The sequence below is a fragment of the Zosterops lateralis genome, assembly GCF_965231275.1.
Source record: "Zosterops lateralis genome assembly, chromosome: 4".
Taxonomy (NCBI): Eukaryota; Metazoa; Chordata; class Aves; order Passeriformes; family Zosteropidae; genus Zosterops; species Zosterops lateralis.
Window position 1 is genome coordinate 19582528 of NC_139765.1, and position 144179 is coordinate 19726706.

Genomic DNA, 144179 nt, shown 5'->3' on the forward strand with positions numbered 1-144179 from the left:
ACCGCCTCCAGCTCCCTCAGCCTTTCCTCTTAAAGAGAAGCTTCAGTGCCTTAATCATCGTTGTTGCCTCCGCTGGACGTGCTGCGGGAGCTCCACGTCCCTCTTGTCCTGAGAACACTCCAGGTGTACCTCACTAGGGCTGAGCAAAGAAGCAGGACCACCAGCCTCGACCTGCGGGTAGTGCCCTTCCTAATGCAGCCCAGGACAGCACTGACCTCGGTACATTTGCCCCTGTTGGATTTCAGAAGGTTCAGCCCGTTCCATGACGATCTCCGCGGCGCGCTGTTCCCTCTGTCGCGCACGGGCGCGGGCGGCGGTGCCGGTGGCCCTCCCGCCCGGCAGGGGGCGCGCCGCCGCCGAGCGCGCGAGCCGCTCTACTTCCGTGCGGGCGGGCGCATGGCGGGGTCCGGCGGTGCGGCGGGACCGGCAGCGGCTCGGGAGCTGCTGGATGTGGGGCGTCGGCCAGGTAAGTCCGGCATCGGTGTCCAGCCAGTGGGGGCTCGGCTCGGTCAGGCAGCTCGGTCAGGGAGCCCCAGCTCGTCGGGCTGCTGGTGACCCACTCGTGGTTGCATCCCGCGTGTATTGCAGAGCTGCTTTCCCGGGCAGGGCTATGGTAATGCGAAGTAATTAAGCGGGGAAGTCCACTTTAAACTACGGGCAGTAGTAACGACGGTTTTGTGAGACCAAATAAAAAAGTTTAAAAGACAGAACTCTTCTTTTTAATTAATGATACCGGGCGGATGGCTCTATTTGCGGTCATAAAGATTAATGAGGATAATTAATGCCGAATTCGCCGACGGTTTGGGTTTTACGGCGCTGCTGCTGCCCACAGTTGGCGGAGAACATGGGGACCGGGGTTTAAATCAGCGCGACTGGCACGCCTCAGCTCCCACCTCACCGTGCCTTGCTGGGAGGAATTAGAGGTTGTTTTTCTGTGCATTATAATTCTCAATCAAACTTTAGGCCAAAAACAGCTTAAGGATCTTTAGCTTAATCTTAAGGAGTGTGTGAGAGGTGACCTGCAGGATGAGACCCCTGGTCCATGTAGCCCAGTATTTCTTCCAAGAGCAGCAAAAGCAGATAACAATTACGGGGAATTTGTCAGCTTAAACAGTTCAATACTCGTTTGTTTGCAGGGCTGGAAGACATTTTGCTTATTAATTCAAAATTTAGCAGCAAGAAGGCCACAACTTTACAGACTGTTAAGGTACCAAGGAGCAGTGGTAAGTAAGGAGCAGCTTGTCCCTGGAACTGTGTCAAATAATAGGTAACATTTGTAACAAAACTTTTGCTTCGGGGCTTTCCTTGGAAAGGTAAAGGGAAGCCTTTTCAAGGAAAGCACTTGAAAAGTGCTTTTTGTGTTCAGTGTCTGCAGGTGGTAAGTCCTCCTCCCTTTATTGTTCTATATCCCACTGGTGAGTCAGAATTAGATTTTGCAATGCAAGGCATTACAGCTCTAAGTTTTAGAGACAGATTGTTCTTTCCCAGTATGGAGTTATTGCGTTGGCTTCTTGTCTCTTTTTGGAAGTAATTTCTTTGTATGATATATTTATTGTATAAAAACATTTAATTTAAAAAGGACTCCTGTAAAATTACTTTATTTTTTGTTTTGTGATTGAGCTGAAATTTAAAAAGATTGTTACATCAAATTCTTTGTTGGATAAAAGTGTCTACAAAGATGACAGTGTTTCAAATGTAGATTATAAGTGTTGGATTTTGCAGAGCTCACCTGGAATAGTACCTCTTCTTAAAGAGAGAAAATTAGTGTTAGGCTCATCTGCATGTGTGGAGCAGATGAAGAAATTTTCTTCTTTTAGTTGAAGAAATTCTGGAGGTGAAAATATTGTCTTCCTCCATGCAAGGGATATGAGTGTGATTCTCCTAATTCCATTGATTACATTAAAATCCTTGTGAAGTCCCTTGTGAAGCTGTAGAGGATAAGTGCTTTATACTTCAACCTGGAGCTTCCATCTCTCTCCCACCATCTTAATTTCAGTGTTTCTTTTGTTAATTATGTTGACCTTTCATTATTCTATCATGACACCTGCTACAGCAAATTTTTCCATCTTCTTTGAGACCTTCAGTCTATACTGAATTTTTGTAGACAGCTGGAAATTATAGTTGAAATAGAATCTGTTTAAGGGCTCATATCTGAGGTATAAATGTCAACACTAATGAGTATCTCTTTGACTTTATATATATAATGTGATAATTGTTTCTTTTCAGTCTTGGACAGAGTACAGAGCTTTTTACCACGGATGGCCCAGGCAAATGATGAGCTCAAAAAAAAAATGGTAACAGCACCTGCTCATCAGTTTGATATTGAACATCTAGACAGTGAAACAGAAAAAGTTATAGAAATGGTAAATACATTTTTTTTAACTTAAGTATCAATTGAGATGGGACTAAAATAACTCTCTGATCTTAGAATGAGCAATATGATAGATAAAGTGAAGTCTTTACCATTTTCTGTGAAGTCTTTACCATAGTCTGTGATCTGCTGATTTGAAACATAGCTATAATAAAGATGGTTATTTAGTTGAAATTTACATCCTGGTTTTCGTACTTGCAGAATTTAATCACTGGGGATAAAGTAGTTTAAAAACAGAATAAGACATGCTTTTGAATCAACAACTCTGAATCAAAAGTCACAAACTGTATTTTAAATGTCTCCTAGGTGATTTGGTTTAGAAACTGGACAATATAAGGCCTAATAAGGCATAACAGAAGGCTTAGTGTAAGAGGCTTTCAGCTCTGCTCTGTTGGTATTTTTAGGAATAACTAGATCTTGGGTTTAGAAATGTTTTTTGTGTTGTTGTGATTCTCTGTTGCTGGTATTTGTCTATTCATTTACAGTCACATAAATATTTTCTTTCTGGTTTTAACTGGAGGGCTGCAGCCACATGGTTACATAAGAAAACTTTATTATGAAGGTGATACAGGTGCATGATCCAGCTAAATGCCTTCTGGCTAAGAAGACCTCAAAAAATATGGCTCTGTATATGGATATATGAGATCCCTTCAAAAACTATCCTGGTGGTTTAAACTGCTTGCTGTTTTAGAGTAGTTGCAGTGCTCTGAATACTATAACATATAAAATATGAACTATATTAATAGATATATATCTATATGTGTTTATATATTTGTCATGGCACCTTATGCACTAAATTACTTCATTTGAATTTTTTACTGAAAAGTAGTTTTGATACCTGCTGCTCATCAATTTAAATATCTGATTTAGACAATCTGAGTTCAGCTATTCACTCTGTTCTTTCTTTGATAATGATACAAATATGGCCTTAGATTTGCTATATGCCCATAAAAATTGCGATTTAAATATTTAGGAATCTTCATGATCATCATAATCCTAGGAAAACCCAAAAGTCTTTTTTATTGTGATAGTGGTTTTCTTATGGTAGTAGGCTGTTTAATGTGTTTACCTTAGTTTTACTCCAGTGATAAAAGTGCTGTAGTGTGTGTGCGTGTACAAATATATGTAGTATATATAATGTGTTAACCATGATATTTTTTTTTTCAGAATGTGGCTGTAGTTGAACTGAGTGATTCTGATACAGATGAAGAGCTGCTGACATCAGATGATGATTTGGAATCTTATGATGATGGCTCTGTAACTGATGAAGTGACAGTAGACAACATTAAGTTTCCCAAACAAAAGGGAGAAAAGGGCAAAATAGAAATTTTGGACAGCAAAGCAAATGAGTAAATCCATTTTATTTTACTTTAAAAAAAACCAAACCAACCAAGTCATGTTTTCTCACTTTGAGGCGTTGGCCCTTAAAAACACTTTGCTTCTAAGTGTAGCATCTCTCAGGATCCTGTGAAATGCTATAGTTTACATGGTGGAGAACTCAGGATCCACTCATGACTGTGGAAGGCTGGATTTCTGAAGGATTAAGTGTGATTTGATTCATCAAATAACGGGGAAATCTACTTTAGTAGATTACACAAAGAAAACAGCTAGAGTAAAGGGCACTTGAAAGTTAAAAATTCTTGTTTTGTTGCTTTGTTGAAGAAAGACTTTTTTTTTTTAATAGGAAGATAGAAGTTTTTGCTTCAAAGGCAAGAAAGAGTTAACAAGGAAAAAAAAAAAAAAAGCTTTGTTTTTTATAGTCCATGTCCTGTGAAGTGTTATGTACACTCTCTTCAATATTAAACATGATCTTTAGTACCTCAGAGGTATGTCTACATTGCATTCATGACGGTGGCTGCTGAATATCGGAGCCGTGGCCAAGCCCATTCCAAGCTGAGCCAGCCTGGGTAAGGACAGCCATGGCCAGGGACTTCAGCAAAGGGTTACTTACCCTGTGTGTCTGCACTGACCTTCACACCAGCATGGGGAAGTTACAGGCTCATGTGGGAAACCTGTGTGGCTGTGGTGCCAACACCCTCCATACTCAAAGGATCAAGGCTGCCTCTGGGGTGTTATGATAGCTTTAAGTTACACTTCTTATCCCTCAATTTCCCTGCCATGTTTCCAACCTCCATTTTGTTAACAGCTGTCACTGACCGAAGGATGAAAAGGTAAATTTTCAGCTGGCCTGTACTTAAGTTGGCTTGACACAACTGTGAAACCAGAATCAGTGAAAGTGTGTCCCATTCATGCTTACCTCAAATTGATCAAATAAAATGGTTTGGGCTATCACAGTTACTTCATAGATCAGTTTGCATTTCAGAAATATCTGTCATGCTCCTGGGATGTCATTGTTTCTTAAAGGAACTTTGTATTTTCTACACCATTAAAGTAAAATTTTCTATACTGTATTTGCTCAATTATTAAACTTTCATGACTTGAAACCTGCAGTTATTTATAGAATTTATTTTGAATCCTCTACTTAAAGTTCTAGTTTTAATACCTGTTTCTGTAGTATTTGTGGTAAGGAATAACAAGGATTCTGGTCTTTCTTTTACAGTGTGGCCTAAATATAAGATGGCAACATAATTTACTGATTAAACCATGGAATATTTTAGTGAAGGGGAAGGATGAAGATCAAAGAATCAGACTGCTACCTTTTATAGCAGCCCACAGATAGACAAAGCATTCTAAGAGCAAGGAGTCTTAACAGGCTTAGTTAAATAAGGTCTCAATCTATAGAAAATTTCTTCCAAACTGAAAAAAGTTTGAAAGCCAACATCTGACCTTGGTCATTTTACAAGGGATTTTCCCACAGATTAAAAAGAACCCAAAAGTGTGAAGTACAAAGTAATAATCATGCAGTATGAAACAGTGATTACAGTCTATGTGCACAGACACAAAAAGTGATTTTAATCTGTTAAGGTAACCACCTTTCAAATTTGCAGGCAGATCACACATTCTGTATCAACAAAAAGGTAGAAAATATTCTCAGTACCTTTAGCTTGATATGCATAGTTTAACACCAATATTGAACTCTGTATGTACTATACAAAGATCATAGTAAGTGCACTTCCTTGCATTGATTTACTTCTTATGGCACAAAGGTTTCCTGTACTGCTGAAAAGTCACCAGATCAGAGTGTTTATTTGCTACTGTAGAACCTGAACTGGTTTATAGCAAAAATGGCATAATTAGTATATTTTAGTTCAACTTTAGAAGCCTAATGACTAAGGATTTAAAATGATCATGTAAACATTATGTCACAGAAATATGAAGTAGGTATGTGAGAACTTATTCTTCAGTTCTATTTTTAAAAAAAGAAACTGAACCGTAATCTTGGGGAAATTGTGCTACCAGCTGTTGCTGCTACATCATTTAAATAACTTCAGGGTGATTTCCAAAAGCCATTGTCTGTCAGATGAAAATTCAGACCTAATTTATAGAAATTTAACCATGGAATGAGTATTTTGGGGTTTTTTCGGTTGTACCACTGCAGACAGCATATGCCTAGGTGTGGTATCGAGTGCTTTGTGTAATCAAGATTCAAACTCTGCTGAAAATCTACTTCCCAAGTGAAGCTTTTACTTCAATACTCCACAGTGATGGCTTTGGTTCTGAGATATTCATGAAGAGCTTCTTCACCTGTACAAGCACAATATTTACCTGTTAGAACAACAGCTAAATAATTTTGTCAGACTGTAACTATTATTAAGAAAAAAAATTGAAACACTGTAGCCAATATTTGAGTCCTTAAGGAACAATGAAAACTAATTACCTTCCCACTGTGATTTACAGAACTGGTTTGACAAGAGACTAGACCAAACAGATGTGGAAGAAAAAGGAACTGAAATTTATCAAGCAGCTTCCCAAGCAGCAGCAGTCTTTAGATGGCCACAGGGGGCCCATAGTTGAATTTATGAACTTTGCTTCTCCTCTATTAAAGGTCATATGTAGACAAGCTGTGTGAAAATAAGTAATCTTTTTTTCCCTGACACCGTCACTCATTTTGATTTCAGGAAATGTCTTAGGAGATTCCAAAACATCTGTTGTGTGAATTAAATTTGGTTTTCCTTTTTTTTTTCTGCCATGAAACTTGATCTGTCCAGACTCCTGAAGCTTCTTTGACAGAGTGGACTTCACTTTTCTAAAAAGTTGTTTTGAAAAGAAAACATTTTAATGCATCTTTTTCTGTGGCTGTTGGCAAATGTTGGTGACATTTTAAGGTATAAAAAAGTTTCCCATGCTCTTACTTACAGGAGAGATCTAAATTAGAATTTTCTCTAAGGGAAAGAATATTTGGGCCAATAATACTGTTACTTGACAGCCTTTTGTAGCCTACACAGAGCTCTGGACAAGCTGTAGTTTATTTGTTTGCGCTCAGAGCAGTTGGAGAGGAATATTTTGTGTTATTTAGCAAATGTACAGGAAAGGCTAAATGGGAGGTATTGAAGTGGGAATATTTAGGGAAGGAGAGGAAATGGATTACTGTAATTGAAGGAATGTAGGAGATGCAGGAAATGCACCCATAGCTCATGTTTTACTAGATACACTGTACTCAGGCATTGCTTTTTCATTGATTAGGTCTCTGAGACAAGAAATGAGGGAAGGGAACAACTTACCTAAATCTTTCCCAAAGCCAGACAGCTTAAATCCACCAAATGGTGCTGCCACATCAGTTTTGTTGTATGTGTTAATAAAAACTGTCCCAGCTTCTAACTTTTCACTGATGTAGAGAGCTTTGTTTATGTCTTTTGTGAAAACTCCTGAAGCTAACCCATATTCCGTGGCATTTGCCCGTCGCAATACTCCATCAACATCCCTATGGGAGAAAAAATTATTTAACTACAACTAGGTAAAAAACCAAGTGTTAGCAACCTTCCACCTTCAGTGTGATTGACATGGCCTTTCTTCTCCAGTGAGCTTTTTAAAAGATGACTTATTAAGGAAAAATCTGTGTGTCAATCTGACAGATCCGTGGAAATTCACACCCTTGCTTCAAGTTTGTGAAGCTCATAAACTCACATTTCAAAGGTTGATATCTACACTGAGAAATACCACAGGAAATGTTCCTACTGTACAACTTGGGAATTAGAGCAATATAAAAATGCCTGTAAAGCAGAGCATGGCAGAAGATGATGAATCAGTTTGCTTAACTTTTGTCCAGCTTTACAAGTTAATGCAGAATAAAAGCCAGAATTTAAACTGTTATCAAGACACAACTTTTCAGACCATTTCCAGAGTGCTCTTTTCCATCTGTGTCTCATCTCCATACAGCTTCAAGAATCAATACGAGTTTAAAACTTTAAAAAGTCCCTTAAGACTGCAGAATTTATGGATGTGAATCCATATGTAGATGGTTATCTACATGGCTGGTTCTTAACTTTATTATCAAATTGTAGAAGATGAAACCTGATAGAAATATTTATGTTAAGTTTCCATGTAGGGTTTTAATCTCATCTATATGTTAAATAATTTTAATGATCTGGAATGAAAGATATTAGAAATGACAGTTTACAAAATATAGAGAGTAATGCGTCAGTGTTACACAATACACAACACTGCAGTCTTCTGTAACAGGAAAAATAAGTAATTCCACTGGGAAAAATACACATTTTGTAATTTGATCAAACTGTTGCAATTACCACACAAACTTCACTAAAACATTTCACTGAATACTACTAGGTATTCAGATTGGTCTAACAAGATTTAACAAAATACTGTATATGCTGTCACTTCTTCACTTAGGGTGAAAATGGGAAAATAAAGTTTCTAACAGTAACAAGAGGAGAACATACCCATTTTTAAATTTAGAGATGACCATCACAGGACCAAAGGATTCTTCCTGGGCAATATACATATGGTCTTCAACATCTGTGAATACAGTGGGTTCCATGTAGAAACCTAAGGAGAGGATAGAGCAGCATTTGAGCATGGTAAAAGTGCTTAAGGGTTTGCTGTCATTCAGGCCATTTCTGTCGCATACTTTGAGGTCATAATAACTTGCAACTTGAAATAGAAAATAGATATGAATGAAGTATGAATGGAAATGCATGCAGTTCAAGAGAAATGGCAGACAAAAGGGTAAAAGAATGGCCTATGTTGATCAGTGACAACATGTGCTGTTTGTTCCCTGCCAAGCTGGAAAGTCTGTGTGCCACAGCCAGGTGACTCCCTGGGGGAAGACCCTGTACCCTGACAGCAGGAACACAAGGTTACAGCAAATCACAGAGGCCAGTGTTTTTCTTGATACCCAAAAAGAAGATGGATTGTAATATCAAAATAAATTGTAGTATCTCATACTTCATTTGCACAGCTTCTCATAATATGAGACTTGAAAGCGCTATGGTGTTGTGAGCTTACCTGGTACTGTTCCCGTGATACTGCAACTCCACAAAATACAGCTGAGACAATTGTGACAGTTCTTGCATAAAGTGTAAAAGTTCTAAATACTTCTGGAAAATATTTTACCTGGTCTACGTACTTGTCTTCCTCCATACACTAGAGTGGCTCCTTCTTTTACTCCAGTTTCACAGTATTGCAGCAGCTTTTCCAAATGTGCCTTGTGATTTTGTGGACCATGATCTGTAGATCTGTCAAGTGGGTCACCAATTTTCATCTTTTTTATTTCTTCAACCTATGGGTTACCCAATTTAAATGAAGTTACATAACACAGCAGTATTGTTAAAGTGACCAGAAATTTGGAATGCTGCATTTTTTAGTGCTCTGAAGACTGAACCTAAGAAATTACTGCATTCTTATATATAATGCTTCTCCCTTTTAAAAATGACACTTTTTCTTTTGTTTCATAATCTCTAATTACTTCTGAAAGTTTTTGATGCTTTGTTCATGTGAAATATTAACTATTATCAGTGGTAAATGACTTAAGACAGTGATTTCCTGTTCTTAAGCAAAATAAATGAATTCTCCAGTGGCACAGCATGGAGACTATTGGATTTTTAATAGTGACCTTTGTATTATACTAGCTATGTTTCCAATATTCCTTTTTATTTTAACTTTACAGACGCATTCTTTAATCACATTGACCTGAGCTCAGTAATTATTTGTAATCTTATTTTACTAGTCAAATATGAACTATCCTGGAAGGTACAATATCTATTTAACTGTCACTTATTTGTGCATTACTGGTGCAAATACCTCCCTTCAGTGCTTCCTTTTAACCCTGTAAGAGGTTCCTGAAAAGCAGCACTGTCTATCATAAGGAATAATGAGAAATTAAGCAATTGAAAATAAGAAACACAAGCGTCTATAAAACTAGTGGATCCTTCTGTCAGAGTAAAACATATGCCTAAACTTTAGTCCTTGAATGTCTTACCACTTTTGTAACAAACTCATCATGAATTGATTCTTCCACGAACAGCCTGCCAGCGGCAATGCAGTTTTCTCCTTTGTTGAAATATACTGCTCCCATACCCTGATCAGAAAAAAAACCCCATTAATATTTATATGCATTTTGTTCAATCTCCCTTCCATTCTGTTCCCTTAGGTTGCATGCTGTGTTTGTTTAATGTTTAACCCCAGAAGTTTAATGCTTTATGTAAAAGGATATCACCAATGCAATGTGTTATTTATGAACTTTGAACGTAATATGGCTGGTAGGGAAGGTGAATTATTTTGATTGATAATTTACAAATGACTGCTTGATTGATTGATTATGAACTAAAAACTATATGGCAGTAGGGAGCTCAATTCTTTGTTTTGTTGTAATTTCTAATGTATATTTCTTGTAGTACTGCCTTTTTGGGGCAGCATGAACACTTAAATTTTGCTGGCATGAAGAATTATCTGAGTCTGTTTTCTAAAAGATCTCAAGGTTTTTCATTCAAAGGATCCCTGATATTTTTTTTGGCAAGTCAAGAAGAATATTGCAATACTGTGAGGATGTACCACAAATGCTTCGAATAAATTTTACTTCAAATTAACATCACCATTTTTACAGCTCTGTCAAGTTCACAGTCACTGAATATGATCAGTGGTGATTTGCCACCAAGTTCGAGAGAAACTTTCTTCAGGTTAGCAGCTGCACTGTAAAAAATAAAAATACTCATATAAACCCAAATTAATCATATAAATCCAATTTTAATATCTTTTTCCATTATTTGCTTTGAATTATAACTAATGAAAATGTATAAATCTCTATTGTCCAGTAGTGACTTAGTAGAATTCTATATAGTGGTAAACAAGCAGGTGTAGTTTTGCTTTTTCATTACTGCTACATGCACAATATATCTAGTAAGATACTTCAGAACCAGACTAAGCAGAGTTTATTTATGAATCTTTTGCTGAGAGTACCTCTTCATGATCTGTTTACCAGTTGGTGTTGAACCAGTGAATCCAACTTTGCGAACATCTGGATGTTCAGAGAGGTGCTGTCCCACTAAGCCACCTATCAGGGTGAGGAAAGCAGTGTAACTGGATGGTACACGGACAATTTTTACTACTCCAGTAGCAGCACTGCAACATAGAAGGAGCTTACACCACAAATCAAATACAATATCACATTCTTATTTATATTTGCAGATTTATTCCTATAACTACAAAAAACTCGGAGCCCATTAGTGCCTCCAAATTCTCCCATCTGTCTGGACTAAAGATCTTCTGAATGTTCCACTGTAGGTGGAATAATCTAATTTGTAACCAAGCCTGACTCATACAATTACTTTGTCACTTTTCTTCCTTTAGGGGAAGGAGGAAAATGGTGACATCAGGCAATACAGTGTGGACTATGAATATGCATTTTATCAGTTTGCTCTAAGTCTCAGAGCTCTAGTTCATGACCTGATGATATAATTAGGAAAAAAATTGAAGCATTACAATCAAGAGAAACATGTTTCTCTTCAATAGGTTCTTTTCTAGAGTATTCATGTCAATTGTGTGAGCTTGTAAATGGTGTAGGCTGACAGCTCCTACCATTAACTAAAGCCAGATTTTTCCAATTCTCTTCTGGAAAGTGAAATTGCTGCATGAAAAGATGCAAGCCTAGTACCTATGAACATACCTATGTAATAGATCTTCAACAAAATGAAGAAGTTCACCAGTTCTAGCATGACCTCTCCTAGAAAAAAGATGAGTTGAAGCTTTACCTGAACCAGGCAGAATATTTATAACACCCTTAGGAAATCCGGCTTTAGCTGAGAGTTCTGCAAACTTCAAAGAAGTCAGAGGTGTGACCTAAGTAGAAACATTTAGATTAGGTCTCCTATTTTAATCAAATGCATGATGATACCTTTTACATTCCATACATCTTAGTTTTGATACAATATTCACATTCTTACAGTATTGACAAATTAGAAGTGATGGCTTCTCATGGAAAATAATTTATTTTTGAAAATGAGATTAGCACCAGAGCAGAATTGGAGTCAATCAATACTTTGTATCACCATGGCTGTTTGCGTTATTACAAACACACTTTCAAATATATGACACAGTCAACCTATGGGTGAAATCTGCTATATTGCCTAAATCATTTTGCCTGAACAGGGGCATCTGGCCTATCTGTAAATTTCTTTTTGCTCTTACCTGAGCTGGTTTGAGTACAAGGGTATTGCCTGCAGCCAAGCACGCTGCACTCTTCCATGCAAGCATCATCAGTGGGTAATTCCAGGGGATAATAATTGCACAGACACTTCAGGTAGGGAAAAACAGGGAAAGATTACATATTTGATGGCAGCTTTTCTATGGCTTTTCTGCATGTCAAGGCTGTCACTAAGAAGAAAAAATGATACTTACCCGATTGGCTCTTTCTTGGTGAATGTTAGATTATGGTTTGGCCGGGCCTGGTTAATTGGAATTGTAGCACCCTAAAAGACAGAGGAGGGACAAATCTTCATACTTTTATCATTTTGATTGTAATTTAAATTTATAATTTTTATTACAAATACATTTTCCATGTAAGTATGTTTCAGAAAGCTATAGAATAGGTTTCAAAACCACAAGCACTTTTGCATCAGGAAAGAAGCACAGATGCTTCTAATGTATGATTTCTTGCTATGGATATTTGAATCAAGTCCTGATTGTCAGCTGGATGAAATAACAGCATAGATAAAAAAAAGTATGGGAGAACATAAAGCGAGGGTCTGATGAACAAAAAAAAAGCCGGATTATACTCTTGATTAGTCTTAAAGACACTGGAGGAAATGCTCCTGTACATATGCCACAGGCTGTGCCATCAAGCAAACTCACTACCCTTGGTCAGACTGTAGCAAAACACAAGTCTCTGCACTTACCTGCATGATGAGAACAGCGATATTCTGTCCCATGAGTAATCAAGAGCTGATCAAGCAAGTATACCCACTGTGATACCTCAGCTGATTTCTTAGATATTTAGACATACATTCTAAATCCATATTCTCCAGCTGGAGGTGGACTATCCTTTTGTATTGACAGGGAGACCCATTCTAGGTAAAATTCTAATTTTGCTTTAGTTTTTGATTTTTCAGTTACTTTTTCCTTTTACTGCTTTCTGGCACTTTTTCAGAAGAATAACAACAAAAAAGAAGTGTAGAGAAGAAGCACTACCATTGATAATTTCCTTTACATATCCACTTACCTGAATTTTGTCACACCATCCAGCAAAGTATCTGAATGTTTGCACAGACATTCCAATATGAGTCTTCAGAGCTAAAGTGTAGACAGCTCCTGAGTCAATAGACTCTATTGTCGCTAACTCTTCTTGATATTCTTCCATCAGGTCTGCAAGTCTTTAATAGAAATGTTAAAAATCCACATCAAAAGGAAATGATATCTAGCCACTGACAGCCTAAAATTATATTAGGTGTGGCAAAGAAGCATAATCAAAATAGCATTCCGGCTAAAATTGGAAGTGAAGCCACGGCTCCTTAACATCAGTAAGGGATTGAACAATTGCCCATTAGTCTGCAATGTCTTCACACTGGCTGTAGTAGCGAATGAATGAAGACATGAACTGTGCAAACTCACTTGAGGTGTAGGACTGCAGCATTACTAAATTGATAATAACTATCAAACTGTCTCAAAAATACATCTGCACAGATTGGTACCTGTACTTGAGGCACTACTATTAGTTTAGTGGTCCCCTGACCAGGTCTGTTTGCATCAATGAATTTTCACATTCAGTACTTCGCATTGTCTAACATGCATTAATGTTTCTCTTCAGCTTTGTTCTGTGATTTGATACTCAGACATATAATCAATGCTCCCATGTGATTTTAACAGCTTAAAAAAGTGCATTTGAGATCTTGTATAGAGTATTCAAAACTGGGTGTGAAACATGAAATTTTTTCCATTATGTAAATTCTGGGAAATGTGGGGGGGAAAGGGCTTTAATACCTGTTTTAAGCATATCTTGGAGACCCAGTGTGCTGGTTTTGTATTAATTGACTTTTGGTGAGCAGGGAAGAAGCCAATCATGGAAGTGATTTTCTAAGAGAAGCTAAGAGCAGTTTCCTCCTTGCCTGACAAAACCAATCAGTGGCTAGTTTTGAATACTGATACTTTGTTAAACCACTAGAAAGCTGAACATGCCTCTGTGAACGCACATGTTAAAAATGAACAAACGTGGGGGAAGCTCTCTTGCTTATGGGCCTTGAACAGGTAAGAGGGCGCCGGCAGGGGCTCTGCCCTGTGGCCTGCAGGCCTGGTGGGGCCGGGCCAGGCCCCCCGCCCCGAGCACAGCCAGACTGGCCCGCAGGTTCTCTGGAATTCTGCCACTGCCGAGTTTTACCAGAAACTTTCAGGTAGGAGGAGGGGAAGCCATCAGCCCTCAGCTGAAATTGAATGAAACGGAGGCCAGTGACCAGGCATGCGGTCCCCTGAGATCCTGGTACAGCCCCCAGCACGGCCTGAAATCTGTCATCATGACTGCTTTGGCCACTGCCCAGCAGAAACCACCATGACCATCCCCAGGCCCCACGCAAGATATTAATTCTTTCATTGCACAGATAAAACTTGCAAAACATCGATCCTCTCTCAAGTGAGAGAAAAGGACAGAATAAAGACACGTAGAGAAACAACATGAAGGTGCCAAGGTCACTATAGAGAGTCAAATCCCAGATGGAAAGAGAATGAGAAGATGCCTTAGTCTTGGGCTGAAATTCTTTTAGTAAGGCCATGGAAATGGACTGTAATACCCTGAAATCTCCCTGTGATTCATGAAAAAAGTAGGGGGGAATGGAGTGTTCAAATTGTAGACATGAGCAAAGGCATTCATGCTTGTGAAAAACTAGTTCCACTCTTTTTTACAAATTTATAAGTTTAATAAATTTTTTTTTAAAATAGACAAATTAGGAGACAGAATAAGCCAAGCTTCTCAGCTGAGGGGGCTTGGCACAAGGTCTGCCCTGTGGGGGTGCTGGAATTGTTTTATAGGTTTTAGTTATGAGTTTAGTATAGTTTTTAATTGTAACTTTAGTGTAGTTTTTTAGCCACCTTAAGTGGGCCCCCTATCCTGGAATGTTCTTATCAGAAGTGGATAAGAGTTTCCAAGACAACCCAGGTCTCTGCCCAGAGACTGTCTCCCATTGGTCCCTCCCTGGGATGAATCCCTACCCATCCTCTCCAATGTATCTTCCCCACCCCACCCCCCCGCCCCGTCCATCAATTATCTCCAAGGTCCGAAGGTTCGACCAGTGGTTGGTGGATCCCTCAGGGACCCCTCCCCAATTTATCTTGATTTGTTAGTGTTTATGTAATTCAGTTGGCATTTGCCACCTTGCTTTGTTTTATTGGTTTATAACTTGTATCCACACCCCAAATTGTTTTGGACAAAAACTCCCTGCAGCCCAGGTTCGAGGTCTCTCTCCTGAGGCACCGGGCCTGGGGCCAGGGGCTTCCCCTGTGATCCCCGAATAAAACCTCTGTTCCCGGAGCCTCGAGAGTTTCCCCTCTTTCAAACCACAGCCGTGACAGCGAAGGTAAAGGTGCTGCAGAGCCAAGAACTCACACAACGGTTCTGTTGAGGCGTATGAGAGCTAGCAGGTGGTCCAGCCGAACACGGGGCGGACCAGAGAAAGATACGCACACCAGCACTGCCCGTAGCCCCCTTCACCCTTTTAGGACTTCTATCTTTAAGGAGTGCTGTGTTGAATATTCAGGAGATGTTAATCAAATATTCTTTTTTGATCTAAGTATCCCAAATCATCTTATCTAATAGATTTATTTTGTGGGTGGCTCCACTTAGTCTGGTAACATGGGTATAAATTTTCTTCTGAGGTTTTCTGGTTCATTTGGATAAGAGAACAGAAAGTTAACTTTTTTTATGAAGGGTCACAAGGTGACACCCTCTCCCCACCCCACCGTCCCCATAACTTCTGGCTTGGTGGTTTAGACGTTACAAAGAAGAGATAAAAAAACCCAGTCTTTTACTCTTAACCCTCTGATGTAATCAGAAAATACATTCATTTACCTTTCTAAACTCTATTAATAAAACATAATACAGTACATATAGTAGTCATGTTAATATTTGTGAAAAGCCAACTATATAATATGCATTTATGACAATGCTGAAGCAAGTAAATGTTGAGGTAGCTGTGATCTCATGAGAAGTTTGAACAGAAAGAGATGAGATGATGAAGACCTGCCCCTGGGGAAAGAAGAAGACCTCTGTTCCCAGAAATGAAGATGATCTCAGAGATAGATGAAGAGAACCTTTTCTTTTGAACAACTATTCCTCAAAATGGTACCTCATGAGTTTGACAAGGTCCATGAACACAGCTGTGGGAAGACTGCATGAGATGGGAGGGACTTCACAAATGTAGATTTCTGAGTGGCTGCTTTTCATGAGAATTAAAGCCATGAGAGAACTGTTTCTTGTGCAGAAGTCCCCATGGCATGGCAAGAGAAACTCCTCTCCCTAAGAGAACTGATGAAACTATTTTAGAGGTGGTAAATAGTGGGAAAGAAAAGAAGGTTGTGGGGGGAGAAAAAGCATTCTGGAGGTTTTATTCTGATTTTTTTTTTTTTTTTTTCTGTTACTGAGGTTTCTTTATACCCTTTAAAGTTTTGAGCCTGCTTTGCTCTTCTCCTAATCCTATCTCACAGCAGCAAAGGAGTAAATAATTCTAGTGGGTGCTCTGGGATTTAGCCAGCACTCAACCCACCACACTATTTGATGTGTTGGCTGGGAAATCTCAAATTGGAGAACCAAAACCGTTATATCCAGCTACAAGTCAGGGCATTGGCAGTGTTGTATAAGAGAATGGATTTGAGCATGTCAGGGACAAAGGAGAAGGTTCCATATAAAGTGTGCTTCAGATCTTCTATTATTGATTCCTTAAGACAAAGCAGCAGAGTTAGGAGCTTTAATGGCGTACATATTTGATCTTTGGTTCAGAACTCAAAATCTCCAGTTTGAACAGAGACTAGAGAAGAAGGGGCCTTGTTTCAATTAAGGTGGTCCAGAGAGAGCTTTTATCCACTGAGAATGGTTTGCAACAGAAACACTTTGGTGTTCTATGCTAGAGAATGAGTTCCCTAAGCAAAGTGTTTAATCCAGGGATAATATACACAGTGTAGGAGAATTGTATTTTCCATACACCTAATACAGCCTTCTTGCAAATCTTCCAAGTGTAAAACAGAGCAGTAGTTTTCACATCATAAAATTTTCTCTTTAGGGCAGAGTTAACTTGGTCTCTCAAGCACTCTACATTCCTGATACAAATTAAACACAAGTTTATGCATGCTTCGAATATGTGAACACTTGTGAAAATCTTAAGTGACCAGGTGTATTTAATGTTCAATTCTGACTTGCCTATTTTCTCTTGTGATTACTGCTAACACTGTAAGAGTCCTGCAGGCCTTTTTCCGTGGTCTGGTCACACACTTTCTAAGACAAGCAGATTTTTTGGCTTTGTTTTCATTATTTTTTGCTAAGATTCCTGCAATGTCTTGTAAAATGTGGCAATTTTTCAGGAGTAGCAACCTAGTCATGTCTACTCATTCATTTGCACATTTAGACCTGAAAAAGCAATGAAAGTTTTTCATATAGCCCACAAAAGAGGTTTTCTTTCTAGAGAAGCTCTGGTGCTTCTAGTCACATGAAGTTTGCAAGGCAGTGTTCTCCCTGTGCTTGTGAGAAGCACCATACTGCATATGGAGAATCTATAATATTTGAGGGTTTATTAGCTGCCTCCAGTATCATGCTCATGCTATCTACTCAGTAGTACTATCTTTCTAAGATCACCTCTTCTCCTTCAAGAATCAAACCTCATCATTAAAATGCCATTAATTCAACAAAATCTCTGCTTATCTTCTGAACCAATAGCAACACAGCCAAAAATAAGAACCAGGCATTAACTAGACACAGTAAGACAGGTACAAAAAAGAGATAAAAGTGTCTCAGGTAAATGTTGGAAACAGCTTAGAGAATTTCTGCACAGGACAGTTGTTCCACTACACACGACAACACTTCTACAGTGGGTCTTTAGCCAGATGCTGGCATTTGATCCTGGAAAAATCTAGCATCAGTTACAGTCTACTTCAAAATTAGTGGCAATGTAGCTGCATGTTTACTGCATAGAGTGCACATTCAGGCAGACTTATCAAGGTCAAATCTCTGCTTGCCTACTCAGGTAACTGTTTTTAAAGCTTAGCCTCATTTATATGGAAGGACAGGGGTTTACAAGGGAATTCTCAATCCTTGCAACGAAACTCATACAGATTAAATTAAGACATCAAGTATTTAAATATATTTTCCTCAAATTCTTTGCTTCTGTTCATAAATAATAATGAAAGAATGGTGGCAGTGAGAGACCACAAGATTCTTCTCTGCCACAAGAAAGGTTGGCCAGCTAAGACCTGAGGCTGGTACATTGAAGTCAATCAGGGGGTGAAAAGATGGCTAGTCTGGATCCTCTGACAGTGGGATTATGAACATCCATCACATTAAAAAAAACATATACAACAATTCTTCAGAGAAACAAAACAAGACTTGAGAAAATGAAACAAATGCAAACTGTCTTGTACATACCTGTACATGAGTCGCCCTCTTTCTCTTGCATTCATCCTTCTCCATTCACCATTTTCAAATGCCTCCTTTGCTGCTGCCACTGCCTTGTCAACATCAGCCAGTGAGGCAGAAGATACACTGGCTATTACCTGTGCAAAGGTAGCATTGTGTTAGCTCAAAAAGAAACATTGGGAGGCAGAGTGTTTCTCCTTCCTCCCAAACTTCTTGACTGGATATAAGCAAATACTTAATATCCTCAACTGTGGCAGTTGTCGTGGGTAAGACAGGCTGCAAAAAGTTCCGACACAACTGAGGTGCCAGAATTGGAAGAACACTGCAGGGACTCAAATTCCTAAAGCTTTTTTTTTCTTCAAAGCAAGGTGCATTGTCTGACCAAATCTCAATCTCTCTTTCCATGTGTAAAACCACTGTGATATTACAAAAGCTGAAATTCTTCATACGTGGTATCACAATCAAATACCTAAACATGCTAAAACAACTATCACATGTTTCAGGAATGGAGCTTCTGTTATCTTAAACCAAAATAAACACACAGTTTTTTAAGATGATTATGTTCTATAAATACACACATTGTAAGTCCTTGTTGCAATATAGCAAGCAGGACTCAGTTTCTTCATGCAGAAAAGTCAATTCTTTATTAACATAACTCATTTTTATACAGTTTTCAAAGACCTCATGTCCATCTCCAACTGGCTAGTAGTTTTCTTGCCACTCACTTCATTGGTTAGTAAATGACATTTTACATGTCCATCAAATCTCATTTTTCCTGGATAGTTTACATTTCTTCGCTGATTCTCATGGGATCAGTTTGTTGTTTTTGCCAGTGCAAACTTATTTTCCTCACAAGAATAAATTGTTGTGCTAACTTACTTTAATTCTTATGATTTTTTCTCATGGCAACAAACAGATTAGCTGTTAGATGCACCCAGCCAAATCAGCAGGCCTAAGCCATGATATTATATAAGGCTTTTCTTTTATAAGATTTCTACCTGTATATGACAAATCCTCATAAAACATTGTTATTACTTTTATTCCATTCTATAATGAGTTTCAGGAAAAGTTTCAGACTCTGACTTTTGATGATTATGAAATTTGTGTCATTGATTTCAGCAGACTTTATTTACTCCAGAATTAAATAGCAACTACATGGACATCAAAATCACTTCTCTTATTTATAATTCACAGTTATGAGTTGCTCAACCAATATTGGGTAGTTCAGGGCTGAAGTGCAATAGTATGTGTTTTTATATTGCAAAATTATTTTTCTTACTGTGAATTTAAAGGGATGTTTTAATGTCAAACTTACCCTAAGATTAAAAAAAAGTTAAAAAATAAGAAGTTGGTTACTGACAGGAAATATACCAAATATCCTAAAAGAAACACATCCTTAGTAAATAAACTTCAGCAATTTCTGTTTGCAAAGCTAAACAAAAATTACATCAAGGTAAAATATTCAGCTGGGTATGAAAAGTGATGTAATAATTGAAGTAAAAGTAGGTTATTTTTGCTTTGCAGCTTGACTCAAATGGAAAAAAATTGTAGAATACACAAAATGTGAAGTAAATTGAAACTTAAAATTATTTCTAGAGGTTGTTCAATTTAGTATATTGTTTTAAAATTAACAGTGTAATGTTTTAGATTTTTTAAATAGGCAGAAACAATGAAATAAACTGGTATCAATCATATTTAAAAATTACTTACTGATCCATCTGCTGGATTTATGGTGTCATATGTTTTTCCATCATCAGCATCTATAAATTTCCCATTTATGAAACATTGGTATGGCATGTTCACAGTCATCTTGTTCATATTTTTTGAAACCTGGGTGAAATAAACAACAAATGATTTAAAATTTATAAAAACTTATAATTTTAATGTAGCTTAACAAGCATTTGATATCTGCAGCCAATATCCAGACACATTTTAGCCTGTATATGTGGCTGTTAGAAATAAAATATAATGGGAACCAAACACAAATATAGAAGTTTATATAACCAAGTAGTTCTTTGCTTTCCTACTGCATCAAGCAATCTAATAAAATGCATTATCTGCCCTCCCCTAAAACCCAAGAAAGACTAAGCAATAAGTGCAAAATAAAAGGTCTTACATAATCAATTACTAACTCTTCTTCTTTGTCTTCTCCTCTGAGTTTTCTGACAGCCATCTGAATAAAGTCTGCAAACTTAGTGGCCATATAGACATCTTCATTCTGTAGCTGAAGTCCACTATGCTTCTGTTTGATCTCTTCTAGCATTCTAAAGATTTTGAAAAAGGAGTAAATTTAATTAAACATGAAAGAATTCTCCAGATAATTGAATCATTAGAAGGTCAAAAAGTATCAAAACTGGGCCTCAGTTTGTATGCCTGTGAATATGTGTGTGCGTTTCTCTGATAAGGGTACAGCAGTTATGCATTTTCCTGAAATCTGTTGGTTTAGTTGTGGGTGCTATAAAAAAGAAAATGCCACTTCTGGAATGCTCTTAGGTAGAATTCTGAACATCAATTACAAGAAGATATTGATATGCCATTGGAAAATAGTATTTGGGACTACTCCAATCAATATATGGAGGATATTGAGACTGGTAAGTAATCAGCACCATAATCAGTTTGTTTAAAAATGCTATTTTTGTATTATGCTCTGTATTGCAAAAAGAAGACAATCAAGGTGAGGTGACCCAAGCCATGACAAACTCAGTGCATCTTTAAGCATGGGCTCAATTCTTTCTGTGAAATGCTTCTTTTTCCCTCTGGAGAATTTTTTGCTCGGGTTCCCAGTCAGTCCCCTGGTCTGGAGGTACCTGTGGCTGCACACAGACGGGTTTGAGCACCACCATGCTATCCTGGGCATGATGTTCCTGAAGTTAAGGGGAATTTTCCTTCAGTAGAAAGAGCAGGATTACATCAATATCTCATAATTTTGGGAGAAGAACTGTACATGTTTTAACTGTACAGGTAAGAAAGGGAATAGTAAGAGTATTGGAAAAACATAGAGGGATTACTATTTTAACACCACTGATTTAAAGGCACCATGACAACTTTTCTTCATTAACTTTGAGTTTACAATTTTGTTATTTTGAATATTCTTACCTGACAACATGCATAGAGGATGCTCCAGATTTGAAGAAGTCTGTGGAATCCTCAATCACAGCAACATTGCTTAAAATTCCCTTCCAAATAGCCTAGTAATACGTAACAGAGGCAATAAAGAATAATCCCGTAATAGCAAAAAGTATTTGTCAAACTGTATTTTCTATGGTATCTGTGCCTACAACATATATTATTTCAAAGGTTTCTAAAACACAAAGTTATTTTAAGAGACTCTAAAACATGTCTAGAGACATGATGTCAGACAAGAAATTTTTCAGTATAATTAGATGATCAAAATATAGTATTTTGTCTATGGTAATTTTACCTAATCAGGTAAGAAACCTGAATGGTGCAATGCTAAAAATTTTCAGGCCCATTTTTAAAAGATTTTTTTATCCTCCAAACAATAAGTTCCCATTCCATTATAGAATGTGTCATCAGTATAGGCAAGGACAGCCTGGGGCACTCTATGAATAGATTGATGGCATTTCAGGCACCTGGCCAAAGCTGAGAAGTAGTTTAAGCTGCATGCATGAAATGGAGAAATAAACAGTTAAATAACTGGTAATGTAATATTTCAATTAATTATAACTGAGTTTCAGAGTTAGTAGTCAGTGCCACCAACTGATGAGTTTATACTTCTTTTCATCATTTTTGCAGTCATTCAAAAGCTCCGGGTAGCATTTAGGTTGCTGGCAAGCAGTTCAAGGTAATCTCAAAGCAGCAGCTTAAAATATTAGTACATGAAGCTGCCTTCAGTGCCAAAAGTTAATAACTCTGCAGCAGTTAGCACAAGGGAAGACATCTGTGATTCATTTGCTCTGGCACAAAACTTTAATGACAAATGTGGCTTGACACTACAGAGGGATGAATTTCAGGAGAGGACAGAAAAGTTCGTCTCTGGTTATGAGAGTTTTCTGCTCCAGCTGTTCCATCCCTCTGGCAGGCAGCCCTTGTGTGTGGTTGTGGCAGAAGAGACAGTGCACACAGGTACAGTGAGAAAACTGCTGCCTTTTGCTTTCAGAAGGGTGTTCTGAGACTCCCTGGAACTTGTCCAACAGGCCCATTCTGTGCACATCCTAGTGATTAACACCACAATGAAGAAAAGATTCAAAAAACTGTCCCTGTCTGCCAGTGTTGAAAACCTCACTTCTGTGAAGCTCTGCTTGTTTTTCCTCACTCCCACCTCCATCATTCATAGATATTTACCATTACTGATCCTGCACTCACTGTTTTTGTATCACTTGTATTTGAAAGGAAACTTTGTAAAGTGAGACAAATACACCAGTGAATTCCCAATTCCACCTGAATTAATATCAATAACTAAGCCGTCACCCCCATATACTATGAGTACATTTTGTGAAAAAATTATTCACATGACTAAATAAAAATGTGCCTTGCCAAAAAAAGTATGTAATGCTTTTGTCGGAAAAATATCACAACAAAGCAGTTTAGTGAATTACTCTGATATCTTCTGCAATCTTTTTCTCCTCTTCTGTAAGTTCCAGGGCAGTTGTTTCATCAGCAGAGAAGTATTTAGATGCCGGGATCATTTTTCCGTCCTCAAACTGCAGATTTCTCACTAGTACCTGAAAAATGAGAGAATATGATTTTAAATTACTTGGGAGGTAGAACATCCTTGAGTGAAGAGTTTTCAGGCATTAATAGGGTGATTGAAATAGTGAAATAAATGGCTTGCAGGAAAGCTGATATGATGCAGGCAATTTAGCACAGGACACTTGTACCTATTTTTCAGATTCTCTTCTAGTATGAATAGATTTTACTCTATATAGGAAATGATTACAGATTGAGTGAAAAGTAAAACATGAATGTTATCTCTATAGGATGGTAGAGGATAGATAAACTCAAAGTGAATTAGCTGTCAGTCATTAGCATCTGGATTTATCTAGCTTGACAATTCCACACTACTTGCCCTTCTTGCTAAAACTATTCCATGCATGCCTATGTTTCCTAGACTGAGAACTTACCATCTTCCCATCATTTCCAAAAATAACTAGACCATTCTTTGTCACAAGTCCTGGTCTTGAAGCACCTTTTATTGTCAGCTCTTGTCCAGCAGGCACTGAAGCATCAAGTAATGATGACCCATAAAAAGTAACCACCTAAAAAGAAATGTAATTAAAAGCGCACAGGTTCCAAATGTGCTGTAAAATTTTAACAATTTTATGATACTGTTTCAAAGCTTTAATATAATGTAAACAAAATATAACTACCTACACATGGAAAACATGTTACAGCATTTCTAGATCTTTGCAACTCAGAACATGTAAAACTCTGTGCATTGCCTAAACCTGCAAAGCAGCTGAGCTGTAACAATGTGCATGCTGCAACCAGTGCAGGAAAGGGAGCAGTCAATGCATGCCTAGAGTGAAGGACCACTCACTCTATAAAATCTCATAGATTACTTTCTGCAAACTATCTAGGCCTAAATCTCCTTAAAATGAAATCCTCTGTTATTTCAGCAGCCCAGAGTGTTTCACTTTGCTGTCAGTACTGTAATGTTGGCCACTGTACAAGGGCTGTATTATACTATAACGCATGCCTGCTTCCCAAAATGATTGGTACAGTTTGGTTCTACTCTTGGTACCTTTGTACCATGTCTCCTTTTTTTTTTAGATATTGTACGTATCTTTCTTCAAATTAAAGGAATCTGTGATTAAAAAACTCTTAACTACTGCGTACAGTAGTTACTACAAGTTACTACTTGTGTTCTGTGTATTTCTTTAGGTGTCCATTCTAGATACACACAAAACATACAGTCATCATTAGAGCTACTCCAATGTAACAGCCATTTGTATTCACCTGTATGCACACATTTTTGATGATGAAAAAAAAAAAGAATCAGAAAGAGGAAGAATATTCTTCTGGTTTTCAGAGCATACCTGTCCATTTATTGTTGTCCAGGCTCCAGGCACTTTATCATGCCCTCGAATCCAGTTGTGCAAAGCTGCTGCAGGTTGGTCCCAGGAGATCTAGGAAATCAAGACATGCCAGGATGCACCACCACACTTTCCCAACCAGAAACAAGATCATCTAATGCAGTAGGGGTGCTTAGATAAAATAATTCTTATATGAGAATTCAATTAGTTTTTTTAATCTGTTGTTTATATGGCCTGTTGTTTGGTTGGGGTTTTTTTTTTTGGAACTAGAAGGAAAGGTGCCAAAACTTCCTTTTCCTAAAATCAGATGTATTTCTGGTAGAGAATTTCATAGGGCCTGCTGGCAAACAGAGTGATCTTGATTCAATGTTGTATTTACAAGTATGGTGGCTTATTAAGAATCCACTGAAATTGCAGCTGCCTCTTAGCTGCTTGTACATGATTCCAAATAGGATACCAAGTTTCTAAATACATGTAACTGCTGAAAGGAAAATGGAACTTAACCTAGGGCTCTGTTACATGCATCCTAAGAGGTATCTCAGGAAAAAGAGGTGAGGAAACAACTCGGTTAAAATTCATGTTAACTTCATATTGCTGTTACTGTAATCTGAGTTAATAACTTTTCTAGTGCTATGCACAAAAAAACCCAGTTTTACTTCACATTACCTCTGCATTTTCCTTTTTCTGGATCCCTTCATATGTTGCCCCTTCTTTAGGCTGAGGTATACGAGGGGCCTTACCATCAGCAATTAGATGTACAGCTTCCACCTACATGAAAAAGTAAAAGATTTAATGTTAGCTTGGGTCACCTTTTTTCCTCAGTCATACTTAGGAATCATAGCAAAGAACTTTCTGCCACAAGGTGAATTGGTTTGGGTTTTTCTAAATCTAGTATTTCCAAATTCTAAGGGACCAGTGCTGCCCTGATTAAACATGTGTGTTTCCTTGAGCTTCGTTGACAAAGGAAATAGCCTCCAAAATTTCATGGGAATACCTAGTCACCAAACTTAGAGCAGCTGTCTAAATTCTCCAGAACAAAAACGTGGTTCAATATGATTGCATTCAACTTTTTCCTTTTTCTCTCTGCAAAAAGTTAATTTTCTGCATTTAAATGGAGAGAGGGAAAAAAAAAACCCTCTAAGGAGCAATGCTGAATATTTTTTGTGCATTTTCTTTTGCTCACTTAAAAAAAAGACAAGCATAGAAAACCCAAAGCCAATCCACCAGAACTTTGAGCTTCAAACACCATAGAGCCCTTTTTTCTTAAAAATCTCACACCTAATTTTTTGTTGTTGTTGTTTCGGAGTCTTTAAAAGATTTTGTCTTGTAAAAGCATTTAACAAACCTAGTGAAAGAGCCACATTCTGAACAATTTCAATTTCTTGCCATCTGTGGAAACCGAATATGCTCTGCCTGCTGTCAGCAACAAATATTCTGAGGTCACATCCTCAGCTGTTGTGCAGCCACACAGCTAAAGTGAAGTCTAGGATTTGGATGAGTATCACAACCTCTGTCTTTCCAAATGCATACATCTTGTCTATATTTCCTTTGCTTTCAACCTATTTTCCTCTTAAAAAAGCTAGTATTTAGAACAGCTAAACATACCATAGCCTTTATTCCTTCTGGGAAGAGAAACCGGTTATATAGGTCATCCACAGTATCATTTTGGCCAACCTCACATTCTCGCTGCAGAAGTATTGGTCCAGTGTCCAAACCATCATCAGCCCAAAAAATAGTAAATCCTGCTTTCTTGTCTCCTTGAATTAAAGTCCTGGGCATAAAAAAAGACTTACACTAAATACAGACAAAATAAAAGTAGTTAGGAATATCAACTCACATGTTACACATTCATTTTCTTCAGGAAGATAGAAAAGAAAATACTAACAATCTTTGCTATACTTTCACTGCTCATTTCACAGTCAGGAACCCACAGTTTTGACACTGTTGGTATGTGGTTTCCACAGTGACATAGGAAATGCTGCAACTGAACCCAGGCTGTCTCACATAGTTCATTGCGATAATTATTTTTAAAGTATTTATAATGGTAAGATGGAGCAAAAGGTGTGCAACAGTTATGACAGGATTTGAAAGGTGGAAGCATCTAACAAAATATTATGTTAATAATTCATGACTATTTATTGTAATTAGCTAAGCCTCATGGCTCATCTGTAGGTCAACAAGGAAAGTACATTTATCACACAGCTGAAAAGGAGTTAAACCGAGAGTGGAAAATTATGGATATGCAACTTTTTAAGGAAAAGTTATTGAGGGCATTAAGGCTATCCAGCCAGATTCTCAGCTGCTGTGCATGAACATAGCAATGCTTACATTAGACATGTGCTAATTTATGTCAGCTCAGAATCTGCTTCCACATCCAAAGTGAACTTCAGCCACCTAAAATTTTGCAGTTCTCCTTTGCCGTGTCTCTCAGAATGACAGAAAATCAGACTGAAGTGTGTTTAAGGGGGCAACCAGAAACTGTGAGAAAAATATTTCCTGCATGGTTTTAGCCATTTGTCTGCATGCAAACACCAATGCTATTTTAAGTAATACCTATCTCATGTAAGTATTCCCTCAGCAGTCCCTGTTGTAACAGGGATCGTCTGATTCTGGCTTATACAAAGGAAAATTCATTATTAATTATAAGCACTGAAAGTTACATTATTAAAATGAGTGAAGTACACTGAAGTACATATGGGCGGAACAAGGGACAAACTCCAAAGACAACTGGAGAAGCTGGCAAATATAACAGAAGTGAAATCTTACAGAAGTTTGGCTAGCCCATATCAGATCTTTCACATATTTAAGCAGCATTTCTTCTGTTTTTCATTATGTAAAAATTCCAAAAGAGCACTCTAGTGAGAAATGGATATCCTCAGCATGGAGAAGAAGGTTTTATGAGCAAATGTTTCTGATGCTGAATAGGTGACAAGATAAGAACGACTACGTGCCCCCTCCTCTGCCCACCAGCTCCCTCCACAAAGGGCTGCCAGTAACAGAGTGGCAGCAGCTGGGAAAGATTGTAAAGGAAGTGAGTGAGGAACCCTCTGGATCCCAGGGCCCTTGTTTGTACCTGGTTTATTAGCTATGCTTAATTCTCAAAGTTTTTTTGGTTATACTGTGGGGATAAAGGGTCTGATCAGCACCACGGCTGTATCCACAATATGGGAAAGTAGCGATTAGAGAAAGGGATGAGAGGGTGAAACACAAGAACAGTAAGCCACAGCCAAATCCTACTTTAGTTTAAAGGCCTCGGGACAATGGCCTTTACTTGAGAAGGGCAGGAGCAGATAGATTCCTTACGCAAAATAGAGCAAGGCACAGTGATACCACACTGCAATACATTCCCATTTCTGCAAACCTTTCCCTCAAGGTCTTCCTTCAAGAGTTCATATCTACACCTTCCTATGAAGTACATCTTGATGAACTTCTCTTCCATAAAAGCGTCCTTTCTTTTAGAGCTCTCTAGGTATGAGGTTGCACAATTTAATAATAGACAGCATGGAGTAAAAGTACCTCCTTTTTTTTTGAAAAATCCAACTGCCTGATGTCTTTGCTGGCTGCTCCCTGACTTTTGATTAGAATGAGCAATCATTCATTATTCACCTTTCCATATCTTTCATGCCTCAACACATAGCTAGTGTATGTCCTTCCCAATGACTTCTTTTCCAGTCTAAGGACTACATCATTTGTCTCCAGTCATATGAAAGCTGTCTCATACCCTTGACCCTCATATTCTTAACCTTTTCTGAACTTAGCTAGTTCATGTTCCAGCTGAGATGCAGACAGTATTTAAGATCACAGAATCACAGAATATTCTGAGTTGGAAGGGACCCACATGGACCACTGAGTCCAGCTCTTGAATGAATGGATCCTTCCATGGTGTCTTTTTAAAGTAACAATTAACTTTAATACTGATTACATATAGTCAGGGGGGTTTTCCTCTTGTGTGCATTGTATTATGTTTCTTCAAATTTGAATTTGTCCTCTCATTTTCTTACTCTCACATTTACTCATTTGCACAGAAAGTGTATTCCTTATTACAGATTGAAATCAGAGTAATTGATTTTCTTGGGTTTTGTAACAAAAACAAAAACAAAACAAAACAAAACAAAACAAAATTATTCTATTCCCTCTGTTGAAACCCAACTGGGAAGATTCTTCTTTATCTATTGTAACTCCAGAAGGGAGGGGGGTAACTGCCTTACCTAATAACAAGCCAGCTGTTAAAACCCAGTGGGGTATTGTTTCTTCTCTCTGTTCACTCTTCCACTACCCCCATGGAAATACCTTCTGTTAATGGACCATTAAAATTCACCAATGACACATTACATCATCCTATTGTGAGATGCTCCACCCAGGGAGGAAGAGCCAAACCATGTTCACCTAGATAAAAAGGAGCTACAAGCATCACCAGTCATCCAGTGTTCCCACGGGATCCCAAAGGAAGACTAGACCCATCTCTGGACCCTTGGCTCCATAGGATCATCTCTGCTTCCAACAGGACCACATCTGCCACTACAGGAGGGCTTGCTTTTGGACTGTTTCCAACACCCTGACCAACAGGGCATCAGGTTGTATTTCTGACTCTGTCAGGGTTTTCTAGGATTTCTTGTTTGTTTGTCTGCTTGTTCCTTTATATTACAACATTTGTATTTTTAATATCCCTAGTAAAGAGCTGCTATACCTATTCCCAAAATCTTTGCCTGACAGCCTTTTAATTGCAAATTTATAATAATTTGAAAACGGGGCGGGGGGGCTTACATTCTAAGGGAGATTCTGATCTTCCCTGGCAGATACCTGTCTATCTAAACCAAGCCATTGATCTAAAGTTTCCTGGCTTTCTCTTTCAGCCTTTTAAAAACTGGTATTGCTTTTGCTATTTCTCAGTCAGCTGCATCAACATAATCTTAAGAAACAGAAATGTTGCAGGTCATCTCAAATCTGCAACTTCAAATTTGCTGGAGTCCCCTGGTCCTGACAAAGAGATTCTTATTTCTTCATCAGTTCACTAAAATGTCTTCTATTCACAGTTCAGCTCGAGAGAATTGTTTTAACTAATTCTACACAAAGAAGGACTGTAGGATAGTAACATCTTAAGTTCCTCCATCTTGAATATCAATACAGATTTCCTACTCTGGTATTCTCTTTGATAAATACCTTTGTTAAATCAGACACCTCTATCACTTACATACCTCCCACCTTTAACATATTTGAAGGAATTGTTGTTATTACATTTTGTGCCTTTAGAAGTTTGTTCTTTATTTCTTTTCTGGACTGTCTCACTCTCATTTTCCACTGAGTTTGTGCTGTTTTACTTTACACACTTGGACACAACTGACACTTTTTGAAATCCTTACCTCTCTAATAGTCTCCTTAACACCTCTGTTTAAGTATTTCAGCTTAGTACTTTTTCTTAGTAAAGGATTAAAATTAACAAAAAAAAACTAAGTATGCTTTTGCTTTGAATCCACAACACTCTAGATTCAGATAATCACCATGCTGCCTGTAAGGTTCTTTTGAAATTGTTTCTTCACATTTAGATAATTTCTAATTGAATTTAGACAAAGTGATAAGGTAATTTCTGTTGTCACAAGAGTGCCAAATCTGAGTCTACTGTGGCCATCATTGCAGTGTAGTTCTTTTGGGGTGACAATTTGAACCTACCTTGTGCATTGTGAGATAAGGTTTTATTCTTGTGGGTTCTCTTCTCTCTTCTCCCTTCCACTCTGTGCAATCTTAGGGTCTGTATCAAACTCTCCTGTGACAGTTATCTAGTGTTTGTGGGGATGAGCCACAAGGGCAGTGTCCTGCTTATGGAAACTCGAGATTGTCGATGTGTGCATGAGAGTAAAATATATGAATGGGCAGATCACACCACTGATCTTCCCAGAGAAACAGCTGAACTCAGGTTGGAAATAATAATGAATCCTAGGTATGAAGTGCATTTCATGTACCAAATAGTCAGCTGCTCCACAGAAGTTCCTTCAGAGCATTTGCAAGTCAACAGAACTGCAGCATTTACAAGAGTAAGGGGTGTAGACCAACATTCTAACATGACAAACATGTCGTTTTGATGCACAGAACTCACCAGTTGATTGCAGAAGCTCCTCGGTGGCGTGGTAGGATGGATGGATGGTAAATAATAGAGCCATGTTTTGGGCAGTCAATAACATCCATGGGGATAAACTGTGTACAGAATGGAAGGACATTTAACTCTGCTCCAACTGACTTGTAGGCTGCAACTACTTCCTGGATAGGCTTGCCTTTAGCTCTCCATTTGGGGAACTTAAAAACAGGAGTGCCGTCCTTCTCTGCTGCCAGTGCTGAGGGGCAAGAACAGTATTTTATTTTTTTTTTTTCATTTTGTGTTAAAAATTCAAGCTGAAATTAGAGACGTATGACAACTCAAGCATGTGACCGGAATGCTCTTCTGTATGCTACTTAAAAACCTTTGTGCTTGGATATATTTTATTCATTCTGTCTTTGATTCTTATTCCAATAGCTTATGTCAATCCCATCTTTCTGTTCACTCTTATGACTTGGTTAGTAAGTACCAATGAAATCAGAAAAGACATGTTACTTTTTCTTTTTTGTCTCTGAAACTGGATCTTGAGCTTGACCTGAAGCATCATTAGCCTGTTGATTTAAGTCTTAAGTAAATACTTCTTTAATTATCATTCCATGCAAGTTAGTGTGTACTGAAGTTACTTTTAGAAACAAAGACTGTAGCTGTCTGAGGGCACAGAGTGTTTAGAAAACACTTGAGACTTAAGTCTTAAGCTTTTGAGTCATCTGGGAGTAAAAGGAAGTGAAGTTTTCTTGTAATTTAACTTCCTCTTTTTTCTCCCAATCAGGAGAGATTGGACTGAAAAAATCCTGCCGTTTTAGTTAAAATAAATATATGATTGAAAGATTGGAAGATTTAGTTAGTTACATTTGTTAGCCTAATAACTGTACAAGAATAATTTATATACTGTAAACAAGTTATGCTACATTGTATATAATATTTTTAAAATAATGTAATCCAACCAGACATGGATAGTCAATTTTTCATTTTCTAAGCTAATAGTTGCCTTCTCTAATTCTTCCAAAATGTGATTACATCTTTTAATGATGTGGAGTTGAGAATTACATGCTAGTCTGTGAACACCACAGCATTAGTAAGCAAAATTTGTTTGATTCTTCCCTCATGAGAGTTGTGTAAAAACATGTCAGGATCAGACAAAACAAAAACAAAAACAAAACAAAACAAAAACCCAAAACAAAACAAAAAACCCCACAAACAAACAAACAAACAAAAAAACCCCCACAAAAAACCAAAAAACCAAACAAACCCAAACAAACAAACAAAAAAAAAACCCAAAAAAAACCCCCAAAAAACCAAAGCCAACTAACCATGTAACAAAATCCCAAACAAACCAACATCCAACCAAAACAAAGAGAGAATTGACACAGCTCATGGAATGTAGTTTTGATTTCAGATTATCCATAAAGGTACATTCCATTCTGGCACTTTTATTTGCTAATCATATCAACTCATTGTCTTTGTGTCACTGAAACAAAAACCAAAGAAAAGTACAATTCAGATGGTTGCAAATTAGCTTCTTCACCATGCTGGGTTCTGAATACAAGTACAATTCTGAATAAGCAGAACTTCTTTCTTTGGTAAGCCTCGAAAATCCTTATGCACCTCGACAATGGAAAAACGGAGAGCAAAGCCTCCTCCAGCCTTTTGAAAGTGTTTTCCATAGTCCAGGTGGAAGAGAAATAGGCTCTACAGGTACACTGCCACATACAAGCTTGTCAAAAAGGGCAGAAAGCCAGGGATAAACAATCTTGGCTCCATGTCTTGAGTGTCCCAGCCAGAACAGTGAAGCAGGTGACAGACATTTGCGATTGAATATTGGCTCAGCAGCTATTTGCTATAAGATATAGATCTAGTTCAGAATGATTACCTCTAGGGTGTGCATTCAAATAAGATATCCAGATTAATTTTGTTTTTCCAATATCTTAATATACATCTCTGTATGTTTGGAAATTACTTTGAATGTTGCTTTTTTAAAGTAGTGACAAATTGATGAGGTTTGACCAGTTCTGGGACTGGTGTTTGTTAAAGCATAGTTCTTGTACTGGATTTAGTGGAACAAAGGCAATATATGCAAGTCATTCTCATATATATATATAACTTTCTCATGAAAAGGCAAATTTGTTATGTACACCTGTAATTTTAACATTTGGATTTAGGTTACACTTACCCAAAGGATCAGCTTGTCCATTCTTGTCAGGCACAGTGAATACGCCCACAACTTTATGTCCCTCTTTTCTCAGCTTGTTATAAACTTCTTGTCCAAAAATACTTTGACCTATAAGGGCTAGCTTTAGCTTATGTTGATATGCCTGGTCAAAACAATTAAAACAAAACATGTTCTAGGATGCAAAGAAAATATGCTGTTGCTTACATTTCTGTTTTGCTCTTTCTTTGTCAATTTTCAGTTTGACTTAAAATGGAATAGTCTTTTCTGACCTAATCACCTTTGAAGGAATAATAACCAATTCTATGAGATTAATGACAAGCAACATATAATTCAGAGATAGTATATTTCACATGAGAGTATTATTTGGTATTGTCACTGGTGTTTATAAGGCTTTTTTAGAATTTTCATTAGACAGACCCACTGCTTCTTACGAGAGGTTCCATGATCTTATACATAGTCAGAAACAAAAATACATTTTTTGAAACATACATAAGACACTTTTTCTAGGCATAATTTATGTACCTGGAACATGCCCTCTAAATCCTCGTAATTAAACAGTGGTATATTATTTGTGCTTAACATGTATAGGCTAGAGAAGACAAACTTACATTGCTTCTGCCAAGTTAAAAGTGATGATCATCCATTTGATCCTCCTATAAGCAAAGAAAGGTTCTAAAAGGTGAGGTTCCCTTGCTGGACTTCCACTGCCTGCTGCATTTGGATCCCAGTACACTAGACATGATTTAAGCTTCTTCAGGCTGAGCAGGTGCAAGTAACCCCCTCCACATTTTTTTAAATTTATGATAGTTAGAATCACAACACTATGATGATATCAGAATATCAGATATTGCTACGTTTTCCAAGCTATTTTTTCCTGAGAAAACTACTTTTTCCTTTGGAGTCCTTTAAGATTCATGTGACAGTTTTGCTCCTCTCCCACCCTACCTCCAGTCCCTCACCTCTAACATCTCCTTTATCCCAGAACTGGTATTCCTGTAGCTGCAAGAACTGCATTAAGGTACTGAAGTAAGCAGGCACCAACATGAAAAAACATGGTTTATTCTTAACTGTATCTATTCACTGGGCTAATTTATTGCACTGCCATGAGTCCTAACATAGGGTCAGTGGGGGAGTAGGAATGAGCATGGAAACAGAGCAGAAGGGTGGAACTCTCTATATGCACTGTCTTCACATTTTTAGTAAGCTTTTGAAAAATGAAAACTGGAAACCTTTGAAAAACAAATGGACTATCTGACCTGGTTAAAAAAGAAAAGTCCGCACAGAATAAACAGAAAACGTATGTTCCTCAAAGCTCAATCTGGCACAAACTATTCCTAGACTCACACCATAAAGATCCCTTCTTTTAACAGGCCTGAATGAAAGGTAAGGAAAAACCCCACACGCTTCCCACCCTTGTTCTTAACTTCACTTTTCACAACTCGACTTTGACTTCCATTTTTTCCTTATGACCATTAGACAAATCAAAGCACTGTACGAGTGTCTTAAACACTGACATTTCTTTTGCTTGCAAGTTGACACTTATCTGTTTATCTCCTCCCTCCTCTTCCCTTTCTTAGGGTGCTGGGACATGAGGATACTTTGACTGAGTGGGTTATTGGTTGGATAACAAATGGTCTGCCCTGCCCATCAGATCATATGACAAAGAGAAATGTCCTGAAAAACAGGTTACTTAAAGCCACAGTCCACTGCAATTCACTTCACAGCTGACATATTATGGATGTATTTTATTGGTTTCAGGTTACATTTTTGTTGTGCAGCTGGTTTTAGAAAAGGGAGTTATTAATTGGTAGGTTCCTTTACAGGAATATTGAAGTGTGCTTTTTTTTTTTTTTTATGTAAAACAATAGGAAATAATTATTTGTAAAGGAGACAATATTTTCCCTCAGAATGAAACTGCTGTATTGCAGCATTACTCAGCACTAGTGCCACTGCAGTAGAAACAAGCAGGAAGATGCAAAGGTGGACATAACTCAGGCCCTTGCAAAATCAGATTGTTATAACTGGCTGGTAAAAAATGTCTGTGAGACTGGTGATGATAATGTTATTAACCAACACTGCGCTGCTGGCAGCTATAACTCAAATAGTCCACTATTTTGTTCTTAACAAAGACAAGACCTTGTTCTGAATTACAGCTTATCCTTGCAATCCTTATCCAGCAAGACCAAACAGATGCAGGTAGAGCTCATTATTGATGCTTTATGACAGATGTGTTTACCATCATAGAAGAAAGGTTGCTGCACAACAAAAACCAATTATTAGACTTTCCCAAGTACTTTAACTATAGCAGGCAAATTGGAGAAAGATTAACCAGCTGGATCACTGAACATGTTTAGCATGGTGAGGCCAGGGATACCGATAATAAGAGAGGGTTAGACTGAGACAGATGTAGATACAACCAGTATGGTTAATTCTACGAAGTCCCTCTATTTCATCTAAAATGGCAGGTTATATACTTTCCCAGATAGTTAACAAATGCAGACACATTTCCATTGGCACACAGCAGAGGAAAAAATGTAAACACACATTGTTTGGTTTACTCTTAAGATGGCTAACACCTGCATACTAACAATTCTATTCAATGACCTTCAACACCCTATTATCTTTTCCAAACACCTTGATATCTAATTCTAACTGCGCCACAGCTCACTGAGAATTTTCTTCTGCATCACAGGCCTTGGGCCTCAAGTTAGGCCTCAGTCAAGGTAGTTCAATATTTATATACATAAATCATGTTTTCTTTCCCTAAGACATTCAGCAACAGCATCGTATGAAATCCTCTGATTGCTGTACTGTGCTAACTAGTGCCCACCTAACATGTGAATAATAGTTAAAAATATTCCAGATGAGAATTACTTATTCTACTTTTGTCCTTTCATTAACATCTCTCAGTAAGAACACAAGACTGGAAGGGATCTTCTTAGCCAATAAATCTCCTCTGCCATCACAAACAAACATCTCATATGATTGCTTTTATAAACCTGCCCGACCTCTCTTTCAAAACACTTTTAAAGTATTCACTACTGTAGTCTGCTGCTTTTCTGATACTTCGACAATCTTCTTGTAATTTTAAGTCCAAATTTATCACCAGTTAAAGAGTTACTTTTTCACAGTTTGTTCACAAAGTGTTAATAACATATGCACCCTCTATTCCTAAACTTTCTGTTCATGTTTCCCTGTGAATAATCTGATTCTCATATTACATGGAATGGCATGGCAGTTCCATTTCCAAATCATGAGTTGCTATAAATCAACATACTTTCAGTAAAGCTACACATTTAATTTGTGCTAGCTGTGGAACTGAATCAACATTTCTTCTCAATGGTGAGAAGCAAACAGAGATCACAGTCCCCAAATGAATTACAAGTAAAAACACCTCACGAAATCCAAACTGAAACTGGCAAGACTGAGAAGACTGCAGAGTGGGAAAGTCTGTAGTGCACAAACACATTAATCTGGCAGTAAATCAACTTTGCTGTCTCACACTTACAGAAAGTAATTCAAATGGGGACTGGTTTCAATTGCAAGATGGGTGTGGTAACTGACCAGTGATTCTTGAGTTCTCTCTCCACTGAATGGTACAAAAGTATTGCATGACATCTGATTGGACTGGTCGTGCATTAACATTCACTGCCATCAGTAGAAAGCAGGAGACAAAACCACAAGTCAGGATTTCTACTGCGCAAAAAAAAAAAAAAAGTAAAGAAATCTGTGTTGGAGGGACTTGCATGCTCAGACCACAAGTTCAGTCCTTCATTTTTTATTTTATTTGAAAAATTAAAGTGGAACAACTGCATGAGATGTTACAGCCATTCATATCTTCTTTTGGAAACTCTCTGTAAGCATTTTTACCTAAAATGAGTCAGATCTGGGAAAGTGGGAAATTTCTGTAGAAGAATATAATGTAGACACAACACCCAATTAAAATGGAAAGTTCTATAAGATGACACAGAGAAGAAAAACAGTTCGGTGTTTTCTGTCTTACAGAAATGGCACATTTTGGCCAGTGCGCCATCACTAGCATTCACCACGAAACTTCAGGAAGGAATTCTGTTAAATAATCCCAAAATAATCTTGGTTTTGAATAATGTGCTAGATGGATACTCCATCATTATCACTAACATACATAGAGAATAAACTTTTTATTGTTTTTGACAATGATGTTAAGAGATTATATTAGACTTCCTTTGCAGTTGCACAGCTGACCATGAACATGTAGCATCCATGAACAATGCACATGAAGGTTAATGGTCATGTAGCATCAGAGTGGATCTTTTGCTACACTTTTGTAAGATTAATCAATTCCCAGTTATAGTAAACAATGCAGTCCAGGTGGCTTAGGGAGATCTGGCCTTTCTTTTATGAATAATCATAAAATAATATAGTTATTATGACAGTGTTGCCAACATACAAGATTTTAGAAAATTAGTTTTCGCTCTACTGTAATTCTGTTGTTTTCACTGTCTGAACTTTTAATTGCTTCTTTAACTGTCTATTTTGTTTATAACATAACACAGGTTAACAGTAATTATGTTTCCTTGACTCAAGTATTCATGATTTGAATTAAGAAAATAAGATAAAGGTAGAAGCATAAAATCTGTGAAGTGTTTGTACAAGCAGTCTTATCTTGAATGCTCAACGTATCTGAAAGATCACGTGTTTCACCACCTCAGTACAAAGCTGCAGATTTAAGTTTAACTTCTGTATTTAAAAATTCTATCCATATGATCTCTTGATGCCATATTGGAATTTATTTTAAACTAGCTCATTGAAGGTTATAGAGTATTTTAATGTTTGATTCCATTCTAGTTCTCTTTTTCCTCCAAAACACTTCAACATAAATAAAACTAACAAATAGAATTAAGTACTGTGTAGATGGCAGCCTGACAAATGCTGGTAACTACCTGTTAAGTTCTAGTTCCTAGAAATGGGAGATAAATTCACCATCTTTCTTCTCTAAGAAGAGTTTCAAATTACAAAATCTCTCCACAGGGGATTTTTTTTTTTAATAAAAATAATTTTTTGTTACTGCCTCTTTTGTATGTGCATCTAAAGTTCAAGATCTAGTAACTGCTACTCTGGGTAGAAACTTTATTATGAAAAAGATTACAATATTTTACTTAGTTTGCATAGGAATTTATTTAAAGCTAAAATCTTTAAATGTTATATGTTTTTTAAATTGTCATAGAAAAATGCCTCTTTTGAAAAGCAGTACTGCAACTTTATTTCTATTGAGATCCCCCTACATGTGCTAAATTGCAGTGTCTGCAAATAGAAACCTATAGTAGAGCCTCGCCCCCATCTACATACCAATGTGTTCCCACCGTTCCTCCATTCTCTCTCTCTCTCTTTTTTTTTTTTTTTTTTTTTTTTTTTTTTTTTTTTTGGCACTGCTGGTTGCATTTCCAAAAAGTTTGTGTTAAATCTCCTTATTTTAACACCTTCCTTGCAGATACCTTTGGAGGATTGCTATCCTCACAGGAAACTGAGCAGCCAAACACGAAACAATGAACAGTCTCTAGGAAAGAGAAAAGATCCCCCAAGCCTCATTCAACTTGCCAGACCTACACAGCTGGACAATTTGGACTGGACAAGGCTTTCGGGGAGCAGTTACTTACAGGAGTTTTGCAGTCTATCCATGTATGTAACAAGACATAAAGAAAATGTCTTGAAACAAATGCTCAGAGCTGCAAAAGACTAAAATACGGGATGTAGAGAAATTTAGAACATCAACTTAAACCCTGAGCAGCCCACCATCCCAGAGCTATGAACCGGCGATGAGAAGGTCACAAACGAAACAGGCCAAAGCGGGGGGCTTTTCCCTGGCACTGGGAACGAGCATGGCCCCTTCTAACTGAGAAGACAGCCTTCAGTATCTCGCAGGGCAAATCCAGCATACGGGAGGCAGAGAACGGCTGCATCACATTGTTCTTGACACACGATCACGGGGCACTATCATAGCACCGATGGTGCCTGTTCCCCGCAGCTCTCAGGCACATCTCTGCAAGATGCAGCGCCCAGATGATGGCTGCGATCCCGGTCACCGAACAGCCGGGCAAGACGCAGCCTCTGAACCCACATCGAGCCCTTTCCCGACCCTGCCGTGCCTGTACGCGCCTTGCTAAATCCTCGGCAGAGACAATACGCATCATATCCTGGAAAATACCCTCTCTCGCCATTCCCCTCCTTACTCGGCCCCCAGTTACCCCCAGAGCGGTTCGCTCTCGGGCAAGGCACGGCACAGCACGGGATACCCGGGTCCGCGGCCGCCCGACCCGCGCTACTCACTGCAGCCGAGGTGCAGATGGTCCGCAGCAGCGGAGGGGCTGTCCGCAGCATCTTGCGGCCGCCCGGCCAACACCGAGACGACTCCGCGGCCGCGCCAGAACGCCTCGTCTGATGCAACCCGCGCCGAAGCCGCTGGCGTCGGGCCAGCGCCTGCATCCGCGGCGGCGCAACACCGCCCGGGCCCGCGGCCACCGGAGGAGCGGGGCCGCACCGCACCGCACCTGCTGCGCCCGCCGCCCCCACGGCGCCGGAGAACGGCGGGGTCTCGGGGCCGTGCGGCCTCGGCGGGGAGGGGAGGGGCGGGCAGCCAGGCGAGCGCCTCTGTCCCCGATCCCGGCGTGGCGCCTGAGCCCTCCCGCTTGCTGTCGCGGGGCCCCAGGGAGCAGCGGGGGGACGTGGGGGGCTCCTTGCCCGCCAGCACGGGAGTCACAGAATCGCAGAATCGTTGGGTTTGGAAGGGTACTCTGGAGGTCATCCAGTCCAGCCCCCCTGTCAAGGCAGGGTCACCTAGAGCGGGTCACACAGAAACCTGTCCAGGTGAGTTTTGAATGTCTCCATGGAGAGGCAGCCTGTTCGTGTGCTCTGCCATCCACAGTGTACGGAAATTCTTCCTCATATTGAGGTGAAACTTTTTGTGGTTTAATTTATGGCCATTGCTCCTCGTTGCTGATTACCACTGGAAAGTCCGTCAACACACGTCTGTGAGGTATTTGTAGGCGTTAGTAAGATCGCCTCTCAGCCTTCTCTAGATTGAAACAGACCCAGCTCCCACAGCTCTTCTAAGAGAAATGCTCCAGACCCCTCATCATCTTTGTGGCTCTCCATGCACCCTCTCCAGTAACTCCTGGTCTTTCAGGTAGTCATGGCCACCCAGGCCGCTCAGGTGGCTTTTTGCGGTCTGATATGTGTGCAGTGTCCCCAGTAGTGCTCCGGCCATTTACAGCCTGGGGGGACAGAACAGCCTGGGGAGACAGAACAGCTTGGGGGAACAGAACCCTTCTGTTGCCTTCTCTACTGGGGCTGTTGGCCAGACATTCTCTTGACTCTACTATGGCAGTCAAAGATAATGTAGATTATCAGCATTAATTTTTAGTTTATTTCATGCCAGTAATGGGGTTAAAAAACATTAATGACTTACTGGAAATTTGTATCACCACCTTTGCAAGCATCAAAGCAGCCCATTCTACTTAAGCATTTCTTAAATAGTTAAGTAGAATCTCTCATCTATCTCTTGAGTTTTATTAAAGAAGAGTTTCAATTTCAATATCATTTGGAAGCTACAACAAAATCTTCTTGTCAGAGGTGTGTCAGAGGAGAAGATCTTGAAAATAAAAATTCAAAGTGCTAAAAAGATCAGAAAGCAAGTGAAAATTATCTGAAAAAGGACAGGAACAGCAAAAGCAAGATTAGACAGCATGGCAGTAATATAAACATCATTGCAAATTAGGTCAGGTTTAAACCCCAGCAACACAAAGAACATAGGTGTATAACAAACTGAAATACATTACTTTCCTGTCAGGAAAACAAGGAAGACAAAAATGGAACGAGTTGTCTTATAGCCAAGTTGTGAACTATGTGTCAGAGGCAATGATTAAGCCAAAGTTATGACCTTGCTACAGTTGAAAATAGAGTAGGTATGCAAACATCCATATCTCAATGAGACTTTTTTATGCTTTCCTGTGGAAGAACTGCAACAGTAATCACCAGAGTTTAACTCCCAGGCCCCCAAACTCTTCCTCGGGGTATTTCAGATGTTGAGAAGTACCTTAAAGACAAGGACTGCTGCAGTACTGTTGTTCCATCCCTTTTCAGGGGGCACAGGAAGGAGAGATGCCACAAGAGGTAAATTGTGGCAGTCCCCAACGAAGTCAGGTTGGCACAACACAATCCTCCCACAGAGTAAAGTTACACAAGGGCTTGCATCATGACTCTCGTACTATTATTCCTTCCCTGGTTTAGCCCTGTGTAGCAAAATTACATCCTGTCCTTTATTCAAGGCTCTTGGTGGTCCCAGAAGTAGACGGCACTGAGTGGAATTAACAGAATTTTTTTAAAAAATCCAAAACTTTTAAATTATGCATTTCTGTTTTGCTTAGAAAGTTCCACAAAGAAAACCCACTAGTCAGTTCTTAGAATTTCTTTTCTATGGGGTGAAAAAGCTACAGGAGTACTTGTCCGATTCAGTGCCAATTATTCTCATGATGGTGTCATGTGGAGTTTGTGGTGATGTCTCGGTTTGAAAGGCAGGTGTCTGCTAGGGAAGGCAGGAGCCTCCCTAGAATGGAGAATGTAAACCTTGTCCTCCGAATTATAATTTTGAAATTAAGGGGAGTCTCATGCAAAGATATGAGGATAGGAATAACAGGTTTTTTACTAATAGGTATAACAAGAAAAACAAACAACAATAACTATCGGCATTAACAACGAAACAGAACCAGGAATTCCTTGACAGCCTTCTTGGCCGAGATGGGAAGGGATGGAGGAGAGACTTTGCTTCACAAAACCCTGGGGCAGTCTGATCCCGGTGCCTCTGCAGGACTCTGAGGAGCACCAAGCTGGAATGGCAGGAATGAGCAGAAATCCCGGTCTGGTGGATGAGATGTATCAGAAGCTCCCTGATGGTAGCTGGAACTGCGGGACGCCCCGGCAGAGCAGGGTGTGCGGCGCTACAGTGTAGCGACAGACACTCAGGGCATGGCCGAAGAAGCGACGGGGACGGGACAGCGGCGGCCCCGCTCCAGCAAGGCAGGGAGAGGCGAGCTCAGGATCGCGGGAACACGAGCAGATGGTGATAAGTCCCTCTTTTAGTGAGGTAGGTGATAATAAGGTCCCGGCTCAGTGGCGGCTCCCACGAGCAGGGGCTCACCCCACAGAAGAAGAAGCGCCGGGCTGGGGTATGGCAGTGACAGCGAATTCTTTTCCCCAAGCAGCAGCAGCTCTGACCCTCGGAGACAAACTCCCCAGAATGAGAGAGATGCAACCAAATGCCCTCCTTCTCCCTGAGCTTGGTCAGTTCTTTGTTGGGCACTAAGTACCCGTACGTGCCCAGTAGTCAGCGTTTCTTAGCAACTTATGGGAAATGTTCTATAGGTAAGAAGGAACAAAAGAAAAGAAACCTGCAACAGGTGATTTATTAGATTATGGAATAACCAACCAAGGGAGTTAATGACTTTCTTTGCTCTGAAGTATTAAAAAATTAAACAAGTAAAATTAATCAAAAAGTTCTAGTAACAAGGTCGGACAATATATAAATAGTTCCTTCTCTAGTATCTGTTGTACTGTGGGCTTAAAAAGAATGGTGTACAGTAATTCCAGATTTCATTAAGAATGTTAAAGATTTTGCTTTGTGGCTTGTTCTTAAAATATTGTTACTGGCTGCTTCCATGGGTAGGCAGCCTCAGATCTTCCAATTATCTCAGAGAAAATCTACAAAATTTCATTGCTAAATTTCTTTAAAATATTCTCTCTTTGAATTGTACAATACAACAATTAAAACTCATAAAATGCATCATTTATGGGCATGAGGTGTTTTCTGAAATGCCTGTGGTTAACATCTTGTTTTCCTTTTTGAATTGGCAGTTTCTTTCAGAAAGATTAACTGCCCAGTTTGATAGGTCATGTTGTAGCAATACAAGGATTATACAGGTTCATGAGCAGCTCGATTTGCAGCTGAGCAAAACCCATGATCTGCTCAAACAAGAAGTATTGATAATCCTCACTAAAGGAATGATAACACTACTCTGAGGTAGTGATAACACTATGTCTGAGTAGGAGAAATGAATGTGCATAGTATTCCCATGACTCAATGGAAGCTGCACAAATTTCATGCAATTGGGTGCAATCAACTTCTACTATAACAGCTGGCATCAAAATGGTCCTATAATGCAAGGTTTGGAACTGGATTAAAGCATTGCTGAGGTTCATGGAACTTCAAATCTTGGTTCATGATCCAAAATTCTCTCCAGCTGGAACACTACACTTGGCACTTAACCACAAATGCACAAGCTAATGGCAAAATGCCTGATTTTCCTGTGTAAGCAATTTGTAATAACCTGTGGCTCTATTCCCTGTACACACACAACATACACAGGACAATAATGCAAGTGTAAATCACCACGGTTTACTTAGTTGGCACACTTCCAAACACATCTCCAAACACAATTCCTAACCTAGTGAGACAATAACAGATCTCCATTGACTTCACAGACTGCTAAAATGTTAGAAAAATCTCAAGAGGAGGTGTCTGTTGTCAGCATACAAGAAGAGCTATGTAAAAAAGAGCTGGGAAGGAAGACATGGGATTTATTTTAGATTTCATAGCAATAAGAGGAGCAGGGACATGAATGGCCATGAAGGTATGCTAAAATACAGACAAGGATGGAATCTTCATACCATCAGTTTCACACTTATCAGAGTGGTGAATCATACAAATGGGTTTTAACAACCACTTAATAAATTGCCTATGTAGAATTCCATGTGCAAATAATTACAATCAAGATTTTTGGTATCCAGATAATTATTAGGCTGACCTCTTTGAGATAGGTCATGTATGACCTAGTAAACTCCAACATCAGTGTTAAATATCATAACAGTTACAGTGCATTCCTCTGGGCTTTATGTTGTTGGAAAAAGTGACAAAAAGTATTACCCAAGTGACAAAAAGTATTTTTGTACCACAGTCAGAGTACCTTGCAAATTCTTAATTTCTTATTCATTTCGGGAAAAAATCCTAGCACCAGTGCTTACTTTGGAGCACATTTTATACATTAAGCTTCATTTTTTGATTTTTTTTTTCCTTCCAGTCCTGATTCCTTTTTCATAAAGCCAAAGTTTAGCTCTGGGGAAAAAAACCCTGCAGTTACCCATAGTAAGCTTTTCAGCATGGGCATTCAGCCTTTGTTACCAAATTTTCAAGAGATGTATGTCAGAAACTCATAGGAAGATATGTTTACAAAAGCTATTCAGGAGATAAATGTGCTTGTACAATAGCAAAAATGTGCAAAATGTGTTTGCATGTACAGAACAAATATAAGACCCAATGAAGCTGAATATTTTAAATCCTTGTTGATTTCTGTGAAGGAGAAGCTACTCAGTGTCTCTGAAGACATCATCAAGACTTGGCAAGATCATTAGGAAAGACTATTCTGCACAGTGTGCACACACTGAAATACTTGAGAAACTGCTTGGAATCTTCCAGGATTTGCTTTCTTTTGAAGATCATGCCCTGGGACTCAGTAATCAACTAAATTAGCTCTGCATAGGCTTTTTATTGTTGGAAATCAGCCTTGATGGGGCTTTTCATGATGATTAAAGGTTTGGTCGTAGTTCAGACTCAAATTCCTCAGGAGTGCTTTAGAGTTCATCCAGTTTTAAAGACGGAGTAATTAAAAAAAAAAAAAAGTAAGACTTTGTATGGTTGTTCATTAAGTATGTTAATTGCATGACAAGTTTCAACTAAAATTTTATATGATAAAAACATTTTATGTTTTTCCACTTGCTGAAGTAAGATTTTATTGGAAAGTTACTTTGTCTTTATCTCTGTAACATTTATATTTAAAACCTGCATTATTTTTTTTTTTTCCGAGAGGATCTTAACTAGACATTAACCATTTAAAACCTTACACTTAGTCATTTTTCCAGACTAACCCAAAAGAGGCATATATTTGATGAGGAAAGGAGATTATTTCACCAATTTAAGAAGTGGCAAGAACTCTTATGTACAGATGCCTTACTCATATGGATAAATGGAAGTCTCTCAGATTCCATACGATAGAGTAGAAACTACATCTGCAAAAATTGTTGCTATCTTAGTGGAGTGGAGCTGCAAAGAGCAGATCTCAGATGGTAAATCCTTTCTGGGAATTCTGCTGCAAAAATTTTGAGCAAGATCTTCATTTTATTTAAAATGTTCAGAGCTAAGCATCAAACATTCCACAGACAAGGAACATACAGAATAGTTGGGTTTCTGCAGATACAGAAAGTCAAATTCTTTCTCCTGTAAGTAATTACAATTCTAGTAATTACTAACTGTCAGTCTTGGTGGAGCTTTGCCTGTATACATGAGAACCAGTATCTACTCTGGGTGCTCTTCTATCCTTTTTTTTTTTTTTTTTTTTTTGAAAAAAATGGCTTCTGTTTGAATGGTTAAAATATCAGATGGATGGTTTAAAATATCAGAAAAATACTATGTTAAATACCAGGCAACTGTATTGTCCATTGTTGTATGATATTTCCAATTGAGATTATTTCAAAGGAAAAAGGATTTTTAATACCTCATGGAATTAGGCTCCTGTTGATGCATGAATCCATAAATATCTAACCACTTCATAAATAAAACGGTCATAGTACCATATTAATTCTGCTGTATTTTGGACTTTATTCTCTCATCTACCCTTTCTAGTACTCAAATGTAACAAGTAATTTCAGCTGGAACATATTTGTGTTCACATTTTACTCAGTTCCTGTGAAAGTCCATTGCAAAATTTCATTTCATGATCATTTTGGCCTGACCAAAAGAAATTATTGTTTTATCAATTATCTCTGTGTTCAGTGATGGTCAGCTTAAAATTGCTGTCTATTAAACAAAGTCTAAAGACTTTTCTTACTACTCTTTTTCCTGAAGATTCTAACAGATATTTGAGCAATCTTAGCAACTCCTGAGTTTGTACTACATAAAAGCTTCCTGGTACAAATGGAAATTGTGTCACCCAGCTTTCAGAAATTATGTTTATAAAATGTCAGTAATTTCACTTGAGCGAACAGCATAAAGCCATTCACTAATAAGCCAGCCCAGCAAACTTATCAATCAAATCCAAGCCAGTCTCGCTGCCAGTGAGCTTTGAGATAAAGTCTAAATCAGATTTTCAGAGAAAACAGGAATTGTAGGAGAATCTACAAGTTACCTAAATAATTTCAGTGTGAGCAACAAAACATTGCCACCTAGGGAGCCAAAGGAAAAGCCAATTATCAGTCATTTGAATAAATGGACCATGAATGGCAGCATAAATTTAAGTGGTGTAATTAATTGAGTATATTCGTGAAATATTTTTTTTTCAATTATGGACCCTCTGCTCCATTTAAAAAAAATTGTTGTATTTCAATGTATTTCTTTTGAAATAATTTTCTTTTTCCATATTTAAAATAAGGGCTAATCACTTATGCTGTGGGGATCACAGTGCGCCCTTTGGTGTGGCCACTGCACAGACCACCCTGTTGGATTTCCTTGCATGCAGTTTTAATCTCACAACCTTGCAATAAGCAACCCTGCAGTCTTTACTTTACAAATTCAGTTTACATGGGGGATGTGAGGGCCCTACCAAGTACCGGTTCTGCAGGTTTCTCCCTTGTATCATCCTGCAGAATTGAAGGATACCATTTTCGGAGACAGAGAGCAAAAGGCCTGATAACTACTTTTTAAGCAGTCTGAAAGCCTCTGTTCATGCGCAGTCTTTCACAGCTGAAAGAAACAGTGCCTTTTTCAAAGAAAGTTTGTAAAGAAAATTCCTCTTTTTTTCTGTTTCCTTTTTCAAAATTGGAAGACATACATCGGCTTTGAATAAATGTATAGCAGCTATACTGAGTTCAATTAAAGCTGCACAGACAGAATGAAATCATTAAAATGTACCATAAGTTGTGTTTTTATTTTGTGGGATATTCATCATCTCCTTAGAGACACTTGTGTTCGCTGTGAAGCATTGATTTAGAAGAATTAAAGACTTTAGTCAAAATAGATAGTGCTGAGGTAAGGTAGCTAGACTTCCCTTTTGTTAACAGAAGCCAGACTGAAGGAACTGATAAATCATGAAAGGAGCTGACAAATCATGGAAGCTGTCAAACTAGGCTTTTGCATCCTGAATAATCAATAGACCCCATGAATACAATACAATCATAAGTCAAACAGTCCTGGAAAAAACAGGATTTAGTTGTCACGTAACATTAAAGGTTAAAAAGTCAAAGAGAGGAAGACCCATCTTACTTCATCATTTTGGGACCCCACCCTATAAAAAAGACCACCGACCCATTTCAAAGAACAAACTACGCATGCTTAATGGCTTTTTGGGCTAATTACCATACGAAGCGGGGAATGGGAGGTACCAGAGTTATGAATATGCATTTGTGTTTCGGGTATTCAATAGTCCTGTACATAAAAGACCCTGTGATCATCTGTAAATTGCGCATGTGTATTTGGGAGCGATCCCGCACGCTGCCCGGCGTCGTAATAAGCATACACTTTCTAACTTTAAACTGTTAGAGAGTCTTTGTCCGTCTTAGTTGGATATTGGTATTAGATCAATATCCATAGTTTTTTAATAATTCAGCTGCTAGCTGTCAATGTCCTGCACAATTAAACATCTAGTTCCATTAAAACCCAATGTGAACATCTTCAGTTTGCCTAAGAGCCAATGAGTGGAGGAGACATATTGACATGTTGACATGTTTATGTCACGGTATTTGATGCTGTTATAAATGCAACGGCAAAAATCAGATTAACAAAGAAACAATTTATTAAAAAACAATCCCAATCACCGATAAGGAGAGAAAACCACAAATAGGATTTGCAGCTCAGCGCTGGGTGGATGAGGGGACCGCACTCTAAGGCACGGTTTTCCCAAATCCACATGGAGCAGATCACAGCTCGGGGTTTTATAGGGGTTTTCGTGTCCTGAGGCGAAACAGGTGCCCGGGATAGTCCAGCAAATAGTCCAAATAATTTTCAGATGGGCTTCCCAGATTTGTTGAACTTTGCAGATAGTATTCCGGGAAGGTTCTTTTCACACGCGGATGGAGCCCGTCAGCCCATGGTTATTTCAATGTGTATTCCTCGGGGCGGAGAATTCTCTTTTCGTTTGGGGAGGAATTTCTCTGTCTGGGTATGATGCCGATTCTTATCTGGGTTGGCTAGTGTCTTTGTTCCTCCTGATGGCTCCTGTCCTGTTCTTTTGTCCCAGGACTGGGGGATGGTGGAAACCTGGCTGAGGAAAAGTTTCTATGGACTATACCTTTTCACATTTTATATTAACACCAATCTAACATATATTGCTATATTCTTTATCACGAATTTTTACCCAATGCCACATTTATCACAATGTTATAAATGAGACAGCCAGATTTGAAAACTAAAATAAAAAAACCCCTAGAATTTAGTTTTTGCGTAACAGCAAACACAGAAAGCCACGATAAAAAGACAGCCCCAACCCCAGGATCGGCACTGGGTGAATGTATGGACAAGCCTCTATCAAACTGCTCCTCCCCGTTCACGAATCCCACCACCAAGAGTCCAGTTTTTATACTCTTTATTTCCCCCAAGGCTATATTCTTTGTCCACTTTTGCTTGGATGATGTATTCTTGAGTTTTCTTTTGAGGCAGCTTTTCTTTGAATAGTTCTCTGGGCAGAGCCTGATGAATTGATTTATTTTCCGGGAAGGTTGCATTGGGGTGTGCCCAGTCGTTGAGTCTTATCTGATTCTTGGTATCCTTGATTAATCACCATCAATGGCCCATCTCAAGGGCCAACGCCTTCTTTTCAAGTGTTGATTCCTATTATCCTTCTGCCGGAGCCACCCATCCTGGAATGCAAACCTAGTTTTCCTGGAATCGGTGTTCATTCATTACTTTTGTTATAAATAAAATGGGCGGAGTTAATAATAATCTCCTTAAAATGCCTTTATTAATCAGCTCTTACAATGGTTGCTCGAGGGGTTTTTGGCTGCCCGCTGCGCCGTGGAGGAGGAGGGTGCTGGTCAGCTCTGCTGCAGGGAGTTGAGCAGGGCTGGAGAACCCTTCCCTCGCTGGGAGTGTTCTCAGAGTTCTGAATTGCCTTTGTTTTCCTCGGGGGTCTCACTTTTGGCTTGGCACTCTTAAGTTACAGCAAGTCACAGAAACTGGAAAAATCAGTTCCCCCGATACTCCAGGGTCTACACGGCCCAGCATTGGTCTTTGTGTGTTTTAATTTTACTTAGTTTCATTTTTATAAGGGGTTTCTGGTGTTAAAAGAGTTCCGACATGCACCTGGGGTTTCTGATTTGCATGTGGGATCGGCCGGGGCGGGCGGCTGGAGACTCTTGCAACCGCATGGCAGTTTTACAACAGTCATGGCGTCTCGGGGGTCTCACGCTGCCTCACAGCGGCCGATCCCACATGCAAATCAGAAACCCCAGGTGCATGTCGGAACTCTTTTAACACCAGAAACCCCTTATAAAAATGAAACTAAGTAAAATTAAAACACACAAAGACCAATGCTGGGCCGTGTAGACCCTGGAGTATCGGGGGAACTGATTTTTCCAGTTTCTGTGACTTGCTGTAACTTAAGAGTGCCAAGCCAAAAGTGAGACCCCCGAGGAAAACAAAGGCAATTCAGAACTCTGAGAACACTCCCAGCGAGGGAAGGGTTCTCCAGCCCTGCTCAACTCCCTGCAGCAGAGCTGACCAGCACCCTCCTCCTCCACGGCGCAGCGGGCAGCCAAAAACCCCTCGAGCAACCATTGTAAGAGCTGATTAATAAAGGCATTTTAAGGAGATTATTATTAACTCCGCCCATTTTATTTATAACAAGTTTTATTTATATTTTATTTTAGCACAAATTATTAAATGCAGTATGTTCCTCATAACATTTGACATTTTCCAAATCAGAGTTCTCTCCAGCAAAAAAGCCCCAACAAAACAAACAACTTATTTCAAACATTGTTTATTTCATTTCACACAAAGCTAAATTTGATCTCTTCTTTCACAGGGTGGCCTCTTAGAATGCACTTTAAATAAAAAAAAAAAAACTTATCAATAAACGTGATCTTTCAACCAACCACATCTTTCATCCCTAGAAACTTTAAAATCAATATATTCCAAAGGATGGCTTCCTTTTAATCAGAATCCAACCAGAAAGTAGGTGTTATATTCAGAATTTCTGCATTATCAAGTTAGCTTTTATGGATGGTCCTGCCCTTTCTGATAGATAGGTCTCTCATCCGTGTTGCTATTTTTGTCTCTCTTTTCTCAGTGACATTGCTGATGCCCGTGGTGATACTGCTTTTGAAAGCCATTTCCTTTTCTGCTGATGCTACAGATTCTGCCGAGCTAATGAAATTGCTGTGGTCGCTGTTAATGGCCTCGAATGGCATTTTCTCCCCCTATCTCAAGTACTTCTATTTTTATTCTGATTTTATACCCCCTAGGGCCCTGGGAAAAAAAAAAGGGAAAAAAGTGGCACGTAGGTAAGTATCCCATGGCCCTTGTGACCACAAATGGCGGGGGTTATTAGCGGGTGCTTTGCAGCTGTCCCTGAGCTCCAGACCGTCCCAGAGCAGGGACAGTTCCTCGCACCGCTTCTTTCCTCCAGCACCAGAGAGGGGCAGCGCTGGGGCGGCTGCGGGGGCTGTCACACTTTAGAGCCGGCAGAGCTCTCCCTCCTGCCGGCGGCCTGGCAGAGGTGTGGAGTCTGTGTCACAGGGACTGGCCTGGGGTGCCGAGCGCCAGCGGAAAAGCAGGAAAGCACCCAAAGGTTCGGTGCCTCCGAGACCGGCCCCGCCTCACCGAGCACGACCAGCTGAAGCTGCCGCGGGTCGGAAGACAGAGGGCGGAAGGGAGCTCCCTGCCCCGCCGCGGGCACCCGGGCAGCGCCTCCCGCGCTCTCCCTCAGCCCAGGCAGCGCTGAGTGGCACCGACCCCTGGGCGCGGCGGGCGGAGGGAGGGAAGCGGGGAGAGGAGGCGGAGCGGCGCCAGCGCTGTCCCGCCTCCTCCCCGGAGCCCAGGCTCCCCCTCCGCCTTCATTTCCCGGCGTGCGGCGCGGGCGCAGGGTAGGAAGTCCCGTGCGCCTGAGTCAGAGGCGGCCGCTGCCGGGGTCGGCGGCGATGGCGCTGGAGACCTTGTCCCCGGACTGGGAGTTCGACCGACTCGACGACAGCTCGCAGAGTGAGCGCCCGCGGTGGGCGGGCCGGGCGGGGCCGGGCCGGGCCGGGCCGGCGAGGTGCGGCGGAAGCCGCCTCGGAGCGGGGGCAGGCGCGGGCTGAGCAGACCTGCTCCCCCGGACCGCCCCGCTGCATCCCCGCCGGGAGCGGAAGGAAGGGAGGGAGGGAGGAGGAAGCAGTCGCGGGAGCTGAGCGGGATCGCCCTCCCCGGGTACCCCGCGGACCCTGCCCCGCGCCCCTGCCGCCAGCCCGGGCGCTGACCCCCCTGCGGCCAGGTCTGCGGGGATGGGCGGTCGCCGTGACCTTCTTTGCTCCCACCACCCTCCGTAGTTGTCGGGGTTGTTTTGGGGTGGGGGAGTGGCTTTTCCAGCCCTTCATCCTTTCGGAGGGCCAGGCTGCCTGTGCCACCCTCTCTTTTCTTGCACGAGCTGGGCTTCTCGTGGGAACCGTGTTTCTTTCTTCCCGGTCATTTCTCGTGGCTCACAGATTTTTGCAGTGTGTTCCTTGGTTATCCAGAGAAGTCACATCAAGATATGTTGTAAGCAGTTAGTTGTGCTCAGCTTTCATTGGTAAAGACTCTGTGTCACGGGAGGTGGGCGGTCACTTGCAGTTTCACCTTTAAAATATAATTGAATAAGGTCTTTGCGATGCTGAAGTCTTTCACGGTGAGTTCGTGTGCCTGTCAAAATCCACGTTTTACTCGGCCTGTGGAGGTGACCTAGTTCCTAAGCAGGGAACTTATATGGTTGTCATACTATAATACACACTGTAAATTGAACTGTGCCAAATTAATTATACCAGGTGTTGCTGTGAAATATGTCACTCATGGACTAACTGTTTCATATATAATGTTATCCCAAGGGATGATACTGTTTATGCCATGTTCGTTTAGTCTGGATTTCAGTGGAAACTGAAGCTGTCCTGAGCAGAGCTTTTCATCAGTTCTCTAGTTGCAGAAAGGAAAATGTAGCTTTTACTCAAAATGCCAGATCCCCGCTAATTTGACCAGGACATGAAGTGCAACTCCAAAAAATTTGCATGACTTAGTATACCCTGTTATCACCATCTCGAGGGTGAAGAAACAGGCTGATCTTCCATCCAGAACAGCACACAGTGTTCTATAGAAAAGCAAAGAAAAATCCTGTGACTTGAAAGGCATTTTTGTTCTTGTTGTCTACTGTCACTTTGTATCACTAACATTTAGCAATTACAACTTTCACAACTGAGGACATAAGATACTAAGTAAGTCTAGTTTGTTACATCTCTGTCCTAGATACGCGTGGCTATGACACTGGCAAATCCTGCTGCAATCAGTTCATTGAATATTGATATTGCTAATTGTGTGGAAGAAGTTAAGATTAAGCTGAGGGATCTGTGCTGCTGAGTTGATCTCTTGCACTGTTCCAACTATAGTGCTTTGGTTTTATCACCTGAGGAGAAACTAAATCAAACTTTATTCTAAACACATTATGCCTTATGAAGTATGTATGCTCTGAATAAAAGGATGATACTTGCTTTCTGTGATTTAATTTTCTTCCTCTGTGTGAGTCAGTTGATTTAGGAAAAGTGTTCTGCATCTTAGAAAACTTCCCTCATCTCCAAGTAATTTTTCCTCTGTGCAACTCTGCCTATCTCTGGCTGCCTAAGAGTGTCCACTCTCTTGTCTCATTGAGAAAGTGAGAAATTATTCCTGTCTCTTACTTTATACATGATCAGTACAAGGTAGCAAATTCATGGCTATCAATAATTAAGTATTTAGTGAGCTGTAGTGTTGCTCAAATCCATTATTTGTCTGCTGGAAAGGTGACAGTCTGTGATCTCTAGCAGAGTACTGTTGTGAGGTTTTGCTTGAGAAATGCTCTGTGTTTTTGTTTTACAGGGAACTGGTTTGAGCAGCAGTCCTGATTTTCTACTCTTGTATGACTTTTTTTTTTTTTTTTTTTTTTTTTTTCTTTTTTTTTTTCCTGTTCTTCTAGAAAGTCCCAGTGACTTGGATTTTTTTAATTCTTAGTTTGTCTTTTGTGTGAAGGGAGGAGATGTGACTGGGGAAGTACCAGAGCATACCTCTCTAATGTCTCCCCTACTCCAGATTTTCTAGCAGTAAAGCACTGAAGCTGACATGGTAGCTGGTTAAAAGCCATTCAACAAGGCTGTGTATCTATCTGTTTTACTGGTTTGCTGCAGAAGAGCTTACAGAAGATGCACTGGAAAGAATCTGAAGGATGAGCTAGATTTGATGGAATAGAATAATACAATGATACAATTTAAGGGCTACACATCAGTGCCTGGAGTGCTGCTGATGGAGAGTGTTTTGTTCACTTGCTTCTCCTATGTGAAATTCAGTGTCGTGATCTTGACAATGCCTGTGCACTGTCTAGGCTGCAGATACTGCTAGAACTCAATGGCACTGATGCCATTAATGTGGGAGAATGTACTGTGCTCCTTGGTTAGGCTTTGCAGTCTGTGCCTTTATGGTTGGTATTGCTGCTGCTTTCAAAGTACTATCTTAAAATTAATTCAGGTCTTCACTGCAGTAATTTCTCCTTCTCAGTCTCAACCTCCCTGTAAATAGTCCTTTTCATCTTTTCCTTATCAATTTGTCTTTATTCATTCCTCCTTTCTGCTTGGTGCAGTTTCTCAGTCAGATATTTTCTTTCTGCAAAAAATGTTTCAATGATAATTGATTCAGCAGTGCTCTCCTACTGAAGCAGCCATCAGCTACCATTTGGTTCAGTTGTTGGCAATGAGGATGAGTAAGAGGTTGAACATGCAGAATAAAAGAATATATTATTTTTAACTTTCTAGGCCAGTCTACTTGCTGAAATGTGGAAAGGGCACACATAAAGCAACGTGACAGCTGAATTCTTGTGTAAGAAAAGTTCAATTGTTCAGCTGACCTTCGTTCTCTTTTTTTAGGAAATCTTATTTTCAACAAATAGCAGAAGATCACAAGCTGTTAGATTTGATGTCTAATTATGGGGAAGACACTTTAGTCTTCACATGAAAAAGGATTGTACTTCCTGAGTGTAGAAGCCTCAAAGTGTAATCGTTTACTCTGTGGTTTGGATTGTGCAGCTAAGTCAGTAATTGTGTATAATTTGGGGAGGAATGGGAGTATCTTAATATAGAAAATAGAAAACATCAAGATAGAGAGCATGAAACTTTTTTTGCACCAATTGCCTTTAGATTTACTTAGCTAATTAAGACCACTGTTGCTCGTGTTTGACCAACTGAATTTTAGCCTTTGAACCTGTTTGTCCCTTTGAACCTCCTTGCCCCTGACACTAAAAGGACAACTGTGCATTTCAATGCCCATCGGAAGAAAAATTCTGCCTGAGAAGTGTGAATTCGAAAGTGGGAAGGAATGACTAAAAGTCATAAGCTTTCCGTGGAATGCTCAAATAATTCACTGAGAGGTACCAGGGAGAAGTGAAATGAGGATTGCTGGAAATTCAACTGCTACTCAGGCTGAAATGATTAGACCCATTGCCACAAAGTTCCTAAATAAATGCATATGTACTGGTTCAGCTGATGGGTAGGTTCATCTGCTGTGTTACAATTTCTGCAGTAATTTCTTTGCTCAACACCTTATGTGATTGTTAAGGTCTTAGTTTAACAACACGAGTACCTTTAAAATAATAATTTTCTGCATACTGCTTAGATGTTTGATATTCTTTAAGTAGTATTTGAATTTCTTTTAAACCAACACAAAGTTTTAGGATTGTTTTTAAACAAATAAGAACCTTGTATAGAATCTGCATTTTATTAAGGAAAAATGCCTCAGCAAAATGAGGACTAGAGCTAAATAGCAACAGGTTAAATGTTTTTTAATAACATTTTTTGATATTGCAGTTAACTGAATTGTCTGTAAAACTGTACAAATGTTATCAATTCTCAGAAATCCATGCTGAAGTGCAATTGAAGAATTATGGAAAATTTCTTGAGGAATATACATCTCAGCTGAAGAGAATTGAAGATGCTTTGGATGACTCTGTTGGAGATGTTTGGGACTTCAGTCTTGATCCCATTGCTTTAAAGGTCTTCATATATTTAATATACATTGCACCTGTTACTTTCCTTCAAAACCTCAGAAGTAAAAGCTTGATGCATTTGTGCTCTTAAAATTTTAACTTTTGGGTTTGAGAAACCTATCCCATACTATTTTAATTATCAGGTAATTAATAAATTGGTACATATCATACGAGAAGTTTTCATATTATTATTTTCTAGTCTTATGGATACTAGCAGAAGTTAAATGAATTTCTAATTCTTCATGTGTTGGGAAGGCTGATTTCAGCAGACTTCTTCCCTGTGACTGTTAGTGTTTTTTTTCTGGGGGCCATGGTTCCAAGAGAGCTTGCTAACAGATGTGAAACTGCAGGGTGAATTATGTGTCTATTTATAGGTTGTGTTTTGACCTAATGGCCTTGGTACAGTATTGGCTGTTTTCTTGGTCACAAGTTCCCTATCCTCTGTGGAGCATTAGTTTTCCCTCTTCACTGAATTTGCAGAGATAATTTAAAAGTGCTTTTGTTACCATATGAAACTTGTCTGTGCTGAAGATGCACTCTCAACCAGTCATCTATCTGAATAATTTGAATAAATTACGTGTAGGGCCACCATAGTACTGCATGTTTATGGACTAGTCAAAATCAGGCTGACTTAAGTACAAAGTGTCAGTGCCTGTATACAGATGTATTTTCTGCTTGTTTCCAGCATTTGGGATTATTAATTCATGTTTTAGTTGTCCTGAGATGTTTTTCTCCTACATGTGCCATAATGACCATGCTTTTGCTTTTCAAGGTTTATAATTAAATTGTTGTAAATGCTATGTAATATACCTAGTAATTTGCCTGTTGACCTGAAGTGAAAGGAAAGGTGTTTCCATGTGAAGGATTCCTGCAGTGCAGGTTGCCAAGTAATGTGCAACTGTGGCTCTCTTATTACTGACCTTATTTGAGATTAAACTCAGGGGAATACTTGCCTAGTTGGATAAATGTATTTTTGACTAATGTTTTCTAAATTTGCTGATTTGTTGTTTCTGTTTGGTTGTTTTTTGGTTTTTTGTTTGCTTTTTATTTTAATTTTAGCTTTTGCCATATGAACAGTCCTCCTTACTAGAGCTCATAAAGACAGAAAACAAGGTAAGCACTTTATGCTTAATGGAAGAAAAAAGTTATTCAACCTCAACCCAAGCCCTCTAAATGTGAACTTGTTTGTAATCTGTGTGATATTTTTTCCTTACTTTGAGTCTAGGTTCTAAACAAAGTTATAACTGTGTATGCTGCTCTTTGCTGTGAAATCAAGAAGTTAAAATATGAGGTAAATTCAGCTGACTTTTATTACTGTATATGAAAAGATTTGCAGTTTGGCAAGCTGATATACAGATCTATTTTTACCAGTAAAGAAACAAGATATGTCTAAATAATTTTTGTGGTTTGATTACATATGTCCTATTTATTAAAAAACAAATTTCTGCTTTTGTTGTTAGGCAGAAACTAAATTTTATAATGGCCTCTTGTTTTATGGAGAAGGAGGTAAGTAGCTCCCTTTACTATAAAAGTATGTAGTTTTGTATTATTGCTTCAGGTTATATTAAATGCTACAAAAACTGTAATTTTATTATTTGGATACATGCTTTCTCTGTGATGCACACCAAATAGAGAACTTTGAGGGTATAGGGATATATGTTAGTGTCTTGTAGTTGTCCTGAGTAAGCTTAAGATGATAAGGTTTATCTGTAAAGCCCTGCAATAAGTATTGTTACATGAACAGGAAATTTTGTTGCAGCCTTATTTACATGGGAAGTAGGGCGTGTGAGCTGCTGAGGTTGTATTAAATGTCTTACATACAGCTTGTCTACTGCAGCAGCTATTTTGCAAGGTGTGGCATTGAAAGCATGTTTTTCACGTGTAAACACACCCTAAACCAACTTATTTCCTTTTGGGACTACAGTTGACATTGGTTGCACTAAAACAGTAAATCTGTGATTTAACTGTGGTAAAACAATGAAACCATTAATAAATAACTTGACCCAAGTCCTGCCCACTTCACTTACGCAATTGCTATTCCAAGACAAATTGGAGTGTGTTGATGTCAGCTGCCCTTCCAGTGCAGGTAACCCATACCACATGTTTAGACTATGGCATAAGATGGGCACAAGTAATTGTAAGTCAGTTCACAAATCATGAAACGCTGCTTTAGGTGAAGGCTGACTTTTGTCTTGGAGTTAAACTGGTAACTCCTGAATGAGTGGCCTTAAGCTTCCACCTTAAGGGATACTAGTGTAGGAATAAGCATGACGACTGATCATAAAGATTGAATATATTACAGAGTTGCTTCAGAGACCTATCACCCAACTTTGTGTTTATTTCAGTAATTTGAAAGAGGGGCAAATCCTTTTTATAGTAGTATTTTAAAAGGGCATTCTTAAAGCTTTTCAAGAGATGAGAGAGTGTGACGGAAATATCAGGAGAATGTGAAATCTTTGAGCTTGGGACTGTTTATCATTCCTTTAAGTGCTGTATAAGATAACTGTTGTGGTTAAGGAGCATGGAAAAGCAGGGAATTTGGTAGCTTGTTATGTGGGAGATTTTTTGGTGTGGTTTTGTTTTTTTCCTTTTTTTCTTAGCAGACTTGCATGTCTTATTAGATATGCTTTTAAGTATTTTAAAGTCATATGCTGCCAAAATTATGCTGGGAGATCCTCAGAATTTTCCATGTCTCTAGCATGGAAAAGTAGACTGTAGCAGATTAATATGTTACAGCAGCAGTTTGTTCCTGATGGGTGTTGTGCAGGGAATGCTTGGAGATGGCAGGAACTGAGAGGTCAGCCTTCTGAGGGTTAGGTAGGAATGCAGAAATTTTGTTCTCTATTTCCATATCCCTACTTGTAGCATTTTTTTTGATAACAGCAAGCTTGCTTACTATAAACAACTGGCAAAGTTACTGGCTCAAGGATGGTTGAATTTTAAACAAATACTATGCTGGCTTTTTCCATATATGTAAAGAATTTTTTTTCCTCATCTTGTCTCTGCAGTGGCTAGGATTAGTCTAGGAACTTCAGGTAGTTGGATTGGTTTTTCTTGGGACATACATTAAGGAGATTAAAGGTCACATACAATGTGTGAAGGGGAAGCAATGCAATGTTTAGTATACTGTCCCAGAGCTCCATGTTAGAGAAATATGGAGACTCCTGTAATCTCTGACAGCTGTAAAAGAATATATTTTTTTCTAGCAAGAAGACTTGCATTTCTTAGGCAGGTAAAAGTGTAATTTTAAGTGAGCTCTTTTTGCGCCGAGTGACCCAGAAGAAAAATCTCAAGTCTGTAGCATCTATCTATTGTCAGATTGGAAAGAGAATATTTTGTCAGGTGATGTTCAAACTGCTCCAGATGACTGAAACAGCTTGGCATGGCTGATGTAATTATTGTATTTCTGTGTTCTGTGTCATACAGATAATGCTGTGAAGCTATGGTGGTAAGCTTGTTCTTTTGTGCAGAAGGATATGTAGGAAAAAGAAAATTATTCTTTCTGGTTATCATGTAGTATATTCTTTCAGTTAAAAAAAAAAAATCTGGATGTTTCTTGCACAAGATAACTACCTAGGTATTTTCATGCAAATTTCTCAAAAACGGAAGCATATGAAGTTACATAATACATATGCCCTTAAAGAATTATGGGGTTTATTCTTTTTCGTTCAAATGAAGGAGACTTTTCACAGCTTTGTATCTACTTTGTAAACCATGTAATTTTTAATGAAAAAGAAACTCCAAAAATAAGTCCACTTTAGGAAGGCAAAATTAGGAGGTTTTGAGGCTCCATCAATGCATTTGTAACAGTGCACTCTACTAGTATGACAAATAAATGGCTTGGAGGGCAAGCTTCACTGTTAGTTTAACAGGTAGAACACAGGCTTTAGAAAGTGTTGACAAATGTTTCTTTTAAGCCACAGATTCCAGCATGGTGGAGGGAGATTGCCAAATACAGATGGGAAGATTTGTTTCTTTCTTGCAGGTAGAGTATGTTTTCATTGTTTGACGACAATTATAATCTTAATTTTACTTGCAAAATGGATTTAACAGTCTGCCATATCCTGTTTGCATTTTGCTGAAAGGCATAGCAGTCATTTGATATGTTACTATGTTTTGCCTGCAGACCTGTCAAGGCCAGCTGACACATTGTTTGGGGATTTTTTTTTTTTACTTCTCTCTGGAAATCGAATGAGAGAAGGAATTAGAATTTACTTTGAAAGATTTCAGTAGGAGAATATAAATTGAGGTTGCTTTCATCTGTAGTTAAAGATAGCTGTTTTTATGAGTTTGGTTAGCAAGTTTTAGTGTTCACTGAACATTGGAAATATATGTTATATATGTTCAGGGTTATTTTAGCTGGTAGAAGAAAGCAAAATCAAAGTTATATACCTGAAAAAAATTGCTTGTGTCTTCTTCAAATGCTTTTGGAAGAACGCTTATTTCTTACATAGTTTGGTTGTTCAGGATCCTTTGCATGAAAACAAACAGGATCTGTTTTTCTTCTGAGGGTTTCCTGTGCTCTTGGGTTTCAGTCTGTTGTGGAGTTTTTGTCCTTACTATATAACTTAAGTGACTGTCCCATTCCCAAAAGTATTTCTATTTTTATGCAATATTGCTTGTAATGAAATATCTGCATTAAAGCAGAGAATGTAGAGGAAGCTTCCAGAATGTTTAAACAAATTCTGGTTTAACAAGAGTTAAAATTCCCGTTCTTGCCGTATAACAGCATGGCAGTAATAATTTACTGTGTCATTATAAATCAAATGCTGCAGGAAGGAATTTCTCAATTTCTTTTACCATGCTGAAGTGCAGTGAATTGCTAGGATCTCTTGGGTTTTCTTCCCCATTTTTCAAGCTTTTTGTCTTATCAGCTTTGTAGGTTCATCCTTCATTGTCTGTTTCTTTCCTAGTAAATGTTTGAGACCTTTTAGTGATTCTCAGATGGAGCTACTGTACATTGGTGTATTTCCAGAGCTAGGATGCTCTGTCGAGGTGGAAGCTGAGAGCAGGGTCCCTGGCTGTCTGGATATCTATGTGCATTGCAAACCAACTCTGTAGAACAGATTTTGGTTTTTATGGGGTTTATGCTGATATGTATATTTTGTAGGGTAAACATTATACAAAAATACAGCAGTATTGCTTGTGAGCCCACTTTCTATGTATACTATGATGGGTTAGGGATTGTTGAAAAACTTAAGAAGGAAGAGAAATACAGGATGTTACCCCAAAGGGAGGACTTACTATGCAAACAGATGTGTGTTGTTTAGGATAAAGCTATGAGGAAAACGTTTTGCGTATGAAGTTTGTTCTTTTTCAGCAGTTGTATTCTCCTTAAATCCATTCAGTGTTCTATAACCCTAGATTAGGAAATGCTGTTCTGGTCAGTGTTATAAGCATATCCCTAAGGGGTAGTGTGAAAATATGAGGTTGACAAAAAGCTGAAAAGTTACTTTCATAGAGCTAATGTCCATGTATTGGTTTATTGGCTCTTCTGGGCTTTCTAGATTAGCAAATGCAGTAGCCTCAAATTTGCTAGGTCAAAAAGTTTTAAAAAAACATTATCAAAAGCATGCTTTGAAATATTAGTTTAAAATTACAATCTTGTCTGTATTATGTAGCTGCTATTATACATGTGCTATTGAATTGGACTACCTTCCAGAAATTTTAAAATGGCCAATGGTGCTGCCTGCCTGGGAAACGTGATCTCAGCTGTCCATTAATCCGTTCCTCTGGAATCTGTTGGCTTATTTCAGCTGCATTTGTTAGAGCAGTACAAATATAAGAAGTAATGTTTTGTGAAAACTGGTGACTAATAGAAGGCAGAAGCCCAAATAAGGTTTATTTTTGATGGAGAAAAGACAGAATTCAGCTGTTAGCCAGTTTCCTGGCAGGCTGGCAGTTCAGCCAGTGTGGGCTGTCTGCTATAAAGCCATCTGTGTGCAGACTGGCTAGACTTACCACACAATGACATTTCCCTGATAGGATTTGTAAGGTAAATTCATGAGCAGATATTACTGCAATCAAGGGAAACTCAGATTAATTTATCCTGTTGTTCAAGGAATGCCATGTTAAAATCCGTTATAGAAATTAAGATACTTCTTTTCATGGTCAGTGTTGACATGTTCTTTCTCTACTCATTTTGTGTTACATAACCAAGCCTAAGCTCTGCTGTTGTCAGGCAAACCTTTCAAAGACATTGACTTTCTTTGTTTGTTTTAAAGCAGTATTCTGTGGCTTATCCTTTTACATTAGGTACAGGCTTAGGTAATTTCTAATTTGAATTTGACTATTACCAGCATCCAGAGTGTGACTCTTAAATCTAGTGGGGAAAAAGCACAGTCTCTGCTACCAGGGATATATATGGTCCCTGAAAGTACTTGGGCTCTGTTGTCAAGTCACTTCTTGCTGTCTTAGATAAATTGAACCAATAGTAGAAATTGTCAGAGTTGTACTGGAAGCTTGTTTTTGGTAGTTTCTTAGCTTAGTCCCAGATCCTTTTTCAGAGCTGTTAGTAGGATGTTTTCCGTCCTGTTGTAGATCTGTCCACTGACTTGGGTTAGGGATACAGTTGGAGCTTCGGCTGCATATTCTGTAGTTTATGTTCAGTGTTTTGGGTCTAGTGACAACTTGTGTATGAGGAGGATCTATACATTTATATGCATTTTATTTTCTTGTATTTCAGGAGCTGTCTTGCTTTGTTACCCGATGTTTTGAAGTGGTGGTGAATGTAGTGCACCAGTTGGCTGTTCTGTACACCAGCAACAAGTATTTATTTCCTAAAATGCTGTGTTGTTATTTTGTAGAGTTAAATGTATAAAATATTAATGTTATGTTTAAGGCATGGTCATTTTTGGAATATCGTTGTCTAGAGAGAGAGTGCTTTGCTGTGCAAGTTTGGGCTTCATAAATGGTTATGGAAATGGTTTTGTTTTCAGAAAAAATAGTGCATGTATATAATGAGATGCAAGGATGTTATTATTTATCATTTTTAGTCTTTATGTTTGAGAAATATTGCTATTTTTTCATCCTTGCTCTGTTTAAGAGGCTCCTCCTGTTGCTTGATACATAGCTTAAAAATCAGATCACTTCTACAATCTATTTTGAAAATGTAAATCTTGGCATATATTCTTCACAGAACAGCCATAGTTTTAACATCTAAAGTTTAGCTTAGTGAGGGCTGTTTGGTTCAGCTCCTTGGAAAACTGTGAGGAAGGTTTAGTTCTGAATAGGATTGTTGCAGTTGGGTTTGAATATCTCTGCAGGACTCTGGATTGCTTCCCTGTCCCCCAGTAGGATAGCATCATTCTTCTCAGTTTTATTTGTTTCTTTTATTTTTGGCAAGTAGTGCATAAGGCAGGCTTCCTGTGTGGTGGTGCTGGATGTGTACCTTGGACATGGCTTGATTAAATAAAAAGTGATTTTATTCTCTGGGTGTGTCAGGGCTATTTGCATAACTCAATTGAGAATTGTTGACATGTGTGAACTGAATACACTTGGTGGTTTCAACTAGTCCCATGCTGCATTTTTAAAAATCTGGTATAAAATTTGATCAGAGCATACAGATTTCACATAGCATATACTTCTCATCAGGTTTTGATGTTCTTTTGTTTCCTGAAGTTACTGTGTTAATGAAGAAAAATGTACCTCAGGAAACAGAGAACACACCATGATAGAAAACTGATAAATATGATCTGTTCTAAGGATTAAAAAGGCATTAAAATATTGATTTTATTTACAGGAATGCACCTAAAATTATAGAGACATCTGGAGTTCATTTTCAGGTGGGAAAGATTTGGAACCCTTTTGCTTATGTTAACATATAGAGGTTTTGATGATTAATCCTGAGAAAAACAGCATAAAAATTACTTCGGAGTATGGCTTTCAAATTAAAGGTTTTATTTTATTAATCAGCTTTTTCAGGCCTTTATATGGGAAGGCCTGGTGTCTCCATGTCTTTTGTATTCTAAATTTCTTTGCAACGAAGTGTTTGCATGCTCCCCTATTGCAATGTGTGCCTCTGCACATAGGCAATTTTAAAAATTGTGTCTTCAGTGTCAAGATGGATCAAGGAATTTGACACTCCTTTAATATTTCTTGTATTGTAAGTACTACAAGTAAAATCTTTAAGCTACCAAGCCACAAATTCTCCTGTTGAGCTCTCTAGCTGATATCTTGTTGGCTGAAAATATGTTGAAAGGAACTGAAATTTTATGCACCACATATGACTGCAGTAAACTTTGTAATGGCTACAGTCCTTTTCTTTCTTTTTTTTCCCCTTCACAAACAGGCGATATATGAACATCTAGGAGAATTGCTCACAATCTTGATCACTCTGGATGAAATAATTGACAATCAGGCCACGCTGAAAGATCACTGGACCATGTACAAGAGGTGTGTCTCTGATGTGAAAAATACTTCCACAACCTAGAAGATAAAAGCATATACATCTGTCTATATTCCAAGAAAGTCAATGTGGGAGCATGAATTTTGGTAATCTCTCCAGAAATTTCAGTGAAGAGCAGAGCTAAGCTCCCACAGTGTCCTTCTAAGGGCACCAGTAAATATTTTGTATATTTGAGTATGAATATTGCATTTTCAGTGCAGGGTAAGCATCTTGGCAAGCAATATAATAGTTGGTGAGGTTTAAAGAATATTCAGTTAAATATTTAGTTGTGTAAAGAAATGAGCTAAGACTATCCTATCCCTTCCATATTGATCATGGGAATTGACATACAGCTTTTAGAAGGAATGGAACCTTAAGTAAAAGATGAAGAGTCAACAGTTATAAAGGTAGCTGAATTAGTGGAATATTAACTCTGTCCTTGAAAACCCAAATAAATGGAAGATACTCCAATGCAAATTGTTTATACAGACCTAGTGTATTTTTTTTGTTGTTGTTGTTGGTTGGTTGGTTTAAATTTTAGGGTTACTGCTAAGGGCAGGAGAGGAGAATCAAAATCTCTTTCCAAAATAGTGCAGGATATGATAAAACCTTGACTATGTTTTAAGTGTGCTGTATGTGTATGTTCCACACCTACCCCTTACAGGCTGCTAAAATCTGTACATCACAACCCTTCTAAGTTTGGGATTCAAGAAGATAAACTAAAGCCATTTGAAAAACTGCTGTTAAAACTGGAATGCCAGTTACTCGATGGAATGATATTTCAGGTAATGGACTTAATATTCCCCAGTATGATGGAGGAAGCTTACATGAAAGCAGCACTCTTTTCAGAATGATTGGTTTGTTTGTATTTCGTTTTTGTTCCGATTACAGTGATGTGTGAATTTGGCTCTTGCATCTGTGCCTGGGAGAAAAAAGGCTCTGTTGTAAGATCCTTTTTTGCTCTTCTCATGTGCTTGAACTGTGCCAAGCTTTGAATGGTAGCAGTAAATTCTTACTGTTTTGCTGAATTAGAGAAACACAGACAGCTTGGCATTATCAGAATTCTGCTTTTGTCCACATAATAGTGAGAAGGTTTACGTAGCACAGGTCTTTATTTTAGCTGCAAATCAATTTTTTTCCTCGGAAATCTTTAAATTGGAAATACCTTGAGTGTGACCTGTCATTTGTTGCATATGAGACAGGTTGCTGTCTATTAGAGACCCCTATGTTGAGACATACCCCTGAAACACGCAGGGGCACAGGTGGATGAGAAGGATTTTATTACATTTTCAGTATAGTTAAATGAAATGTGTTCATAAAGAAAGCCATCTCTTTAGAAAAGTGTTTATTACAGACATTGAAATGTGGCATAATGGGCAGAGAATAATGTTGTTGAACCTGTTCAAAGCAGAGTTAGTTGCTCAGGTCGTGCCATTACATCTTAAATGGCATTAAGGAAAAAGGGCTTGCTCTGTAAAAGCATTCAAAAGGGAAATTGTAGGTAAATAATTAATCACAGTTTAGTTTATTGTTTCAAAGGACATTGCTACCAGCTATCTATCTTCCATGTTATATTTCCCTAATGCTGTATAAGTACAAAGACTTCATTACAGGTTTGAGACATCAATAGGATTTGACTGGAATTTATTCAGGAAGTTTCCCCTCCTGTCCTGTAAACGCCTCTTTCATTAAAAAAAAAAAAATCATTAAAAATACTAGATGCAGTTCTAATAAAGACTTTTCTGATCTCTTTGGAAAGTATGAAATTTTTTCTGTATTTTTTGACTGTTCTGGCGTTTTGGGAGCTTTTGTAAACTGCCAGGAGTAATGTGTGATTTTATGGTGCAAGGTCATGAGCCATATCCTACAAGCGACTTGTGTGATAATCTTGCTTAAAGGACAGTTAGTAACATATTACAATGTGATAATACAATTATGCATTTAGTTTCTTAGCACTAGCTCATCAAGTGGTTTCTCTAAAAATGCTCCTTAAAGAAAATGGGAAAATAAATAAAATGTGGGTTTGAATGTTAAGTGTAAGAGCGTTTTAGTATTTTCTGGTTTTATACTTAAAAATGTAAGCATAGTAAAGAAACTGTTTACCATAGAAGGTTAAGACTTACATTAGGTTAGTCTTGAAACAGTGTGGTCTTCCAGTGTTCTCTTGAAAACCAGTACTCTTTTGAGGTCCAAAACTCATGGCATTATCTTGATATTTTTCCCCCTTTTTACTCAGGCCTGTATAGAGCAACAATTTGATTCGTTAAATGGTGGAGTGTCAGTGTCAAAGAACAGCACATTTGCTGAAGAATTTGCTCATACTCTTCGTACAGCTTTTGCAAATGTCGAAGCCAAACTTGGTAATGCGAGCTCATGCTTTTCCTGCCAGCTTCACTGTTTCTAGAATTGTTTATATTGTTTGTGTGGCAGTAAAATTCACAAAAGTGTATTTTTTCAGGTGAACCTTCAGAAATTGATCAGAGAGATAAATACGTGGGCATCTGTGGCCTCTTTGTACTGCATTTTCAGATTTTTCGGACTGTAGACAAGAAATTTTATAAGTCATTGTTGGATGTCTGTAAAAAGGTGAATGCTTCATTATTTTGTTTTTCTGTAATGAAGTAGATAATTTCCTGAGTTGCATAGCATAGCACAGACTTGTGAAAAGAAAGAACACAAAAAAGCCTGAAAACAGAGTTAAGAATTTTCTACTTTTTATAATTTCCACCTGCAATTTTCTTTTAAAGATGGTGTAAAATTTGTGCACTCACATAACAGCAAGATAAAATAAACTTGCCATTTTTATTGAAATCTTTCTTCTCAAGATTAACATGTTAGTGAAAACAAAAAAGCTGTTTGAGTTATGACTACTCTGGTGCTGAATAACTGCTGTGGGTTTTGACCATGGCTATAAACATTTGTTTTGGAAGATCTCTAAGTGCAAAATGACTGGGATGTTTTCATATTGGATGGCATGAAGAAATTATTAAATTCTCCAGTATTGTTTAGAATCACTGAGAATGGTTATAATTTTGCCCATGGTGTCCTTAGTGAACATCTAGGGAAACTTCTTTGACATCAATGTAGTACTCAGTAGAAAACAGTTACACAGAAATAAACTGAACTGTGTAAATTGTGTTTATTTTTACTTGATAGTATTTCCCCCTCCTTTTTTTTTTCGTCCCAGGTACCAGCCATTACATTAATAGCTAACATTATCTGGTTTGCTGACAATTTTCTGATTCAGAAGATTCCAGCTGCTGCCAAACTACTGGACAAGAAAAGTATTCATACAGTTAAAACACAAAGAGAGAACTTTCTACAGCAGAGGGCACAGTCACTTACCAAGTATGCTTCCTAAATATTGCCTCGTGATGCTATTTGGCAAATAGTTTTTAAGTGTATGGGCTTTTTCATTCACTGTAGTAGCATGTTGTGTGGTGTCCCTTAGTGGTGTTAGTCACTTGTTCCGCTTCACTGCAGCAGTGTTTCTTTGTGTTAGCCTTGCTGTAAAAATTTTGGTCAAACTGCTTTTCATGTCATGCTTTCAGAAAAATATATTATTACACCAAAATAACAATGTTCCTGGCACTTCTAAATATTTGCTTCAATTACTTCTGTTTTCATATTTTCAAATTCCCTTTTGTTTTTTAAATTAGTGTCTAGTAGCCTGGACTGCTTTGTTTTCTATTAGGGTTCTCTGCTTTCTATGTGTTTATGGAGGTAAGTTGCTAGTAGGCTTATAGTGGAGCTTTCCTCTGCTTGGTGATGATACTTTCTTTGCAAACATTTCTTTCTTTGTGACTGTTTTTATTGCTTGTTTAATGGTCTTTGAAATTATCTGTATTTGGGGAAAGCTTCTCTTGTTTTGTGTTCTGCATATGGTGTGCAACTCACTTCTTTCTCTTCTAAAATATGCTTAAAGATGAGATGGAATATTTTTAGCACTTGTTAGTCTTAAGAGCAAGTGTCCTGCATAGGAAGATAACAGGGCTAAGGTTTGTATGTTTCAAAACAAAACAAGAAAGTGAAAACTGGGATCTGTGGAAGAGCAGTAAAAACTTAGATTTTGCGCATTGTCTTCCAACCCGATAAGCAAGCTGGCAAAACTCAATTGGAGGGGATGAGGGAAAGGGAAAAAGCAGCTCTGTGCCTGATTCTCTGACAGATTATTTTCACTTCTGCTCCATTTCTTTTTCAATCCGCTTTTTCTGGCCCTGATTCTTTCCTGGGCTTTAATTTCTAGGTAGGGCATAATTGCACTACTGCTTTGCTTCTGGTCTTGGGCAGCAGTACAAGTCTTAAGATTAGGAAAAAGTTCAGAAAAACATCTTAGTATTCACATACATTTCATAGAAACTTAGAATCATTTAACTTGGAGAAGGCCTGAAAGATCACCAATTGTAGCTCAGGAGTGCCGCATTCACCACTAAACCATGTCCTCAAGGCCCACATCTACGCATCTTTTAAATACCTCCAGCAATGGTGACTGAACCCCTTCCCTGGACAGCCTGTTCAGGGGCTTGGCAGCGCATTTGGTGAAGAAATTTTCCTAATATTCAATCTAAACCTCCTCTTGTGCAATTCGAGGCTGTTTTCTCTTGACCTGTCACTAGTTACTTGGGAGAAGAGACCAGACCCCACTTTACTAAAATCTCCTTTCAGGGATTTGTAGAGAACAGTGAGGTCACCCTGGGCCACCTCTTCTGAAGATTGAATACCTTCAGCTCCCTTGTTGGCCTTATGCTCCTTCCCCAGCTTTGTTGCCCTACTTTATACACACAATTTTGAGGATATTGTAATAAAATCCAGATTTTGCATTTGCTGATTTGAATTGTGGAAATAATTTTTCTAGCTTGTTTACAAATCCTTGCACTGCCTTTGATAATTAGACTGTTCCTAAATATGAGGACTCTTTTTTGGTAACAGGATCAATGACCTAAATACTTTTCTGCTACCACTGCTAGAAGAAGTTGTATTACAGTGTCACAATTCTCTATTTAACTCTACTTAACCATTTTAATTACAACTAGTGTAATTTAAGCAGATAAACTATTGTAGAATTATGTTACTTAAGAGCTGTCCAGTCTGGCATTGATGTAATGACAAGTTATATTTGTTTGTGTGTGTATGTAAGCAACAGAAATTCAAACTGGGATGAAAAAAAGTAGCACCAGTGTTAGACTTTTCTGTCTAATGTTTAAAAGCATTTTCTAACAGTTTTATATAGCGTTTGAACTTAAGGAAGTGTAGTATGTGCACTGCTAAGAGGGCCATGTGTTCTCTTGAAAAGTAGATGATTTTTGACTCATTGTACAGATATAATTTGCAGACTAACTAATCATTACCTCTAGAGAATTAAAATGTAAATGAGTATACGGTTCTGATACTTTTGGGAAGGTGAGTTATTATTTTGAGGACTGAAGATTTAAAATATTTCTCTTGCAAGATTTAAAGTTTTGGAAAGAAATAAGAAAATCTTCATAATGTTTTTACTTGAAACAAGCAACATTCTCTGTTTCCTTCCCCAGAGATATGCAGTCATATTATGTTTTTGTGAGCTCATGGATGACAAAAATGGAATCTATCTTGTCCAAGGAGCAACGCACGACAAAGTTTTCTGAAGATCTTTCTAACCGCTGCAATGTCTTCATCCAGGTGTGCAATCTTTTAATGTGGTGACGCAGCAAACTGATTTTGTGGTGCAAGTTGTTGAACATAAAAAGAAATTACAGGAGTTCTGTGATCACTGGTGTGTTATTTCACAGTTTTGGAATTCTTATAAAGAATTTCAAATTCTTTTAATGCCCAGTACTCTTCCAAGTAAATCTGTAAAAGGTCTTTTGATAAAGAGTGTGGGGAAAGGAAATCTGACTAAATATTCAGTGACTAGAATTTTGGATATTTCTCTTGACATAGAAAATCAAGAAAGTTTCATCTTCTCTGTAGTAAAGGTTTTGGGTTTCTTTCCTTTTGAGTCATGAGGTACTTACAGTTCAGGACTGAATTAATGTTTATTTAGTTTTATTTAGGCCAGTACATCCTCCCAGTAAAGATTTTGTGTTATTTCATTATACCTTGCCTAGTGATGGTACTTTGCAAGAATCTTACTACATTACGAGACAGCTGGTTTTCTTTTGGCCTACTAACAGCATGTAGTCTTAATGTAAGATTCATCTTATTTCTGAATTTATTTTTTGCTACTTTTTATAAGTATCTATCTACCTGACAGAAATTTGGTGAAAATAGGTGTGTGAAAGAAGCATGATCCTGAATCTTCTTTAGCTAAAGATAGGCATGTACTAGGATCTGTGGTTTTTACATTTGAATTAGTTGCAGTGGACTTAAGAATTTTCTCCATACTGAATTGAGTTTCCTACACCACTTACTGTCTTTTCCTAGTATCTTTTTCTTCTTTTTATTGTTACTATTTTTTCTTTGAAGTAAGTTTAATAATTGTCATGTTGTATATAATCAACATTGTATTTAAAATCTTAGCATATACTGATGTAGAAATGATTGGTATCTTTATTGTGGGATGGACATCTCCATTTAAAAGTGTAAAACTGTGTAAATACTGTCAGTGTATTTGTTTCATAGAATCTGGAAAGTTTAGATTGTTTTTGTGATGGGATGTTTTTTAGGGAGATGGGAATTGTTTGATGGGTTGGTTTACAATAGACTGAAATTATGAGACCTTTGAGGCTCTGTGATTATTTAACTCACTAACCTGTGTTTAATTGGTATGGCTTTAGAAGAGGTTAATCAGATGATCTAATGACTCATAGGTAGTTTCATAGTGTGCTAATAGAAGGGTCTCATTCATCTTTGGGATCCCAGGCTTGCTTAGTGTAGTGAAGTGGTAGGCTCTCTGTTCTGCAGGGGCAAAGGCCAGCTGTCTGTCACGTATGGAACAAAACAGAGAGCACTTACTTTATTGACACGTGGAAATATTGATTAATAATTTTTTCTTCCCCTTGTATTCATTGTATTTTTAGGGTTTTCTTTATGCATACAGTCTTAGCACCATCATTAAAACTACAATGAACCTTTACATGTCAATGCAAAAACCTATGACCAAAACTTCAGTAAAAGCCTTGTGCAGACTTGTGGAACTTCTGAAGGTAGGTCACTGGATGACAATTTTTTATTTCATGTAGGAATTTCAGAGAGCATTGACCCAACTTCCCATATTAAAAAAACCCAAAAAAACAAAAAACTGTGATGGGAAGTATTTTTGCATGCATGAGTTTTTGTTTGAGAGTGTTTTGGTTAGAGAATAGATTTGGAAGGCTAGGACTTGATTTGTTTGTTTGTTTAGTTTTTTTTTTTGTTGTTGTTGTTTTTTTGTGTGTGTGTTTTTTTTTTTTTTTTTTTTTTTTTTTTTTTTTTTTTTTTTTTTTTTTTTTTTTTTTTTTTTTTTGTTTTGTTTTTAATAGCTTCTAACTGGTTTCCTCAGTTGATGTGACAGAATAGTTGAGGTTGGAGGAGATCTCTGGAGATCACTGGTCCAGCGTATCCCTGCTCAAGCAGAGACACCTAGAGCCAGTTGTCCAGAACTGTGTTCAGATGATTTTGAATATCTCCAAGAGTGGAGACCCCACAACCTTTCTGGGCAACCAGGCTGTGACAATGCTTGGTTAATCTTGTAGTAAGAAAGTGTTTCCTGATGTTCACAGGGAAACTCCTATGTTTCAGTTTGTGCTCACAGCCCCTTGTTCTGTTACTGGGCACCTCTAACAAGAGCCTGGCTCCATCTTCTTTGCACCCTACCTCCAAGTAATTATGTACATTGATAAGATCCCCCTCCAAGCCTTCTCTTCTCTGGCTGAACGGTACCAGCTCTCTCACCTTTCCTCATATGTGAGATGCTTCAGTCTGTGAATTGCCTTCATGGCTCTTGGCTGGACTCTCTCCAGTGCGTCCATGTCTCTCTTGTACTGAGGAGCCCAGAACTAGACTGGGGACTCCAGATGTGGCCTCACCAGTGCTGAATAGGGTGAAAGGTCACCTCCCTTGAGCTGCCAGCCAAGTGTTGTCCAGTGAAGCTAAAGCTACTATTGCCATCTTTGGGACAAGGGTACATTGCTGCTTTGCACTCAACCTGCTGTTCACCAGGACTCCCTGGGTCCTTTATTTCCAAGCTGCTTTCCAGTTGGATGATTCCTGGTATATACTGGTGTATGGGAGATTGTTCCTCCCCAGACGTGGCACTTCACATTTCTCCTGGTATTTTTTCCAAGAGGAAGATACTCTTTTTCAGGATAACTTCAGAAAGCAGTGGTGAACAAAACTGAAAAAACCCAAACCAAAATACAAAACTTAGATCAGTCCTGAAACTTTTTATGCTCCTAAATAGTTTGATTTTCTTGGTTTCTAAGGGTTAATTGTAACTTCTAGTCACAGCACGTTACAAAATGGAAAGAGTCTGTATCTGCAGTGTGGATGAGTCACAGGGCATAAAGCCAGATTGTAAAGGCAGCAGTTTTGGTAACTACTTGAACTAATGTGTTTTGGGATTGACTTCAGGCAATAGAACATATGTTTTACCGAAGAAGCATGGTTGTGGCAGACTCTGTGACACACATCACTCAGCATCTGCAGTATCAGGCTCTTCACTCTATCTCCATGGCCAAGGTATGTAATCCAAGTTCTAATAATTAATCTCCCAATCTAAGTATTTTTAAAAATATTAAGTTTAAAATAAAGTATTTTTAATATTTTTTCAAAATCTGTAGTGTCATGCTCTATTATGAGCAATCCAGAGATATATAAGCTTTCCAGTAATTCTGAGCTTTTTCCTAGAAACTGTAAAGCATAGATGGCTACCTGGTTTTTGACCAAGAATGGTTCCCCTCTTCCTCTAAACTGCATCTCTTGTCATCTTCTACTTGTGTTCTTTTTAGATTTTATTTCTAGTGAATTTTCACAAACTGACCTTTGCTTACCTCTTTTCTGATGCACGTTCCTAAAGCAGTCTGTTGCAGGTCCAAGCAAACAGGCTGTTATTTAAATCTTTGCCTTCTTGGCAAAATAGCAGTACACGATGGCTTACAGGAGCCTACTGTGGGCATAAATTTGCTGTTTCACTGTGGGATAAAATGGCTTCTTTTGCTTGTCAAACCTAGAATTTCAGAATTTAGGGGAAAGGGGAGAATGAGACTGTAGTATGCCTGTTCTGATGTATTACAAATTGGTTTTATTCTTCCATCACATTCAGCAGCAGAGTTGCAAAGGATGTATGCTATTGTTACTGCTGCAGCTATTAAATTTCTTTTTTATTGGCTGTAATCTCAATTTATGTATCTGCCATCTCTATATTTTCTAGGGCAAGCAAAAAGAATAGTTGAACTTATAAAAAAATTATATATATATATAGCAGTAGTAGCACAAGCTGAAGAGGTTCCAAACTTCAAAGTCACTAAGAAAAACTGTATATCTTCAAACACTTCACATAGATACACAGATAGATAACTTTCATAAACTTCTCAAATTATATCTGTAATTACATTATAATTACTTTTAAATGAATAAAAATATGCCAAAACTTTTCTATTGAAGGATATTGAAAAAAACATGTGAACAGTTCTTGATATTTTGACTACTTATCAGGAAATATGTAAGAAGGCAAATGTTGGTAAATAGAAGGATCCATTAGTATGACTTGTGTTCATGTTGGCTGCACATACTGTAAGAGTATAGAATGAATTGGCAGAGTAAGTGAATCTGCATTCAGTTAATTCTGTTCACTAAACATAACTTGTTTGCAGAAATATTCAATTTATGACAAGTCCACGAGCTTTGGGAAGAAGCAGTAAGCTATTACCTTTGGGCTTAGATAACTTTTCTGTGGATTTCTGTGTCTTTTTGTCATCAAGAAAAGGGTAATTTCTGATAAGAAGTACAGTGAGCAGCGCCTGGATGTCCTCTCTGCTTTGGTGTTGGCTGAGAATACCCTCAATGGGCCAAGTACAAAACAGAGGCGACTGATTGTTTCCCTTGCACTGAGTGTGGGAACACAGATGGTAAGATTGCTCCAGCCCTTCATTTGTTTGGTGGAGTGTGTTATGAAAAAATATCAGCTTGTGATCTCATGTTTATTTCTTTTTTCTTCATTTCTACAGAAAACATTTAAAGATGAAGAACTTATTCCCCTCCAGTTAGTTCTGAAAAAACTGGACTTGATCAGTGAACTTACAGAGAGGTAAGCAGTGACAGCAGTATATAGAAGGTAGCATAGGGTCTTAGGGGAACTGGATCCTCACTGTTTGAATGGCAAAATCTGGTCTCTGCGTGCTGGTGGTGTTTTTTGCGTATTTTGTAGACCAGGAATGGATAGAAAGAACTCCAGAATTAAGCCAGAAGCTCAGGTATCTTTGGGCAAGTCATATTTCACCTGACAGTTGATTGTTTAGAAATTCTGTCAGTTTCTTGGATGACATGGTTTTATGATAAGCTGAAGTGTTCCCCTTAACCCAACCCCCAAATTTCTGTGTTAGTACCAGTCTGTTTGGGAGATTGGGCAGCTGTTTACATGTGAACCATGTTTTACTGCTGCTGTAGTTTCAGTGCACACTCAAGTTACATCATGCTGGCCATTTGTAAGCCAGGTGAATATCTAGGTTCCATGCAGTTTTTAGGAGAGAGACAAACACCTTTAGTGATTGACTCATGAGATACAACTGTCTGCATTTATCCCAGGATTTTATCAGGAGAGGCCTGTTTCTCCTTTGACTTACAGGAGAAAATTAGAATATATGTTTGATCTCTAGACTACTAATTGGATGTAATAAGAAAACAGTTATTTAGGACTTTGCTGAAATGTAAGATTTAAGTCTTTCAGACACTGAGTAAACCTTTACTCTAAAGCAGGTACCTTTTATTTATAAACAGGCTAGTGGAAAAAGAAAAAAAAATGTTCTTTAATAAAGAACTTTCTTCTGAAGGTCAGAGCATCTAGAACATTAAAATAATGGTGTAAAACTTAGGCTTGAAATGCACTTGTCTTTAGTTTAAACACACTTACTGTGTTAGAAGAATGTTTCTTCCAAATCTGTGTCTAACAATTAGTCTTTTATTCCAGAGTTCGAGCACAATGCGACTGTTGTTTCTTATACTGGCATCGAGCCGTCTTTCCAATCTATTTAGATGATGTCTATGAAAATGCAGTGGATTCTGCTAGACTACATGTAAGTAATAATGTTACAACTTACTAACTGTTGTGACAGATTCAGATGAAGAGATGATAAACCTTAGACTGAAGCTCTTAAAGGAAAAGCTCAAAAAGCAAATTCCTGACTACTACTGAGTCAGAAATTTCTTCTCATTCTGGAGGATATAAAAGCAATCTTTGCTCTAAATTTATCTATTAGATTTCTTTAAAAAAATCTTGGGTTGCTATTGTTAACTCTGTGTCTGTCTCTTTGTTCCTCTCTCTGTTCTAATTTGAAACGAACACTTGCTAGACTTGAACATTAAAAGCCTTTGTTACTCTTTGTGGTTACATATTTCTAAAGCAGATATCACTGTGTTCAGTGATTCTGTGTTGGATAGTTGTCCTGTAGCTTTTTCCATCCCTCATCTCCTCTCCCCTTGTTGAAGTACTGTGTACTTGCTGCAGATGTGAATCATGCTTTGGCATGATAATCCTGATAAACATCTGTTCGAGGGTTGTACGGTACTGAAATGAATAAACTACAAATAATTTTGGATGAAATAGCTAATAATTAGGATCTTCCAATCAGTAGCAAATAATACCTCAGATTAAGGACAGGACACTTCAGTAGTGTTTATGGAGTCCATTTTTAATAAAAAATAGGAAGGGTAGGGATTCTGATTCTTGTTAGATTTGAACACTATTTTTAGTTACTGTCAACATCTGTCTGTTAATATTATATATTTTTAATAAGTATATGTTTAGTGCACTACGGGACTGTGTACCTGCTATGATGCATGCAAGGCACTTGGAATCTTATGAGGTGCTTCTGGAATGCTATGACAAAGAAATCATGGAAGTGCTCAATGAGGTAATTTGTTGTGGTTGGGAATTAGACACACCACTGTGCTTCAAATACCTTTAGCTCCGATTAGCATCTATTGTAGGAAATCTGATATGATCTGTAGAATTAGCACAGAGAACTTCAGTGTGAACAATTTAAATAAATAAAGTGTTTGGTTTGACTGGCAATTTTGGTTAAGCCTTGTTTTTAATGTTATCTGTGTTGGCTGGGAACATGAAAATACTGCACTCTAAATTATGTAAATTAACAAAACCTCATTACAGATTTGACTGTGCAGACAGAGGAGTGCTTTTTGTTAGATTAACCTCTGTTCAGATGAATGCCTAAAATAAATGCTTAGTGTGTATGCGTGGCTTTTAGTAGTGAAGGGTCTGCAAATACAGATGGCTTCTTGACTGAATTATTCTTTAGAATTATGAAGGAGGTTTGACAAAGAAAAAAGCAAATTTGGATTTCCTGAGTCTTAGTTTTTAACCTTTGAACTATACTTTTTATTTGACTATTTCAAGACAAAACATTACATATTGTTCAGAAAGTCAGACCAAATTTCTCTTCCTCACTGAATTTGTTCTTACTGTTTAGATAGAAAGCTCTATAAGCTTAGTTCCCCTTAAAATGAGAGGTGAGGATACTTGAGTATAAGTTGTGTTAAACTCCCTTGTGGAAGTTTAAGTTATGTAAAAAATGGCATTAGGTAGGTAAACCTTTACGTTTTCTGAGCTGTGTGAGCTTGCTATTGTGTACTAGAACAAGAACACAGGAAATCAGTATCTTTCTGGTTCCCTTGTGTGACCCTACCAAAGCAAAGCTTTCTTCACTAGTTTAATCAGTCTTATGCGTATCTGTGGAGGGAAACGTGGATTCTGCTAACAGAGCATTGTAGATGGACACTGAACATGACTTGGGTTTTTTTTTGTGGTTTGTTTTTTTGTGTGTTTGTTTGGGATTTTGGTGGGTTTTCCTTATTTTTTTTTAAACTTCCTTAAATAGTACTTGCTGGACAAATTGTGTAAAGAGATAGAAAAGGACCTGCGTTTATCAGTTCACACACACTTGAAGCTGGATGACAGAAACCCCTTCAGAGTTGGCATGAAGGACCTGGCTCACTTCTTCTGTCTGAACCCAATACGTTTTTTCAATCGGTTCATTGACATAAAAGGTGAGAAGTTATACATTTGCTTGATTCTGTTATTTTCATCTCTTATACTTCAGCTTTGTGTATCTTTTCACTTCTTTCCACACTTTCCTAACTAAATAGATAGCATTATTTTAGTTCATCCTTTGTGTTCACAGCTTATGTAACTCATTATTTGGACAAGACCTTCTACAACTTAACGACCGTAGCTCTTCACGACTGGGCCACCTACAGTGAGATGAGAAATTTGGCAACCCAGCGCTATGGTTTAAGTATGACTGAGGCTCATCTTCCCAGCCAGACTCTGGAGCAGGTACAGTGCCCACAGCACAGGAATAGAATTTGAACCATTCCACTGTCATATGACTGAGTCACTGAAATTAAAGTATCCAAGAGCAGAGAACTGTTTGGAAAAAGTGACCTTTAATTTCTGTTTGAATTGTGAGGCAGGATCTTTATCTGTCTTTGGAGATCACTGATATCAGTTAATATCATGTTGGACTTTTCATTTTTTTCACATAATGAAATGGATTGAGTATGCAAAGTCGGAGAATGCTTTCTTGAAAATTCAGCGTCAACAATTTGACAAGCAGTAGATCCAGACAGCTGTTACAAGTCTGCAATGACCTTTGAGTGGGTCTTTTCCCCTGGTTTATTGCTGGCTTTTCAGCAGATTCTTCTTAGTGATCATCAAAAGAAACTATTTCACAGGCTGGATGGAGAGGACTTTGGGACACCTGTGAATTAGATTCTAGGAGAGTGACTTAGAGCCTCCTAAAAGCTGCTAAACATAGTGACATTCAGAATAAAGTTGTAGTGTCATCAAGTTAATGGTGAAGATATTCACTGTTACAGGGTCTACAGATTGCGCAGTTCTGAAGACTTTCCTTCAAGAGTTTTAATATCTTGGATATTTTTGGCAGTTTGCTTCATTCCCTCATTTGGGTTAACATATTGGTGAAAGCTCTTAGAAATATAGCCCCTTTTTTCTTAATGTTCATGATGACTGTGTCTTCCTAAGTTGAAAGAGGGCATAGAACTGAGAACTTCAGCTGTTTTATTGGCACAAAAGGGCTGTAGGTCAGTTTCTGTTTCCAGCTTTGGTTTTTTATTTGCCATATTTTATCTCCACCTGCCTCTGCCTCCAGTTATATCTTCTGAGGGCAGCGACCTTCCCCAGCGAGTTGTCTCGAGTAAGGCAGCCTCAGCCCAGGTGGCGCAGGACACCTCAGTGGATTTCAGCTCTTTTGTGAAGTCCAAGACGGTCAGTCCGGACAAGGCTCTAGCTGTTGGAGGCTGCTCTTCCTGGGGGGGTGATCCCAAGCGGCACAGAAGGAAATGCGGGAGCCAGGGATGGTCTCCAGAAGGCTTCTTTATTCCAGCACTGCCGACAAACCGAAGACCCTAAAGGGCTCGGCTGTCAGCGTTTTATGCACCTACCAAAGGGGTTGGGGTTTTACCAACAACCAATGGGGTTAGAAACTGAGGAAACGGACCAATCAGGGAGAACATTAATAAACAAATTAAGGGATTGAAACTTGGACCAATCAAGGGAAGGATACAGAAGTGACCAACCAGGGAACAGAACTGGGGTAGCCAATCCATAGCTGGGGGGTGCTCATGCACTGTCTGCTCTCCAAGGGAGGGCAGGGTGCATGACTCTTTCAATGTCCTCTTCGGAGGCAGGGGCCTCCACAATATTTCATCAACACATTGTTAGAAAGAATTAAACAATTTCACAACGTTGGTTTCATAACATTCATTCTGGCATGAGGTCCCCGGCACAACTGTAAAGAGAGTATATAAATTAAATACCATCATCTCTAGGCACAGTGATAATTAAGGGACTCCTTAGGGGAAAAAGTGTAAACAATTGTAAAATTTATATTGCAAATAGCAAATCTCAGTCTTTTATACCAGTTGGGTTAACAATATTGAAAATTAGCTAGTTGCTTATTTCTCTGTAGATATCTCTATGTAGGAATCTCTGTGGCAAGATTCTATATTTTAGATTCTGAAAACAGATAGATCTCAATTTTTTTAATTGTTTAATTGTGCCTTGTGGAATAGGCTGGAAGATTCCTTACTTTCAGGAAAAGCTGGAAAAAAAAAAAGACAGGAGTGCAAATGTTCAAACATGAGCTGAGCTGCTTTTTTCTCCTCAGAACATTTTCTTACAGATGCCGAACAAAAATTAGTAAGAGGTTCTTAATTTTGTAAAGGAAAACGTTGCTTTCTAAAATACCTTCAAATAACTGCAGAAACAGTATTTCTGCACCATAGCTGTTAGATGTGTCAGTAGTTCTTGAGAAGTTTTATCATAGTAATTCTCAATAACTAATATTGTTTCAGGGTCTGGATGTTTTGGAAATCATGAGAAATATTCATGTTTTTGTATCCCGCTACCTCTACAACCTGAATAATCAGGTAAGGTATATCCCACACTTTTCCTGGAATTTGGCTCCAATTTGAAGGGATTGTGAAATTCAGAGTGGAGTACGTGTAAGAAAAGCCCAGGCTGAACATGCATAGTGAGAGGCTATAAAATAGTATTGGTGCTCTAGAAAAACATCTTGGGGGATGCTGTGACTTGGTCTTGGAGAATGTTGTGTAGCATATCTTGGATATGTTATGCCAGTAGGATAACTGCCTGTCAATTTTCTAGTGAAGCTAGAAGGCACCAAGGATAATTGACTGTTCTGTAAGAATGTATTAAGTATGTAATTTTTGAGCTTGGAAAATGTGTATCTGAAAACGGGTTACTGGAAAAATGAAGTAGTGAATGAGGTGGAGAACATAGACAGGGAACAAACCTTTGGGGTTTCTCACCATATGAGAATGAGGGGCCCACTACAAAAATGAGTGGCTTCCTGCAAGAAGTGCTTTTTTTCATAGCTTATAGTTCATTAGTGGAATTCATTGCTGTGGTATATGAGAGGTCAAAGTGCAAACAGGTGCCAAAAGAGTTTTGACTACTTAATGTAGGATATAATCTCAAATACGGGAGGATATAATCTCAAATATGAGAGTCTTTAGTGCAACATCTGCCTTCAAATTGTTGAATCACAGCTGTGTAGAAATTGGAAGAATTTACCAGATAAAGTTCATTGGATCCATGCTGTATTTTCTTGGTTTTTCCCTAATCACCAGTTATCAGCTGCTCTCAGAAATAGGATATAGGCTATTTAGATCAATAATTTATCGCAGAATGAGTTTTGGGTAATTTCCTTTATTTTTCTTTTCCTGCCCCCAGATCTTCACTGAAAGAACAAGTAATAACAAACACTTGAACACCATCAATATCCGGCACATCGCTAATTCAATTCGAACTCATGGAACAGGAATCATGAACACAACAGTGAGTATCTTTTGCAATGCTGCTGTTGGATTATTTGTTTGTGATTGTGCCCAAAAACCTCCTCCTTGCATCTCCTAATACTTTGTTTGGTTAGGCAGTTTTAACAATGCAGTAATAATGTTCTGTGTGAATTAATAAAACAAATCAGTTCTTGGATGTGGCACAAATCAATATCACAATCTTTTGAGTGTTATCACTTCCAGTTACATAAATATTAAGGAATAGATCTAAAACCACATCAGAAGAGAGATAGATGTTCTGATTGAACTATTCTGGACAGTATGCCCTGATTTTCACCTTATTGACACTTAGTAGACAGATACTTTTGCTGCAGTTAAAGCAAATCTTGAAAAAATACAATTTTTTAAAAAAGTTTTTCTTGTAATTGTCATGCTTAAGAAATATCATCTTTTCGATTTGCAAAATAAAGCCACAGACCTCTGATCACTTGTTGGAAAATTGGATTCTTACTGCAAGGCTTTTGATGATGTCTGAGGTGTAGGTGGCCATTTTAACCAGCCAAAGGTATTTGCCTCTTTGCAAGGTAAATGCAAAGAGGTACACTGTTTCTGCTGCTGCTGGAATTTATCATTGGGATTTTCAAGTTTGGATAGAGTGATACAGGTGTTTTCAGGTGAGTGCTTTCCAGTCTGCTGGTTAAGTTCCAAAGTTCCACCTTGTTGCTGTTTCCTTTTGTCTATTCTTCTGGCTTGATTAAAAAAAAAAAAGAGAAAGAACTTGCTGAAAATACTGAATCCACTCTCAAGCCATTATTTTAGAAGTCGAAATTACTAAAAATTACTAAAGTTTTAATGGTTTCTTTCACTTTTCTTCGGAGAGTGGGGACTGTCTCAAAAAATGCTGCTACTCGCATTATATTTTGGCGATGTAGGTTTATTCACTTCTGATTGTGAGCTATTTTTGCAGATGTGAAAAGTATTGAGATATGTAGGGTAGAAGTTTCTGCCTTATGAGAAGGTACTTTAGAAAACTTTGAGGAAGTGAAAAAGTTGTGTCAGGAGGCTTTGCAGGTTCTACAGACTGAGGAAGTTGATCATGCCTGCCTGATTCAACTTGATGTTTGTATTGTTTCAAAAAGGCGGTTACAGGATATTCCAGGTAAACTAATGGCTGTGTAGGGCAGGTGATCAACTGAAATACTGACCTTGTCCCTTGGTGCCTCTGCCTTTCCTGGAAGAGAGTGGGCCTTCCAGGAGAATGTTTTTTCATTTTTCCTTATTCTTTTAAAACAGTGAAATTAAAGTTGAGAACTTGCATTAGAAGTTACTCAGGCATGTGGTGAAAGCAGGGTGTTAGATGTCTTTGGTACTTTGCTAACTTTCTTGATTTGACTGTTTTTTTTTCTTTTTGCCTTCTAGGTAAATTTCACTTACCAGTTCTTGAGGAAAAAGTTTTACATTTTTAGCCAGTTCATGTATGATGAACATATCAAATCCAGACTTATCAAAGACATCAGATTCTTCAGGGAAGTCAAGGATCAAAATGATCACAAGGTATAGTAGTTTTTGGAGGCTCAAGAGTAATTTGCTAAAAGTGCTACTTCCATGTGACTGAAGGTGCACCAAAACATAACACTCCTATTATTTAAATGTCCCCAGATAAAGGGACAACTTTTGTCCTGGCAAAATGGAGTGTTACCAGTGACTGTATTCAGGAGGGCTTTGTTTCATTCTGTCTGCTCTGTAATTGCCTAAATCATTTTCTCAGTGACTTAAGGATGATTTGATGGAGTTGTTGTCTATTGGAGGTTCTAGACTTCTTGTTCAACTCATGCATAACAGTTTTTAGTTTTGCATAATAAGCTTACTTGAATAGAATCCAAAATTATGTGCTCATTCCAGTGTGTCAGGATTTGGGAATGAGGGTCTGGTTTTCCATGCTAGAAGATTGTCCCAAAAATGGGAGAGATAATGTATTTTAGTAAGATAAACTGCTAGCTTCTTTGCATGTCATGTGCTTATTTGTTGTAGGAATACTTTCTTTTTCACAGTAAAACTATTTCACTTCTCAACTTGCAGAAGCGACTCAGTTAAATTACTCTTGTGAACTAATACAGACAAGCAGGTATATAATTTATAAAAGATAAAACTGTAAATGTAGCATAAAACTACATTACAAATAGAAATTTATTGATGTGATGAAAAGTTTTTTTTTCTAAGGGTAGGTAATTACTACAATTAATTTTAATTTTTTTTTCTAGTATCCCTTTGAAAGAGCAGATAAATTCAACCATGGCATCAGAAAACTCGGAATAACCCCAGATGGCCAGAGCTATCTTGACCAGTTCAGACAACTCATAAGTCAAATTGGTATGAAATGCTATCTAACATGTTATATGCTATCTAAATGTTATTAAATGGAAGAGATCTTTGTCACTTAGTAACTGATCTTTTAGCTCAGTCTAAAGCTAGATTTAATTCCAGTCAGATGGAAAATACAAGCTAAGTACATGCTCTCATCTAATTACACAGAAATGGCCTTTGTATGTCTTAATCTAAAATACAGTTATAGCTTGCATAGATTTCTGTTCCGTTTTCAGTTTTCTTCTTTGTTATGGAACTGATTTTTATCCTTGTTGAGTGAATCTCCTAGTAAAAAATTATTAGTGCTGAGTTCGAATGTTTCAAAAATTGGCCATGTATCAGCTGAAGTATCCTTGAATGATGCATCATGTGACAATTATATTATCAGCACTGATGCTGTAAATGTGCAGAACTGATCTGAACTTACAAGTGTTTATTGTGCCCAGTGAAAAGAGTTTGGATGAAAGTGAACAAAACCTTGCTTGATGACACATTTTTGTTTTATTTCTCTACATAGGCTTTTGATAGCAGGGTTAAATTGAACCCTTTTTAACTTGACTTTCAGAGCCAAGTTCTGTGCCAGAACTACATGGCAACTTTAATGTACGTTTCAGAGCCTATAGGAGCTATGAAGTGTGTGTGTATTTAGGTACTTGCTTTAATAAAATTGCTTCCTTGTTTTTTCTTGTTTTTAAAGGCAATGCTATGGGTTATGTAAGAATGATAAGATCTGGTGGACTTCACTGCTGCAGTAGTGCCATTAGGTATTTCCACAAATATTTCATTTTTCTCTTTGCTCATTCTCTTCCCCTTGCTCTCTATTTTTGCTGATATTCCCTGTGCCCTAACCTATTCCCCATAAATTTTGAAAAGCTCCATTTATTTGCTTTCATTTAAGTGGAATTATTGAAGACAGTGCTGGGATTCAGCACTGGACAATCATGGGCATAAATAAAGTAAAACAAATTCTATGGAAAAACATGGCAAAAGAGTTAATAGAATATACACATTAGTAAGACATCAGTCCATAAATCAACAATATGTGATGTTAAATAATTTCAAGGGTGCATTAAGGAAAAATAATACAAACCTTGAGGATCTTGGAAAACACATTCCCTGTTCCTTTAATACTTCTTTCTGTATACATTTTGTCCATGTTTATGAAAGGTCATTAAAACATAGTAACTTTTGCTTAATAAGAAATAGTTGGTTTTCTTGCAAATAATAGTAAGTTAGAGTTACCAAGAGCATCAAGTGCTAGAGAGAGGAGATGATAGCCCAGTAAAAACAGAAGTACATATAATGATGTCCGTATTTAGAAATGAGGTTAACAATGCCTGGATGAAAATGTATGACAGATATGACATAATTTGAGCTAAGTAGTTCAAGCTCAGGAGATTAAATTAAGTAAATTATAAATTAGGGTAGATACTTCAATGAATACAGACAGTTGAGCATAATCATAACAAACAGTAAGTTTTCAGGTTTGTTCCTGATCTGGAAGATATTGTTAACTTTGAAGAACTGGTGAAAGAAGAAGGACTCTCAGAAGAAACACAAAAAGCAGCAAGGTACACGAACATCATGATTTTGAGGTCTTGGGTAGGGGTGGAATGAGAGAATTGTCATTTTATGTTCATAAATGCAGGTATTAGTTTTTTGTGAGTGTGCATTAAAAGTTCTGCTGCCTTTATGCAAAAATATTTGTTTCAAAACAAAGCAAATAGAAGCAGTTGCTTTCAAATCATGAAATAACATTGATAGTAATAGACCTAGAACCTGATTTCTTGAAGAAATCCTTGTTTAAAAGCTAACAAGCTTTCCTCACTGTGTGCCTGAGCTCTATTTTTAAAATTTTCAGGGTCTTAGATAAAAAAAGATGCAAGTATTCTATTCATAGATATTTTTTTTTGAGACAATTAAATCAAGAAACACTACTCAAATGGGCTGTAGAGGGAAGGTACTTTCCCAATCCTGGATTGTAGACGTAAGCAAAGGGCAAAGAGAGGGTTGTTGTCCCAAGAGGTGGGTAAGCAAAGGGATTTTCAGCAGAACCAGGTAACTCATTGCTCATCCCTTGCAGGCAGCTGGACTCTGTGCTCAGTGACCTGACGCGGAACTTTGCGGAGGGAACGGAGTACTTCAAAATGCTGGTGGATGTGTTTGCCCCCGAGTTCCGCAGCCCCAAGAACATGCACCTGCGGAACTTCTACATCATTGTGCCCCCCCTGGTGAGTGCTTGTATTACACCGGGGCACCTTCAAAAAGGTCTTGTCAGATCAGGACTGTGTTTAAGTGTTTTGTATTAGTCTGTGGTAGCACATATGACAATGCTTTGTGACATTTGTGCATCTCTTTGTGATTCCAAGACAGCCTTTCATTCTTTTAGACCCTCAATTTTGTAGAGCATTCAACCAGTTGCAAGGAGAAATTGAATAAGAAGAACAAAAGTGGAGCAGCTTTCACTGATGATGGGTTTGCCATGGGTAAGTTTCAGCATCGTCACTAGCCTTTGGGTAAGCCAACATAATGGACATTTTCAAGAAAAGTTTTGTTTATACTTTGTTCCCTTAATTAAAAATTCCATAATTTATTTGGATTTGTCTTTGCTTCAGCAAAATGGATTTGAGGGTTATGGTTGTGTTCAGAATTTCCTAAACATGGAATAGCTCTGTATGGGAGCAGGATTTTTTAACATATATTGGTGCTTCCAAATTTCTTTCCAAGCTTGTAGTTCTCATCCAGATGAGAAGAAATACAAGTATTTGGAGAAGTGTTTTTTTTTAAAAATTGAAGCTTGTTCTTTGTTGTGATTTTTCCTGATAGATTAGTTGGAAGTTAAAAATAGTTTAAATTATATCTGCATGGAATTATCAGCTTAAGATTATCCATTAAAGATACTCACAAAATGTTTTACAAATTGCATGTTGACTTTAGTACGTGGTTTGTTAATGACCAGGTGTGGCTTACATCCTGAAACTTTTGGATCAGTATCAGGAGTTTGATTCTCTACACTGGTTCCAGTCTGTTAGAGAGAAGTATGTGAAGGAAATAAGAGGAGTAACTAAGCAACAGAATGTGCAGTCCACTAATCAAGATGAAAAACTACTACAGACTATGAACCTTACCCACAAGCGACTGGAAGTTTGTTTACAGGTACAGCATGGGCCTGGTTAAATGTTCTGGTAACAATTTCTGTTCTGTATTGGGTTCAGCACTTACTCATCATAAATCATGTAACTGTGTTCTGGTGGAGCTCATTGAGAGCAAAATCCAGAGCATTGTCTACAACAACAGTGCAAAAAGAGCATAAAGACTTGAGGTATATGACCTGAAGGGAATGTCATTGGTTTTTGTGATATTTGAAGAGCTAATTCATTGGAATTCTTTGTCCCACAGAGTCTGAAGTCTAATGCAAGTAAACCATAAATGCTTAAATAGGAGAGAATGTATTTTGGTTAAACTTCTTATAACAAAGATTGCACATAACACTGGAACCCTCAGAGCTGCCTGTGTGTTAATTCTGAGCTGCTAAATTTAATGATGCATTAGCTATGCTAATGCATATGCTAAATGAGGAAAGGCGCATTTGAATTTTGAAGCACAGCAGCTCAGGTTTCATCTGTGGTGTGGTGCTTTCTCTCTCTTGACTGGAGAAGCCTATGGGACAGATCTATCAATGGCTATTTTTACAGCCCATGATTACATTCTGTATTTCTTATTGGAATAAATTAGGCCCTGTATGCCCTCAAGGTTCCCAGGAGTGTGCACTGCGTTTGGTCCTCTTTGTTAAAAAACCACATTGCTGAACCTTGTTCAGACACTGATAAAACTTGTGGTTGTTTAAATTATTGGCTTACATGATTTTCCATGATCAAGTTGCTGTAAGTTCTCACTGCTGCTACAAACCTAATTTTCAGCCTCAGCAGATCAGTGACAGATTTGTTGCAGTGATGCTTTGTTTAAGTTGTCCTTTAATATAATTTGACATTTGCTTTGTAAAATGCCTGTGAATAAGGTATGAAAAGAGGAAGATTTTCAAGAGCATTTAAATGATTTAGATACTGAAATCTAGGTGCCTAAGATGCTCATGGAAAATCCCATTGATATTTGTCTACAAATTTGTGATACACTGATGCTCCTCTTCTTTATATTTTCCCTTAGGAATTTGAACTCCTTTATTTCTCACTAAGTAGTGCAAGAATTTTTTTCAGAGCAGATAAAACTGCAGCAGAAGAAAGCCAGGAAAAGAAAGAAAAAGAAGGTGAGTGAATCCTATATGTAGAACATTTTGGCTAATGAGATTGTGTGCCTTAATTAGGGTTTCTTTCATAGCTGCTTTCTTGCTCATAGGTTGATTGAGTATTCCAGAGGGAGATTTATGTGGTCATGGGTGATAGAGACTCACCAAGAACAGCTCAAGTAGTCCTCCTTCTAAATAGGTGAATTTCAAGCTGGGCTTCAAAAGAAATACCACAACTGACAAAAAAAGCCTGGGACAGGGAGAATTGCATACTTGTAATATTAAATTCAGTAACTTCAGCATCGTACTTACCTCTTCAGTTATCAATGTTGACAATGACAACCTTAGGTGGTGTTAAATAAAGTGGTTTTCACCTGTACCAGCTGGTTTTCAACATACAATAGCAGATGATGCAGTCACTATAGATATAGATGTTTATGATATGCTTGGTCTCCCCTTGAATTCTATATTCAAAGGGTAAGATCTTAATCTGTGGTCTCTTGACTACGTAACACTGGTGTTTTGCATTTCTGTTCCTGGTTGTATATTCTCCCTCATGAATTCTGAAAGATTCTCTTGAGAAAATTTCTCTTGAGAAATTTCCAAAGAAATGAGAGGATCAAGATATAGAAATGCAGTTTGGTCACAAGTTATTTAGAAACTCAGGGAACAGTATATTAAAAACTGAATTGGTAAATAATTCTCCACTGTAGTTCTGACAAAGGCACAAGTGACCTGTGAGATTACAGTCACTGGAGAAAAAGATTAGTTTTCTTCTGCACTAAAAAAACAGTTTGTAAAGAAAAATTCTTTTAGCATGAATTTATATTTGATCAGATTCAGTGAAGTTGCCCTGATAAATCTTCAAAGCAAGGAAAAAAAATAACAAAAAAAAAACAAAACAAACAAACAAACAAACAAACAAAAAAAAAAACCAAAAAAAAAGAAAGAAAGAAAAAAAAGAACAAAAACCAACCAAACAAACAAAAAAACCCCAAAAAACCCCAAATCCCAAGAACTCCAGGCATTGTGGGAAGAACAGACACGGTGCTCTGGAGTCTGTAGGAGACCATTTTGGAGAACATCAGCTAGTTTTATTTTAGGTTAAATATTCTCTGTTGTGGTACCTGTTCAGTTCCCCAGGCAATGTGTTGTGCAGTGAGAAAAGGTGGAAATGCACAGCAGGGTGGAAAGCTTTGAACATGGTAATAATGTCTATGCCCTCTACCATGATATTTGAACTTAGGCCCTGAAAAATCTGTGAGCATTGTATATGTAATTTTTAGACAAGTACTGCTGATTGAAGAACCTTTCAAATACAAATTACAGGTACCCAAATACAAATTACTTCATAGGGCCAGGACTTCTTGTGCTGCAAGGTCAGGTTGCATATGCTGACCACAAAATACTGCATGAGGTGTTGCTGTGACATCAGCATCATATATATATATATGCTAAGATTTGAGAGGTTTTGTTTCAAATAGAGTGTTAAATGTGATCCATGCCTTTATTTTTTATTTTTGTAGAAGAATCTGGTAAATCAAGCAATGGAGATCTTTCCAACTCTACGCCTGCAGAGCCTGTTGTGAAATGACATGGCTGGTATGGGTGATGCTTACTCAAATAATTCATGTCCTTATCTTCACCAGTAACACTCTGTAGGGGTTAAAGCTGTAGATTTGATTTACTTACTCTGTTAAATCCAAGAGAAAATGTACAGTAGAATACTAGCATCCACTGAGGCTAGGTCTGTGTTTACTTGTATTTCCTGTAGAAACTCCTATTTTTCAGGAGTGCATTATTTACAGCACTTTCTTTAGATTGGAAATAATTTAATAAAATGTTGACCTTGGAGGTAGTTATTTGGAAGTACAGATGTGCAGATAAAAAATCCTTATTAATTTCTAGATGCATTCTTGCATCTATGTTGTAGCATTAAAAAAACCCCAAACTCATAGGCTGTTGGTCCAAGATTTGAACTGGCATCTCTTCAACCAGGAAAAAACTGAATCCAGGGTGCATCTGTTGTCCAAAAAATAATTGAGACATCTCATGGTGCAGTCCTGTTGCATTTAATGCAATCACAGATTACACTGTGGCTGTAACAGTGTATGTTGTCAATATATGTTAAATCTATAATACAAAATGGAAGTGCTTATTACTGTTTTATTCCAAACCTCGTTATTACTATAGACAGTATTTGTACTGTGGGAACTTAGGATCCTGTCAAACATTTATTTTCCCCTGTTTTTCCCCCTTATAAAAGAATGGGAAAATAAGAAAAAGTGAACATAACAAATTACTTCTCATTTCATACTGAAGGTCTGATTTGCATCCACAGAAGTAAGGAAATCCAAGAGCCAAGACCAGAACCACAATCAGCTCTTCCTTTTATGACCAGACACTGTGATGGGTGTCTGTAACTATTAAGTGATCTTACAGTTCATGAATATGTTGTGCCTAATTGCAAGTTTCAGCCTCAATTCTGTATTTCCTAGCCTTTGTAGGTCTGTTGTACCCTGTGTTGTTCATACAGTTTTACATGCCTGATTATTAACAATAATTGCACTGCAGGCTCAGAAGCTGCTGAACACTGTGAGAACTCTATATATAACATCTGTCCATGCCTGCAAGTAGAGGTTCTACATTTTGCAAGAGTTACTTGGATTCCTAACTTAAGTAGCTAGATTTAGCTTAAAAGAAAACATCACTTTTATTAAAATACACAGATGTGTTTTAATCTCCCAGAACATAACACCCTTCTAGTTCTTACAACCAGAATAAACTACTCCAGTCAGTCCAGCTGAAAACTACCCTTGGGGTTTTTTTGGCACTCTTAAACTGTATTTTTAGACCAAAATTGCTTTAATACTTGTTCTAATGGTTCAAATTGTTCCATCCACTCTTGGATCATTGGTTAAAACAATTCCTGATGTACTTTTGATTTGCTCTTTCCTGCCAGTCACTTCAACATTCAGACAGCAAGGATGAATGTTTTGTCAGAAACTGGAAAGACCAGACTGATACAAACGTTCCATTTGTTGATTCTGAGAACATGACACACAAGTTTCATGGACTGTTAAAATCAGCTGGGTTCATTAAAGTTCTTATTTTTAATTCATTATAACTGCCCTAAAGAATGCTGCATTACTTGCTTTTTTGCTTTTTTGCTTTGATACAGGGTTTTTTTTTTAAAATTTGTGTACACTTTTTTTGACTAAACTGTGCCCACACTGAATGCTCAGTAGCACTGCCAAGATCAGCATTCTTGCTGCTGCTTCCCATCCTGCTGCAGTTGCTGTGCACATCCTTCCACATTCCCATCTCTGCTGAAGTCAAGTAAGTTCATGGAGTGGAATGGCCAAATGCTGCATTTCCTTCTTCTGCAGCAATGGCAGAATCACCCATAGATGGTGTTCCTTTCGCCAGGATGGCCTTGCTAGGGAGCTGTGTACCGTCAAGACACAGCCCACACTCTAGTCTGCACTTGTATTTTCCCTTCTCCTTTTTTTTTTTTTTTTTTTTGTTTTCTTTTGGAAAGACATTATCTTGCTAAGGTAAGACTTTGCAGTTGAACATAACGTGAACTGAGCACTGTCTTCATGTATGGTGGTTAACAAATCCACGTGGTTCTGGTGATGGAAATTCCAGAGGAAAGACATAGCGTATTTTTATAGACAGCTGTTTAATCTGGGAGACCTGAATGTATACTCTTATGTGGCAAAAATATATACATACACAAATATGTACAGTGATAATAGAGCTATTATTGCTAATACAAGAATATAGAATGTGGTTTGTATTTCCTTTTTCTCTTTGTCATGTAGCAGCATAGACATGCAGAAAGATTTCTCTCATCTGAAATCCAAGGTGGGTCCTGGGTTCGGATATCACGTGTGACACTGAGTTACATTAAATCCTTTTTTCTCCCCTCAAGGATTATGGAAGGGGAGCAAAATTCATGCTGTAGTGCTACTACTCTTTCTGTTGCTTTTGGCCTCCTGTTGCAGTTACAGGAACCAAACGGACCCTAACTGGTTGTCTGGAGGTGAGACAATGGAGCTAAAACAAAAAATCCCCTAAACTAAACCAAATGTGCTCACTCAGAAATTCCCAGGGGTGACAGATGTGAGGATGATGAATTTGCTGCAGGGACATAAAACATGTCTAGGATATTTTTTCCTTCAGGACAGGGCTGGAAGAGGCTGAAGGCCAGGCTCTCAGCCCTAGTAGGCAGCTGCCACCATTGCCCTGAGGTGTTCAGCCTTGTGCCAAGGCTGCTGAAAGTGGTGGCAGCTGCTCTCCCAGGGGCTGTGGACACCCAGCTCCCGGTCAGCTCTGCCACCATGGGTTTGCATGGCCCCAGCAGCACTCAGCTGCTGCAAACTCCTCGTGCTGAAGGGCACACTTTGCAGGTCCTAATGCAGCCTGGAACCAGAAGGAAATTTGAGTTGTATCAGACATCCATCAACAGCTGTTTTCAGCTTCTCAGGTACAAAGGACCAAATGTAATACTTAATGTTTCTTAACTCATTGTACAAAAGGGTATTTTGTTACTCCAGTCTCTTTGGTTTGTGAGTAGAGAACATTATCTACCTAATACTGTGTTAATAAATGCAATTTTGAGAACCTCATTCCCAGTGTTTTCAGTAACACCAGTTCAATGGGTGTTAGTTTTTTTAATAAGAGAGCTTCAGCTTTTATTTATGAAGAAGTTTTTGTGTCAGTTACGAACAGTTTTCTTCCATGGTATTTTTAAACATTCAATAACTAGTTAAATTAGATTTATTCCATACCAAACACTTCCAGTCTGGGATCTTTCAGATACTGTTGCACAGATTCTACATATAATTTCTTGGTGACAGAAGATTTAAGTTAGGTTTGAGTAATTTCAGCAATTTTTTCTAGGTACCTTATCTTGATTAATATAAATTATACTACAGATTACACCCCTCCCCCCAGTAACAGCTCTTTATTTTGTCTATTTTGTTTGTTCTTGCAAAGTAATGTTGCTGATATTTTCAGGACTGAAAAAAAAGTAAACTTATCAGCCAGATCTCTCTAGTGTCTAATCTCAGGATGGTACTATGAGACTTGTCAATACATTGTAGACTTGTAATCTAACATTTTATTGCTCAGCTTCTTAAAACCAAAGCTGGTAGACTCAGCTCTTGTATGTCACCACAATGTTAAAAATACAAAGAATTCTTACTATAAAAGTACTTATTTGTCCTACTGTTACCCTCTCTTGCAAGAAACCTAACCATACAAAAACTGCACACATCTAATATGCCCCATTCATTGCCTACTTCTGAGGTTTGCATGTCAGGGGTATTTAGAATAATAAATCAAGGGGGTACATTTTGTCCATCATTTAATTACAGAATGTGAGAGTGCAGTCCCCTAGAAGGTAAGAGTAGGCACTTAGATTTGTTTTGTAAGCTTATTCTAGATGCAATATAAAAATAGATTATATTAATAGGAAAAATTTAGTGTTTAACAAATTGTTTTGTAAATAGGCTAACACAAAAGGTAAATCTTGTTACAAATAAACTAGACTAAAAATAACTTCATCTGAAATAAAGTAGATAGTGCATTTTTAACCTTCATTCAGATGCACATAATCATGCAAACTATGAAAATTGACTATGGTAGGAAATTTGAGGCCTGATATTTGTCAGAGGAGCTGGAAGCTCACACGAATTTTAGTGGAATGAAAGGCTGCTGGCCCTGTAAATGTAAGAAATGCCATTAACCCGTGATGCCTGACAGCTGTGCTCTCCTGCCCACCAGCAGCACTGGGCTCTGCAGAAACATTGCTCAGGATTGTCAGCTCCCCAGACACAGCTCTACCCCACACATTACAAATGCAAAATGCTTCGAAGGCACAGTCCTGCTGTGCTTCCACTGTAAATCCAGAGGGACTCCCCAAGACACAACTGCTCTCCAGCAGGAAAGGGCAGCTGGCCTCAGGTGTGTGCAGGTGACTGAAAACCAGAGATTCTTGCAACACGACTCTGCTTTTGCTACTCCCACACAGGCTGCAGGAAGTGACAGGAGCAGCTTTATGCTTCTGATTCCTCCCCTCCATGCATGGTTCCATCCTCTTCTGACATGTCATTCAGAAGCATGAACTTCCCATCATTTGTCAATGGCACAGACTTCATTAGCTGAGCTAATGCTTCTGGATCCTGAAGAAAAAGAAGAGAGGTCAGCAAGCTGCAGCAGCCTTTGAGGAACACACATTTCCCAGTACTTCTTGCCAAGCTTTTGCAACTTCCTTTTTTTTAACAAGCTTTAGAATAAAGATTTGAAACATAAATACCTTTTTGTTAAGTAAAGACAACCCTTGGCTATTTAAGGAAAAAAAATTTTGAGCCTTTATTTTGCTTTAATTACTGAAAAGCAAGGAGAAAAGTAAGTCTAAAGGATTTATTATATGCGATTAGTGGTTGTGACTAAAAGCTCATTCCCCAACTTGTTCTGAAATCTTAGCAGTAAAAATATACAGCAAATAATAATGTCACATCTAGATAGATAAAATGTATCTAAAAGGGACAGGGTAACTGCCATTCATTTTAAGTGGAAAAACACTGATTTTCATCCCTAGGTGAGGAAAGAATGCAAGTTTCTGAAAGTGAAACAGCAGTGTGTGTGATTTACACATCATCCCAAAGAGTTAGTTTGGTTTTTTGAAAACTTTACTCACAGCTTGCTTTCAGACATGAACAATTGGATTTGTATAATTTTGAATTTGGATTGGGGTGACACATTTTATCTGAAATCACATTACTGAGAAATCAAACAGAGTTTATTTTTGCTGTGTTAAATAATGTCTGCAAAACTGTCCTTAGGAGGAGTAGCAGTTCTTTTTTCTTATGCACACCAGAGGTACCCAGACAGTGCAGCAGAAAAGCAGAACATGATGTATCATACAAATGGGGGGAATGAAACAAACTTACCTTCTGTGCTTCAATCATTTCTTTTCCCAAGCTAATGGCATAACAGATCTACAAAGAAGAAGTAAGTGTTAAGTTCCGTTCAGTTCTGGTTTGGTTTTTTGTTCCTTAATTAAGGGTAAGTCACACAACTGTCAGTGCAGACTTAGTCTTAAAACCAGGCCTAAAAGCAGAGGTGAAATACAATTTCCTATGCTACCTACTGATAAAGAAAGCTAACTTGGGTTCAGCTTCAAAGCTCACAGAGGCTGGTAAATCTTAGTACTCAGCTTGGTTAGTTTTAGTCACCAGACTATTCCCACACTTGGGGGGGGTGCATGTAAGTGTTCATAAGGACAAAAGTTCTCCATCCCACTCCCTATTTCTGTTACAGAAGGCAGCAAACAGCCAGTGGTGTTAGCACATATGGCTGCCTTGTCTGTGAAAGCTTAACAGCTGTACATGTCTCAACACAGCTGACATTCCTTTTGTTACTGCTGCTGCTGGACAGCATTTTCCCATCTCTTAATGCTAGGATTACCATCCCATCCTTTTCTCCTTATACATGCTGCTGCATTATCTATTCATTTGGTCATTTACTAGCTTATGTCTAAAAAGACTTGCATGTTAACACAGGTTTTCTTGGCCAGAAATTGAGCTCTTATTTCTATAGCACTCTTTCCCAAGTGTGTAAGCCAAGAAGCCACAGACCAGTTTTCTAAATAAAGAATTTTATTAAATGTTACACAAACCTTTTCCCCTTCTGTGTTGCTCTCAAAAACATATGCACTCATGGATTCTTCTCCCAGAGTGTCACTGAGGTGGATCACAAAGCCAATCAGTCTCCTGTTCTCCTGATGGGCAGCAAATTGTGTCACAGTGGTGAGGTCAAACTGGAAAAGTAAAATAAATAAATAAATAGTTTTAACCAGCTCAAGTTAGCAGGTTGGCTCAAGTTCATGTGACTGAGTAGTCACTGCTGTGATACAAAAAGTTACTTACACTTGCTCGTGTAACTTGGGTTTGAGGATCTATTAACCTGCAATTACATGTAGGGAAAAAAAGTAAATTATTTTAGAGTGATTCCTGGTAATTTCAAGGGGCTTTGTAATAGAAAGGCAATAACTCAAGCAGTTTTACAGATGAGGAAGCATATGCAAAGAATCAGGTGCTTTAGCTGAAATTGGCAAGCCTCAAATCTAGGCCTTGACTCTCAGCTGCTAACAGGTACAGGTCAGAGCACTTTTCTGAGTCACTTGGAAAGGATCCTGAGTGCCTGGGCTAATGCAAAATGCAGAGGGACATAAACAGACTCCAGCTGAAGGGAATGTCTGATATCAGCATATTCTACAGTGACACTACTGTCAAAGGACATTGTTAGGAAAGAGAATCTTCCAATCCATTGTTTTGCATCTTTTTTTTTGTATCTTTGCTGGGTCTTACAGTCCCACTACATCCCTTAGATTTTGACAGGACATTCTTACAACTTAGTCTGGAGGATCATTTCTAGTTACCACAGAATAAGAAAAGAGACACTTCTTTCTAGATAAAGTGACTCTTGGGATCTTGCTTCTTCAAAGGGTGTGTGTTTTAGAAAAATAAAACCAGCAATACATAATTAGTCACAAATGGTATGAAGAGAACAGAATATTGGCAAGTTAAGGCTTTTGCAGTACCTCAAGTTCTTGCTGGTGACCATGAGGTGGGATTCAGTCATGCGGAAGATGTTGTGGATGGCCCGAGCAGCCAACACTTGTCTCATGGCTTCATAAATCACCTTGCTCGTCTTGTCGGACTGAACAGCCATGGACCCTAAAAACCGAACCACGAACATCTGCTGCAGCAGCAAATCTGCAAGAGAAAAGCCATGACTTCCTTCACTGTGCTACTTCAATTTTCAGTAGCTCAAAGTATCAATGGAATTATTTTATTCACTTTGGAAATTCAAAAGTAAGCCTGTGGTTGGTGACCGTTATGACTGGTGGCTTTCTGCCATGAGTCACACAGTGCCCTGACCCAGTTTCAAACTGTGTGAACAGGGAGGAGGTGGGGAAAAGTTACTGTAGTTGCCTGGAAGCTTTAAAAGTGTGACTGGTCCTTTATGCTTCCTTTGATTAGCTAGTAAAATTCCATTGCCTATTTTGCTAGCGGATGCACATAAACATAAATCTGGGACCGTGCACAAGCCTTGGCTTCCATAAAGCTTTGTACATTCTTCACTTCCTTCTGACCTTCCATGCAGCTGGGCCCACTGAGGTTTTCACCAAATCCTTCTTTGCTTCTTGACTGTCACATAAGATTTAATGTCAACTAAGCAGACATTATGCAGCAAAGCCATCACTTGACCAGGTTTCCTTTATGGCCAGTGTTGAGCAAGGGAAAGCAGGGTGAATGTTCAGAGCACCTGGTACTGCTTTGGTTCTGAGAGCAGTTTTCTGACAGGGGTGTGGGCTCCAGGCACAGGGGAAGAGGAGAACAGCCAGGACCCAGCCCTACATGTGCTGGTACAGGAAGGTCACTTTGCTATGGATGTTACTTCTGCTCCATGGTGTCAGCTGCTTTTCTTAAGAGACATGGGGTAGCTAAAATCAAGACTAATTTTATCTGGAAGAAAGAAGCACTGACCTTCCTCCTCATCTTTGATGCTGTCTTCAGATTCCCCAAATGGATTTGCACGCCTGTGAAAGAACTGAAACTTTAATTTACAGATTCTGGTTATCACTACAAACAAGTGCTGCAATACTTCATCTCACTGTTAATTCACACTGTTACAGTGATGGATCACTGTCTCTGGTCATACCTGCCACCTCTGTTTTGGTCCAGAAATTCCATGGCAGGCAGTACAATATCAAATTGAATTGGTGTTCCAGGAGCAATGAGTTGTGTAGAATCTTGAAAGCCAGCCAATTCACTGGGAATTATTTTGTCATTTTCCATATTCTTTACAGTCTGGCTAAAGTGCAAATGTAAAAAAAATTATGTTTCTATTTATCAGTGACACCGTCCCTTTGTCCTGGAAGGGAGACAGGATTATTCAAAAATCCAAAGCAGGACTGAACCCCTTACATGCAGACATGTAAGGTATTTATTTACCTGTTACTGAGGACTCTAATAAAATCTTTTTTTAAACTGAATATTATTTAGAACAAAAGTAAACATGGTATATTAAACCTGAATGCAGATCAACTCTGAGTGCAGGCTGACTTTCAGCAATAGGTGGCCATCTGTCTCCCTGCCCTGTCCATATTCACAGCTGCATTACCAGCAGACGCCTGGACTTGTGCCTACACTTCTCAAGGACAATCCCAACATCATCTTAACACCCCTCAGCCCCAGGATCAACACAACTGCACACGCTCCCTGCTCCATGCAAGGGAGAACATTACCTGGGATTCTGAACTTCGTGTTTTTTTCCCAAGCTGATAATGGGGGTCACTGCTTGCAGAGCTGTCTGATTTAATTTGATTGCAGCTGCCTATGAAAACAAGACAGAATAGCTCTTAGACATGTAGTTTACCATACCATGTGAAGAACAATAGGAGAGCAAGTTGAAGGAATGGACTGAAAGATGGAAACAAGCTCCCACCTCTGGATCGTCAGAGAGATAGATCTGTCTGGAGATGTTGTTGATGGCACATATCCACTGGAAGGGAAGAATGAAATTGAAGTCTTCAAGCTCACTTGTATGCAAGAATAATAAGATTAAGAAAATGTTTTTACCTCCTCATATTCTTTCTTGCTTTCTGCTTGAAGGGTTATACCCCTAAAATATAAACACAGTGTGTAAGTGCTAACAGTGGACACCAGGACTGTTTAACTCCAATGCTTACAGTAATATCACCAAGCTTTACATCCATTAACCACCAAAGGAACAAGAATCATGAATAAGCTGTAGCTCAAAGATACCACATGTGCCATTCAGGCACTTGTGGGGGAGGATTGGAAGGAATATGCTTTTAATTTGGAAACACCCTTCTGGAAATCCAGAAAAGCTTACTACTATACCAAGCAAGTTTTACAGGAAAGAGCAACTGAAGGGGTGGGTGTGACTGGCTGTCCTCAGACAAAACCTGTCTCATACACTTTGCCTGTAGGAGTAGTGATCTGAAAGCAGTATCTTCTGTCTTCACAGTCCACAGCCATAACAGAGCAGTTGTCCAGGTCCTGAATCAATCCTCCAGCTACTGCTCCCCTTGGCTGACACATCAAGTTGCCACCTTGAGTGAAGAAATAGAGTCTTTCCCAAGTTGTAGTCACCAGACCTGTTTTACTGATGAGAAGGTGCAATGATAAAGACTTATTATTGTTTAGAAGTAACTCCAAACAGGTATGAAACTGCAAACATATTATGATGCTAATCAGAACTATGTTCACCCTGGCATTTTTTTAAATCATGTGTCTCTGTTCAGATGAAAAAGCAGCACCTGTTTGTAGCAGAAACTAATCCTTAATGAAAGCTGAAAAATTAAATTAATTCTAAACATCCAAGTTAAAAATCCTATCTTCTAGTTAAGGAATAAAAGAGTATCGAGTAAGTGACATGAAATACTATGAGCAATTTCAGCACAAAGATTCATAATATAAAAAAGTATCTATTGCAGTAGTATCTCAGAGTCCATCTCTTGCTTAGCTATAGAATCCTATTATAGTGTAATTCAGCTTTTGGAATACTATGAGAAATTAACAGATGTACACTCACAAACAAAAAAATGACTAGACAAAATTATAAACTGATATTTAATCAATCACATAAATAAGGTTATTATATGCCACCAATATACCTAACTCCTGTGGAAGTTTATGAAAAATTTTAAATTTAAACCTGCAGAGGTAATTCTACATATGATACACATTCAAAGTTACAAACTTGCATTGTCCATAAAGCTTTTATTTATGTAAAAGAGGTAATTTATGGAAACCTGTATTAACCAGAAAATATAGCTGTTTTTGTAAACACTGTGTCTTCTTTAAGATCTAGGAACAAACTGAACCCAGCCTCATCAGCTTCTAATTTTTAGCCAGTTGAATGCAGGAAATTATTCCTGTAGGTAAATTCAATCAGAAGCAAAATTCTGTTTTCAGATAAATAATCTCAAATGCCTCTAGTTTGGTTAAAGCTTCAAAAGCACATTTCCAAAGATGACAGACGTACTTGGAGGATAAAATGTAGAGCTACCAAACTGATTTAGGACCCTCAAACATTAATACCTGAGAAGTCTTTAGACCCTTCCCCCCAAAAATGTACCCACTAAGCAAGCCAGCAGATAACAACAATCTTCTTACTTTCTAAGATTAAGGTAGCCAGCCTTCTGGATGAGATTTCTATTGATGGCAGGTGAAGTTACATCAGAATCCGGGGTGTAAACAGATTCATTAACTGCAATTAAATCCTGCTGGGATATTCTCATTTTTTCAGCTTCAGCATCCAGCTCTCCCTGTATGCTGGAAAAAAAAACCCACCACCACAAAAAGAAACCCAAAGCAATCATTAGCCATTTATACCAGGATACAGGTAACATCTGTAAGCCAAAATGAACAAAAATACCATCTGAGTTTACCTTGGAGGGTAGTGCAAAGATGAAATTTATTTTTTGAACAGACTAAAAAGACTGGAAATACTGTTTTGTAATACTGAAATGAGCACATGAGAAACGTTGAGACGTGTTGAGAAAGAAAAGTTAAGTTTATTTTTTGAGGGACAGTTTCTAAAACTAGCGCTTCTATGAATTTTCACTGAACACATACAGATATTGCCCTAGTATAGAGGCGTAGTTCAAAGTGGGCTATACTAGAGGATCTCTTGGATTTCAAAGAACTTTGTCTAATCCCTCCGAGTCTGTAACACACAGGAATTCCTGTCTTGACACCACCTATTAACTGGTCATGGATTTTAATTAGCTTTAATTTTTTGTTTATAATACTGTATTCTGCTTTGTGTGATTCAGAAAACATCAGATCTGAATTAAATTGACCATACTTTGCAAGCTAATGCCTTTCCACTCCATCACTGAATGTCAGAAAAAGAATTATTTAAATTCCATTTTTACATACAATGGAACTATGCTGTCTGTTTTTACCTCAGTGTTGTTTCAATGAATCTTTTGATTTGTCATTTTTGTTACACCACAAAATGCTTTTGACAAAACCTTGCTGGCACCTTCATGGTTTCTGAGACTATATTTCTCTTCCTAAGATGTGCTTCTCCCATCTCCAAGGCAGAAGGAAAAGGTCTGACCATTCTCAAGTTATACGCACTTGTGGCAATGAAGCCCAGTGGTTACTGAGAATGTGTTAGTGTAGATATCTCCTGTGTTTTTACACCATTAGCAATATTCACTGCAAAAATGAAAATGTTTTTAAATACCACTGAAATTCTGTAGCTGCACAATGGGTCACATCAGCTTGTTGCTCCAAAAGAACAAAAAATCTGACAAGTGGAAAGCTTTTAGCTTGACTAGAAGCAGATATGAGTCACTGAGGCCTTGTGATCTGCAGCACTAAGGAAGGAGAGGAGTGGGCAGCATAGTCTCCAGTGGCTGTGCAAACTGAAGTCACAAAACCCTGTCCTCTGTCAGTAATTCTGTGCTGCACAGTGCCATTCAGAATTTAACAGACTTCTCTTTTCGTTTTTCCAAGGACACCACACACCTTCACTAGTTACATTTGAGTTGTACTTTCAAGCTTTACTGTGTGACAGACTTTAAACACAAAAAAACCAGACTCAGCAAAATAACAGAGCAGCCTATTTTTGTTTCCATTTACTACTGTACACTGTCCAGAACTCAAATCCATCTGACTGTGGAAAACAAGGGCTTATTCTGTGGTGAGGATCCAATGGCAGGATCCTCCCAGTGCCTGTAAGAGACAAGTAAGATGCCTCAGACTTACTAAACAATAGACACTATTTCAATGGAATTTAAAATCTGTCCTCCAGTCTCTACAACTGCTGTATAGACTGTGTAGAGGGATTTATTTCACAAGTGAGCGTGCAAAGATATATAAGTAAGTATACAAGTACAGAAAGTAAAGAATCATTTAGTGAAATAATCTACTGTACAGAACACTTGTTTGTAGCATGGTTCTGAAATTAACAAGTATGCATTATTTAAAGTGTCGCCAGCGTGAGAATAACTAATGATTTGGTCACAGCTTGATATGAAAGGAATGAAGCATTAAAGTCAAGGACTCACTTGGGACTATATTATCTTTATGGTCCATTCCAACCCCTTAACATTTTATGATTCTATGAATAATTATGATTACATTTCAAGTGTAAAGTTTACATTTACAGGGACTTAATTATAAAGAAACTCTTCACTACAAGTAGAAGATGTGGAGGGGACATGTAAGAAAAAAATCACAAAATTAGGAGCACAAAAGCAGGACTTAGCCAAAGCAGGTTGAACTCAATGGAGTAATACAGCCTACACTGAATGCAATGAATATGTTCCCTAGGGTGAGTAGTTTTGTTTGCCTTGTGTAACTATACCACCAAACACTTTAGGCCCTAAATCCTTATTTGAGAGGTTAATGGGTTATTGTTGCTATATTATTACAGAAGACCCAGTAAATATAAATATCTGTAATTCAGAAAGCACCTTAAGTCTATTATATTAATCCTGTTAACCCATTTCTAGCCCAAATTCCATGCTTTTCTGTTTATGAAGAGATACAGGGATGGAAGAGAGCACATGAACACTTTACAGTATATAGTTTCTGACTACACTGTAAAAATACTCTTTTCAGTGTACACAGACAGCATTTTCTTTTCCATGTACAAACATTTTCTTTCTACCTGTTGCTTCAACAAAATATGCCCAACAATGCAATATAAGCATGGAAGGAATCTAATTAGAAAGAAAAAGAGGCACTCTCTGGTATGTGCTGAAGGTTAGAGAGCTACTGCTGGATCCAACTCCAATGGAATACAAAAGCAAACAAAAGCAGCAGATTACCTCTGAACCATGTCTGAAACAGATGACAAAAAGCTGTCCATTCTTTTGGAAAACATCTCTGCTCCTTTCTTAAAGAAGTTGATCTGAAAAATACCAAGAAAAAGGGCACTGAAGGTTCTCTTGGCTTTGGCAGATAAACAGCAGATTGTGGGAGTGTTAACAGTGCTCCCATTATGACTGGTACTTTTGGTGGGCGATCAAACACATGGGCGAAGCAGCTGCGCTGCTTTTCTTGCTACTTCCCACTTTTGCAACTCTCCACCCTTTCACCACAGATAAACTGCTGGCTGCTGACGGGGATGTTTCCAAAGAACTTCCTAAAAGACTCAAATAAGGGAACAGGTAGCTTTCCCCACACTAGCACAGGGCAAGGCTGGGGCTCGTGGTGTAAGGAAATGCTGTGTGCAGCGCCACCCTGTCAAAGGGAATGGGACACAAATAATTAATTAGATTTAGCAGTCCAACCTGAACTACCAACTTCACCATGAAAGTTTTCAAAGTGCTGTAGCAAAGTCAGTCAGGAAAGTGTAGCTGTGCTTGCAGAAGTCTCCAGGGCAACTGGTTGTATCAACTACAGTTTCACCATGGGTTTTGTTCTACTGAAGGAGCTAAAAAAAAGCTACTAGGGCCAAAGTGCACATTTTGTGACAGAAGATTAGTTCTCTTAGCTGGCACACAATAGAAGCAAAACACTTGGTGTAGACTTGACCTTGTATTACCTGCTGCAGGACACAGTCATCATTAGAACCTACTGGAAACTGAATGAAACATGGATACAGCTAGCATGTGTGTGCAATTAATTAGGGTAAACACAAAAATCAGTGATCTACTCTAGGAAGAGATGTAAAAGCAAATTCTTGGATGTTAAGCAATTTATTAGCTATTTCATCCACTTCTACCTGTGATTTCATTTCCTTTCTCTAACCTTGGGACCTAGGACTCCCAAGATTCAGATTTCTGCAACCACGTTATAGACCACAGCCTCCCTTTACAAAGGAGAGAAAGAATGCCTTCCTAAAGAATGATTCACCTATTCTATTTCTGAAGCCTGCTTCAGGAGGAAACAGTTCGAAATTCCACTGATGATAAATGTTGCTGCCAGTTTTCAGTCACACAAACCCTCTATTAGCCACTGCTTCTTCTGAGAGTTCCATATGACCTACTCATTTGTTGGAAATGTGAAACTGGAAACATATGTTTGAGTAATTAATTAAGAAAATAGATATTTGTGCTGAAAGGCAGTTCACAATATTTAAGCATCAACATCAACTGGCTTCTGGTTATTCAGTCATTCCCATGATAACCTGAGACTTTCCTGTATAAAGCACTGGCAAAACGCAGTTTTGCCAGATGAACAGGGAAAGAAAGTTCAGTTTGGCTTCCAGTAAAGGAAACCAATGCACTTCTTACACTTAGGATAATTACAGCAGAGAATCAGTGCGAACTCCTGTGGTGGTGAAAGTGACTGAATCCTCATTTACTACCTATTTTAAATGAGGTATATGGGCTGCAAAAGACAGGATGATGTAGATGATGATGAATCACACTACAATCTCAAACAGAGCACCACATCAATTTTTCCTCTTTTCATAGCCCAATTCTCATTTTCCAAACACTTTCTTTCATCAAAATCAAAGATCCTTAAAATGGGTAATAGTGAGAATCAAGTGCTGTGATAATACTGGGTTTGTTGATCCTCCTGATATCCTGGAGAGTCAGACTATCAGACTTGAGAAATACTCTATCAAACTGCTGTTAAAATAAAAATTAGAAAAAGGATTATCCAGCCTTATGCTCAATCCTCTCTACTGTTCTGTCCTTCCAGCTCTCCAGAGCATGCTCTGTTCCTCATAGTGCACACTCCTCATCAGTATGCTGAACATTATGTGCCAGGAAGGGAACTGCTACATTAGGAGAGTTTGTGCAGACTGATTAAACAGAGGAAGTAAATGCTACTGCACTGATAGCTCAGCTGTGAAAAAACTGACCCTAGGCTGATTTTGCATAGAAGTGTATTGGATTCTCTTTTCATTAGTGTCTTCCCTAAATATACAAACATTCCACTATCTGCAACAAACAAAATCTGTTGTTAGAATCTAGGCAAGCTGAATGCAAATTGTTTCCCCCTCACCCTCATTGTAATTTGTCGATTCTCAAAATAAATCCAGAACTAAAATGTTTTACTTTTCCCTGGAACATGTCTAAGTGATACAGACACTTTACTGTGAATACCTGTCCTCGTGTATATCCTAGCATAGGTTCCATCATTGCCACTCTCTTCTTGTACTGCAGAGCATTCAGGGCACAGTAATATTGCAAGGATGAAAGGTGCTGCTTTCTTCTTGCATTTGCCACTTCTTTTGCCACTTCTGCCTTAAGCTGAACAAAAAATTATAAAGGAGTTGACAGAGTGTTACTGTGTATGTGGATATAATTACTGATCATCTTCAAGTTATATTTAAATCACTCTCATTACAGAACTTCTCCAGGTTAAAATGAAGGATGAGAAACAAAGAAAGCAAACTGAAAACCCAAAGCAAATACTTCAAGCCCTTCTCTGTCACGATACTTAAGCATTTGGGGAGCCCCTGTGACTATAAACTACGTAACTACCACCACTAAAAATCTGGATCAGATCTCTGTGCAAGAAATTTATTTGCAGCTGAGATCACAACACAGGTCTGCAAGTGCAGAATTCAGAGGTGAATAATTCACAGTATGCTATATCACATTGTGTTCTGTAAGGCATTTCCTTTCAGGGACCATCCTGTAGAATGGATTTGCTCCCAGGACACAGCCAGCCATACACTTTTTGACGAAGGGATGTATTTTAGAATAGAAGTCCAGTGGGCAAAGAAGGAGGAATGTAGAGCAATCCCACCGTGAGAGTTACGTGCATTAAGTGGAATGACAGTCCATACAGAGTAATTTAACAGGAAGGTACATGCGAAGAAATGGAATGCTTTAGGTACAGCAGACACAAGGCTTCATGGCAGTTCACAATGAATTATCCTCAGTGATACTGCATCACCACCTCAGCTGTACAACAGTAGGCCTATACAAAGCTATTTGTAGTCACTTGGAGAGCCTCTATCTGAAAAGCTCCCGTGGATCTGAAGGGCTCTAGTAGAGCACAACATTTGATCACTTGCCTAACTTAGAGAAAGCAGGTGTAACCGGCTGAGTTGATGTTTAAAAGCTTTGTGTTTGCTTGGAAATGAAATCACAAATATTCTTGAGCTACTGTGAATTTAAGCAATGAACTCTCCAAAGTCCACAGTGAACAATGATGCAGAGAGAATGGCTGATGAAAGCATTCTATTTTCCCTCCCACATTTGTTACCTTTTCATTTTCTTTCCTTTTCGGTAACCTGCTATACTTTGCCATGGACACGTCATGTTCTGCAGACAAGGAATATTATTTGTTTTTTAGAAATGTGATGCATATGTGCACACGTTAAACATGTCTTCTTTGCTCTAACAGCTGCATATGAATAGAAACAAAACAGGGACACATACCATTGCTAGCAAGGCCAAAGAGATCCTTCAGTGTGCTTACTTCTGGAAAAGAGAAATCAAATATTCAAAGTAAAACCAGCTGTTAAGATTTTGTTCAACTGAGGCCATTTATGGTGTATTTACTGCCCAAGTCACTCCAGCCCTTCCACAGCAGAGAAGTATACATTGTGCATGTCTTGAAAATGCTAAAGCAGATCAGCTGGTAGAGAAATGAATAGGCAGATAGCTAATTAAGGATGGAGTGTGTTTATTTTATTGAGCAAGTTGTCACTCTGATAAAGACACCTAATCTGCCAGTGTCATTTCTCCAAAGAAGCACCATTTCAGTATGTTTACCCTGACAGAAGGCCCACCACTATCATACAAGATCAGCAGTTCTGAAAAACCTGACAGTGCTTATGTGATACCAAGAAATTTAAGACCCAGGGACGTATGAACTAAAGTCTTTTTCCTGTACGTGAATTTTCCTCAGTGTAGAACATTTTTTGCTAAGCTGCTCTGTGAAAAGAAATCCGTATCTAACGCACCTGACTGCTGGCCATTACAAACACTAGCCATGAGATTCTGATACAGGTAGGGAGAAGACAGACTAAACGGGCAACTTAACTTCACAAGTATCAGGCACAGACTACTCTTAGTGTCCACACCAACATATGCTGTAACTGGCAAAGCTCTCTCAAAAAGTTACAAAGAAAGCACATTTACAAGAACGGACATTATGCAACTGTGAAAATATCAAGGGGAAACTGTAGGATGTCATCACGGTCTCTGATTATTTTTAACACCCTACTCATTAATCAGTTTCACTCCAGCTTTTTTTTCTCCAGAATGCTTCATTATGACTCAGATGCAGAAAGACAGAAGATTTTTCCACTTCTAACTAACTTGTATCTCTTTAGAGGTATCTACAATATTCAGTGTATGGATGTAACAGGATTGAAATTAAAAACAGTAACACAGTTATCCTTCCTTGCTTCCTTGTTTAATCCCTCTATGGAATTCTGATGTGGCCAGGTCTCTACTAAGAATGCTGTTCTACAGACTGAATCAGAAAAAGTGATGGATAGAATAATTAAAAAAAATTACATCCAGGGAAGTTGAAGAAACTTCCATTCTTTGTCATGCAGCAGCTGAAGCTTTGGTTGCAGGCTTCATATGCTTTTTCATCTCTTTTATAATGAACATGAGGGAAGAATCCATAAATATGAAAAAAGAATTACTATCTCTGTGGCCGCATGAAAGAGGTGAGGAAGTGTTTATAGCATCAACATCTTACCATCCAAATTCTGCTTTATATTTGACAGTACCTGATAAACAATGTATTCATTAACATAGACACCTGGATGTCTTCACAATTTCCAATCAGATATTATAAGCAACTTAAACCAGTCATTATTTTGCTGTAGTCATTTTATCTCACATCAAAATGATGTCTACAAGAGGGAGGTAAGTGGGACTGTGACAAGTGAAATGAGGGAAGGAGAGGAGAGAGAAAAGGAAAGGGAAAAGAGGAGGGGGAAGGGGAGGGGAGAGGACCTAGAATCAGGTAACTTGGAAGTACCCTTGCATGGCAAGGATTTTAACAGGTCTGGTTTCTTAAAAAGGAGGGAATATACTGTTCTATGAATTTTAAACAACATTTTTGCTTGTGCTTATTGAACAGCCCCAAACTTCTGAAGTGGAATAAATATTGTTTATAAGCCTAATCCACTGCTAAATTTCCCTTCTGGCAACTGTTACAACATCAATGACTTCAGTGAAATTACACAACAAAGAACAAAGCTTTATTTTTAAACTTGCACCATATGGTGCATAAAATGCTACATGGTGAACTTGTTTTGTCTGAGTAAAAGCATGCACCTGTCAATGAAATTCTGTAGCAGAAAAAAACGCAAAAACTTTTCTGTGAATCATCAAAGAAAAAATTAATACATGGCATTATGTCTCAGTTTATGATGAAATAAACAAGAAGGAAAATATAAGGAAAATTGAAACTTAGAGTAAAATTTACCTGTGAGATCCTTTTCTCGAAACTGTATTATTGGGAGAACCATTGTATCTGCAAGCTGTTTTGCCAGTTCAGAATGAAGAATATTGAGCTGAAACAGAGAATTGTTCTAAGACACAATGTAAATAAAAAACCCAAACCACAGAGAACATCAAAACACACCAGCCATTTCTGACCAGCAGATATAATGTACTTCAGTGCTTAAAATACACTTCTCAAGGTATCTGAGACAGATGGGGATGTCTCCTTAAATGCTTCATTCCTGCCTGGTATTTGCCAAGGATCAAATAACTTTTCAGTTCCCACATAATGGATTAAGGCAATTCACTTGACCATTAATTCTAATGCTTAATCCAACAGGATTTAAACCGTAATTATCCTTTATTAACCTGTTTTGTTAAGTCTCAATGCCATGGAGTTACACAGTCCCACCACCACAACTACAGTGTCTTCCCATGAAGCATTAACCAGAAAAAAAATCAAAAGAGGAGGCAACCACAATGAAAGGTCCCATTCAAATACTTTACTTTCAATAGCAGTTTCCCATTCCTGGTTTTGTAAATGCTTCTAAAGTTCAGCACACAGCTGTTTTAAGTGTGACACAGTGTGACACCACTTAGGATGGCAGGCAAGAAGGCAGGCAAGGCTCTCATGTCAACACTGGCGTGCTAAGAATATGAGATTGGGTGCAGGTAGGACAGCTATCAATCACACTGCTGGAGCACCAGGAGAGTGCCACACATTGAGGTGACATCCCGCCTGTTTGCTCAGTGTCCTGGATACTTCCAGGCAGCCTCATGCAGGTAGAGATGAACTCAGGATTTCCCACAAGACAATGCAATTCAATGCTAATAGAACACACAACTAAAACAGGCACAAGGGGAAGCTAACACACAGAAAAGGAGGCCAAGGAATGGAACAAGTTCTCATGAGGGAAAATGTGACTGACAGAACTGAGCAGAGCCTTTCAGCTTTCTGCCCCAAAATGGCACCATTCTCTTGTACCTGGGAAGGAGAAAGTTCTTGTTTTGATCTACCTGGAATTCTACATAAGCAACTACAAGACTTGTGATAACAAATGCTCCTTTCTAGTACCCCAAGTAAACATATGCAGCAAGAAAAGTCTAAAAAAAAAGGTAAACTTTTGGGATTCCTCTCACTACATACTTAGAGTTATGCACGGGCTCTAAAATTTTTTAGTTACTTTTTGTCCCACAACCCCTTTCTCCTCTCCCAAACAGCAGACCCCAGTACAGCCTTTTGCCTTTTTAATGACAGTTGGAAGTAGACCAACAAAAACAGACTTTTCTGATGGCATGGCATTGCTCACAGCAGAGAGTGATGTGACAAATGAAACCTAAGCAAGAAGGACCTAGATACCAAGGCTATATTGAAATGTTACATGGGCAGGTCTGACAAAAGCATTTACAAACACTCCCAGTACTTAGCAGAAACCTCCAGGGCAGGGGGGGTATTCACTGCAGACAGCTTCACTGTCTTCACCACACAGTACTGCAGCCTTCTGAGACATCTCTGAACTCTGCATGATCTCACAGCAACTAAACTGCAACTTTACCAATTCACAGCTGCCCTGCATCCATACCTGGCAAGTTCTGGTTCAAACTGCAGTGTTTAAAGCTTAGAAATATAAGCGTCATTTTAATATGGAATTAAATAAAAGATTACCCCAGCCTAGATGACACATCCTGGTTTAGTCTCTTTTTAAGTTCCCTTAGGAAATTCAGCTTTACTCGAAGGACAGAATATCAGATGAAGTCACAGAAACAGCTCTAACCATTATGGAAGGGTGATATCAAACTTCTTTATCCAGAATTAAACTACTCTAAAACCCAGGCACAATCTAGCCTTCAGTGGGAAGGCTCTGAGTTAAAAGGAGAGACTCAGAGAAAAACCACTAATATTCTGTATTGTAAAAAGAGATATTAGCAATTCCAATTACCTCATCCACAACTTTTGAAAAATAATGGAGGGTGGATATCACTTCTTCATCTCCTTTACCTAAGGCAAAATGCTGGAAAGAGAAACACACATTTGGTCCATAAATCAATAAAGATGAATATAAAATACAACATATTTTACTACAAAACTAATGAATATTTCTACAAAATGCAACAAATTATAAAAATAAATGTAAAAACAGAAACTTATTATTATGAGCCCAGCTCGTCTTGTGCTAAATGAATGGATTTTGGACAACACCTAATTCTTATTATACTCATTTTAAAGTCATAGAACTGGAACAAACTGATTTGTATCTTCATAAATTTATTAACTCAGATTTTGTACCTTTTTGTTGTTTTTTTGTTTGTTTGTTTTTTATTTGCTTGGCTGGTTCTTTTATTTTTTTAAGATTCTGAGAAATAACCAACTCCCTTAAACATCCTGGGGAAATTCACAACTGCCTTCACAAAAAAACAAGTAAAGCAAATGCCTTGAGCACTTCCAGAAAACACACTGTTTACAGACTTCTTCACAAGTGTTGAGGCAGAAAAGAAATCAAAGTCATATGCTGAACATACCTGCTTTTCATAGGCAAGGAGCTGCTTTGAAAGCTGTTGTGTTGCAAGACACATTTCATTCTACAAACAAAAATGACATGTTAATAGAAATAACGAAAGATCCCTAGCGCTGCTGTTACCACTACTTTGTTACCAGTTTCTTAACTGAATCTGAAACTACTTACACAAACATTCAGCTGTGTGCAAACAGCTAGTCCCAAAATATCTGCACAGATGTTCTGCTTTCAGTTAGGACAGAGTTAATTTCTTCTCAGCAGCTGTTAAAGTGCTGTGTTTTGGATTCAGAGTAAGAACAGTGCTGATAACACACTGATGTTTTGGATTTTTGTTAAGTTGTGTTTATCCTAAGTAAAGGATTTTTTTTTTCCTTGACTCGTGCTTGGCCAGTGAGAGGGCAGTAAAAAGAAGCTGGGAGGGAGCACAGCTGGGACAGATGATCCAAAAGGACCAAATGGGTATTCCACACCACAGAACATCATGCCCAGTAAATAAATAGGGACAAGTACCCTAAAGGGAGGCCAGTCTGGGTTCAGGAAGGGAGTTCTGGCATCAGTTAGTGGGGGGTGAACAATTGCAATATGCATAACTTTTTTTTTCCCTTTTTATTACCATTATGATTATTTAACATTATTATTATATTTTACTTTATTTTCAATTATTAAACTTCTTTTATCTCAAAACACAAGTTTTACTTTGATTCTCCTCCCCATTCCACAGGGGTGAGAGGGACAGAAATTGGGCTGTCAGAATTTCCAGCTGGTCTTAAACCATGACAACAGAGAAGCAGTAAGAGGCACATACTTCAGATCTACAGCTTAACTACTTTGGATAGAGCTAAGATTTGGGGGTTTGGTTTTAGGGTTGGGTTTCCCCCCAGCACAAGAAAATAACAAAACTAGAACAACCTCAAACACATAGGCTGCCATACCAGCATAAGAATATTTCATACTGGTTAATCATCTTTCCCCAAAATCTACATCAATAAAGTAAACCAGTAGATGTGCCTCCATAATGCATTCATGCTCAGGGAATGTACCAATGTAATTACACTTTAAGTGGCTACAGGAGCACAAACAAGCACATCTCTCTTCTCCTGAAAGTACACATGCACTTAAGATGTGCTTATACCAGATAAGATTTGTAGGGAAAGTGTATAATTTTACTTTGACAGCTGGAAAAACCAGATAAGCACTTGGATATGTCAATCTTTAATCAATGTATTCCTAACACTAGAATATCAACTGCTCTGTCCCTGATTTGTTAAAAAGAACTTACAAGAATAAAAGAAAAAAGGGAAGGGGCTAACTGACCTCTGTCTTAACCCCTTTCAGATCCTTCTCGTACTCAGAAATGAAGAAAACTAGTAACTTTAAATTTAATTTTAAACCTTAACAAACTATTCCTGTCTCCAAATATATAGAGAGAGTTTGTAAAACTGAACCCTTTATACTAGGATTGATACATAAAACCACTAAAACTAGGACACAGCTTGTGTGCTCTCTTGTTGTCCCTTGTCATCCTGAGCAAGCAGAGCTCAGCACAGCAAACTACCTGGGCCAGAGACCCTGAAACACTCCTTGCTTTGGCCTGCAGCCACCTGTGACATACTGCATTGCAGCCTGGTGCTTCCACACCACCTCGGCATGCCAGGAACAGGGGCTCATATGGGCAGCAGGGCCCAACATTCAATCAGTGTTAAAGTGTGCCCAAGCGCTCAGGGGAGAAATAAAAAAAGCCAAACCAAATCAGCCACAGCCTAGGTACCAGCAACCGCATGTGAGCACATGACAGGAAAAGCTGAATGAGGCAATTTTGACCATCTTAAAACACTATGGTGATAACACTCACAGGCAGGAAGAGATGGCGCAGCAGAGGCTTTCCGAGGTACCAACAGGAGTTCAGAGCTGAGATCATGTGGGGCCATGCTTGGATCATGCACACCTCATGACTATTCTCACTTCACAGTGACTGATTAGTCTTATTTCCTGTCTCAGCCCAATTAGTAATAAGCACCATACTTTCACACTACAATAATGCTAATGATTCCTGTACGATTTGCAGGTTGGTTATGTGGATTATGTCGTTTTTTTCTTTACACGAACACTTGGTATTTAAGCATTTTCCAAGGCAGAGGATGGAAAACGATATTGTGCCTTACAATGAAAAAAACAAACCCTGTTAAAGGCTCAGGCATGGGTAAGAATGAGCCTTAATTATCTGTCCCCAAGCAGTAAGAACACCAGAGAGACTTTGCCACCTTCAAAGTGGGAGCTAGCAAGCAATGAGTTTATGACAGGGAGGACAGGACTCCCTGCAAGTGTACAGAAGACATTAAAAGGGTTTGTTTGTATGTATGTGGGAGAAAATTAAGATTACAAAAAGCAGAGGTTCTCAGACCTAGCATCTTTTTCATAAACACAACCTAAAGGACAGTCTTCTTGCAGTTCTTATCCAGCTCTAAGTCCTCACACAGTGACTTGATGCCACCTGTTAAGTTGTACAGCTGGATCAGGGTAAGAAAAATCTTTTGAAATAAATCAAGAAACACATCTCTTTCCCCCATTTGTTTCAATTTACTTATTCCTGCAAAGTCTTGCAGTTTTGTGATCTGCTCTGAATCTGGAAAATACATGTCTCTGGTTTAAATCTGCTAACACTAAGAGAAGCTTCAGAATAATGGGCAGATAAAAACAAACAAACAAAATCCACAACCCCCAAAAACCCTGGTCAAAGACATCCTGTTCTTTTGTGTCCACCATCCACAAAGCTTCTACCAGTTTGGTTTTCAGATTCAATCCTCAATTTCCTCACTTATTTTTCAAAGGGCATCACTACTCATCTGTGTGGGGCAGTTTGAAGACGGGCAGTGTAAAGAGGTGTGTGGAATAAACATCTTCCAGGGATCACGGACTCCTTAGGAGTGGTCTCCAGAATATGACAGGATAATGGGACAATACATAGACCCAAATATCTCAAAGGGGTGTAAATTAACAACATCTTACCAAGTACACAATCAGGTGACAACAGTTAATTACAGACCCCAAGTAGACATTCACAGCCTACAACTCCAGATACAGAACAAATTGAGAGGTGTGCCTGACACAAAAATTACTTTGGGATTTTAGGCTTATCTGAGGACAATAGTTCCGTGTATTACTCTCAACACACTGCTGCCAGTGGGTCACATTACTCATTTATTGGCTCAGTTCTTTGTGTCAGAACACCACAAACTTGTTACTCAATCCCTACCCACGTGGAAAAATTAATCCTGGGTCCTTCATCTTCCCTCTTAACACCTGCCAGACCTAGTTCCCATCAGAGGTACAAAATCATTCATTGTATCATTTGGGAAAAAAACCCAAACAAAAAATCAAAACAAAACAGACACACATCCCAAAACTGTAAACAAATCAAGTTAACCTAGCAAGTTGAAACACAGTCCACTGCACAAGCAACAGGAAGCAGGCAAAGTGCTCTGCTAACCTAGTAGTAATACTGCATTACTAAGCACACTAATCTGGGAAAGTTTGGTTTAATCCTCCTCCCACTTCTTCTTAATCAGCCTTTTCCCCTCCCCTTGTCCTGCTGCCATTCAGATGCAAGACTTATAAGTTATTTGCATTGCTTCAGTTGACAGATCCACTAAATCCAGGCAAATAATTTTAACAGGTTTTAATCTATTTCCAAGGCATTTTCCCATGGATACAGCAACATTGATTTCCTTTGTCCTGAAGTGACTGCAATTCAATACACCACAGCAAAAGAAAAACTACAATACATTCCTGACTCCACATCTCTTTTACATTATCCTGACATTTCAGAATTCATCAATTCTGGAGTGGGAGAGCTATCAATGAGATGATCTATCAAGCAAAAGCTCAATAAAATCCTGAAAAGAAATTGAAGTCTTCTAAATGAAGGCTAACTTAACCAGTACTGGGCCTTGCAAATACATTCATTTGCACTAGATAGTTTTACTTAACAGGGAAGTCATCTCTGCAGCATTAATGTAAAAAAAGTGTACAAGAAGGAAAAAAACCCCAATATATAAATAAGTATAATGAAATCAGTAGTGATTACAGATGTGCTGACTTTTTTCCCCCCTTTTCTTTAACCCTGTCTTGATAGCCCTAGGAATAGATTTCTGTAGGTCTAGTTCAGATGGATAAGGTAATGGAAGTGGTGTCTTGAATCTAGCATTAATCTATCAGAAATGAAAAACAGCAAATTTAAAAAATATTGTTTACTTTTCAAGTTACTTCAACACCTGACCCAGCCTTCAAATATGTCAGAAAAAAAAAAAGTCCAGCTTATTTTCTGAGCTAGTGCACAGAGTAAAGACATGTGGTTGATTCCACCTTCCTCATTATCATTTTTATTCACTAAGTTGTTCATATAATCAGGAGAGACCGATTTTTCTCTAACCTCCATGCCATTTACAATTTCCCAGTGAGGCAATCCATCCATTTTTAGGATCTCTGTATTTCTCCAAAATAAACTCTGAAGACTAATCTGCTGAAATCCAAAGGTATTTCTGTAGACAGTTGTCTAACAGACTACAGATTTGAGGGCACGTAAAGGATTAAGGCGAGCTATAAATTAACTTCTAAAGACACAGATATTCCAGCATGCCCAGTTCCAACCCCAATATAACAAAGCTTTCTGCAAAACAACTTTCCTACTTCTGCTACAGTTGGCATTTTTAAAACTACAAATAAATACCACCCAGAGCTGCCAAAGGCTGCTTCATATAAACAAACAAGACACTGGTAAAGGCATTTATCCATGCACTCTGTACGTGAAGAATGACACATAAAAAATTTTGGCTTACATCTGGGAAAACTTAATGCCTCATCAAAGAGAAAAAAGATCCAAGTATGTGGTTGAAGTGGAGGACCCAGGAGGTAGTTGCAGCCTGTCCACCCCTTCAGAACTCAGCAACACATCTACCTTCAAAATCAGGCACAGAACAGAAAGAACTGGGTCTTGATACAACAGTTTTATGCAGCTCCCATTTACGTATGTTTATCTTCCTACAAAACAGAATTATCCAGCAATCTAGTAAATGGCACAGTCCTACAGACTTAGGTTTGCATATTAAATGGCTTGGAAACATGAACCCAGGGTTGCAGAAGCTAAGCCTCACCAGGGTGCTCAGGCTGCACAGCACTTTACAAGATCAGGCTAACATATGGCTTGCCCTGGTGCTGATTCACAGCACAGCATTCCATCCTTGCAAATGGGAACAGTTCAGCACAGGATCATCCAATAGCTCCATGGAATAGAAGCCACCAGTCAAAGCTCTGCTGAAAAACACCAAAAGCAGCTACAATAGGATGGTTAGCTCAGTACAGAAAGAACTTCTTCTGTCAAAAGAATTACTATAAGCAGAGTATCCATACATTTATGCTACCCCAGATCTCCAGGTCTGCCTTAGCACAATGTTAACCTGCTTCCAGGCACAGTGACAACACTGAATTTATAGGCAGAGCTAAACAGAATTCCCATGCCTTTGTAAATACGTTATTTCTCATGTGGTAATCTGCTTATCTCTGTCAGCAACATATGGTGAATATGCTTCAGGAAGGTAAGAGGTATGATGCAAACTTACAAGTATGGAATAATAATACACACAGTATCTCACAGAAGTCAGTGAAAACAATTGCAATTTATTGCAAATGTTTGTCCCATTCTAACACTCCATCGAAACTTCTCTATGTTGAACTAAAAGTTTATAAAATGCTAACTTAATTTTTGTTCCATCAAAATGTTTTAGGAAAAAAGGTCTTATAATTTGAAAAGGCAACACCGTTGTTCCCTTAGACATGAAAAGAAAACAATTATAAGAAAAAGTGTATCAGTGCTTACTTGCTAATTAAACAAGAACTCTCAGCACTTGGAGTTAGCTATGCAACATAATAAATATCATAGTTCATGCATAGCCTGAAGAGCCTGATGCCCAGTTACTGACTTACAGCCTACTGAAGGCCATACACAGGAAAATCAAACAAGCAGCACTCTTGAACAATGCAGACATGAGGAATCATGAATTTGCAGACAGAAGTAACACTTATGAATCACTACCTAAAATAGCTTGACAGATTCGAGCTGTCCTGACGCCCATGTAATGTGGTACCTATAAACCAAGACTACTCCATAACTGTCAAAAGTTTCCCTAAGAGTCTGGATGTAAAAAGGCAGACACAAAGAGCCACAGAGGTTGTTGCTGCTTTGCCTGTGTGCCTCTAGAATCACATGACAACTGCTCACAGAGACAGATGCTGAACGAGATCATGCTTCACAATTCCCATGCTGTTCCCTCTCCAGATATATTGATAAAGGCAATATATGTTTCTTTTACTCCTCTTCTGACATCACTGCCCCTGTATCTAGACATGTTTGTCAGGACTCATGAGATGAAATCTCTTTACAATGACAAAATACCACATCTTACTCTCCCCTCTCATCTGCTCAACTGTTTAGCCCTTCTAATAGTCAGTAGAGATACAAGAGTTCTCTAAGTTTCCTAAAGGCATTTTCCTTCAAGTGAAGATTCTCAGCTCTTGGGAGCATGATGGAGAACGAGAAATGATAGTAAAGCTCTGAAAACAATCTACTGTGACACTGGCCAGGAAGGTAAACTGGCCACACTTTGCTCACAAACCAATACAAGAACCTCAGCACTGTAAATTAAGCAAATTACATTTTCTAACAGTCCTTGCTTGCTGCTGCATTGTTATTGCTCAGGTAAGAAAACATCCAGACTGACAAACAGAACATTCACAGAAATCAGCAGTAAGCCACATGCAACATAAGGACTTGAATGCAAGAAGGAAGCACCACAGGAATAACCTCTGTAAGGAAGATTTTCTATATAAGACCACTACTGTGGTAACTATTTCAGGGTACTACAGCACAGCTGGGAGATCTACAATAGGAAGTATAATATGTACTCACATGGGTATGGTTTATTTGAGGAATATAAAAATGCTTCATTATGCTTTACTGTATTTAATCACACTGGTTTGCCAGATGAACCAAAACTCATTCTTCCAGTGCTACTTTCGGATTCTGTCAATTCTCCTTCATCAGGACATTAGGGCAACCTCACTCCTCAAGCGCCACTTTCGGTGACTTCTCCTTAATCAGGGCATCACACACTGCATCTGCCTTGTTCCAACTGCATGGAACAGCCTCTTTTTCACTAAAGAGCTCCATGTGCAGAAGAGTCACCATGTGATCCCATGTGGTGTGGGTGCCCAGGGAGGTGAGAGCACTGTCCTCATCCTGCAGGCAAACCAGAGGCTTGTAAAGCACCAAGGGCCTTGCAGCCAAGGCAATCTGCTACCCTTGCATCACCCATTTGCAGCCCAGGCAGCAGAGCCACTGCTGCACAGGATGCTGCACATCCCCTCATACACTCTTTTTGAAGTCCTGCTCAAATACATGTAAATCTGAAAAAATGTTTAAAAGGGTTCCTATTTTCCTAAATGTTTTTAAAAAATATGGACAGGTATTTCTTTTTTACACTCCTTTCAAATGCACTGATTCAAGTGCTTAAAGAAGTTTGAGCTCTCACTTTACAAATTTAGTTTGGTTCTCCACACAGAGCAGTGTTTTTAGACACCTATATACATATATCCACATGGTTAATTAACAGCATGCAGTTGGTAGTAATTGCTACTCCCCTGAGACTTTGCACTGAAGCAATATTAACTAATGCTATTTGATCACAAGTTACAGTGGTTTGAATTACATGAAAATATGGGTTTTCATCACAAGAAACACCAAATTCCTAGTAAGCCAGCCCAAAAAAAATCTTGAAAACATGGTTAAGGCATCTGGGAAATGTTAAAGTTCAGAACTATGGAAGAAAACAAAATTAACTTTTTTTTAAACTCTCGTAAGTGTTTTGACGGGGATTTTCAGTACTGGAAACTGGTACAATCCATGCTGCTTGTCTGACTGATGTGACTGTGATCCCAAGTCACTGCTGTAAAGTAGGTCAGTATCTGTAATTCCTATCTTATAGATATGGAAATCAGGGCAGCACATGATTTTGCAAAGAGAAAATTTGACTTTGGACAGCTAAATTTAAGACAGGAAAATAAAAAGGTGAATTCAGCAAATGGCTTCTCAATGCTCTCAGCTTTTACAGAGTTAGTAACACCTTCTAATATGCTGCTATTGAAGCCCAGATAACCCAGCAACAAAAGTGCTTTTTCTCTCAAGTTGTGATTAGGCAACCAAGAAATATCACACACATTCTTCTTAACTGTCCATTTATGTTTAGTAGGCAATTCAGCATTACCCTTCTATTTCTACATCTCAAAATTGCATCAGACTCCAAAGACCATTTTCAAAGGATATATCCAATATGCACAAGTGACTGAATATTTACATCAGACTAAAGCAGTGTTTAGGAAAGAAGTGGCCAAAACGTGCTAGAAAAACGAAGTAGACTCAGTAGTACTGCAAAATACTGATGGGTAAATGTACTGAGACGAAAAAGGAAATGTCATAATTGTGGTGAAACAGAAATGGAGAAGGCTAAAAACCAAGAGGGAAAGGAAGAGGCAAGCAAAAGCAGAAAAAGCATTTTTTTTCTTCAATCACAGACCAGAGCAATCACTTCCTAAAATGACATCCTACAATGTCATCAGCATTGGAAAGAGACATGCAGCCTACAAGCTGGACATTGAAAATCAGATTTATCTCCTGATTCCCTTCTTCATCCATTTCAATCCTATCCAGTCTTTGCTGTCAGATTTCTGCCACCCAACACGCCCACACTCTGTCACTCTTAAAGCACAATGACTAGCAAAATGCCTATCCCTGACTTTCAGTGCTGATTTCATGTCACCTCTTGAGCCCCTCAGCCATGCCTTGCATCATTTCCTATCTACCTAAGATGTTCTGTAAACCTCTACATTTCCACAACATCCAGGACATAAAGACTTTGAACCTCTCCAAAGCTGGATCTTCTATTTGGCCAGGATCTGGCAGCCTATACCTGGCTCTTCCATGTCAAACTATCAGTCACCCAAAGAGTTATCCCACCAAATGGATATATACTTGCGGTAGACTTATAGCTGAGCTGACTTCTAATAATGTAAGGATAAGGCACTCTGCAGCGAAATTCAATATACCCCTGAGCTCCTAATCTCTCTGTGTACTCTGATTTACTGGTTTAAGAATAGAAAAGTTGTTTCTAGTGAACTCAGCAATTTAACCTACATAAATTCTTGCAAAACTTCCATGAGACATCGTGTATGTCTTTAAAGACCCAGACATGGCATTTTGAAACACCTAATTTTCTGCACATGGGAATCAGCTTCACTGAAAATCACTCAGATTTACATTCTCCAAAGCATTGGATATAATTTCCCTTACAGGTTTTACTTTCAAAAAGGATTTAGTTATCTAGGTCATGTAAACACTCTAGAAAATGTTATTTCTCCTGGTCATGTTTTTTTCACAACTACTGCAGGCACTTGACTTTAGTACAACCCAAAATGCAGATTTGCTCTGTAATCAATGGATATGGGCAGCTCCCTCCAGGAGGTGAGTCACAGCATCAAAGCTGGTGCCTAAAGTCAGTGTGGAGACCTGGGAATACATTTTGGCAGGCAATTTTGTCAAGGCTGGCCTCCCCAAAAGGTAAGGATACAGTACAGTTTTGCTTCAATTAATTGTTTGGAGACAAAGTAAATAACTCTTCTTTTTTCATGAATATGAGCTTTCTGAGCATCAAGGCAGGAAGAGGTTGAGCTATCGTATGAAAAACACCCACAACTCCTCTTAAAACACAGAAGGTACATGTACTTAGCAACTCTAATGTAAATAACAGCATCATAATAGCAATTTATCTTTTACTCTACATTGAACAAAAGAAATACAAATGAAAAATTACCTGGGCACCATACACTCGTTGCATTGCCTGAAGCAACTGGTTTGTGTATTCAGTAAGAGTTCCTGCATCTTCTTCAAAGACACTGAGCAAAGAACGAGTCTTCAATAAAAGAAAAAAAAAAAAACAAAACAGTTTTCAGTCCTGAGAGGAAATATTAGAAAGAATCAAACAACTACAAAGAGATGATAGTAAAAAGTAAAAAGCAATAAGAAATAATATGCCCTTGATTAGCATGATTCTGTTTATTCAGAATCTCTAAACATGTGGAAATTAGTTCTTTTATTATGGATAGGTAAACTGAGGCACAAGGAGACAAACTAATAAAATGCTGCAGCCACACCCCAATCTCAGGCTCTTGCTCCTACCAATAGACAGGCCTTACAACATAATTAGGAATGTAAAAAATCCTGAATATCTTCCTGCTGACGACAGTAATTTAAACCACATTAAGGACTGGGGGTCAAACACCACTGCTTGCTCACTTTACTTCTCTAGTGTCAGACTGCATTGAAAGCACCCCTCTCCAGTGAGATAATTTACACTGTTATTCACTGCCCATTGTCTTGAGCAGCTCTTAGGGGGCACGGCCAAAGCGAGCTGATGTCACTGGTGTGAAACAACTGAGTGTTCATCTCCAAGAGGCACACAAGGATACACCCACTTGGAGATATCCTGTACTTTCTTCACTCTGTTAATTCATCCTTGTCAGCAAGGAGGAAGGGGAAGGAAGAACTTGAGTTAGCTTAAAAACACAAATTCCCTTGGTTTGTTGAGATGGAATCATCAGGAATAAAGGATTATGCTGGTAACACAGCTCCCAAGACGGGAAAGAAAAGATATTTTAGAATAATGCTGGGCTCCAGAATTTGGTAGATCTTTATAATAATTAAAGAGGAAAGGTTGTCCCTTTAACAAAGTCATGGTCCATACTTAGTCTTAGCTTTGATAAATCAAATCTGTTTGAAGCTAACTGGAAATGTCTCTCCATCTGTACAGTTAACTTACATGACAATAATAAGCATCATCTGCTTACATGAGGGACATACATAAACTCCAGTACTTTTACAGACATGTCAGTCCTGTAAAAGAGCAAGTGCTTTATTTATCTCCCTATTACAGGAATCTCTAATGTACCTAAAGTATCCAGGTTCAAAGTTGGGAAATTTATTTTTAAAATTTTAAGATACTCCACTATTTTAACAGACAGCACATGCATTTTCCAAGGCATTTTTTCTTCTCTGCAAAACTCTCTGCCCACACTTTCTTGGAAAATTGGTCCTGAAAAATTCCACGCCAGCATCCTTCAAGAATCCTGGCCTGTGATTAACCATCATTTCACCTCTGCTGAGAAGTATCTAAGACAGAAACTAGTGCTGCTCAGCAGTTAAAATACATGACCTGGAAGTCAGTCTTTGGGTTCTCTTCATAACCTGCTTACTCTGAGTAACTTTAAAAGCTTTCAACAGTTCACTCTGCCGATGTGCTGAGCTGCTTACAACACTTCCTACCTGAGAGATGCTGGCAGTTTGGGAAACTAGTTTGAGATCTTAGCACGAAAGGGAATATGCATTACAAAGTATTGTTTTCAAATAAAGAGAACATAAAAACCAGAGAATGGAGAGAAGTTCAAGTCAATGAAATGCATACCAGGAACTGAAATGTTTAAAGAACCTTGGTACAGAACTTCCCTGTAAGGACAGCAGCACATTTTTGAGAGTTTTCCACATTAAGATATTATTTCAGTAACTAAAAACATATTGATTTTCAAAAATATCTGGTTTCAAATGTTTTATCTTTAATGATGTATTAAAACAAGCAAAATAATATCAACAAACTATCTTGTATCTATACAGTGCTCAACTGCCTTGTTTTGTGTTACAATAGCATGTGAAAAGTACAGGGTACAAAGATGGTTAAAAGATAAATCTGGGGAAAGCAAAAAATATAAAACTTAACACAACGTTTATCAAGCTAAATCTCAAGCCAAAACTAAAAGATTATAAAGAAATTGCTTGAAGTAAGCTACAAATCACATACTTCTGCCTGCTGGAAAATGTTCCCAAATACAGGAATGTCAGCTACATTCGTGAATTTTACTGAAGTTTTTCAGGTTCAGATTTTTCATTTGTCTAAACATGGCTTTAGGTAGAACAGCTCCAGGAACCAACTTCTGAAAGTCTTGGCCTCTGTTATTAGCACATTGTTCAAAAATAATAAAAACAATAAATGATTCAGACAGTTTGGAAACTTTTACATTTAAGAATACCATATGAAATCACTGCAACAAAATACCCACATGTGTGTATTTTCTTTGTGGCTGTTTTGACAAATTTTAGAATAACAGCTAATGTTGCTGAAATAAACCAGTAATCCAAATATTAAACTAACATTTAGGAGGCCCCATTATTCATAACATTATCTCAGCTTCTGGAAAAATAGGAAGAAATTTTCTAGTTTTATGTAAGTACTTCCCTTGATTTTAGCATGACTGCTGACATAAATTTCTCTCTGTTTTGTAGCCAAACACCTCAAAATTAAGAAACTTCTTATGGCCTCTTTCAGCCAGTGTCTGGAGACAAATCAAGACAAAAGTACTGTATTGATGGGGAGAGATGAATCAAGTTTCAGAAACATAATGAAGAAATAACTTTGGTCTAATTCTCCTTGGTCTTGCATGCAAATCACATACTTCCCACAGATTACACAAAGTGACATTATATCCTCATTTCACCATCCCTTTGCACTCCTGTGACTGCAGAGAGCAGAAGAGAATCAGGTTCCTTCACACAAAAGTAAATGATCCTGTCAGGTGCCTTGCTGCCCATTTCTTGCCTTGGTTTTATGAATCTAAAGCTCTCCCCAGTGAAAAAAGTAATAAAAATATAAAAGACTGAAAAAATCCACTCCTGCTTCCTTGCATCAAAATAATATATTTTAGTAACACTGGGCCATTATAAAAATTAAACTATGTCCCTCCCCCCAAAAAGAGCTTGAAGACAAAGCAATGACCAAATCAAGGCACAACACCCTGCCAATACTCAGGTTTACGCACAGCCTGACATTCCAGTAATTGCAAAGGAGATGCTAACAGCCTTTATTTCAGGACATAGGAAGGACAATAACCTCCAAATTCAGTTCAGTGCATTGTTCAGCTGCCTTCAGCTGTTATATTTTTATTCATTGAGGGAAGTGTTGACTGAAGAGGTAAATCAGTTCACTTCTCCTGCATGTCAATTTCTTCAGCTTGAGGAGGCAGTGGGTAGGTTAACACTAAAAAGTTTACTAACTACTCATTATAAATCTAGTACATTCTGGTAAACTGTGGAACACAGAAAAGCTCAGGCTGGCAAGGAACTCTGCAGGTCACCTTGTCCAAACCTCTGCTCCAAGCAGGGCTGACTTTGGTGTAACATCATATTACTCAACACTTCTTCCAGCTCAGTGTTTAAAATTACCAAGGATGATTACAAATACACCATATCAAACAGATGATGGAAATCCTTCTTACTAGAATGAGATTTCATGAAATTACACAAAAAAACCTCAAAAAAAAAAAAAAAAACCCTCAAAAAAAAAAACAAAAACAAAAACACCCCAAACCAAACAAACAAACAAACAAAAAAAAAAAAAAAAAAAAAAAAAAAAAAAAAAAAAAAAAAACACCCAGGATAAAACGAGGCAATTAATATAGGGACATTAGGTCCTGACAGGTACACTTGCAATCTCTCCTTCAAAATGTCTCATGATAGACTCTGTAACACCTTGCAACCATCTGCTCCACAGCTTACCTATTCATTCCTCCTCCTGATCTATCAGCAGACAAGCTAGGATTACAACACAGGGTTACCTGGGAGCTGGGCCCATACTGATCCACCTTGCCCTCGTTTGTTCTTTCCCTGCTTCACCAATTACTTTTTTATCTCTCTCTGCAACACGCTTTGTCCCCAAGCACACCTTCGGCACCCCTCAGTCAATTTCCACTCTTTCCCCTTCCAGTTACTTCTCTCTTCCACTCAACCAGCCCCTGAACGCATCAAGACACGGCACGTTCTTCTCACTGGGGTGCCAGGGGTCCCCCCTGTGCAGCTGCGGCACATCGCGGCTCCCGGCAGCTCCCCAGCCCTGCACTGAGGCCAACAGAGGAACATCCTCCCCTGCCTGCACTCGAGAAGGGCAGCGACCGCCTCTCTTCGTTCCTGAGACCCCTTCAGAAGGAGGTCACCTCCGGTGGGATTCGCCTCACTTATCCTCATGAGAGGTCCTGTATCGGCACTGCGGCCCTTGAGGAGCAGGCACGCTGGCGGTGACAATCCTCCAGCCCATTTTGTCACCGTGGCCAGGTGACTCAACGCGCACAGGTGTCCCTTTCCCTTCGGAGGAAGCCAGCGCACCGAGCCCTGCCCACCTGTCTTTCCCCGACACACCTCGGCTGTTCAGGGCAACCCTTACAGCCACCGAGCGCACACCCAGACGGGATGGTGCGAGGAAAAAGCCATAGGAATTTTCACTAAGGGCGGTGAGGAGAAAGGGCGCAGTGCCCCCTACGCTAGGGGACAGCCCTCGTCCCAAGAGATCCCGAGGAGCAGACTCTGTCTGCCTGCTTTTCCCCCGACGAACGCCCCGCGGGACACCAGACCTCCCCCGCGGCCGCGCGGGTGCCGTCCGCCCGCCTCAGCACGTCCCCGCTCCCCGACGGCTCCGACCGCCGAGCTCGCCCTGAGCCGTTTACCCGCGCTGTCACCCCCGCACCGCCCCCGGCACCCCTCTCCTCGCCACGGGACGCTGTTCCCTGGCCTTCGCCAGCTGTGAGCCCACCCCGGCCCGGCCAGACCCGCAGGCTGCCCGCCGGCACCGAGCCTTGAGGTGCGTCACACGGACAGACCGACCGACGGACGGGCTGGCCCGGCAGCGGCCGCTACCTGCGGGCTGTCCTGCAGAGCCTCTTCCAGGAGGAGCTTGTCGACGGCCGGCATGTTGGCGCTGCGGCGCGGCGGAGCCCTGGCAGGAGCGGGGTGCGCGGCGCTGGCACGCCCCGGCGGCGAGGCTCGGCGGCGTCCGTCCCTCCCTCTGCCGTCCCCGCGGGGGCGGCCGCGGCGCTCTGCAGGCAGCGGGCACGGCTGGACGGCTCCGTGGCGGGGCCGGGGCTGCTCACTCCGCCCAGTTCCCGTCCGCTGGAGGAAGCGAGTCACGGGGAGGGCCGGGCGGGGGGAGGCTTCCGGCCGCCATTAGCTCGGCGGGCAGCGGGATGGAGGGCCCAGATTGGAGGGCGACCCATGCCCTGCTCCGCGCGCGGGAGGCAGGGGGAGCGGCCTCCCATAGCTCCGCTCCCTGAGAGCAGGGCTGCCGGAGGAGGGATGCAGCAGGGGCTCTGGCTACCCCCTCAGCTGATAGAGGCTGTGAGGGTGCCGTGGGTGTGATAAAAACCAGGGGAAGATCACCCCCTCCAGCCTGAACTAGTGAGGCTTGGGGACCTCCAGCTGTGGGCGAACCCTTTCTTCAGGTGCACGGCAGGGACATTGCCTGGGATCGGCACAACCAGTTGCTTATCAGTTTGTGGCATCTGCATTTGTTCTTGTCCGTGGACAACTTTGCAAGTGGAAGTGCCGACCTTGTTGTGCTCCAGACGGGCAAATCCCCACACAGCCATAGCCCATAAAGTCATAACACTTGGGGAGTTAGAAGGGATGCATTTTAAAGTTGCTAGTCTTTCGTATACTAAGATGTTTTCATTACTGTCTTGATGCTGTCTTAATTGTGTTGGATAACTCCAGCATTTGGACATTAATTCAGATGCTTAGTTGAACAAAATTAATGTTTGGAAAGTAAGCACAGCTTGATCTGTGAGTATTTGATTATATACATGCTTTTGAAGGGTGTTCATTGCTTTTAGATGCTTTAGCTTCTCCAAAAGTCCAGGGTTACAGATTTCTGATAAGTTGCTCCATTCATGTCAGCTGTAGCTTTTGTTGCTCCAGAGAGCCTAGAGAAAAAATGAAGATACTCACATTCAGAATTTCATTTTAGAAAAAAAACGCAAACCAACCAACCAACCAAACCAAACCCAAACAAACCAAAACAACCCCAAAAAGCCACCCACTTCTGAAGAATCCCGCTAATTAAACAATATGCAAACAACCATGCTGTCCGTAAAATGATACCATCTTTGAAGAAATTTTACAATCTTAACTCACATTGCTACCGTCTTTTAAAAGAAGAAAAATAATTTTTAAAAATGCAGCTAGAATTGTAGAAGAACTCTACACATTAATATTGTCCAGCTTTTTGCATCTAAGTCCTACTGGATTTTCCCACTTCTTAAGCAATAGTAAACATTTTATATGACAAGGTGATTGCTAATAAAGATTGAGGGTTTTTTTCCTGATTAAAAGACTTTTTGCAGATTTGACTGGATGATTGTTTGCTTTAATTACGTATGAGAAAGACCACTGAACCCTGTAGTTTTGGCTAAGGTATTTCTGTGTGTCTGACATTGATTGGTATTGCTTCTGAAGCTTGTGATGGGACCTTTAACCCAATGTGCCAAGCTGTAACAGTGGGACTGCTCCACCAGTCCTGAAGCTGGACTCCCTGTTCCAGGCCTTTGAGTAAAAACAGAGGTCTCACATTCAGTTCCTTTTCCTGCCTGAATAAAGACACTGAACCATAATAAAAAATCTCTAGCTAATACCAAAAATACCAAGGATGACAGTATGTATTTACATAAAGAGAAAATAAATATAGATACAGATCATAATAATGTTTCAGAGAATTTTAGAATGGTGAAAAGAGGTCAGAGATTTTTTATTTTCTACAGAATAGGAAATAGGGCACCAGTTAGGCGTTAGGCTTAAGAATCCATGATAACATCTCAGCCAATTTTGTCAGTCTGTGTTAAGTCTTATTTTTTCTTTCATCAGAGATGAAAGAAAATGGAGAATTGAAGTTAATGGAGAACAAGAAAACCATGCTTCATCAGATTTTCTGTATCTGTTGAAGTAGCTTCAGGGCATTTTTTAATATTTCCCAAATACTTAGTGTTAGTTACAACTCTCGCCTCTTTCTTTCCCCCTCTTGTCTTGAAGTAGTTCAGCAACAGCTCTTACCCATTGGGTTGAAGTATTTCCTTCACCAAGAAAGCATCGAGGTTGTTCGTGGTTTTATTTCACATCAGCACAATAACCTGGAAGGTTTTGTCTTCTTTCCTTTGATGGCTTTATTTAGTCTGAGGTTCAAGAGTGGAAGCTTGTTGTCATTCCAAAGTTAAGGATAGTTATTTCCAAAACAAGTTCTACTAGTTTTATTTAAATAAATAAAAAGCACTTCATTAACTTACTGAAGGGTGATGCTTTTTACTAGTTGTCATTCTTTGTTGCATCATTTCTAACACAGCTATAAACTTGTCAGATTGTTTATTTATAGAGATCAAAATGTTTTTATTGACCTTTCCCAAAACCTCATGGTTTTGAATCTCAGAAAGTTTCCTGTTAGTAACTGGAATTAATTTCCCAGCCACTTGGTTTTAATGGCTCTCAAGAATTATTCTTCAGTTTTGGTAACGCCAAATAACATTTCTAAAAGAATTAAAATAACCCACAGTACTACTACCAAACATTTCAACAATTTATTTATACAGCATTAGCAGTTTTATAAAAAGAAGTTAGGGACCTTGTGCATGGTCAGTCCTTTGGGTAGAGGTGTCTCATTCTTTGACACAAGGAAACACAGTTTCTGTGTTTCCTGAGTTTCCATGTTCTATATACAGGTATTGAATGCAATATACTCACCTATTGCAAAAAGTCTTGCTTGTGAAAAGCACTCTTACAGCGATTCTAGGAGCACTAAACATATGGAAAGAGAATAGGGAAACAGTAGGCACAGTACCCAGAATCAGTCACTGACTACTCAAAAGACCTGCCATGGAAGTGTGAACTGAGCTGGAGATCACTTCCAGGAAGCAGCCCAATTAATTTGTATATGTGTATTCTGTAACCTATAGATGACTCGATTATGTTTAGAAAAATGGCTCTTAGAGTGTGAAAACTTTAGAAAAAACCTCAGAATGTCTACAATAAACTGATTCATACTGCTTATAAAACTAGTAAGAAATCATAGTATCAAGTAAAATCAATAAATAATTACTTCATACTTGAGTATAAAGTCATTCATTACATAAACTAATTGTACTGCTTCTAAGAAAAGATGATGCTACCTTCCAGCAAAAGCCTGACTGTAGCCAAAAAAAATCTCATAGCTGGGAGAATGACCAATTTTAAAGGAAAGAAGAAAATTTGAATTCATCTGGAATTTTAAGATTTGTCTCCTAAACAAATCTCTTGGCAAAATGATATAAAATCTTCCATTATTACTGTAGGTCCACAGAAATTGCTGCGTCTTCAAACCTGAAACTGTGGTTTTATCCAGGACACTCTTCTTCCTGTTTGAGAATGGCTAGGAACATCCCTTGGTAACCAGCCAGTCAAGTCTGGATGTGTGACAAAAAAGACCAGAATGTGAGGTGACAGCTGGGACTGTGCCTTCTGCAGCACTGAAGGTGTCAGTGCCAGGCTTCCAGGGTTGCCCAAGTGCTTTCCCCCCTAACTGCCCAGCACCAACTCAGGGCTGGAAGCAGCAGGGACAAGCCTGGATGGTGCCATTCGTGAGTTAATAAGCCTTGCCAGCTTTAATTGGACTGTTTGAAAACAAGGCAGCTGTTGTGCATCCTTAGCCTAATTTATTTCCAAATTTGATAATCCACCCAGTATTAATGGAGAGCTAACTATAATTATGTTTTTCTGGTTAGACTAGTTGCAGAGTAAGTCATACTGCATTGTGCTCTCTTTCTCATATGTTCCATTATAACTTTAAAGAACATATTACATTATGCTTCCTTTTTGGCTTCCTACCTTATATTTTACCAAAATTTCTGAGCAGTGGTGTGGTAGTCACATGTTTGCTAAGTCAGCTGAGTCTATGCTTTTAACAGAGTGTCTCATATTCTTCTTTGTGCTCAGAAACAAATATTTGAACTGTAGATGGCTTTAAGATGTGTAATATTTAACATAAGTTGTGCAGCTTTGTTTAAATATATATATATATATATATATAAATATAGAGGATATGTTATATGACAGAAGCAATAAATTGCTTCAAATGAATACAAGTGAAAGATGTGAAAAAGACTTTTAGTACTTTCTCTACCAGAAGCATCCCAAACCATTTTTTAAAATAGTATCTGAATAAGTTACTGGTTAAATTATTAATATGGCATCTGATGTACTGAACATGGCTTGGACACATAGAAAATTAGTATCTCATGATTTTGTGTATGACCCATAACATAATATTGGGCTGAAATAAAATTCCACTGAAATTATTAATTGCTATGTGACCAAGATATTGTGTTATTTGTTTTAACATAAAGCACATGGCTTTGTTTATTTCTATTAAACACATTAGTAATAAGCCAAAATAGATATGCACAGATGGACTGGCTGGTGGGATGGATCTAATTAAAACCTCATTGAAGGTGAAGGGTATAACTGCCATCTTTAATTTCATGTAATTTAAGGACAATTAAGTCCCCTCCTGTAACCAACCTCCACCTAGATCCAAAATAAAAATATGGTTTCCAATGCTGGAGTCACTAATGGCAATGCCAGTCAGAGGTGTTGCCACCGCTTCCTCTACGTCTGCCTCTGCCCTGCGCTATGTGGGTGTGTTGCCTTGATTTTTGTTTGGGGGCCTGTCTGATGGAGGGCATCTGATTTAACAGTTTGCATTTGCCTTGCAAGAAACAGAAACTATGAGAGAGTGGGTAGTTTCTTGGAGAAATTAGTGGAATATTTTAAGCTAAAATTTTTGTGGTTTTGCAGTGCAAATGTCAGTATACAGGCTTCTTCTTCCTTCTTGCTGTGTTTTTTGTGATGTATGTTGCTCCCTAACATGCTTCAAGTGATGGTCCAATGGAGTTCAGAGTTGCCTGAGGAATGGTGAAAAATCTTTGGGTGAAATACAAGAAGTGACCAAAAGAATAATACAGGTACTTCATCAAAGAAATGCATATCTGGTATGATTCTGTACATTAATATAAGAGACCTCTAATGCCTGACATATGATTATGAAGTGCCAATAAATAACCTGCTAGGCATAAAGGTTACCAAAAGTCAGAATACCACATTCAAATGCAGGCTGGATCTGCAGAAAAGGTCATCAATTTAGTATCAGAGGAAACGTGCTTTTTTGTCTTTGCAACATCAATACAAATATCAGAAGCAAATGCACTTAATGTCACTGTGTCTAAAGCCAGCTCTTGGTCTAATTTTTTTATCACAAGATCACATGAACCAGTCAGGCCCTGGACTTTTGTGTTTCTTTCTGAACAACACAACTGAAAAATTCATGTGGTCTTAATTCTGGTCACTTAGATTGATTCACTTTCCCTTCATCTTTCTATGGCTGGTTAGGCTAAGAAAGCTGAATGAAAATGTCTTAACATTTATATATAGCAGAACACATCTTAAGGCCTGTTAGATGTTCACGAAAGTTTGCCAGCATGATTATATCCTTTTTGGTCTTCCTGTTTTCTGTTTGGACTCTTTTTGTTCTCTCAGTGTAGCACAAAGGGGTCTAGGTACATAACCGAGGCTACTACAGACCACCGAAGCCCCGAACAACTCTCCTGCCTGCTTCCCCCTTGAGCAGAGCCTGTCTGTGCTGCCCAGGGCAAGGGCAGAGCAAGACGTGGTGGTGCAATAGGATACTATTTTGTATCTTTAGAGAAACAGCAAAAAACCCCAGAGGACGATATAGAAAGCAGTAAGGAAACTCTAGGCAGCACCCAAATGGGCACTTTTTACCACGTTTGTTTCCTGATGGGCAGCGACTCCTCCCAGCAGGCTGCTGAGACAATGTCAGGAGCACAAGTACAGGAGCAAGCGCAAGTCGTACAAAAAAAATGCAATGCTGCATTTCTGCCCAGGCAGCAGGTCTGGGCACCCCCAGTCTAGCTCAGCGGGAACCCTCTCACGGGCTCTGTGTTCCTCCACAGTGCTCAGATGCTTCCAGTGTCTCAAGATCAGATGTTTCCAATTTTTCTTCCTATGGCGGCTGCTTAAGAAGTTGCTCTGCTGTCTGGAGAAAGCTAAATACTGGGAACTCTTTCTTCTGTCATGTGACTGGACCTATTGCTGCAAATGAAGGGCTTGCCAGAAAGCTGGAATTCTGCAGCATGTGCACTGAGGCAATCCATCCAGCACTGCTGCTGGAGGCAGGGTTGTCACTGTGGCGAGCTGGTGACTTGCTTTAGAAGGGGCCAGTGAGAAGAGTGAGGGAAGCAAAATTGAATCATTATAGGAGAGGTTGCAAGCCACATATTTTCATGGTCTTTTGTAGCTTTGTAGCTCTTGGAGTGTCTTTTCAGAGGTGTGCTGCCCTTACAGCAAAGGTGAGAGAGTGCAGCCCCTAGGAGGCTGACAGCAGGGCCTGACTGCTGCTGTTAGTAAAATAATTCTTCCAGCTGGCAAACCTCTCTCAGTATTTTCCTAGGATAAAGGTCACTGTGAGCAAGGTACAAGCAAGGTGAAGTATCTTACCAGGCTGTGGGCAGCTTTTGGGCTGTAAACTGCCCACCATATGTGACTGCTCAAGCACCTGAATTTGTGCAGAATTTGCCTTGCAGCCGAGAAGCTGCCCCGCCCTTTTGCTTTCCATCATGTGATTTGCCATGCAGGCAGGTGGTTTGTAACCCTGCAGCAATGCCATATGTTACCTGAGCACTAGACAGCTCAGCTTCAGTTCTGCAAACTTAGAAACTTGTGTTTAGCCTGTCACATTCCTGGAGATTAATCAGGCTTATAAATGTTGGCTGGATTAGTAAAAAGTTTCCCAGTTCTTTCAAATTCATTTATGGTAACACATTGCTTTTCTGTGTTTTTCTTTCACATTTTAAAACCAGTACATTTAGTTCAAGAGTCACATACAGTCATTATCTTTAAATACTCTGTAAACATAAGTGCTGACAAAATCCTAGGTCAGCAAGTATCTCTCAGTGAAAACCATGAAGCATGCAGACAGCATGTACTGCAGTCAGTCAACAGCACCTAGAAATAACATAGGTTTTTCTTAGAAGGGACCAATGGTTTCTAGTTAGTTTTTTGCCCTCTCAAATCACACTTCTGTGAAATAGCAAAAAGGAAAAAGACCCAGACAGAAGAGCAGTATCATATCTGTGACTGGGAGAACATGAATAATAATGCAATGGAAAATGTTCTCATCGGTGTTTAAACTAACTTAAAAGCTTTGAACAAAATCTGTGACAGAAGAAAAGTTGCCAGAATTTTTTTATCCTTCCCCTGAACAGAACTGCTTGTGCATACAGCATTTCAGAGGTTTTGTTAGATTTGGTTTACACTGTGTTGTAGCATTGCCAAATAGAGCAATGTTCAATAGTTTGAAAGCTGAATCGAAAAGGAGTGGCTTCATTTCAAATAAGTGCTCTGGTCATTGTTAGGTTTGAGTCCAGGTCTCTTCTTGTTTGTGCTTTTGTACATTTGGACTGGTGCTGCCAGCACTTGTGGTTTCACCATGTCACAGCCTTCTAGGGCAGGTTTGCTGTGAAGGGCTATCAGGCTGTCAGCTCCCCGTCAGAGCTTCCTCAAGTGACATGTGCTTCTTATTTTGAGATGGGGGAGATATGTGATTGTTTGAAAAATGTAGTCATCTCATTCCCTTCTTATTCTGGAGGAAAGAGAAAAGCAAGTCCTTGAATCCTAAATGTTCACTGTCAGAAATCAAAGAATTAAATCTCTGCAGCAATTATTTTATGTTCATTATTTTCACACAATTTTGTGCATTTTAGGAGCCCCAAGTCATGAATTTTGAAATGCAATGCAGATACTAATAAACAAAATACCAGTGTTTTGAGAGTAATTCCAGGTACATATTAGGGAACATATGGTTTGGGTATGCTGCCTCAATTTTGCTGTTAAACCCAGAATAAATGAAACTGCATAAAGTATTTAATGCAGAAATTCCCAAACTGTCCATTTCTATGTCTCTCTCTACCATTTGCCTCTACTCGTGGATCCAAAAGATGATTCTGTGTTTAACAAGGGTGAATTGCCTAATCTTTACTAATATAAATGAGAAGAGTTTGTCATGCTTATATAAGTGCTAAAAGGATGTCTCCTATGAGAACATCGTGTGAGGACATCATGTAACTACTATTCATTTCTTACAGTTTGTTTTATTTCATGGGTACAGATATTCTACTCTTACAAATATTTGAAACAATGCATACAAGAGCCTTAAATGCTTAAAAATTGCTAGTATTTTATCTGTCAAGATCCACATTGTGTGTTAAAAGCAGCCAAAGCACAATATATAGTTGGTATTTGTGGGTGCCTTTTTCTTTTTAATGACCTAACACACACTGCTTCCATGTTGCTAATAGTAAGAACTTCTGTTTACTGTATGCAGAGTATGACAGAAGTTTTGATTAATCAAAATTGTTAGCATCCTCTTGTATTAAACCCATATTCAGATAAAGAGGTGCTGTTTTGATGTACATTTATCTTTTCTTAGTCTGGCTGGAATTTGCTGAAGCAGAATTCTATTATTTCAATAAAATGGCACATGCAAGTTATGAAAGTCCCAGTCAGTGTGAATTATATATAGCTATCGTAAAAAGACTGGCAAATTTTAGCTTCCCTAGGTTTTCAAAAGCTAAGTATTAATTAAGCAGAGGTGGATAAATATACAGCTTTGATGAAGACATTTTTTGTCGTGAGGATGTGTCTGCGGCTTCTGTAGTCTGTAGGCACCCTGCATACAAAAACAAGGCAGTGACTGTGCTAGTTGGCATCATTACCAATGTAGAGCAAAAGCAATTATTATGTGTGGAAAACTGTAATGGAAATTTATATCAACAACAGAGGAAGAATTGGCATCTGAAAAAGTGCATAAAAATAAAACATAATAAAGCAGGGATATCATCTTCCCACACTACTGCACAAATAAGAGCTATATGTGCAGAAGGGCCTCTTGAAATAAAAGTGTGGGACTCCAAGCAAGAGATGTGCCTTTCTCATATACAGTTCCGAGTCAGAGAGAGTTTCCTCTCATGGATCTAAATGCAGTTGTCTTACATTACTCGAGTACTAATTTAGGCTTTTCAAATGGAGCAAGTGTGTTTTAGGTACACATGTGCCTGAAGTGATGCACACACTTTGTTTCAAAAAGATGCAGTGCTGCACTGATATCTTCAAGACAGTGCAGTATAAAGGTCCTTTCTCTAGCATTTTGCCAGTTTTTCATCTTTTCATTTTGTGATGCTGTTGTTGTAAAAGCTGATTTAGCTGCATCTTGCAAATTAATTTATGAAGTGAGAGACAGGGAAAGAGATTAATCTGTCTGCATAGAGTATTAAAAAAAGAAAGTAAGACGCTTTTCTCCTGGAATAGAGCTTTGGGAGGCTGTTGATAGAGATAGTAAAATGAAGCTTGAGTGGTCTCAGAGGTAGGAGGCACCCTTACTTATCTCTTGTATTTTTGTGAAACCTCTAATAGAAGAATCTAATACATCACATTAAACATCAATATTTTGGGCACAGAAAGGTTTCCAAACTGTTTCTTAGTATCCAATTTAGGCATTTGGGCATTTTTTATTTTCAAAGGCACCTGAAAATAACTCTAAAAGAGAAATCTTTGCAGGGAGAGGGTAATGGCTGCGCTCAACAACAAATTCTTCAGATCTGTGTGCTAAAATCCAGACTTTGGGAACAGATGTAACACTGATGTGAACAGAGTAGCATTGAATTATGACTAATTTCTTCCCCAGTCACTTACCTTTGAAAGTTTTAGTCCTGAACTCCATTTCTACCTTGTGAATCAGCTAAGAATCATATGCCCCATAAGCATTTAAAAACAAAGGGGTTTTCATGACTATGGACAATAATCACATTCAGAAAGAATTATTGAAAAATTAATTGTTATTTATTCTTGTCCTGGATTTGTGAGATAAGAATGTATTCTATTTGCCATCTGTTGGAGGTGGGGGGCAGTTATCTTATCTCTTCCAAGAACAATGTCTCCCTCCGGGGAGATGTCTCCTGCTAATGGGCCATTAAGTGACTCACTGCATGACTGATAAGGTACATCATCCCATTGTGAGATGCTCCACCCAGAAGGAGGAACCAAGCATTCCTACCTGCATAAAATAAGCTTGGTCTAAGCCATCGGCCCAGTTTTTCTTCACTGGATTCCCAGAGGAGCAGCCATCTTCGCTGGATTCCCAGAGAAGCAGCTTCTTCCCTGCTGGATTCCCAGAGGAGGACCAGGCCCATCTACTCTATCACCAGACCTTCACAGAGAACTATACCCTTCTACAGGATCTCTGCTTCAGCAGCATTTCATCTGCCACTGCAGGAGGCACAGCCACCATCCAACTGGACTTTTACCAACACCCTGACTCCTCAGGGTGTCAGGTTTTCTGACTGTATCAGTAGTTTTGTTTGTACTAATTACATTTGTTGGTTTTTTTTTATTTTTAGTTTTTTCTAGTAAATAACTATTATTCCCATTCCCATACCTTTGCCTGAGAGCTGATTTTTTTTTTTTTATTTTGAAATTGTGGTAATTCGGAGGGAGGGAGGGGGTTTACCTTTTCCACTTCACAGGAGGCTTTTGCCTTCCTTTACAGACTCCTGTCTTTTCAAACTAAGACAGATCTTGGCGCCCAACGTGGGGCTCGAGGGCATTGAAAGGAAAAAGGGAATAATAGTTCTTAAGTAATCTAATTGTGTGTACTGATATAGAAACATCTTTGAGTGTCACCATGTGGTCTAGCTTACCTTGGTTTGGGTGGCACGTGATCGTGGCTGTATTTCTCCCATTTGCAGGCCCTTATCTAGATATGGGTCCTATAACTAAGGCTACTGTGGCTGTTATCTAGTTTGGCTTATGGGTTAATAAGGTGAGGAATTCATGGATCTTTAACTTCCTCTGGAAGGCAGGTACATGGATTCAGAGCTATCATACACTAACTGTGTGTTTTTGGGGTTACCTTAATAATGGTACCTATTGTGAAGAAATGACACCAGGGGAGATTTTCTCCCAACCTTTTAACCATCTTTTTGGGTCTGCTCCACCAGTTTTTGAAGGGTTAAGATCCACTCTGAATGCTAATGATGTCATACAATGGGTGGTGTTGTTGATATGCCTGTTATATTTAGCACTCAGAGATAAGGGAAGATTAACATGGAGAACTACCCTGACACCTGCCCCAGAGACTAGAGATGCTGCTGTTCCAGAGCCTGACCCTGCCCCACAGTCTGTCTCAGAAATGAACCACCCAGATTGGGTGAGGGTTCTGGTTAAGGAGATGAGTCAGATGCTGAAGGAGTGCATTTCCCCAGCTATTGAGAAACCCTCACTTTGCCTTCAAGAGGGACAGCCAAATAGTACAGCAGTGGAACCCACAGGTGTTACAACTGTCCAGGGTCCAGCCGAACCACAAAGGCAGTCACAGCCAGCAGCAGTTGCCCCGGTAGAAACAAGGAGGTCTAAGATGAAAGCTGAGCACCCAGATAAGGATAGGAATGGAGGAACCTCACAACCCACAGGGGAGCCAGAGGTTGCAATCATCACCGAGTCCCTGAGGTACGAAAGTCTCCGTAACCTGCACAAAGACATTGTGCGACGGGGACGTGAGGCTTATACTACCTGGTTACTCCGGGTCTGGGATCTTATGGGTACAGGCGTGCAGCTGGATGGTGGTGAGGCAAGGAACTTGGGACCCTTGACCCAGGACTCGGGTATGAATCAGATTTTTGTAAGGGAGCCAGGGTCTCTTTCTCTCTGGGAGCGGCTTTTAATGAGTGTCAGAGAGAGGTTTGTCCACAGGGAAAGAATGCAGGAGCACCACCATAGGATGCGCTGGAAGACCCTTGAGGAAGGGATCCAACAGCTGAGGGAAGTAGCAATATTGGAGGTACTCTTCGGGAGGGATGGACAGCATGACAATGACCCCGACAAAGTCAGGTGCACAGGGCAAATGCTGTGGAGCCTAGCAAACCTTGGGCCATCTCAATACACCACTTTTATTGCAACAATTGATGCAGATACTAACCGAGAGACCGTGGGTTCTGTTGCCAACAAGCTGAGGAATTATGAGAGCATGATCAATGGCCCAATGCAGGCTCATATCTCAGCTGTGATTAAGGAGTTCAAAGAGGAGATGAGGGAGATGAGGGAGGAGATGAAGAAAGTTAATGCAGCCCCTGTGCGAGTTACAGGCCCCAAATTCAGTGCCCAACATTCCCCAGCTAGAGACAGAGGGTACACCCCAAGGGCCAATTTGTGGTTCTTCCTGCGTGACCATGGGGAAGACATGGGTAGGTGGGATGGGAAACCCACTTCTGTCCTGGCAGCACGGGTGCGTCAGCTCAAAGAGGGAAACTCTAACCGAGGAACTTCCACCAAGGTGAAGGTAGCCTCGACCTCCCATGACCGAGCTGCCGGGTATGATGTGTCAGATCCCCTTGAAGGAACCTCTAGTATGTATGCCCAGGAAGGGAATAATAACCAGTGTTAGAGGTGCCCTGTCTCTAGCCAGGGAGAGGCACGGGAAAACCGGATCTTCTGGACAGTGTGGATCCGATGGCCTGGCACATCAGAGCCACAAAAATATGATGCTTTAGTTGATACTGGTGCGCAGTGTACTTTAATACCTCGGGACAGGTGGGGGCAGAGGCTGTTTCCATTGCTGGTGTGACAGGGGGATCACAGCAACTGACCCTGGTGGAGGCCGAGGTGAGCCTGACCGGGAAGGAGTGGAAGAAACATTCTATTGTGACCGGCCCAGACGCTCCATGTATTCTAGGCATAGACTTTCTCCGGAACGGCTATTACAAAGACCCAAAGGGACTCAGGTGGGCTTTTGGAATAGCTGCTGTAGAGGCAGAGAACATTAAGCAGTTGAACACCTTGCCTGGATTATCAGAGAACCCGTCTGCAGTAGGACTCCTGAGGGTGGAAGAGCAACGTGTGCCAATTGCGACCTCGACAGTGCACCGCCGGCAATATCGGACAGATCGAGATGCTGTGATCCCCATCCACCGGATGATTCGTGAGCTGGAGAGCCAAGGGGTGGTCAGCAAAACTCACTCACCCTTCAACAGCCCCATCTGGCCTGTGCGCAAATCCGACAGAGAATGGAGATTGACTGTGGACTACCGTGGCTTGAATGAAGTGACTCCACCGCTGAGCGCTGCCGTGCCGGACATGCTGGAACTCCAGTACGAGCTGGAGTCCAAAGCAGCAAAGTGGTATGCCACTACTGACATTGCTAACGCGTTTTTCTCCATTCCTCTGGCAGCAGAATGCAGGCCTCAGTTTGCTTTCACGTGGAGAGGTGTGCAGTACACCTGGAACCGACTGCCCCAGGGGTGGAAACACAGCCCCACCATCTGCCATGGACTGATCCAGACTGCACTGGAAAAGGGTGAGGCTCCAGAACACCTGCAATACATCGATGACATCATTGTGTGGGGGAGCACAGTGGCAGAGGTGTTTGAGAAAGGAGAAAAAATCATCCAGATTCTCCTGAAAGCCGGTTTCGCCATTAAGAAGAGCAAAGTCAAAGGACCTGCCCGAGAGATCCAGTTCCTTGGAGTGAAATGGCAAGATGGACGCCGCCAGATTCCCACTGAGGTCATCAACAAGATCACGGCGATGTCTCCACCGACCAACAAAAAGGAAACACAAGCTTTCCTGGGTGCCATAGGATTTTGGAGAATGCACATTCCCGAGTATAGCCAGATTGTGAGCCCTCTCTACCTGGTTACCCGCAAGAAGAACGATTTCCACTGGGGCCCTGAACAGCAGCAAGCCTTCACCCAGATCAAGCAGGAGATTGCTCATGCGGTAGCCCTTGGCCCAGTCAGGACGGGACCAGAGGTGAAGAACGTGCTCTACTCTGCAGCCGGGAACAATGGCTTGTCCTGGAGCCTTTGGCAGAAGGTGCCTGGTGAGACTCGAGGCCGACCCTTGGGATTCTGGAGCCGAGGTTACAGAGGGTCCGAAGCCAACTACACCCCAACAGAGAAAGAAATCTTGGCTGCCTATGAAGGAGTTCAAGCCGCCTCGGAGGTGATTGGCACGGAAGCACAACTCCTCCTGGCACCCCGACTCCCGGTGCTGGGCTGGATGTTCAAAGGAAAGGTTCCCAGTACCCACCATGCCACTGATGCTACATGGAGCAAATGGATTGCCCTTATCACCCAGCGTGCCCGTATTGGAAATCCGAATCGCCCTGGGATTCTGGAGATAATTACGAACTGGCCGGAAGGTGAAAACTTCGGTCTCACTGATGATGAGGAACAGGAACAAGTGACAAGGGCTGAAGAAGCGCCACCATATAACCAACTACCAGCAGAGGAAACATGCTATGCTCTTTTCACTGACGGTTCTTGTCGCATCATAGGGATAAACCGAAAGTGGAAAGCAGCCGTATGGAGCCCCACACGACAGGTTGCACAGGCTACCGAAGGAGAAGGTGGATCGAGCCAACTCGCTGAGCTCAAGGCTGTTCAGCTGGCCCTGGACATTGCTGAAAGGGAGAAGTGGCCAAGGCTCTACCTTTACACCGATTCGTGGATGGTAGCCAATGCTCTGTGGGGGTGGCTGGGAAGGTGGAGAAAGGCCAACTGGCAGCGCAGAGGAAAACCCATCTGGGCTGCTGATATATGGAAAGACATTGCCTCTCGGGTGGAGAAACTAACAGTGAAAGTCCGTCATGTAGATGCCCATGTCCCCAAAAGTCGGGCTAATGAGGAGCACCGAAACAACGAGCAAGTAGATCAGGCAGCAAGAATAGAGGTGTCAAAGATAGACCTAGATTGGCACCATAAGGGGGAGTTGTTCCTGGCTCGATGGGCCCATGATGCGTCAGGTCATCAGGGCAGAGATGCCACCTACAAGTGGGCACGAGACCGAGGGGTGGACCTAACCATGGACAGCATTTCTCAGGTTATCCATGACTGTGAGACGTGTGCTGCCATCAAACAGGCCAAGCGGGTGAAGCCCCTATGGTATGGTGGACGGTGGTCCAAGTACAAGTATGGGGAGGCCTGGCAGATAGACTACATCACACTGCCCCAGACACGCCAAGGCAAGCGCTACGTGCTGACCATGGTGGAAGCCACCACTGGATGGCTGGAGACCTACCCTGTGCCTCATGCCACCGCCCGGAACACCATCTTAGGCCTGGAAAAGCAAGTCCTGTGGAGACATGGCACCCCTGAGAGAATAGAGTCGGACAACGGAACCCATTTCAAGAACGGCCTTATCAACACCTGGGCCAGAGAACATGGTATCGAATGGATATATCATATTCCCTATCATGCTCCAGCTGCCGGCAAAGTTGAACGGTGCAACGGACTCCTTAAGACCACCCTGAAGGCACTTGGTGGTGGAACTTTTAGAAACTGGGAAATGAACCTGGCAAAAGCAACCTGGATGGTCAACACCCGAGGGTCCATCAATCGAGCTGGTCCTGCCCAGTCTGAACCCGTGCACACAGTAGATGGAGATAAAGTCCCTGTGGTACATATGAAAGGTATTTTAGGAAAAACTGTTTGGATTAATCCCACCTCAGGCAAAGACAAACCCATCCGTGGGATTGTTTTTGCTCAAGGACCTGGTTATACTTGGTGGGTAATGCAGAAAGATGGAGAAACCCGTTGTGTACCACAAGGAAACCTAGTCTTAAGTGAGAAATGGGTGTAAGATTTCATTGTGATGCAGATGGAAATAGAATAAGGGGTGGATAATGTCCTGGATTTGTGAGATAAGAATGTATTCTATTTGCCATCTGTTGGAGGTGGGGGGCAGTTATCTTATCTCTTCCAAGAACAATGTCTCCCTCCGGGGAGATGTCTCCTGCTAATGGGCCATTAAGTGACTCACTGCATGACTGATAAGGTACATCATCCCATTGTGAGATGCTCCACCCAGAAGGAGGAACCAAGCATTCCTACCTGCATAAAATAAGCTTGGTCTAAGCCATCGGCCCAGTTTTTCTTCACTGGATTCCCAGAGGAGCAGCCATCTTCGCTGGATTCCCAGAGAAGCAGCTTCTTCCCTGCTGGATTCCCAGAGGAGGACCAGGCCCATCTACTCTATCACCAGACCTTCACAGAGAACTATACCCTTCTACAGGATCTCTGCTTCAGCAGCATTTCATCTGCCACTGCAGGAGGCACAGCCACCATCCAACTGGACTTTTACCAACACCCTGACTCCTCAGGGTGTCAGGTTTTCTGACTGTATCAGTAGTTTTGTTTGTACTAATTACATTTGTTGGTTTTTTTTTATTTTTAGTTTTTTCTAGTAAATAACTATTATTCCCATTCCCATACCTTTGCCTGAGAGCTGATTTTTTTTTTTTATTTTGAAATTGTGGTAATTCGGAGGGAGGGAGGGGGTTTACCTTTTCCACTTCACAGGAGGCTTTTGCCTTCCTTTACAGACTCCTGTCTTTTCAAACTAAGACAATTCTGTCTGAGATTGGGGAGGAGGGGGGCACAGAAATTTCTGCAAAGCCGGCATATCCACTAACAGAATTTTCACATTTCTTTGGCATTTATTGGCTGGCCAGTGGGTTCCTTGTTTATTGCTTACTAGATATTTTAGGAGAAATCATTGATTTTGTCTCAATTCATGTCTGATTTGGCCCAATAATGAAAATTTTATTAGTATCTTTCATGAGAGCAGGAACAGATAAATAAATTAAAATCTTGACTTAAGATGAAAGAAAACCCTTGGTCTTGGCAAATACTCCTTTTCTTTAAAGTGAAGTATTTAAATCTTTATTTTTAAAGTTTGCTTCCACAGACCATTATAAACCTACATGTTCTACCATTCTATGAGTTTTTTTAATAGGAGTCATCATTTTCATTAAAAGAAATATTCAAGTCAAATTTTCCACTGTCACTGCAAGGAGAAAGACAAATTGCTTTTCCTCTTAAGTTCTTGCAGTTTGATTCTGTTTCTCACTGTGCTGCCATAATAGATAATGCCCTGTGGATCATTTAAGGTTAGATGGTAGCTGGCCCATTTGTGGGCTATTCATTATGCTGTGAGCTCAAGGTGAGGCAAGACCAGCTCAGAGCTCAGAGGAGTGTAGGGCTGGTGCTGCAAATCTCCCATGGTGAATGTGAGGCTGCCAGGCAGCCAGAAAAGTGAGAAAGGGGCATGTAGAAAGCTCTTTACCACATTTTCTCATTGCTAACAAAGAATGCAAGGGGGAGCACACTGTGTGGATTACAGAAGTCTGTGATGGGCAAAGAAATTTGGCTGCTCCCTCTGTGCAGGGTCCCTGCACTGGTTCTTATATAAACTTGATACTCCTAGCAGAACCTAGTCTCTAGAATGGGGTTTTAAAATCCTTTCACAGCAAATCACTTTCAAAGTGTTTTAACTACCTATTGATCATCTGCCCGAAGATGACAACTGGCTATCACTGCTCCTAACTAAAGGTGAGGGTAGGGGACATGGTATATTGATTCTTTGGTGTTTATTCTACTATGAAGAACAAAAAATCAGAAATGGTGTGAGGTGGGGAATTGATTCTTCAGTGTTTACATGGGTCTTACATGGTGGAAAAAAATTCACAGAAGAGAAATATGCTGAGGGTTGCTAAATACATGGGAATCACATCTGCCTCAGGCAGACTGTGACCTCCAAATGCTGGAAGATGGGAGACTTTGAGAGGCATGCACCATATGAGTTTCCTATGTTCTTTTCAGCTTCTGTCAGAGACGGGATCCTGAAAAAGGTGGCTCTTTCCTTTGACTGGATATAGTGTGGGTGTTTTTTTTTTTTTTTTTTTTTTTTTTTTTTTTTTTTTTTTTTTTTTTTTTTTGTTAGGAACATCCATTTTGTAAATAATAATGCTATCTCACTGCTTCCCACTTTGGCTTCTCTATTATTTCATTCATCAGCTATTTCTTGTCCTTCTGACTGCCAGCAGAGATGAACATTCATTATGTGTCCAGATAGTACCTTGCACTGTAGGGGTCACTTGGTGTGACCAAGTGCTTTCACAATACAGCCATTATTAAGAAATAGTGTAGAAACATGGGGTGGTAGTTTGTTGTTTTGTTTTTTTTTTCTTTTTGTGCCCTCTGGGTTTTGTTATGACTGTCATTTGGCTTCTGTAACCCAAATCAAATTAGTTAACCCTTTTTGTTAAGAATGAAATATTCCCAGCAATGTAGAAATCTTCTCAATGTCTTCCTTTGCCATGTTGTGAGCAAATTCAAGGGCTGTGGAATCATGATGCCTTTTACTAATAAGTTCTTGATTTTTTTTTTCCCCCTCTTTCTATTAATGCAAATAATTTAGTATCTTGATGTATTGGTCTGTCTTTATTGACATGTAAAACAAACAAACTCAGTTGACCCAAGAGTGGGGTTTTTTGGTGTTTTGGGTTTTTTTTGGTTTTTTGTTTTTTTCTTTTTTTGTTAGACTGGGGCTTGGACTTGTGAATTTTTCAAGAAGAATCATCCTTGCAGATTTACTGGGAAATTGGGTCGTAACTTTCTTTCCTTTACTGGCTAAATGTTCACAAGCACCATCTATGCTGTACCATAACATTTGAGGAAGTCAGTGAAACCTACAAGCCCAGGTTGCCATCTATAAGACAACAGTGCCCTAGCAAGACTGTAAAGCTAGCCAGGGAGAAACATAATACAAGGTAGCCTGAAAACATGGGAATTAGAACTTGAAAACAGTGGAATTGAGAAACAACCATAAACAAGGCAGTTGCACTGGCAAACTCTGACCACATATTTGCAGTGCAACTTGCCCTTCTTAAACAGGGCAAGTTTGGCCTAAATTAAATTCCTTTTGTGGATTTGATTAGGAAAAAGTTTCTTGCACAGTGCTAACTATTGATGAAGAACTGACAATTTTTTTCAGGACATTTGCAGTTTTGAAAGCATCCATGTCAAAGAGACACTGTTCAAAAGAAAATACTCAGAAGATGCTGATTAGCACTATATTTTTTTCTATAAAATCATAGAATATCCTAAGTTGGAAGGGACCCACAAGGATCATCAAGGTCTAGCTCTTCTACTTGCATAAACTGAGATCCAAGCCTTCATAAGCAAATGTTTTGTTAGAAAATAATGGATGCATAACGTTTCTCTGTGGATACTTACATAAAAAAGGATTTTGAAAAGTATACATTATTATGCAAATAAGGGCTGTTCCCTAATACCCGGAAGTAATGGGTTGTAAAGATCCTTTCCTTGCATACCAGCTTGACAGACAGATTGTTTGGATTTTCAGCACTCAGACTAGCAAAAATGTCCAAACGAGGAAAATCACTGGAATTTCAGATTTGGATAATCCCATTAATCAACCTGTTTTCTGAGCTGGGTAAATTTTTTGTTGATTTAGGGGAAAGAATAACAAAATCCTTTTTCACTACATCTTTGGAAATACTTACAGAAGTTCAAATCTGTACATCTCCCAGTCTTCCTCAGAGGAGATGTCATACACAGCGTGTGTGATGGCAGACACCAAGGATTTGCTGATGCAGGGAACACATCGTTCCTTTCCCTTAAGGTTGTGTTCATTTGATTACCCTGCTTAGGTGACTGTATTTACCTACCAGTTATTTTCAGAAATAAAGTGAAATGCTCTGTGTAAAACAGAAGTAAAGTTGAAACTAAAGTATGTCTTCCCATTTGTAGTAGGAGGCAACTACAATAGAGCTGCCAAAAGAGAGGCTGACTCATTACAATCCCAGACACTATATAGAGGAAAACATCACATTTCCTTTGTCTTAAGTCCTCTGAAAGTGCTGTTAACTCCAGTTTGGACGGGTGTGCTGGAAGTTTCTTGCCTTATTGAACTAAATGCAGCTTTTAGTTTGTGCACACAGGGTGCTTGCCTTGTGTGTGGTACACTGAACTTGTAGGAGGAGTAAGAGCACTTAGAAGTTACATCACCTTTTTC

At 39.3% G+C, this 144179-nt stretch overlaps 4 protein-coding genes across 7 annotated transcripts; 2 read left to right on the forward strand and 2 right to left on the reverse strand.

The window, feature by feature from the left end:
* The first annotated feature begins 377 nt into the window (after positions 1 to 377).
* Positions 378 to 4755, forward strand: NOPCHAP1 (NOP protein chaperone 1). The gene is made up of 4 exons (XM_083859781.1): positions 378 to 466; positions 1137 to 1223; positions 2227 to 2363; positions 3539 to 4755. Exons 1-4 carry the CDS (start codon positions 397 to 399, stop codon positions 3722 to 3724), a joined length of 480 nt encoding a protein of 159 aa, XP_083715907.1. The 5' UTR covers positions 378 to 396; the 3' UTR covers positions 3725 to 4755.
* Positions 4756 to 4906: 151 nt separating this feature from the next.
* Positions 4907 to 39043, reverse strand: ALDH1L2 (aldehyde dehydrogenase 1 family member L2). 2 transcript variants are annotated; one of them, XM_083859771.1, is made up of 23 exons: positions 38887 to 39043; positions 32581 to 32722; positions 30414 to 30648; positions 25928 to 26093; positions 24989 to 25090; positions 24326 to 24415; positions 23411 to 23545; positions 22886 to 23011; positions 21423 to 21514; positions 20443 to 20590; positions 20037 to 20156; positions 18336 to 18463; positions 12942 to 13092; positions 12122 to 12192; positions 11912 to 12017; positions 11476 to 11563; positions 10685 to 10778; positions 10321 to 10417; positions 9708 to 9806; positions 8843 to 9008; positions 8170 to 8275; positions 6994 to 7193; positions 4907 to 6016 (listed from the first exon to the last, which is right to left on the reverse strand). In XM_083859771.1, exons 1-23 carry the CDS (start codon positions 39040 to 39042, stop codon positions 5961 to 5963), a joined length of 2874 nt encoding a protein of 957 aa, XP_083715897.1. In that variant the 5' UTR covers position 39043; the 3' UTR covers positions 4907 to 5960. The 2 variants fall into 2 exon arrangements, with proteins under 2 accessions (XP_083715897.1, XP_083715898.1); XM_083859772.1 differs by lacking the exon at positions 38887 to 39043 and having other exon boundaries at positions 30414 to 30511; positions 32581 to 32714.
* An 11633-nt stretch (positions 39044 to 50676) lies between these two features.
* Positions 50677 to 89358, forward strand: WASHC4 (WASH complex subunit 4). 3 transcript variants are annotated; one of them, XM_083860509.1, is made up of 34 exons: positions 50677 to 50791; positions 54686 to 54825; positions 55878 to 55931; positions 56044 to 56109; positions 56279 to 56324; positions 58736 to 58803; positions 61504 to 61586; positions 62560 to 62602; positions 63109 to 63212; positions 63869 to 63989; positions 65441 to 65564; positions 65663 to 65790; positions 66392 to 66552; positions 68736 to 68862; positions 70203 to 70328; positions 71734 to 71841; positions 73083 to 73229; positions 73329 to 73408; positions 74288 to 74393; positions 75114 to 75230; positions 76215 to 76383; positions 76518 to 76672; positions 78712 to 78786; positions 79613 to 79717; positions 81097 to 81231; positions 81939 to 82047; positions 82739 to 82805; positions 83526 to 83612; positions 84125 to 84272; positions 84431 to 84527; positions 85001 to 85197; positions 86206 to 86305; positions 87811 to 87886; positions 89247 to 89358. In XM_083860509.1, the coding sequence occupies exons 1-33, from the start codon at positions 50731 to 50733 to the stop codon at positions 87876 to 87878; spliced, it is 3522 nt and encodes a 1173-aa protein (XP_083716635.1). In that variant the 5' UTR covers positions 50677 to 50730; the 3' UTR covers positions 87879 to 87886; positions 89247 to 89358. The 3 variants fall into 3 exon arrangements, with proteins under 3 accessions (XP_083716635.1, XP_083716636.1, XP_083716634.1); XM_083860510.1 differs by lacking the exon at positions 89247 to 89358 and adding an exon at positions 88626 to 88730; XM_083860508.1 differs by lacking the exon at positions 89247 to 89358 and adding an exon at positions 88607 to 88717.
* A 1596-nt stretch (positions 89359 to 90954) lies between these two features.
* APPL2 (adaptor protein, phosphotyrosine interacting with PH domain and leucine zipper 2) lies at positions 90955 to 124188 on the reverse strand. The gene is made up of 21 exons (XM_083860511.1): positions 124077 to 124188; positions 119158 to 119256; positions 109245 to 109304; positions 108665 to 108736; positions 106708 to 106795; positions 104697 to 104738; positions 104521 to 104579; positions 103410 to 103556; positions 101178 to 101260; positions 98506 to 98664; positions 97304 to 97492; positions 96943 to 96985; positions 96809 to 96865; positions 96609 to 96697; positions 96023 to 96175; positions 95848 to 95900; positions 94899 to 95073; positions 94225 to 94261; positions 93975 to 94115; positions 93247 to 93294; positions 90955 to 92475 (listed from the first exon to the last, which is right to left on the reverse strand). Exons 1-21 carry the CDS (start codon positions 124128 to 124130, stop codon positions 92350 to 92352), a joined length of 1974 nt encoding a protein of 657 aa, XP_083716637.1. The 5' UTR covers positions 124131 to 124188; the 3' UTR covers positions 90955 to 92349.
* Positions 124189 to 144179: the final 19991 nt, after the last annotated feature.

Bases quoted from the DNA above. Each gene is read 5' to 3' on its own strand.
- NOPCHAP1 (XM_083859781.1), top strand. From the start codon at position 397: ATGGCGGGGTCCGGCGGTGCGGCGGGACCGGCAGCGGCTCGGGAGCTG. The intron at 467-1,136 runs GTAAGTCCGGCA...GTTTGTTTGCAG, and splicing joins GGATGTGGGGCGTCGGCCAG to GGCTGGAAGACATTTTGCTT. The intron at 2,364-3,538 runs GTAAATACATTT...TTTTTTTTTCAG, and splicing joins CAGAAAAAGTTATAGAAATG to AATGTGGCTGTAGTTGAACT.
- ALDH1L2 (XM_083859771.1), bottom strand. From the start codon at position 39,042: ATGCAGGCGCTGGCCCGACGCCAGCGGCTTCGGCGCGGGTTGCATCAG. The intron at 25,091-25,927 runs GTATGTTTAGCT...TTTTTCATGTAG, and splicing joins CAGAAGGAATAAAGGCTATG to GTGGAAGCTGTACATCTAAT. The intron at 10,418-10,684 runs GTACTCTCAGCA...TATTTTTTACAG, and splicing joins GGTAAACAGATCATGAAGAG to TGCAGCTGCTAACCTGAAGA.
- WASHC4 (XM_083860509.1), top strand. From the start codon at position 50,731: ATGGCGCTGGAGACCTTGTCCCCGGACTGGGAGTTCGACCGACTCGAC. The intron at 56,325-58,735 runs GTAAGTAGCTCC...GTTTCTTTTAAG, and splicing joins CTTGTTTTATGGAGAAGGAG to CCACAGATTCCAGCATGGTG. The intron at 68,863-70,202 runs GTGTGCAATCTT...TTGTATTTTTAG, and splicing joins GCTGCAATGTCTTCATCCAG to GGTTTTCTTTATGCATACAG.
- APPL2 (XM_083860511.1), bottom strand. From the start codon at position 124,130: ATGCCGGCCGTCGACAAGCTCCTCCTGGAAGAGGCTCTGCAGGACAGC. The intron at 104,739-106,707 runs GTAAATTTTACT...TCTCTTTTCCAG, and splicing joins TCGAGAAAAGGATCTCACAG to AAGTAAGCACACTGAAGGAT. The intron at 96,866-96,942 runs GTAAAAACATTT...CTTCCCTTCCAG, and splicing joins GCAAGAAAGAATATGAGGAG to TGGATATGTGCCATCAACAA.